Source organism: Haemaphysalis longicornis, unplaced genomic scaffold (genome assembly GCF_048455015.1).
Source record: "Haemaphysalis longicornis isolate Haplotype H1 unplaced genomic scaffold, Haemaphysalis longicornis Haplotype H1 scaffold_6, whole genome shotgun sequence".
In the NCBI taxonomy this organism is placed as follows: Eukaryota; Metazoa; Arthropoda; class Arachnida; order Ixodida; family Ixodidae; genus Haemaphysalis; species Haemaphysalis longicornis.
The window spans coordinates 27850465-27983924 of NW_027526407.1; the positions used below are offsets into that span (position 1 = coordinate 27850465).

A 133460-nucleotide genomic window follows, 5' to 3' on the forward strand; every position below is an offset into this window, starting at 1 on the left:
AACGGTATTTTTTTCTCTTTTCAGAGGTGGCCATTTTGGTGCCACTCGTGTTGGCGGCGACAACTACGCTCACTTTCCGCGTTTGATGAGGCGTCCAAGCATCTCGCCTAAAAAAACAAATAAATATTTGAATGGCGCAGCTCGTTTTGCGCGGCGCATGCTCCGTGCAACATAAAGAAGAAGAAGAAGAAGAAGGTTTATTTTTCAGAAATTTTCATATATACAAGTGCTGCGATGAGCATCTGGATCCATAGCCCCAAGGCTAGTTTTGGATCCATACAAAAAATTTCACATTGTTTTTTTTTTCATCCAAGTCAAGAACAAGAAACATATCAGGGGTTCAATACATGTTGCAAGGAAGATGTGTTGATACATTACAAAAATAAACGCCAAACTTTGAACAAGAATAACGGTACATACACTTGGGAACTATACAAGGTATCAGGGAAAATAGGTATTATGTGCTGCAGAGCAGACATCATGTATGTTTTTATTGACTGATCGTTTTGTGTCATGCATTTTATTGTGGGTGGGAGGCTATTCCATATTTTTGTGCCAATAAAAGGAAGGCTTCGACACCCGTATACATTTGAAATCTTCGGTAGGTTCAGGTTATTATTGTTAGCATGCCTAGTATTTCTACTAGGAAAGCTTAAGATAGATGAGTGGTACGGAGTGTTAGTACTTATGACCCTCTTGATCAGTATTGCTGTTTTGTAATCTCGTGCTTTATTGAAGTGCATGATGTTCAGCTCCTTAAAAATTGGCGAAGATTTTGCAGTTCTCGCTGCTGATGCTGTTATGCGCACGGCCCTCTTTTGCAAGATGTTGATAGGTGTGCAGTACGATGTGTAATTAAGTGTATCCCCATGACTCTACACAGTAGGTTAAATGTGAGTGAAAAATACTGAAGTAAATTTGCCGCAGTGTTCTCTCGGTGAAGTGTTTCCGTGCTTGGATAAGGGTAAAGCATCCAAAAGATAGCTTTTGGCAAACGGTTTTTATGTGCTGTGCCCAGTGCATTGATGTGTCCAGTGTTACGCCTAAGTATTTATATGCATCTACTTGGCAAATTGCTTTTCTATCTACTTTAAGGTTACACAGGTGGGATAACTGTTTTTGACGCGAAGAAAAAATAATAATTTTTGTCTTTGTAATATTTAGTACTAATTTGTTTGTGTTGAACCACTTTAATGTTCTCGCGAGATCTTCATTTGCCAGAGTTTCAGCTTTGGCCACAGAGTTACAGCTGATTAATAGTGCTGTGTCATCAGCATACAGGATTGCTTTCGCGTAAGCAAGAGACGTAACATAGTCGTTAACAAATAAAGAAAATAAAATAGGACCCCTCCAGACTTTACGTTTTTCAGTGTCGACTGTTCACCTAAAACGTCCACAAACTGTTTACGGCTGGTTAAATAACTTTTAAAGAATGAACTTGCTGGACCTCGGAACCCATAGCGCTCTAGCTTACTCAGTAAAATTTTGTGGTCAACACAGTCGAACGCCTTTTTGATGTCAACGAATATGCCTAGGGTAATCTGACCTTTATCGAGTGCTTGGTGAACTATTTCGGTAACAGAATGAACTGCGGTGCTCGTAGAAAAATTTTTGCGAAAGCCATGTTGCTGTGATGCCAATATTTGGTATTTTTCAATAAATTCTATCATTCCAGTGCGAGCTATCAATTTTTCAAATAGAATGGTAATGGCTGGTAGAATTGTAATTGGGCGATAATTTTCCACGTCGTTGGGATCATCGCCTTTATAGATTAGGACAACTCTCCCAACTTTCAATTGATCTGGGAAAGCACCACTCATAAAGGACTGATTAAATATTGTCTGTAGTAGATCGCTCAAAATATCGATATTGGCCTTCAGTATATTGACAGATATCTCATCATGCCCTACGAATTTATTCGAGGTCATTTGTTTGGTAACAAGAATAATCTCTTCTATAGTTATTTCTTTAAAAACAAAGCTGTTTTGTAAAGGACTGGGCAGACAAATATCCTCATTCTGATCAAGATTGGACGTAATACTGTTACTTATGTTAACGAAAAAATCATTAAATTTCTCTGCAAGAGCTGCCTCACTGCAATTAGGAACGCCTATATCAGGCAATAGGCGCCTTTTCTGGGATGATTTCGTAACTGAATTAATGATGTTCTATATTTCTTTTGAATTTCCTTTCGCTTTCAAGATGCGGGTGCTGTAATATTTCTTTTTTTTTTGTTTGCGCATTAAGGCGAGTGATAGGTTGCGTGTAACTTTGTACTGTTCTTTATAGTACGTACTGTCTTTATGCTCCCTCATTTTTTGTCGCCAGTGTTCTTTTAGTTTTATTACTTCCAGTATTTCTGCAGTCATCCAAGGGCAGATCGGCCGTGTAAAATAGGAGGTTCTGTGCGAGTTAAAGTTTACCATAACACAGCTAGATTTAAAGGTTTTAGAAAACTGTTCGTACGCGTGGTTAACACCGCCGACTATGGTTTGAGTGAAGTCTTTTTCCTGTGTGAGTTCTCTAGTTTTTTCGAAGTTTACTCGTGGCATATTATTTGTATGGGGTCTATCGGGCAGTGGCGTAGGGTTAGCAGCGATAGTATAGACTGGAAAGTGGTCCGCGACGTTTTCGGGAATAACTCCGGCTTCTATTGGTTCCGTATCGAAGTTTGACAAAATGTGGTCAGTTGTAGAGGAGGAGGTTTGGGTTACCCGAGTTGGGTCGACAATATGGCTATGAAATCCATATGAAGCTATAAGGTTCAAATATTCTGTTCCAGAGCTGTCAGCTATGTTTATGTTAAAATCACCACATAATATTGCCTTCTTATTCGACATGGACAACAGCGCGACCTTTGCTCGTGCACGGCCGGTCTGGGTATGGTGGCTTCTAGCCCCTTCTAGCCACCATAGTCTGGGCGCGCTAAGTGCGCGCCCGGCCGTGGATCGTGCTTGCAAGTTGCCACGCTTCCCCGCAGGCGGCGACGCCGTCCCATTGCGGCAGGCGCTGTTGTCTTATCGGAGCGCAGCAACAAACGGTGCCCACGGTTTCGGAAGCGGCGTCGCCTCTGTCCGGGCTCGTCTTGCTGTTGTGTGCCAGTTGTAGGCCTGCGTTTTGGTCAGGCAAGTGCACGTCTTTTTGCCTCCACTAGTTGGGGAATGGCCAGAGGAGTGCCGGTTATCATAGAGTTAATACTACTGACTCCGGTTATATATGAAATAGATTCTTGTGAGATCCGCAGTCGTACTGTCGTACTGGAGCAGGCGTACGCTTCGACGTTGCCGCTCTTGACGACAGGCTAGTGATGATTTAAACATGCGCTTCTTTGGCGTTAATCTGGGTGGGGAAACTAATGGCACGCTGGTGCGTACTTCCGCGATTTTCTGTGTGCGTCGGAAGGCGTTTTGTGGACCTGCCCTTCAGGAGAGGAATTAACCAACCTTCTGGGCGGGTGAGGAGCATCGCTAGGCGGATGTGACGTCACGTTTGCTCGCAGTGTTCCCGCGCGGTATGTTTACATTTTTCCGAGTGCTGCCTACACGGCGTACGTGCCGTAGCGATTCAAGTAGTCGCGTTCGATGCGGTCGACGCAAGAATTCATAAACTGGCGATGGTTGTCGCCCTGTCAGTCGTCGTTCAACAGCTCCAGCGTCTTCTGGCACTACAGCTTTGCAGTTATCTGTGGGCGTTCAACTGTCCACCATCGGCCGACCAGGTGAGTGTTTTTTGGCGGGTTTGCAATCAGTTCGCATATCTCCTACTGCAAAGCTTGCTTTCTGCTCGCGGCAGTTATATTAACGACGTTTACGAAGTTCTTAACGGCGTGTTCTCCCCGTCTTGCATTATTGTCGCTGTTTATGCTGCTCGTTCGCGTCTGTCGGCGATCGCGAGCTGTTGACGGTTTGTTGCACGGCGCGGAAACTCGCTCGCATTGCAAACCCGTCTCGCCCATGACGTTTCATTGTCTCTTTAATGTGGCGTCATTAACATCACTTGTTTTCCTCGACGCTTTTTCTAGACAACGTGCCTTGTGCTAACCGATCTTAATATTGTAACGAAAATGAACTTGCAGTACGATCTGTTGGTGAAGTTAGGAGCGTGACAGGTCCCTGTTGGCAAGGTTTTCGTGTGTGCGTGTGGTTCGTGAGGGCGTTGTAACACGCTACTTTAGCCTGTTGCACTCGTTGCTGCATCCAGCACTTTTTCTGTCAGGAGTGCCTGCCAAGGAATGCTTACGTCGTTATGTGTTTTCATCTCATCAATCGGCGTTCAATAACCGATGGAAATTCAGCGGGAACGACCCGGATAACGCAGGGCGGGCAAGAGCACTGCTTGTGCGGTCTTCGCTTTCGTTTGCCCTTTTTTTAGTCATCCTAGATTGTTTATTTACTGCTGCCTCAACGGTGCTTCATTCCTCATGTTCTATTTATTTCTCTTGCAGCATCTCCTGACTGCAGTCACGGTGCCCCTAGCCTGCCTGCAGCACTCATCCTGCCATTCTAGTGGGAACTGATGTTTGCAGGCCACTTGTCACAACCAAATGGGTTCCCGACTTTTCCTGGCTTCTATTTGATGGTATACTTTAGATCCACCAGTGCGTTCTCACTCCGTGTACATTTCAAGCGAGGGTTTACAGTAACACGGTAGTTGATAGCCATGAAGACAGCAGCGTGTGTACTAAAAATCAAGTTTAGTTATTTATGCCAATGTCAAAAAACCAACCTGGTCTATGCATCCATTCCAGCCTGACATTTTCAAATACAAGTCTTTCAGTAGCTAGTGAAAAAATGAAGAGGTAGGGATAGCTCATGCACTGCTTAATTACTACCTTCATTTTTTTACTGTTGAAAATTTATGGATGATGCTATATGTACCACCTAGTGAAGTCCCACCAGAAATTGTTATATGCACTACCGATATAGCACAATCTATGAGGTGGGCTGGCGTGACCTTCGTGCAAACAGCACCGTACGTGGTTTCCGTCACGACAAAGTTTGCACTGTAGTCTTGGGCGTGTAATGGGTTATGGCTGACCGCAGGGCCGTTTACAGTGCTTTCCAGCTTCCAGTGGAGGCAGGAACATAAATTACGTCGTCGGCCAGGGCACAGTACATGGTGTTAGTCAACACCATAGATATACCATGCCTCGGATGGCCGCGTCATATATGTATATATTTTTTAATTTTACTTTTGAGTTTTGTGTAAGCAAGGATGTATCTAGTGCCCCTATGCTGTCTATCCTTGGTTTTTGTAAACACTAAGTAATATCGCACGGTAGCTTTATTCATCGTAATGAGATTTCTCAGGTGCCAGATTGCTCAGATCTCACATGGTTTCCTATGGCTGCAGGGATGTACAATGTCTTGGGTTCGATTCTTGGCTGCCGGGGCTGCATTGAATTTATAAAGCCAAAAAAAAATAACCTTTTGACACAATGTCTTGGTTTACGCTAAAGATCCTTGAGTGAGAGGTCTACCACACTGCCCTGTGCCTCATAGTGCGAAGTGACCTCAGTTTACTCGATTATGATGCAATTACTTAATGCCTTCTCATGTAAACTCTTGAGTGCAAACGGGAGAAGGTGCACCTACCTCGCCTTGAGCTGTTAGACTAAGTTGCCTTTTTCGCACGACATCTAAGCTGTGTGAGAAAGCCATACAGGGCTAAGAATGTTGTAAGAAATGCCTCTTACGTGAGGCAGCTCATACATAATGTTTAAAAAAAGCGTGTCACATTATTTTGCCGTAAGCTCTTTAAACGTTTTACACCCCTCCTACCGCCCTGCTTTTATTGTTAATAAAGGCACTTTGCATATGTAGACACAGGAAAATGAAGCAGAAAGACATAGATATTTTTTTCAGCTGCACAGTGTCGCAGGCTATGCACCTGACGCAATGCTGTTTGTTCATCACGGTTTGCACTGTGCTTTGAAACAGTTTGTTACCAAGGTCCAAAGATTCACTTGGCTATTTCATGTCAGGAATGATACAAAGGGATCATCTGTGGAAGCAATGCCCATCTTATTCTTGTCCTTTTGTAATTTATGAGAGCTGCTGCAGCCAAGCATTCTATGGTATATTTATGAACTAGAAAATACATGGAAAAGGCAGTCTCTAAACTGGAGGGAAACTATCGAGTAGCATATGCATTTAGTTTAAATAGTGGCGTGTTGCCCAACTGCTGGGCAACCGCATTAAGTTTATGCCGTGCTTGTGATTTGCTCAAGTATGTGAACTAGTCTTAGGCATTTACGTGTTCCGTGCTATCTTCATTCATTCACTGCAACTTGTTTGTGCTCATGGGGAGCATTCGGAATATGACCCTTAGCATGATAAAAATCAGAATACGCTTTACTCAGTTGGACTCAAGATATACCTGATCAGGACACGTCTACTCCTGAATGCTTAGATACCTGATCACATAAAAATTGGCCAACTTAACAAGCTGCAGGAAAAGAAGCAGCCCCATTCCTTCACCATAAAATAAAAAGAAGACAAGAAGAAACTATTTTACATTTGCAAAAGGTCCAGGCAAGGCTGTTGTTTCTTACGCTTTCAAGAATACATTAATACTGTTGTTGTTTTACAATATAAAGTGAATTTTCCTTACACTACTTAATCGACTTCAGTTGTTTTCCTTTCTGGGTGACCTATGAGACCAAAGGTGCAATGTAATTAACAGTATGGTCATGTTGGTTGTAAACATGATAGAAAAGGAGCACAAAAATATGCATGGCAAAACTCAGGACTTTTGTTGTGTTGTTTTTCATTTATAGTTAATTTTGTTTTGTCCTATGGCACAATGCAATTCTCGAAACCAGCTTTCCTCAGAAACCTATTGAGCACAATTTTTCATACTAGGCAACATTACATGCAATGGCTGCACAGCACTTTCTGCCTGAATATAAATGTGGCTAAAAAATGTCTTAGTTATTTTGAAGCAGGCAGTTTTCATTGCCAGTCAGACAAAATGGGGCCAGATGCCATCTGCAAAACCGCATGTGACCGCACCATGGGAGGAGGAGGACAAACATTTTATTGAGCCTTTAAAGGCCCCTTAGGGGACGTGGTGACCGGCGTACCGGTGTCCGCAGCAGCCCTCGCCGTCACCACCCGCTGGGTAGACAGGTCGAAGCTGCCCAGTGCCCACCGTCGGCTAAGAGAGGATAGGGGTTGTGGGGACAGTTCCAAAGAAGATGGTCCAGTCTTTCCACTGCTCCACAGGCCGTGCAGTTGGTGGAGGGGTAGACGGAAGGATAAATACGGTGCAGGTGGTAGCGACATGGGAGGGTATGGGTTTGCACCAGTCGCCATAGCCGTTCTTCCCTGTTGGATAAATCCGGGTGTGTGGGGGGGAGCTGGCGGCGTGAGAGGTGGTAATGTGCCGTAATGTCTTGGGAGGTCAAGAGACTGTCCCGAGCTGATAGGGCTCCGTGAAAGGGTTCGAGGCTAGGGCCTGCTTGGACGGTATGCTCTCGAGCGGCCCTATGTGCTGCCTCATTTCCCCCCACGCCCATGTGGGCCGGAGTCCAGATCAGCTTTATTTGTATGGTAGGAGGATTTTTGAGGAGAATTTTGAGCGCCAGGGGCGAGATCATGCCTCTGGCGTAATTTCGAATGGCCGTTTTCGAATCCGAGATGATAGTGATAGGGGGCGGCCTATGTGTAAGGGCTAGCGCGATAGGTGACCGGTAAAAAGTGCAAAGGCTCATGGGTACGTTGTCTGCTCCAGCCACTTTCGGTTCGAGATCTCGCCTGGCCTCCCGTACGCCGGCGGCTTTCACGCGCGTGTGTGCGTGTTGTTTATTTGTCACAGAGTGCTAACCTTTCAGAGAAGCCCCTAGTAGAATTCATTGTTGTTACACATTGAATGTGCGATGCATGAGAGGTTTTTTTTTTCAGTGGAAACAGATAAACAACAAGCACAAGCGCGCGTGAAAGCCGTCGGCATATGGGAGGCCAGGAGAGCTCTCGAACCGGAAGTAACAGAACTCCGCGGGAGCTGACAATGCACCCATGAGCATTTGCACTTTTTACCGATCACCTATTGCCGCCTCTTCCGCCTCAGCGGTCAGTTGGTGCGGTCTGTTAGGGATTTAAGAGGAGGAGTGTTGGGATGGTTGATTACTACTGCGACAGCGTATGCATCCTGCCATCGATAGCAAGCTGCGTCCACGTAAACCGTAGTGGGGTGGACGGGGTATTTCTCTGTAAGTGCTTGTGCTCGTAGTTCCCTAGGCTGCTTGTTGAAAACAGGGTGATATTGCGCGGTAAAGGGTGGATAGTGAGGGAGCCATGAATGTCGGCTGGTACCGGGAGCCTCTCATCACAGAGGATAGGGGCTTTAAGGTTAAGAGTAACAAGGAGAGTGTGACCGGTGGGGGTGGATGAGAGCCTATTTAGCTGACCGATAAGGTGGGCTTCAATGAGTTCCTCCGCAGTATTGTAAATGCAGAGTTTCTCGAGTCTGGCAGTGGTAGTGCTCTGAGGGATTTGTAGCGCCGTTTTTTAGGTCTTTCGAATGAGGCAGTTGACTTTAGAGAGTTCGGTACGCGAGGGCAAGAGATACGGGAGGGAGTAAGTGAGAAGGCAGAGCCCAAATGCCTGTATCAGCCGGATACGCTCCGTTTCTTTGAGCCCCTTGTTGCGGGCAGCAATCCTGCGGATGAGGGCGATCGTCTGATTCACCTGAGAATTCAGCTGTGCTAGGTACTTAATGTTTGCGAAATTGCACTGTATGCAGAGCCCAAGTATTTTCAGGACTTCCACTTGGCGAACATCCCTACCATCAATGCGGACCTCAATGGTGGGTGTCTGGGCCGGGTTGCCGGTTGATTTGGCGGGGTGGATTAAAAGCTCAGATTTTTCAGGTGAGCATCCAAGCCCAACTTGCGCGGCGGTGGTAACTAAGTCAGCTCCCTGTTAGAGAACCTCCTCGATTTGAAAGTCACTGCCTCTGGTGGTCCACTGCGTAATATTATCGGCGTATATGCTGTGGAGTAAGCGAGGGATCGCGGCGAGCTTACTGGGAAGGTGGATTAGGGCAATGTTAAATAGGATTGGGGATAATACTGCACCTTGAGGCGTGCCAATGGTTGGGAAATGGATAGTGTCGGATTGTAGGTCACCGAGCTGAATAACAGCCGTGCGGTTCGAAAGGAAGTTACGGATATAGTTGTATGTGCGGCGACACGGAGTGAAAGTGGCAACGTTACACAAAATAGCCTGGTGTGATACGCGATCAAAGCTTTCTAAAGATCAAGTGCCAAAATGGCTCAATTATCTACCTTTGAAGGGGCAGCGATAATTTCGTGTTTTAATTGCAGGAGTACATCTTCGGTTTCTGCACCATGGGAAGTGTTGTCCAGTTTTTTGAAAATCGCTTGTTAGCCCTACGGGAACCGCAGCACGTGTAGTGACTGCCATAATCTTTGTCTCAGCCTTATAAATTGACGTGAACCTTCTTCCTCCTTACTTAAAACAGATTTCCTTTTTTGTTGTTTGATCCTGTTTACAGCAAGCCCTTTTTGTAGAGAAAAGGAACTGCCACCTGAAGAAAACCACCTCTGCTTCAAAAATGCACTGATCAAGATTAGTATCATACTACAATGAGAACATATAAATGTTAAAATGTAAAAAATTAGCCATATACACAAATAACTAATGAAGTGTGCCGCTGCACAAATTGGTTTTCAATACATGAACAAAGGAGTGCTTCAAAGAGAAAGGACAAGAAAAAGGGCAGGGGTGTTTTCTGGTCTGCTTCACTACAACCTAAAATGATGCTTTGGCTCTCGGTAAGATTAAGTACACTATTTATATGGTACTAGGAAGTGTCCAAGCAGCATTTCTGACTCGCCCCGTCTTTCTACGAGCATTACTGACAGTTTCTCTCTTGTTGATCGAAGAAAGGAGTGAAATGCGCTGAAAGCATCAAATCTGCATTCGCACCGTTCAGTTGCATGGTCTGGCTCATTAACAAGGAACCACACGACAAACAGACGTGCTCACACGTCAGCTCAGAGTTGCGTATCGAGAAATTCTGGGCGAGCTAGAGAAGCTTGCCAGGTCTTGCACTTAAACATCAGTAAAGCATGCATTATGCGACAAACCAACGACGACAGAAATAGCTACCTTCATACTGGGCAAGTGTTCGAACCACTGTGGCGTGTTAACGCCGCGATCAGAAAGTTGCCACGCCAGTTTGACAGCCCTGGCGCGAATCGTGTGTGTCAGTCCGGCCCACAATTGAAGACTTCCGCGTTATTACTGTGATTTGTGGCAGCCAGATTGGTGGGATCGACTCATGGATGATCGGTCAGAAGCAGTGACAAGCAGCCATTTTGACCCTCCGAACGCTTGAAAGTACGTGTAAACATATAAAAAAGTGTTGCTGACTGCAGCTAGATAATGCTATATCGGTAGTGGGTATAGCACTTCATAGGTTGTATTCACTGGTGTGGCCCACAAGTGGGCGACCCTGTGTGTGCGCCGCCATGTATGTGCCGCAGCGTCTGTGATACGTCGGACTCCATGAAATTGCGGTAATGGACCTTTTTCTATTAGCAATCTGCACATGCGCGGGCTGGTAATCCGCCATTCTGGACAGTCGTCTCGGGCAAAACAAACAAAAGGGTGCCCCCTCCACTTGTTGCTGGGGTAGCAGCTATGCTTTCTAGTGATGCACGTTTTTATTTCTTCTTTTTCGACAGCATGTGGTGAGTTGTGCGTGCACACAAAGGATTTCAAAGGAAAGGGGTGAAGACTTGAGGTTGACCACGGTACGAGCACATGGCTACCAGCAAGGGGGTGAGCGGTGCAAGCATGGCACAACTCGGGAGATGGCATCACGTGCACTGGCTTCATTTAATATAAATATAGAATATAACTATAAATTGGGGTGTCACTGTTGGCGTGTCATTGGCGTATCAGCTGAATCACTGTTCCAGAGGAGGCTGGAACAACTGCGCTATTGGCTCCGCTTGTTCCCAGGCTTGGGTTGCGACATCGGTGTCCTGACAGCACCACACCTAGCTTGCTCATCCCAGAGCTTGCAGTCTCCTCCTGATGCATTTTTCTTGCTCTTTGCTCCGCCTCCTTTCCATCTTGAGGTTCGTGCTTAAATACTCTCATCATGTCTTTGCAGCACCTGCTGACTGGGCTCTAGCCTGTGCCTGCTGGTGAAGAGAAGTTTGCTGTGAGACGAGGGTCTTGACGAGCACGTAACTCCTGTTGTTAAAGTGAAGCTTTCAGGACCTCACTGATTGCATTCAATATGGCTACATAATGCACTGCAGGTAAGCTAACTTTACACAGTGATTTTCACAAAGCGATGAGGATGATAAGCAAAAGCACATGCACCTCAAGAAAAAACGCTTTCCATGGTCATAATGGAACCAGTGTCCCTTGCATTATGAAACCATTGTCTGTCAGACTGCGCCCTTCTGATACGGTCGAAGCAGTTTAGATTTTGGACTTCGACTCAAGTCGCAAGAGAGAGAGCGAGAATAAACTTTAATTAAATGCGCAAAATGCTTCAGAGAGGTGTCCTCATTCCAGCATGCCTTGAGCTCAAGCCGCGTTGACAGTCCTTTTGATCAGGCGCAGCTGACCTTCGAGGCCGGAGCTGGCCAGAAAGCTTCGAGTTAGAAAGGAACATCAGTTTTTGATCAAAAACTTTATTTTTACAGTTATGATGATGAGAATCGGGGGATGCATGTGGTTTTTCATTGAAACTGTAGATATGAAATTTGTTTCTGTGTAATACGACTCTATTCACATTTATTTGGATTTTTATGTTTGATTTTACGACAGCCTTTATAAAAAAACTGCTGGAGGGGCGCAGCTGAATAAAGTACCAGTTAACTGTGCACAAGTCAACGAGTGCAATAATACTAGCATTATCATTCTATCTGGTCTGTAGCAGAAGTTACAGCCATGTGAAGTTTGGGCCTAGAAAATGGGAACCAGGAAAACTGGTGTTGCCGTCCAGGCCCAAACTTCAAACAGCTGTCACTTCTGCTACAGACCAGATAGAATGATAATGCTAGTATTATGACAGTCAGTCCTTGATTTGTGCACAGTTCACCGGTACCTTGTTCAGCTGCATCCCTCAAGCAGTTTTTTTACAAAGGCTGTCAAAAAATCAAACATAAAAGCCAAATAAAGTTTAATGTAGTTGTTTTACACAGAAACAAACTTCATATCTACAATTTCAATGAAAAACCACATGCATCACCCAATTTTTATCGTCCTAACTGTAAAAACCATGTTTTTTTTTTGTTTAAGACCAGGTGCCCACTTAGAAAAAAAGAATTTGAGTTTTTTGGTAGACAGCCCGGTAAAAGACCTCCCAAAAGCAAATATTGTGGTGTGTTTCCACCATACTACTCTAGGGTGCTGGTTGCAACTGCCCTGGATGAACTGCTTTTAAACTTTATTTCAGGAAATGAGTGAAGATCAATCCCCTTTTACGGTGGGGTGCTACATGAATGGTTCATTTTTAGCCACTAGATTCAAATGTCATGTCTTCATCCTCTCTCTAAGGGGTTTTGGCACCTCCCCTTAAGGGTGATTGACCTTGACTTGTGACAGCCACGCAGCACTTTTTTCATTTGTAACATCATGTCAATTCGCAGTCCCACTTCCAGTTTGTTTCCTCCTACTGTGTACTGTGGAGTACAGACTACTGGGTGGTAGTAGTGTCGCCAGCAAGCAGTCCTGTAGCTCCCACGTTGCTGTTCATCTATACCATCCAGCCACACGCCTGGTCGATAAGAAAGTACAGTGGCTACTAAGACTCCCAACCCTTAATTTTGTCCATTTGCCGTATTCTTCGTCTCTGTTCAGCTGCGTGGGAAGGTTCAGCCGCAGTTGCTGTGCTCTTCTATTGCTCAGTCTCCTATCCAGAGAGTTCCTCTCCACAGTTATGTGCAAATCTGTGGTTGTCAGTTTCATCATTGCTCTCTGTTACTTGTTCTGTCATGTGTTCATTAGTTGCTGTAATTAATTGCAAGGAAAAAAAACGTGCACGCTTTTGTCTTACGACAATAATGGCTTTTTTTTTAACGTTTCTTGAACTGTTAAAAAAAAACACCCGGGGGCCTCTTGCAAGTGCATCAGACCCCCTTAGAAGTAGCGATTAGTTAAAGTTCACGACGGGTATGGGTGGGAAATAGCAAGGGAAAAATACTGGGTCGGTATATGAAATGCAGGAGTGTGTCCCACACTGCCTCCGCTAAATTAGGTGGGTAGGAGGGACGCAAGAGATCATTTAAGGAATTTGGTTGTAAGTTAGTGGGAAGGGTGTCTAGGAGAAATTGTCTTTCAGTTTAACTCAGTTTTCTCGCGAGGAATTTCTTGCTAGATTGTCATCTGAGCTTGGACGTTGCCTGTTTCAGCTATCACTTGCGTGCTGTTTGGACTTTTGATTGCAGTGGCTTTGAAACTTCGCCGCTTGATTTTGCTCGACGAAAGCTTCGCGTTCAAACTGTCGTCGTCATTAGAATGTGAGGTGCACCATTTTTGTCTAATTTTGCATCTCGATGCACCGCTATCCAGATTCAAACTACTTCGACCATCTTGCAATGGTGTCACGGAATAGATGTTGGTTTCACACCGCGAGGGTCCTGATTTGTTTCTGACTGCGGGAAGCTTTTTTTTTTTCTGCATTTCTTTACGCACGATCATTATCATTGTCAGAGAAAGTTGGCTTTTCTGCAATGCCTTTTTCGGCATGGCATATTCCACTGGTGAGACATAGAAAGTTTTGCTTTAAAATCAGGGTCTTCAAGCACTTTTGGTCCAGTGAGTAGCAATCTGCACGTATTTGTAACCATACAATACTGAGTTAGCACCCTTCGATCCTTCCTGTCTTGTGCCAGCAGTCTCGTCATCCAACACATGAAAGTGCCCTCGACTTTTGCCCGCACTTTTCACTTATGCCTGACCCAGTAACTTTTGTTGATTTCCAGTGTTGCGCATGTCACATTTTCATTCAGGGTCACCTTGGGGCAGATAAGTGCGTGTGTGTATTTTTATCAAGTGGTTTTAGCCACGGAGCATGCTTCGCACTCTTGTGTGAGCAGCATTATGGTGCCTTGTTGCTTGTCCAGCAAGTGATGTGATGCCATGTCAATAAACATTCTTCAGTGTTTGTGACGACTTTGGTGTTTTCTTGGCTTCACTTTCATATAGTGAGTTGCTATCCATCAAGAAGCACACACTTACAAATGCTAGGTATTCTTATTTTTTTCTTAGGAAGACATTTACAAAGTTTCGTTGGCAACACAGCATAACATCAAAACAAATAAAACCAACTAAAATGGCAAATGTGGCATATTTTTAAAATTAATAAACTGGAAAAACAACACGGCACGAGAGAGAGAGCACGAAAAGTGACAGCACTGCCTGTTGGTACCATTCTGTTGTTTTCGTGCTAAATATTTTCAAATAAATATGCAAGGAATGCAGTTGAAGTAGGGTAACTTTTTATTTGAGCTTGTCTCTTGGACATACAAGTACATTTCTTGAATCGATTGCTGGATGCAATTTTCGATATTAGGCAAGCACTGGATTCTCGAATGGACACAACAGACGTTTGTTCAATTCTTATTTGCAATTGCATTGTGCAGTTTAACCCGTACAAAACATTTCGCCAAAGTCCAAAGCATTGGTTTAGGTAGAACAAAAAAATTCCTGTGTGCCAAGATTTCGAAGCATGTCAAAGATTTATAGGTGGCCTGACTTAACCTATAGCCCTACACTGCAGTTACCCTTCATAGCTGGCCCCAGTTATGCTGAGCTTTTCCTCATGAAACCTAAAAAGTTGAATTTTGATGTTTACAACTACGCTGTGCAATGTATAAGCCTAGTATAATTTACTCTTCAGCATTTTTACTCTATCCAGGTTTTATGTTTATTACACCACAATAAAAGTTTGCAGCCAGTGTTGAATTGACGAGCGTCAACCAATTCAGGTTGAAAGCACAAAATGCTCTAACAGAAATCGCAGTCTTCACATGTGATCAAATACGTAGTTCTTTAACACTAAACAAGGCTACTGCAGAATGCTAGGAGCGTAAAATATACTCGATGAGGTGCAGTTGGCCAGTGTGTAATTTAAGCAGCATTGTTTTAAGACAAACGGGAATTGGTGAAACAGCCATGAGCTTCTGACAGCAGCTATCATCGTGACTGGCCAATTCACCTGAGTGGGGATGTTACGGCTATGTGCTGGCCTAATGAATTGCCAAGAAATTTAAAACTCGTTGTATGTCGGGTTGCTTGTACCTGTGGACTTTTTTTCAGTTTAAGGTCATAATGCGCTCCCTGGGTCCACCTTTAGTCAGCTAGACCCACTGAGCTATAGTGGTGTCAAGGATGTGGTGCTGGACTTGCACTAGGGATGTCCTGGGTTTGATTCCCATGTGGTTTGAACTCTTCCCAAAGTTTTGAACTCAATCCACTCTTTGCTCTCTTTGCACTGCCGGCCGGTTTAGGAGCTGTTGTGCTAGTACAGACAGCGGATAGTGGCTTAGTCAATGGGCCACTCATTGCTTTTGCGTTGATAAGGTAGAGTTTTCAAGATTGTGTGTTACGGTCGGTTACACTTGCCACATTTAGGGTGCTTAAATCCGACCATGTGCAAATTGCAGGCCTGTGATAAATGGGTACAGGTGATTATCTAGATGCATAAAACTGCGCCTACTGTCAAGGCATGCCGTGAATTTGTTGGTGGAATGGACATTTACAAACATGTGTTCGCATGATTTCCACTGCAGCATAAAAAATTGAGGTAAAAAAGGTGCATTGTAATAAAAGGTGCATTGTAATTTTGCAGCTCCAAAGTAGTACACTACATAAGACCAGCACTGCTTCCCCTTGTGGTGCTTTGGACGGCTCACAGCAAAGTCCACTAAGCATCAGAATCAGCTAGTGCTTGATGTAGTTGCTACATCTATTCCCTTTGAAACGCAAGCTGCTGGACACCAGATTTCCCTACACTAATAACATTAGAATTGGGTTAGAAAAGTGAAATGAACTGGAAAGCTGTGGGTGAAAAGTATGATCAACATGACAATTCCAACAGGGACAAGACCACCCTGTCTTGGGAGCTTTACCCCAAAAGACCAAGGCACTTGGCAACGAAAGGAGCCCCAGCTGAAAACAGAGCAAGGCCTCATGGCTTGCGGAGGGTGCTTCTCGTGGTAGAATATAACTGCCTGTCATCATGCGATTTCGACTGCCCAGGAGTCTTCACCACCACTGTGGTGACATTGAAGGAAGGTGACAGGAAAGTGTCCGCAAAGTCGCACATCAAGGCTACTATTCCTGTTGACACTGGACAGATAAGAGCCAAAATTACAACTAAACTAGTTTTCTGCACAAGAAAGAGGTCACTTTCTTGTTTTGCCAAAGCTAATAACATGCCCTTAAATAATCCATGCATGACATATGTTCATCACAGATGGGTTTGGGTGCACCAAATTATTTGTTATACGGAACCTTTTTTCCCCGCACTGAGCAGTGCGAACTCGCAGGAAGCAGTTTTATTTCGTGTAAGGCATTTCTAAGAGCAACGCAATCACTTTGTTCTCTGTCTACTTTACTCATACTATCAATTCGTAAATTTATACCAGCAAATAGAAAACAAACAGAAAGAAGAACACAATTTAGTGCACGAGATATCCCCAGCTGTCCATTGCTTTGACACTCGCTGAAAGATTTGTAATGTTCAAGCTGGCATAGATCTGTAGATTGTTTGGTTTTGTTTTCACTGGCATTTCCAGTACACACGCTGCTGTCTTCATGGCTACCCACAGCTGTGTTAGTGTAAACACTCGCTTTAAATGTATGCAGAGAGAGAACGCAGCAGTGTATCTGAAGTATACCATCAATTATAAGCCAGGCAAGGGCGGGAACCCGTTAGGTCGTGACAAGTGGCCTGCGAACATCAGTTCCCACTAGAATGGCAGGATGAGTGCTGCACGCAGGCTAGGGGCACCGTGACTGCAGTCAGGAGATGCTGCAAGAGAAAAATGAAACGTGAAGAATCAAACAACGTTCACGCAACAGTAAATAATCTACGACGACTGAAAAGCAGGGCAAACGACAGAGAAGACCACACAAGCACTGCCCCTGCCCTGCGTTGTTATCGGGGTCGTTCCGCCTGCATTTGCATCAGTTATAGAACGCTGAGTGGTTCACTATTAAATATGAAAACACATAACGAAGTATCCATCCCTTGGCAGGCACTCCTGGCAAGCAAGAGTACTAGATGCAGGAAAGAGGTGCAAGAGGCCAAAGCAGCGTGTTACAACGCCCTCACGAACCACACGCGCACACGAAAACCTTGCCAACAGCGTTCTGTCACGCTCAGTTCGCACAGCAAGTTCATTTTCGTTACAACATTAAGATAGGTTAGCCCAAGGATAACAAGCGATGTTAATGACGCCACATTGAAGAAGAGACAAAGAAGCGCCACGGGCGAGACGGGTTCCCGCGCCGTGCAACAAACCGCCAACAGCTTGCGATCGCCGACAGACGCGAACAGAGCAGCATAAACAGCAACAATAATGCAAGACGGTGAGAACGCGCCGTTAACAATTTCGTAAACGTCGCTAATATAACTGCTGCAAGCAGAAAGTTCGCTTTGCAGTAGGAGATATGCGAACTGATTGCAAACCCGCCAAAAAACACTCACCTGGTCGGCCGATGGTAACTGGTAACCGGCCGATGGTAACAGATAACTGCAAAGCTGTTGTGCCAGAAGACGCTGGAGCTGTTGAACGACGACTGACAGGGCGACAACCATCGCCAGTTTATGAATTCTTGCGTTGACCGCATAAGTCGAACGCGACTACTTGAATCGCTACGGCACGTACGCCGTGTAGGCAGCACTCGGAAAAATGTAAACATACCGCGCGGGAACGCTGCGAGCAAACGTGACGTCACATCCGCCTAGCGATGCTCCTCACCCGCCCAAGAGGTTGGTTAATTCCTCTCCTGAAGGGCAGGTGTTTTGTGGTAGTAAAATGCACTCCGAAAAGGTGGCTTTCTTAGTAGCTGGTTGTCATGGCAGGCGTGAACTAACCGTGAACACGAGAGCTCCCAGCGATGCCCTGCGTACAACTAGACATGTCTCCTTCCCACGTACAAAAATGCCCGATAGCACGCACTGCGCATGCTCCTAAGTTCGGCGCTGCCTACGATAGAACGTCTCCGGTGTACACAGTCGCGCCGTGGACACTCAACGACCAATGCTGTGCGCGGCAAATGCAGTTACGCGAATTGCGGTACCGCGAACAGTGAAAGAAAGGGAATAATCTGGGCGTTTCGCGGATCGCTTTCACGCCGCAATCTAGGAGAAACAAGCGAAGTTCTGAATTTTCCCGCGTGATGAAGGTGCTTTATAACTACAGGGCGGGACACAAGGAAACGGGGACTCGGCGCTTGTATCGAAGAATGCCAATTTCAGCAGCGGCACGTCAGGAATCCAGACACGGCCCACACAGTAGGCTTCGTGGCCATCGGAACAGGGAATTTTATCTGCACGCAGCGGTTATCGGACCAACCCTGCTAAAGTACACGTGGCAGCCGCTTTTATCAAGTTCGGGGTGCAGGTGGAATAAGCATGTCTCGACGTCGTTCCACAAAAAAAGCCGACCGCATCCGCATATACCTCAATTGTCATCGAAGCCGCCGTCGCGGACGAATGATTAAATTCTAAAACTGCGCAACGGGACGAAGACAAGACAGCTAGAGCACAAACGAGCGCAGTTTCACAACTAAATATTTTATTGAAGGAACGTAAATATGTAGGTGTTCACAAGCCGCTTCACGTGGTACCGCACGCAAGTTAATCGAAAGCACTGAACTCCTGATAAAAAAACGAGGGGGGGGGGGGGGAGGGGGGGAGAGGAAGGGGGATCAGAAGACGCTATGATTTCTGGAAATTTTCGGTTATCAGCGGGGTTGTCTTTTGAGCATCATGTGCTGCTTTGATAGGAGTACTCCCTCTGGGTAAGCACGATCGACGGCTGACTCACGCGTGCGTCGCCTAGTCTTTTAATGTGAAGACCTCTGTTAATTCCCTGTTTAACTGCATCCTGTCTCTTGATAAAATAACGGTATCCGCAAACACTCGTTGGCCTACACGGCCTTCCCGGCATTCCTGGCAGTGCCTTGACAGGTGTGACTGCCAGTTGCTACCCAGGGACAGCTCGTGTTCCCGAAGCCTCTTGTTCACACAGCGTCCACTTAGGCCTATACATGCCTCTTCCCACACGTGAGAGGCAGGATACAAACAACTCCCATTCGACATGGTACAGGGGGAGGGGGGGGGATTAAAAGAAATGCGAACAACGGAGCACACAGCCTTCGACGCATGCTGCACCGTCTGGCTGCCAAGTCCGTAAACTTCGCGCATGCGTAGTTCTTTGGGAGCGTTTGAGAGTGTGGCGTACTGTTACTTGAATGCTTGATAAAGAAGCGACGCCGGTCATTCATTTTAAGGCCTTTGTTTTCTGCTCTGTCGCCACTGAGCATCCTGTTATGTATAGTATACATTCAGGAGCCAAGCAAGCAACAGGTTGATTGCAGCTAGCATGATACCCTTCAACGATCATACTGCTCAGTGGCGACACAGCGTGAAAAGGCGCTCAAAATAAACGACCGGCGTCTCTTTTCTATCAAGCATTTCCCGTAAATCTAGGCCACACTCTCAAACGCTCTGGAAGAAGTGCGCATGCGCGCAGTTTACGGGCTTTGCAGCCTGATGGTGCGGCATGCGTCGAAGGCTGTGCGCTCCATTGTTCGCATTTCTTTTAATTGCCCCCTTGTACGGCATATTTTACTGTGCATCTGTAACGGTTTCCCCCTATTCTGAAACGGATCTGGCCACACATCTTATACAACTTTTTTGGTGCCGTGAAAAGCGTCCTGACCCCATATCACGCTCCAGCGTTTTCTAACCCATGGGACAGTTTGTGCACGTATACGGTATCGCCGCTGTTTTGTTTTTTTCTCTATCTTTCCTTCACCAGATCTTCCCTGTCTTTACCAAAGGGGCCAGGTTTGTGCACGCTGCTTCAACTAAATGTCTTATATATATACCTGTCCACTTGCTGTTTAAAGCTGGAATTTAATCATGGTTAAAGCTAGAATTTAAGCAATTAGAGTTTAATCATGAATCCGTTTAAACTCTCCCAGCTTTCTCTTATTCTGTCGCTGGTGAAGTTTCAAGAAGACTGCTGAAACCCCTGATAATTGTACTCAGAATGTCCCGACGGAAATCATGTTTAATTCACGTAAACATTCCACTGTTTTCTCTCTGTGTTGATATCGTAATTTCATTTGTAATGGTAAAGTCCTTTTTCGATAAAATTGTGCACAGTAATGGGGTATGCAACTCTTAAACTTTGATGAGAGGAATAACAGCGTCCCACAAAGTCGTACGGGCAATTAGAGAAGGGAACAAGCGCCAACATTCACAATAAAAAAGACCGTTTATGTGCATACCGATACAAAAGTTGTAAGCGCTGGTCAAACACGGTGCATATGTGTTTCGTTTGTGCGGTTTTATTCCGTGCATTTATTTTTGCTGTGTGGCGATAATTTTTCGATTTCTACCGGTCCTCCGCATTAGGAGGTGCCGGAAATCACTGTTGGCGGTCCTCAGTCTCTACTACGAGTCTTCTGCAGCTTTTGCGTCCTGAAGTATTCGTATACTCACGTGGCCCATTCGGAGTAAAGCCCCACTTTCAGTATATCCGCAGGAAATTGTGAATGCTCAGCTTTAGCAGCAGCTGCACCTGTGGTTGAAATAGTAGAAGTTCGGCGGCACGCACGGACAGGCAAGCACGATTTCACTTTCCCGTCACTGTTACCTCTGCAGTTTAAAATGTGCAGGTGCGTTTAGAAAGTGCTACGCGCGCATATTAGTCTCTCGTAGTGGCCGGGGCTTTAGCAGGAAGTCACCCGCGTCAGCCAAGCGGCCTACGAGCTTCAAGTTTTCGCCTTAACTCTTTCGCTACCGCCGGAAAATTGACCAATTTTTAGGGGTCCAAGAAAACATTTTTTTTTCTGCTAAAAAAATTGGTTAGGCACCAATTACAGGAACACAAAATGCAGAATATTTAACGGCCTTTCCAATACCACCAGTTTTTAAAATGTTTTTATATATCGTAGTTGTGAAAAAAATATCAAATCAAAATTTTTGTCAAGTTGTCGAAAAAAGTGATAAAAAAGGAGTTGTGTATATCAAACCACCGGTAGTAGAAAAGAAATTAGAAAATACATTTTGTAGGGAAACATTTCAAAAACACGGCCTAGAAAAAATGTCTTGCGCGGAACAGTTTGACAGGTATAAAAAAAAAATTTAGCACGCGCGGTGCTCGTGCCTTGCGGTGAAGCCCAACCTCCAATTCAAAATGTGCAATTTCGTGTGGTTCCCTGGAATAAATCTGGCGGTTTGACATCATCAGAGGTACCAATTTGCCCCCACATAACGTAAAAACATGTTGTAAATGACTGACTGCATTTACAGCGAGCACAATATTTGGGACAAGCACGCGATGCGGAAAAAAAAACATGCTTGAATTTGAAAACGGAACGCCGTGGTTAATGCTTGTTGATGTTCACGGTCAGTTATCTCTCAAAACATAAAACTGAGCTTTATTATCATCTTCTTACTCGCAATTGTAGCCTTGCTCGCAAAAATGAGGTATGATGCGCAAGAATCGTGCCCTGCGATCTTTGGCCGATCGCAAAAATGAGGTATGATGCGCTAGAATCGTGCCCTGCGATCTTTGGCCGATCGCAAAAATGAGGTATGATGCGCTAGAATCGTGCCCTGCGATCTTTGGCCGATCGCAAAAATGAGGTATGATGCGCAAGAATCGTGCCCTGCGATCTTTGGCCGATCGCAAAAATGAGGTATGATGCGCTAGAATCGTGCCCTGCGATCTTTGGCCGAGTAGCAGTTGCGCGATAAAAAAGATCAGCACAACGAGCTATTGCAGCGCCACCTAACATTTTTCAAATGAAACATTACACAAAACTTATCGGAGACTCCGTCCGAATAGACAGTTCAGCTAAGCAGCAACATTAGACACCCGGATATACCCTCGCATGGAAACGAAACTGGAAGGCGAACAGCTGGCAGTGTAAGGCCGGCTTGAAGCGCTGTCCTCGGCGGAACAGATATCTGGCGACTGGGTGTGATCTTTTGACTTGCATCTGAAGTTCTTATCGCAGAAATCGGGTAAGGGTGGGGGGAAATCAGGAGCGGCGTGCTTTGTTCGAGGATCAGTCGCGGACGCTCCAGGCGCCATGGCAGGTATAGCATTGAAGTTTGGTAACTGCGTAGTAGCGCTAAATATGAATTTGGCGATGCAGAAACGAAACCGAAGCTGTTGTAAACTGTTCGCGAATGGTCCTTGGGTAAGTAGAACTACCACAGAATTTAGAACAACGGGCGCAAAGGCAATAAAACTGCCTAAAATCATAAAGTAGCTTTGCGACCAGGCACTGCTTGACATTTTCAGCCGATTTCTGGGATTATTACTGTCAGAGCGCGAACCTGACGATTGTAAATCGTTTGCTGGTTAACCATTCACGCCCTGATAGCAAAAAACAAAACAAAAAAAAACCGCTGGTGCAGAGTAATTACGAGTGGCACGCATTTTTCGTTGGTAGCAGTGACGCGCGATGACCACGCCCCTTTTCCACACCAAGGTGATTTAAAAGCGTGTCAAAAATCATGTTTCCGTTGTAAAAATGAAAACAAAACTGATTTTGAAAGGCCATTTTTTGATCTAACTCCGAACAGCTTTACTTGTTCGAGCAACGCATGGAACGCTATGAAAAGGCGCTCCCAAAGTATCGATCAAATTGATCGATTTTGAATAGGCGCGGTAGCGAAAGAGTTTTAAAAAAGCCACTGGGTTCTGTTTGGCGTCTCCACTACACTTCACGGCACGTGCGCGACCGAGTGTGTACAGGGCAACGCGTACACCAGTAGACAACGCTGCACTAGCCTGGTAGTAGTAGTAGTAGAGCCACTTTATTTTACACTGGGTTCAGAATAGAGGGGTGGCGGAGGCCCAAAGGGCCCCCGCGACGTCCAGGGCTCTGTCCGTGACGGCTTCTTGCGTTGCGAGGTCAGAGCTCCCCAGAGCCTGCTCCCAGTGAGAAGGGGAGGGGAAAGGGGGGAAGGGGTCGTTCGGACACTCACAGAGCGAGTGGAAGAGAGGGTCCAGCGCGCCACATGAGGGGCAGTGAGGGGAGGTGAATTGGTGTGGGTGAGTGTGCACAAGGAGAGAGAGAGAGAGAAATAAACTTTATTGCGATACGTAGTTAGGAGGGGGCGGTGACCGGTAGTTGCAGTTTGCCGGTGACCAAGGCAGCCCGTTCCGTCAGACTTGTTTGCATCTGCGGGTCGGAGCTACCCAGCGCCGCCTCCCATTGCTCGATGGTACGGATTAATGGGAAGGGGTCGTTGTTGCATGCCCACATGGTATGGATGATGGTGTCTTTCAAGCCACATGCGGGGCAGTTGGGGGACTGATACAGGGTTGGATGAATTAGGTGCAGTTTGGCGCGACAGGGTAAAGTGTTTGTTTGAATGAGGCGCCATAAGCGTTCTTCAGAGTGAGAGAGGGTAGGATGAGCCGGCGGGAATATGCGGCGGGCGAGGCGGTAATGCTCAGTTATTTCCCGATAGCTAAGCAAGCTGTCTCGGGCTGATCGGGCTCCGTGTAAGGGTACGAGGCTTGGGCCTGCTCGGACAGTGAGTTCTCGAGCTGCTTTGTTGGCTGCCTCGTTGCCCCCCAGCCCTGTATGGGCAGGAGTCCAGATCAGCTCCACGGGGTCGGTAGGGGGATTTTGAACAAGAATTTGGAGCGCCTGAGGAGAGATGGTACCCCTGGCAAAGTTTTGAATGGCCGTTTTCGAATCAGAGATGATAATTGTGGGGGTTGGCCGTTGCGTTAGTGCTAGGGCGATTGCCGCTTCCTCCGCCGTTGCCGGATGACGGGTGCGTATTGTGAGGGAGGTGAGGGGTGGGGAGTTAGGGCTGAATATTGCTGTGACAGCGTACGCGTCGTGATGTCTATAGTCTGCTGCGTCTACGTAGAGGGTGCTCGACTTAATGGGATATTTCTCAGTCAAGGCCCGTGCTCGCTGCTCCCTGCGTGCTTTGTTGTGCACTGGGTGCATATTGCGTGGGAGAGGGCGGATGCAGAGGTGCGCATGAATGCTTGGAGGAATGGGGACTTTGGGATCAGTGATTATCGGAGCTCGCAGATTTAATCTATGCATGATCTGTCGACCAGTGGATGTTGTCGATAGGCGCTTAAGTTGATTGAGTTGATGGGCCTCGACTATTTCTTCTGCACTGTTGTAAACGCCCAGCTGTTCTAATCTGGCAGTGGGAGTGCTGTGGGGTAACTGCAATGCCGTCTTGTATATCCGGCGAATGAGACAATTAATTTTTGCCAACTCTGCTTGAGAGGGATTGAGGTATGGCAGAGAATACGTAATACGGCTTATTACAAACGCCTGTATAAGGCGGATTCTCTCTGCTTCTTTAAGGCCTTTGTTGCGAGCGGAAATTCTGCGTAATATGCCCATGGTTTGAGTTACCTGGGATTTTAATTGAGTTATAAAGCAGGTGTTCGCGCGGTTGCGCTGGAGAGTAAGGCCCAGAATTTTAATGCTAGGCACCTCCAACACTTCCACGTCCCCCACGTGGACTTTTATACTGGGAGGCGTTTTTGAACCCGATTTAGCTGGAAGGAGAAGTAGTTGTGATTTATGTGGGGAGCATTCTAATCCGACCTTGCGAGCTTCGTCAGTGACGATTCGGGCACCCGTTTGTATACGGTGTCTTCGATTTGGCCATCACTGCCCCCTGACGCCCACAGGGTAATATCGTCGGCGTAGATGCTGTGTCGTAAATTGGGAACCTGCGCAAGTTGCCGAGGGATGTTTAGCACAGCAAGATTGAAAAGAAGTGGTGACAGAACTGCGCCTTGTGGGGTGCCTATAGAGGGAAGAGTTATGGTGTCCGAGGTGATGTCACCAATTTGGATTATTGCCGTTCGAGCCGTTAAGAAGTTTTTGATATAATTGTACGTGCGATGTCCCGGAGCTAGTGATTCCAAGTTGCTAAGTATAGCTAAATGGGATACTCTATCAAATGCTTTAGTGAGGTCTAGTGCGAGTATGGCCGCTGCATCGACCTTTGAAGGGGGGATGATTATGTCATGAAGCAATTGGAGATGCACATCTTGCGTGGAGAGTCCTGCCCTAAAGCCAATCATAGTGTTGGGAAGTGCACCTGTTTGATCTATGTGTTTTATTAATCGTGCGTGAATAATGTGTTCCAGCACTTTGCCCATACACGAAGTTAGAGAAATTGGCCGTAGGTGTTCTAGGCTGAGGGGCTTTCCCGGTTTAGGAATAAGGGATATTTTAGCATGTTTCCACGCGGGGGGTAGGCTTCCTGATGACCAGTAATGATTATAGTATCGGGTTAGCGTGGTAATTGAGTTGTCATCGAGGTTTCGTAACATCTTATTGGTCACGCCATCCATACCTGGCGCAGACCCTGGACGGAGACGAGTCAGGGCTGCTCTGACTTCAGCTTCTGTTATATAGAGATCCAACGCGCTATTGTCTGGTCCTCGATAAGGAGGTAAGGGCTCAGGTGAGCCCTGCGCTATGTAGAGGGTTTGGATTTCTTCTATTAGTTCTTGATTGGTGCCTGGGTAGTTTTGAATTATTTGTGTTAGGCGATGGTGATTTGCCGTTTTTGACTGCTTAGGATCGAGCATGTATCGGAGTATGGCCCATGTGCGACGCATGCCAAGATTACCCCGCATTTTGTCACAGAATTCACCCCACTGTGCTTTCGCCAGCTCACAAGGAGAGTGCGGTGTGGGAAAGTGTGCGTTTGTAAGAGCCGCCACATGTGCGCTGCCGGCGGAGTAAGTGAAGGGTGCGGGGGAGGTAGGTTCCTGCGGAGGAGGCGGTAATGTTGAGTTATGTCCCTGTACGTAAGTAGGTACGCGTGGGACATTTCGGGGATGCCGTGTGTAGGCGTAAAAGAAACGGGAGCCCGGGATATCAAAGCTCGGGCGTGTTGGTGTGCCGTCTCATTACAACCTACGCCGGTGTGGGCCGGAGTCCACAGCAGCATCACGGGGTGGGCAGGGGGATTCTGAAGAAGAATTTTTAGGGCAGCTGTGGAAATGACGCCCTTTGTGTAATTTCGTATGGCAGTTTGGGAGTGAGATAAAATGATCTGGGGGGTAGGTAATTGAGTTAGGGCAAGGGCAATGGCTGCCTCTTCCGCAGTTACCGAGGAGGTGGTGGCGACTGTAGCTGAAGCCTGAGGGATTGTTGGAGAAGCGCCTACTACAGCGAGTACGAAGGCAGGATGGGTGGGGTAGGCCGCTGCGTCTACGTAGAGAGTATGCTCAGAGGGAGGGTAGCGGGAGAGGTGTGCTTGGGCTCGGGCTAGACGGCGTCCGCGGTGGTAAGCTGGATGCATATTTCGCGGGATCGGCTTAATGTGGAGACGCCCGCGGAGAAGCTGGGGGATGTGAGCTGGAGGATCTAGTATAAGCGGGGGGTTGGCATGAATTCGATCGAGGATCTGCCGACCAGCCGGGGTCTGGGAAAGGCGCGTAAGCTGGGCCAGGCGATGGGCTTCGATTAGTTCGTCTGTGGTATTATGTATACCAAGCGCGAGGAGTCGTTGGGTGGGTGCGTGGGGGGGGCAGTAGCAGCACGGAGCGATAGCCTCTCCGAAGTAAGGCATCGAGGGAGGTACGTTGAGAGGGGGTGAGCTGTGCGTACGGGAGGTGATAGCAAAAACGGCTCACCAGGAAGCACTGCACAATTCGCAGCCGTTCTAATTTCGTTAGCCCATGTTTCCTAGACGTGATACGTTTAATGAGACCAATTGTCTGGATGGTGTGAGCGCGCAAGAGATGTATGGTGTCTGTGCTGCTCCTGTTGGAGAAGGCGAAGCTGGGAGACCCAGGGGATTGGTTGTCCGTCCAGCATTACCTGAATGGTGGTCAGGGGAGTGGGTCTAATTCTAGGTGGAGGAAGGAGTAGGAGTGCTGATTTAGACGCCGAGCAAGTCAAGCCTGCTTGTGCAGCAAGACGGGAGACTGTGGCAGCACCTGCTGAGAGTGTGGCCTCTATGTGGCCGTCGCTGCCTTGCGTGACCCAAAGTGTAATGTCGTCCGCGTATATTGTCGAGTGGAGGGACGGTATATTTTCTAGAGCATTCGCGAGAGGGAGCATGGAGAGATTGAATAGTAGAGGCGAAAGAACGGCCCCTTGGGGGGTGCCTCTGTTGGGCATGTCGAAAATGTTTGATTTGACGGTGCCCAGTCGGAGAGTGGCGGTGCGGTCACTGAGGAAATTGCGTATGTAGGTGTATGTTCGCTCGCCTAGGTGCAGTGTGTTGATGGAGCTAAGAATGGCGGAGTGCCCTACCTGATCAAATGCCTTATGGAGATCTAAGGCGAGGATTGAAGCATAGTCTCTGCTGGGGGGGTGTTGTAGAATATCATGGTGGATTTGCAGAAGGGCGTCCTGTGTGGACAGTCCGGGGCGGAAGCCTATGAGGTTGGGAGGAAAGAGGGAATGTTCTTCAAGGTGTGCGGATAGCCGATTATGAATGACGTTTTCGAAAAGTTTTCCGAGACAGGAGGTGAGCGAGATTGGTCGTAGATTGGGCAGTGCGAGAGGTTTGGCTGGCTTGGGAATCGAAGTGATATCGAGAGTGTTTCCAACCACGAGGTAGTGTACCAGCGTTCCAGTGTGTATTGAAGAATTGGGTGAGGAGGTCTATAGATATGTCATCCAGATGGCGAAGAATTTTATTCGAGATTTTGTCCGGGCCAGGAGCCGTTTGCCGTCGAAGGGCGCGTAATGCTGCCTCTACCTCCTCTCGCGTAATTTCAGCATCTAGCTCCGAATTAGGGGTGCCGGTGTAGAAAAGGGGGGTGGAGTCAGAAGGAAATGGCTTCGGGATGTATGTAGTGTGGAGCTGTCGAAGGATGGCCTCTTGGGACAGGTTTAAACCATGGAGAAGCTGGGTTATACGCGTGTGTTGATGCGTTCGGGATTTTGTGGGATCGAGGAGATGACGGAGTAATTCCCATGTGCGACGCATGGAAAGCTTGCCCCTCATATCGTCGCATAGTTGGATCCAGCTGGTTCTGGCCAGATAGGTTGCATGTTTCGTGATTTCCTGTCGAAGTAAATTTAACTTTCGGCGGAGTCGATGGCGGTGTTTGTGACGCTTCCACCGTCGCTCGAGACTGGAATATGCTTCCCAAAGGTGAAGCATTTTGGAGTCTACATACTCCGCAGGAATGTCCGGGTCGATTGGGCGATCGTGCTCTTGCTTTGTACGCAGAATGTTAGAGACCCACTCCTCTAAGTCCTCCTCTGTGCTCCCTTGTGGGGGTGGTATGTGTTGGCTTTCTAATCGGAAGGCGTCCCAATCTGTGATCGTAGTGTGGGTGGGATGTTCATGGGGGGATAGCTGTAGCGAGGTGCTTAGCTCGGTAATATAATGATTACTTCCCAGTGTATGTGGAGTAGGTTGCCAAGCGGCCGGACCGAGGCAGTGGGAGAGTGTAAGGTCGGGTGCCGTGTCGCGTTGGACGCTGGTACCAATTCGGGTGGCTAGATCGGGCTCATTGTGTGCTGTATTGTGGAGGGCTTGAATAGTGTCCCAGAGGAGGCGACCCTTCTTGGTGGTGCGGTGATAACCCCAGGCGATGTGAGGGGCGTTAAAATCACCTGGGATGACAAGTGGGTGACGGTTGGCGATTGTGAGAGCAGAGTGGAAGAGGTCGCGGAAGGCATGTTTTGTTTGCTTCGGAGAACTGTATATATTGAGAACGTGGAGCCTGGTCTGTCCGAGTTTCTTCGGCAGTATTACGATGAAAATGTGGGGGATGTCTGAACACAGAGTGTGCTGCTCTACGCTATAGTTGCGTTGAATTAGCGTGGCCACTTGAGGAAAGTTAGGGTTAAGGTAGGGTGTGTAATTAAGTAGTTTTACATTGGGTCCAGTCTCTTGTAAAGCTATAATATCAGGGGTTTTGGGCAATGTGGTGAGGAGCGCCTGCAGAGTGTACCGCTTGTGTCGGCATCCACGGCAGTTCCATTGCCAGAAAACAGTGCATTTAGAGTTCTTGGTCGGCGTCAGCATCAATAGGAAGGGGGGGCGTCGATGGGCGCTAGTAAGGGAGGGGCTGTGATCAGGGGCTGTTGGGTGATGGTGCGCATCCATTCAAGTACCTCTGTGTGAAGGTCATGCATTGATTGTTGGAGCGCAGTTATTTGCTCAGTCGTTTTGTTTTGAAATGATAGAAAAAGCTCTTGATATTCGGCACGTAGTTCCTGCGTGTTGGGGGCAGAGGCCGCAGTTTGGAGAGGTTGATCGGTTTCTGCTTTTCGTTTGAGAGGGGGAGGCTGGGAGTCCGATGCAAGGGTAGCTTGTGCTTCTGGCTGCGTTGGTGCAGCAGGCGAGTTTAAGGGTGGGGGAGTTGAGACGTTGGCGGAGAGCATGGTTTTCCTGCGCGAGGCGCGCATTCTCTTGGCGAAGTTGGAGGATCGTTTCGCGCATTGTTTGGTAGGTAACCCACAGAGACCTACTGAACTTGCAAAAGTGGAGGACCTATGCGCGGGAGGTCACATAGTGGGTCTTGGAGAGCATCTCATCTTTATCCCTTGCGAACGTGAGGGGCTCAGCCCCGAGCGCATGCCTTGCTTCACTACGCGGGTTTCTCGCGGACCTATAGCCCAAGCAACCATGGACGTCGTCCGAAAAACAGCCGAACATCCAATGCAAAGTTTGAGCGTCCTCTGTACGTTCATGTTTGGATGTAGATTTGCGGACGTACAGTGGACATCCAGTGACGAATGCACAAAGGATATACATTTCTGAATGTCCGCAGGACATTCACCTATGGGCGTAGAAAGTTACCACGAAGCATCAAGTGGTGTAAATTGAATATAAAGGCAAAAACAAAAAAGCTACTCTGCTTTTCAATTTAAAAGATTTTGTAGATCAACACCCTGATTTGTATTTTGCAAGTTTCATATGTATACTACTGAATTTAAGCCGATTTTTTTAAGTTTTGTGAAGCACCTCACCGACTCCAATTATGATCCCTTTGGGGAAGGGAATATAAGGATTGAGAACCGCTAGCAAATCGTGTGAAGCAATTTTGCCGTGTTCGTGTATACTTGTCTTCCCCGTACACCGTTGGTGTTGCGGGGTGTAGTGGTGCACCATTCGCTGTAGGAACATATCGTTCTCGTCAATAAAACGTCTGTGATTTTATAATTCTTTTACAAGAGAGAGAGATAATATTTTATTCACAGGTAGAAAGTGAGGAGGAGTTGTAGGGAGCGCTGCGAGATTCAGAGGCCTCGGTCCAGGCTTCTGCTGACGGCTTCTTGAATGAAGTCAATCAGGCCGCGTTGCTCCTCTTCTCGTCTAGGTGAGGAGCAACGCGGCCTGATTGACTTCATTCAAGAAGCCGTCAGCAGAAGCCTGGACCGAGGCCTCTGAATCTCGCAGCGCTCCCTACAACTCCTCCTCACTTTCTACCTGTGAATAAAATATTATCTCTCTCTCTTGTAAAAGAACAAGAGAAGGCAAGCGTGGAAGGCGGCGGCAAATTAGATGGGCATGTACGCGGCGCCTCCGCGGGATGACGCCACCGAGCCAACCGAGCTGCTCCAGGTGCGATGAGCAGGCGAGCGGAAGCCGCACCCGCGCACCGCCGCCGCAGAGAGCAAGAAGAGCGCTCCCCGATGGGCCGCGCGAGCCACCGTGTAAACATAATCAGTTAAATAAAAACGAGTTATTTCAGTTCAACCAAGCCAACGGCTCTCAATAATAGGTAACAGTTCAGAAGCGGGATCAAATCACAACGTCCGAACGTGAGAAGCCGCCCAGCAGTTATGATGGGGCCTGTGACGCGAAGCGCAGCATCTTCAGCGACAACGAACGAAGATGGCGCGAACCAGGCCAGCGGTGACGACGGGGCGCGCAGCGACACGAGATCCGAAAACGAAGTCCCGAGTGACTCCACGACACCACAGCCGGCGATGGACATGGCAGCCGTCATCCAAGCAGCTGTACAGGCAGCCGTGAGGGAGGCGATAAACGGTATGGCGCTCCTTCAAACGCAACAGACGCCTGCCACGCCCGTTACGCCCGCGGCAGAGACTTCGCGTCTGGTGCCATCGTTCGATCCCCTTTCATCAGGCTGCTCGACCGTCGACACGTGGATTCGGCGAGTCGACGACTTGGCTGACATTTACGGTTGGTCGGACAGGCTGACCTCCTGCAACGCACTATGCAGATTGGAAGGCCCGGCCAAGACCTGGTACGATTCCCTGCCATCAGTGGACAAAACGTGGGTGCAGTGGAAAGACGAACTAAAGCGTGCATTTCCGTCGACATCAGGAATGCAACGCCTCCACCGTGAAATGGAAGCCCGTTGTCGCAAGCGAGGTGAGCCCATCGAATCTTATTACTACGACAAGCTCGCCAAGGCTCGCCGGTGTAATATCAGTGACAAAGGCTGTGTCGAGTACATCATCACCGGCCTGAATGATCCAGACACAATTCGAGCAGTGAGCGTTCGCACGTACGATACTCCCGAAGAATTGCTTCACTGTCTCAAGCGTCTAGAAGATCGTCTAGGAAACGTAGTTTCGTCGGCTTCCCGCCAAAACGCCAAGCATTTCACCGACTATCAAAAGGGGCTCTTCGAAGGGGCCGATCACCTTACCAAGGCAACCGGAGCCAGCATGGCCGACGATCGCCGAGACTCCCTCTCACGCAGACAGAGGAAGAAGCCTCTCTCCAACGAGAAAGGGGAACCGCTGTGCTTCAACTGCAACGAATACGGCCATTTGTCTCTCCATTGCCCCTCTCCCCAACGAAAAGCGCGATGCGGCGCTTGCGGACGAGTGGGCCACGAAACGAGAGACTGCAGAGCGAAGAAGGAACGAGAGCCGCGCGTCGCTCAAAACGTTGTGAAATCCGACTTCCGCGCTACCGAAGCAGTGAACGAGAAATATTTCATGCCAGCGAAACTGAACGGACATGAAATACGTGCCTACGTCGACTTGGGGAGCCAGTGCGTAACCCTACGTCAGGAAGATGCAGAACGGCTGGAAATCTCCTACACGAAACTCAAAGAACCACTCTCTATTGGAGGGTATGGATCGGGATGTGTGACGCCTTGCGGCGAAGCAAGTGCTACCATCACGGTCGACCAAGCGACAGCTGACGTTCATCTGTACGTGGTACCAAGCAGCTCGCAGTCCATACCACTACTTGTTGGGCAACCGTTCACGGAACAGCCTCACGTAACGATTGTAAGGCGGCGACAGACAGTCAGGATTTTTGAGGAGCGCGAGAACGTCCACGAAACCGACGACACGCTGCGTTCCATTGAGATCCCCGATCTGCCCCAACGTTCAGTCTGCCTGTGGGCCAAGGAGTCAACCGTTGTTCCGCCGAAGTTTGTGGGATTCGTCAAGCTCTACGCCACGGGTGGCATGCCCAACACAGATGTGTTTGTCGACGCACAATTCAGGTGTCAGGAAGGACGTGAGCATTGCATACCACGCTGCGTCGTAACTGTCGACGAGGCGTACGAGACACGACTACCCATCATGAACATGTCAAACCATGACTTGGACATCAAGGAACACGAGCGGGTAGCACGAGCGGAAATCTGCTATCCAGACGATATGCCGGAGCGAGAAATAAACGTCCACGTCACTCAGCGACAGCCGATGCCACGCGAAGAGATAAAAACTGGACCTGCCGTCACTCCACACCAGCGAAAAATGCTGGAATGCCTTATCGACGAGTATCGTGATTGCTTCGCACGCAACATTTCGGAGATCGGGCAGACCAGTGCAGCGGAAATGAAGATCGAGCTGACGACAGATGAGCCAGTGAGATTCCGTCCCTACCGACTTTCCTTCGCAGAGAGGGCTCACACGAAAGAGATGATCGAAGAACTGAAGCAAGCGGGAATCGTTGTCGACTCGACTTCTGACCACGCCAGCCCTATTCTCCTCGTGCGAAAGAAGACAGGATAACTGAGGATTTGTGTCGACTACCGTGCACTTAACCGTGTGACGAAAAAGGACAGGTACCCGTTGCCACTAATTGATGATCAGCTGGACCGCCTCCGCGGAAAGTGCTTCTTCACGAGTCTCGACTTGGCGTCTGGTTATTACCAGATCCCCATGGAAAAGGAGTCCAGACACAAGACAGCGTTCGTCACCCCTGACGGGCACTACGAGTTCGTCCGGATGCCGTTTGGGTTGGCCAACGCCCCAGCGGTATTCCAGCGGATGATCAACGCGGTTCTGGGACCTCTGCGTTACTCTGTGGCACTCGCCTACATGGATGACATCTTGCTCCCAACGACAACTGTAGACGAGGGACTCGAGCACCTGCGAAAGATTTTGGAGGCTCTACGAAGAGCGGGACTGACGCTACGGTTGAGTAAGTGCTACTTCTTCTGCGACCGAGTCGACTACCTTGGATACGACATTTCTGCTGAAGGGGTGCAACCAGGAACTCTCAAACTTCAGTGTGTAGCTGAATTTCCGAAACCGACAAATGTGCACGAGGTCCGCCGATTCCTGGGACTCGCAAGCTATTTCCGACGATTTGTCAAGGGGTTCGCCACTATTGCTAAGCCTTTGACGAAACTGACTTCTAAGGACGAAACTTGGAAGTGGACTGCAGAACAAGACTTTGCGTTCGCCGAGCTGAAAAAGAGGTTAATCGAAAAGCCTATCTTGGCTCATTTCTCGTTCGACGCAAGAACGGAAGTTCACACAGATGCCAGCAGAGATGGGCTGGGAGCTATTCTCTTACAAGAGCAAGCTAACGGGCAGCTCCATCCCGTCGTGTACGCCAGCCGACGGACAACCGAGTGTGAGGAGAGATACCACTCCTACGAGCTGGAAACATTGGCAGTTGTGTGGGCGCTGGAGAAGTTCCGGTCCTACCTAATAGGATTAAACTTCAAAGTGGTGACTGACTGCAATGCCGTGCGGGCAACGATGAGTAAACGAACACTCCTACCTCGGATTGGCAGGTGGTGGCTTCGACTGCAAGAGTTTACCTTCGATGTTGAGTATCGAAAGGGCACGACCATGGCGCATGTCGACGCACTCAGCCGCTCACCACACGACCCTCCCGAAGAGACCGATGTCGTTGGCGGCATTCAGATCCTCGCTACGTGCGTGGAAGTAGAAGACTGCCTTGCTATCGCGCAAGTTAACGATCCCAAAATAATGGCACTGAAGGAGAGGTTAGAAAAAAAACAATGCCTCACGAAAGAAGATCGGCGCGTGCAAAGCGAATATCAGTTGCACAACGGCAAGGTGTTCAAGAAGTTTCAAGACGGAGGTTCACAGGAAAGGCTTCTCTGGGTCGTCCCAAGTCAGACACGTTGGAGGGTAGTGAAGGCTTGTCACGACGACATCGGGCATTTCGCTGTGGACAAGACGCTGTCAAGGTTAAGAGAGAACTATTGGTTTCCAGGCATGAGGCGCTACGTTAAGCGATACATAGCCGCTTGCGTTGAATGCCTTTTCCACAAGACGCCCGCCGGAAGAAAACCAGGCAAGCTGCATAGCATCGAGAAGGTGAACAAGCCATTTCATACGATCCACATCGATCATCTCGGCCCATTTGTTCGGAGCAAGTCGGGCAACGCGTACATAATTGTGGCTGTTGATGGCTTCACGAAGTTCGTCATGTTGCGAGCTGTTCGTAACACTTCGGCTGGACCAGCGGTGCTGTTTCTTCAGGAAATTGCTAGCATTTTCGGGCCACCGAATATGGTAATCACCGATAGAGGGACTGCATTCACTAGTGTGAAGTTCAGGGCAATGTGTGAAAGCTTTCGAATCACGCACGTCAAGACTGCAACTGCCACCCCACGAGCCAACGGTCAAGTGGAACGGTACAACCGCATGATAACTCCGGCGGTGGCAAGCATGACCAAAAGAGAAGACGGTCGGGACTGGGACTCGACACTGCCTCAGGTGCAGTGGGGTATTAATAACACCGTGCACCAGGCCACGAAGACTACACCGTTTGGACTTCTGTTCAACTTCAGATCACGGAGCATTACGGGTGACTGCGTGGAGGACGCTCTCACAGAACATTTCGACAAAGAGTTGGAGGAGAAGAGGGCCGCAGCAACGGAAAACATTCGTGAGGCCCAACATAAGCAGCAAACACGTTACAACAAGAAGCGGGCTGAACCGTCTGAGTTTCAACCGGGAGACATCGTTCTAGTTGAGCGAGAACCCACAGCGAGCGGAGAATCCCGAAAACTTAAGGTCAAATACAAGGGACCGTACGTCATAGCCGAGAAGCTTCCCAATGACCGCTACCGCATCAGAGACATCCAACACACCCGGAGGACACGAAGGGCATATTCCAGCGTAGCTCCCGTCGACAAGCTGAAGCTTTGGGCGAAGGACATCGACTCGGAAAGCTCAGAATCGGACGAAGACAAAAGTTCCGACCGGGACGGTCGTTAATGCAGGATGGCCGAATGTACGCGGCGCCTCCGCGGGATGACGCCACCGAGCCAACCGAGCTGCTCCAGGTGCGATGAGCAGGCGAGCGGAAGCCGCACCCGCGCACCGCCGCCGCAGAGAGCAAGAAGAGCGCTCCCCGATGGGCCGCGCGAGCCACCGTGTAAACATAATCAGTTAAATAAAAACGAGTTATTTCAGTTCAACCAAGCCAACGGCTCTCAATAATAGGTAACAGGCATATCAGATCAAGAAGTTTGCGGGAATAAATTGGTCACAGCACAGACGGGATAATTGGAGATCTAAGGGCGTAGATAGGCTGATGATGATGATGATTATGATGATGAATTTTTTTACTGAACATCCAAAATACATCCGATTTCTGGCGTCCGAATGGACGTACGGAAGTGTTAAATCCGGTCATCGCACGGACGTCTATGGTATGTCCATCGGCTCTGAAACGGACGTCTCGCGGATGTTCGCTAGAGCCGGGATGGACGTATGTGGACGGCCGACGGACGTCCGGTGGTTCCTTGGGAGAGTTCTTCTATACAGCGGGAGATACATAGAGGACCTCTATCGCAGACCACTCGCATAGCGCGCCAACCATGGTTTACGATTAACCGCCTCAGCTAGAGTTCCGTTTGCCGGCTTTAGCAGCGGACTATGTATGCCTGTCTCGTCTTGTTGCCCGGCCGGTAGCGGCATTTCGTCGCCGTCATTTCCATTCCATCCTGTTTTTTCCCTCTACTCGGCCTTGCACTCGCTGTACAGTCCGTTTTACAGTAAGTTCGCGGCCCCGACCTCTCTTGACTCGGGGCAGGCGCTTCAAGCGCCACGGGAAGTTTGTATGCCTTATGTTTGCACACACGGAGACATTGTGCATAATGAATGAGTAAGACAACGCGTGCAAGCAGTGACGGGGTGTGTTTAGCGGAGAGCCTCTACTTGACGGTCCCCTAGCAACGAGCTGCAGTGAAAACTCGCCTCTCTCCGAACGTGCTGTTCTTTTTCTGTTGTTTTGTTTTGTCGCTCTCGACGCTGAAAATGTACGCCAAAATGCCCGTCTGTTGCTAACAAAATAATAATCTTTAATAAAAAGGTGTGGCAGTTTCCTGTCACCGGGTGCGTAAGACAAGCATCTCCGAAACTGTTTAGAGCCCATTCCAGGCGGTAGTTAAGAAGATTGACTGGCTGGAGTCAGGGGTACGGGTAAATCTGTAAACCACTCGAACTTTGCGAATGAAATCGTCCTGTCCAGGGAATCGGGGGAAGCACTGCAAACATGCCTGGAACTCCGCTCGAAAGCTGGGCTGTGGTGCATTCCGGAGGCGTGTGTCAAGTTGGGTAGTAGGCTGCAGCCTCTGTCACTAAAAAGAAATGCATACAACCGCTGCACTCCCGCGGTGTGACTTGTTGGGCAGAACCTGAAAGGAAAACTCAGCTCGTCCCCAACGCGCCATGGAAGCGGGGTAGAAGTGACGCGTGGGAACAGTAATTACTCGGACGTCTTGGGCCAGGGGAACGAACTCGTGGAACTTGGAAGGCATCGTGGTCGTTGCGGTGAAGTGACAGTCGTTGGACCATCAGGACGGCTGGCTGCCTAGAGTCGGGGCCAGCAGTAGGTGTGGACCAAGAATTCCGTGCAGGGATGAGAAGAAAAAAAAATGTGGTTGATTCCTCTGCCATAGGAATCGGTAAAACACGAAAGTGAAACGTGCAGCGAAATCTGCTGCTAAGCATGATTTGCGAGTCGGCGGCTGTCTTGTGGGTGTGCTTGGCGAGCGACGTCCGGCAAAAGTGTATTGGCGTCATTTCCGTGATGGATATGACATCAGTGAAACCTTGGTGTATCCCGGCATAAAACACTTCCGTGTTAAAATATAAAACCCGAAAACGAACAACTTGAAGTATAACGTACTTTTTAGTACTAAAGGTTGCTTCCCCGCAACAAGACCATGTGTGCAGGGGTGCATCCTTTACAGGCCGCTTGCTTCGTTGTACTGGCGTCACTTCCGTGACAGATATGACGTAACTGAAATCTTCATGACACTTTCGTGTTAAAAAAAATTGGCGGGCCGAACCATTCATATTGTGCCCGATTACCCAGCAATGTTGTTTCGCTTTCATTGCATTGCGCACGTTCACGAATTGTAAAGTACGATTGACCGCGGGGCGTAGTACATTTACGAAGTGCACGGAACTGCCGCGTCTTGCCGGCCGGCGATGTCCGCGTGGTTTCTGGCGGGAGCGGCTCCGCCACGGTGCCCTTCCCAACGTTACTAGTTTATTCTAGTAACGTTGGCCCTTCCCTCCTCTCGTGGCTCCGACCCGCTAGTCTAGAAGGCGCGCGGTCGGCGATGGCACGTCGTGTAGGCCAACTGTGTACACTCCAGCTAGGCCGGCGCATCGTAACCATGTGCTCCCTCCGGCTGGCGCATGCGCAGAAGGTTTTGCGATTAGTGCACAGCCTGCGTTTAAATTCACGAAACAGTCGAGCCACCGCTCTTGCCCTGCCGTGGGCGGCCGTGGGCGAAAAACGGGTGCGCGAGCGCCCAGTCTGGGTGTTCTGGCGAGGTGCATACCGGGATACAGGGCCGGCGTGTCCGCCGCGTTGCGCGCGAAATAGACATGTCCCATCTCGGCCCCCGTGCCGCCGAAGTGCGCCGAGCTCCGCTGAACGCGCCGTCGGTTATACGGCGTTGGAGCTGTTGCGACCGTGTCATCCCAGCGCTGACACCAGTTGCTGCGACCGGGTGGGCCGACCCGATCCGAGCTCCGTCGCCTCCGGCATTCGGGTGGTAGTGTGGTGTAGAGCGAGCGGCTAGCCGCTGTTGCAGCCGTGAAGAAGTCCAGAAGCCGTAGGCTAACGTAACTGTTTACTTCATAGCGAGAGGTGAGCCGAAGCCAAAGAACAATGCCCCGACGGGCGAGGTTACAACACAGTACTCGAGCAGAGTGACAGCATGGATTCGCTGCTCTAACAGGAATGGGTTACAGCGTTTGGGCGGCTCTATTTATACCCAAAAGCGGCAACGGTCAAAACAGCCTTCCCGCTACATTTTGCGCACGCTACGCACTTCACGGACACACACAACGCTCTTTCCAGAGTTCGTAAGCAGTCAGTAGCAGCGGCACATGCTCGTCCGAGAGAAGGGAGAGAGGAGGATTCCGCTGCGATCGACGGGGCCTGTGTCCTTGAAACAGGCCTGGGCTTGTTCTGTCGGCGTGCCATCGAATGTTGATCGCGCCGATAGCGAAGCGTCTGAGCCGGGCTTGTCGCGGCGTGAATGTATGAGTCACCGACACGGTGGCGCCTTGCTCGAAAGGCGCACGTAGTGGCTTCGCCGCACAGCCGAGGTGTGATGCGGCAAAGTACGGTGGCGGGCCGATTCGTAGCAGAGCATAGGAATCCCCCCATTAGCCGACGTAGCGTAACCATATGCCGCGCGCGCCTACGCTAAGTCGGTGTATGAACGTGCATTAATATACCTCCGACACCACACACTCTCCATTCTCTTCCGTGCAATGGCTTTTCCCTTTCTCTGCGGCTCTAATGCAGCGCCGACACCACTCTTTTCCCCCTCTGGGCTGAGGCAGGCAACACCAACTGCAACAATTAAGTTGTTTAGGGCGCGGAAAGGCGAAAAGAAGCGAAAGAGAGCCGAGCCCCTATCAACCACGCAGCGCTCATCCCGTAAACGCCGCGGAGAAGCGGCAGTAGGCGGCGCAGCGAACGAGCAGTTGGAAGTCTGTGGCAGAGGCCTTTGGCCTGATCGAAGTAGACACAAGTACACTGAAAGTGATAGCTCTAGTAGAGCACCACAGATTAAAACCTGGTAGCCAACCTCTCTATATAGATAAGTCTACACCTATAAAGAGAAGTGGGCAACTGACTGACTGGCCCACTGACTGACTCAATAACGCCCAGCCAGAACTGCTAGACCTATAGGTCTAGCAGTTTCCAGTTTCTAGAGACTTGAGGCACTCCCACAATTTCAAGTCTCTACAGTCTTGAAATTTTGGGAGTACATTTGTGTCGTGGTATAGGGGCTCACTTAGGCGGGATTTTTCGAAATTGCGCTCCTAACCGAGGAAAAGGGGGAAATTGTAGGTCTCTTTTTTTTGCCTCCTCAGAGCAGCTCTGAGCAGTTCCAGGCAGCCCAAAACTGCTCCCGCCATAGATGTTCTATGGGCAAATAAAATACGGAGCTGCTTGGAGCTGCTCAAAGCTGCTTTGAGCAGGCAAAAAAAAAAGAGACCATGTGTTTCCGTAATTTCGTAATTATCTTGCTCACCCGCATCGAAGTCCCTTTTGCTGATATGTTTAGGGTTTCGCTTTAACCAATACTATTGGAGGATCCTACATTTCGGAATAAAATGGGTGTTATCGATTCTCCAGTAAATGTTTCACTGAGTGATTTATCCAATTGGTTTTTGCTAATAAATGTTACTCATACAAATGCACAAAACCGATTTTAAGTATTTCGCCCTAAAAGGGCAGGACGGATTTTTTAAAATTTTCACCCGTGACAGGCCCAGAAGGCTTAACATTTTATGTGATGCCAAGCCAAAGTGGTGGTTGTAAAAAGTTCAGATCTGAGAAGCACGAGCATTCCTATTATGGTGTAGGAGCTCAATATTGCTGAATTCTTCAAAAATTACACGACTGAGACAGTGAGAAGCACTAAAAGACTGTTCCACAAATTTTTGTTTGTCACAGGCCTGTTGAGATATCGAACAAGTTTTTGTTGATATATAGGTAACCAATACAAATGTGTAAAAACTGTTTTACAGGATGTTTCCATAACAGCTAGCCATGTAATAGGGAGAATCGGGATTTTTGGCTAATTATGTATTTACGGATTTCTCAATAATGATTCAGTCCGTAATTCGTTTTTAGAAGCTTATACAGCTGGCCGTAAAGTTGTCAAAAACCAATTTGAAGATTTTGCTTCATAAAGCGTATAAACAGGCAAGCGGGATTTTTTCAGTTACACTCATCTCGAAGTGGAATTCAGTTCGATTTTCCCGAGTAGCATTGTGGTCATCATCTGTAGTGAATTTCTGCAACCACATGCCTCCGGTAGGAGCCTTGGTGTTATTTATTATAAAACTGCGACTGATAGATATGGTAGATCATTGAAACAGATAAAGAATTTGGAAAGAAAGAAAGTGGAGAAAAAATGCCCGCCAGGTGGGATCCGAACCCACGACCTGTAGAATACCGGTCTGGTGCGATAACCACTACGCTACCGGCGGGGCTATTTTCCCCTCCACTTTCTGGGGTATTTATGTCAATGTAATTTTTTCCTGTGTTTGGGGGTGGTAGCCAGCGCCACTCCGACTTCTCGAGGTGAAGGGGACCTTCTTTTTAACCCCCGGGCCGTGACTCGAGTGTCTACGACATGTTGAGAGTGGTCGACCAGCGTTGAACCCTCTTAAGCTCCCTATGGCACCAAGACTGCCAGAACAGAGGCCCTCGCTATGCATTTTTTCTCCACTTTCTTTCCAAATTTTTTATCTGTTTCAATGACCTACCACATCCTCCCCTTTGCTTTCCGAGGTTTTCTTGACTGCCAACCCTTATTTCTGTCTTATTTCAACGAGCCCCTCATTTCCTATTCTGATTCGCTACATGCATAGCGAGGGCCTCTGTTTTGACAGTCTTGGTGCCATAAGGAGCTTAAAGCAGCACTGACACGAAAATTTTATGTTACACTTTTATTGCTTTTATCGATGCTTAATGGTGTGGCGAACCTGAAACAGCACTTCAAATACTTCAGCGCGCGATAGTTAATTACATTGAACGGCCTGAAAATCGTTTGTTTCAAACCTCACCGCTTTGTGCGGAAGTCATCGGCGCCCGCTTGCCGCTCGTGGGGCCGCGCTCGTGAAGTGACGTCACGGGTTTTTGACGAGCGCTGTCGCGTCACTTATTTTGGCTTCACGGGTTGATGTCACGCTGATGTCCATTTGCTGAGTGCCGCGCCGCGCGCTGCTCCGTCGGTGCGATAAATGAGATCCAACTGAACTATGTTCTTCGCGTCGCAGGCCGCTCATATTTCAGCCAGGGTATTCTGTTGAGTTAAGGAAGTGAACTGTGCAATAATATTAACGCCGAAAAAATTGGTGTCAGTGCTCCTTTAAGAGGGTTCAACGCTGGTCGACCACTCTCGACATGTCGTAGACACTCGAGTCACGGCCCGGGGGTTAAAAAGAAGGTCCCCATTCACCCCGAGAAGTCGGAGTGGCGCTGGCTACCACCCCCAAGCACAGGAGAAAATTACATTGACATAAATACCCCCGAAAGTGGAGGGGAAAAATAGCCCCGCCGGTAGCAGAGTGGTTATCGCACCAGAACGGTATTCTGGAGGTCGTGGGTTCGGATCCCACCTGGCGGGCATTTTTTCTCCACTTTTTTTGTTTCCAAATTCTTTATCTGTTCAATGACCTACCATATTCTCCCCTTTGCTTTCAGAGGTTTTCTTGACTGCCAACCCTTATTTGTGTTTATATATATATATATATATATATATATATATATATATATATATATATATAATGTACCCGTGTTTACTTGATTGTAAGCACCCCCTTTTTTTCATGCTATGCGCAAGTGAGGGGGGTTCTTAGGTTCAAAAAACAAAATTACCCTAGGTCCCCTCCCCGCCACTTTTTTGCGGCCGTATCTCGACGAGACGGGCGCAAGGAATTTGGCAAACATTCAAAAGAAAAATACGTACAGACAGTGCACCAGCTGCTTGCATGCGATACTCTGGCAACCTCACTACCGTTACAGCAACGTTACTAGATAGTAACGTTGCGTTACAGTCCATTTTGCCGCTTGGGCCACCATCTCAGCATCCCCAGTAGGTCGCCTTCTGTTCCGTTGAAGTGGTTTGTAACTGAAGACTTCATAAATGACTTGGCCACATCGTCAACTCGTGCCCGCTTCCACGCATCTGAAATCCGCCTGGCGCATCGCCTCCTGTATTTTTATACAAGAGGCGATTCCTGGCGGGGAGGTGGCGTCAGCGCGCTTGCGCTGCCGACGGGAAAGCGATATTTCGTTTCATGCACGGCCGCGGTGGCCGGGGTGGCGCTCCGGTCAGCACTTCGATGGAGACGAAATGCAGCAGTCATAGAGTTTCATACAAAGAAACTCTATGGCAGCAGTAATGAAACATAGAACACTTTGGGGATACAATAAGTACGAGGTAGTGCGAGGCATCTGGAAAGGGGTAATGGTGCCGGCGCTCACGTTCTCTAATGCCGTATTATGCTTAAAGTCCGATATCCTGTCGGGACTGGAGGTTAACCAAAAGGCAGTCGGCGGATTGGCACTGGGAGCTCGAGGCGGTACAAGGCGATATGGGTTGGGCTTCATTTGAGGCGAGGGAAGCGCAAAGTAAAATACGTTTTGAGGAGTGAGTGGCTTAGACGTTTAGATGAGCAGAACTGGGCAGCCAGAGTGCACAGGTACGTGTACCTTAAAAGTGTGGACACCTAATGGCGGAAGAGGACGCGAAAGCTGGCGACTAAATATACCTTGACCGCGGCAAATAAACAAGGGGGGCAGTTAAAAAGCAAGTGAAGGAAACAGAGACGCTCATGTGGAAAGAGAGGATGGAAAAGAAGGGATCGCTGGGAATCTACAAAGCAAGCAAAAAAGAGATCCGGAAAGATAACTTTTATGACAACAATAAAGGTAGTGCGTTGCTCTTTGAGGCGCGGGCTGGCTGCTTGAGAACTCGAACTTACATGAGCAAATATTCGTCACAGGATGAGCCATGTGTTGTGTGTAGCAGGAATAAAGAAACAATCGACCACATAGTAATAGGATGCCAAAAGATTCAGCCGGATAGAATTGGGGGGAAATTCCTACTTCCTGAGGTGTAGTATTAACTCTATGTTCGCAATTGATGGAAGCATTAACTGGTCAGCAGTAGGTATTACCAGAGTCCTTCAATGCTTTACTGGTCACGAATCTGCTCCGTAACTCAATGGGAGAGCTTCATATGCTGCGTTTGGCCGCCGCGCGGTGGCGCCACCCTCTCATTGAGGTCACTCCTCGGGCGGCGTTGCGCTGGCTCGAACGGCGGAGCCGCGGCGAGTTGTGTTTGTTTTGTGCGGGAAAATATGTAACGTGCATATCGCGCTCTTGTGATGCGACTTAAGTAGTGCAACGACGATGCCGAACATGAGTTGCGTCCCGGGATGTCGTTCCTTGTACAACGATACCCCAGAAAATGTTTCCTTGTTCTGTTGACCGAGCGACGGGCAGCTGTGTGAGAAATGGAGGGGCGCCATTCCAAGGCAAGCAACGGGAGATTTCAGCTTCGATTATAAGCGTGCGACAGTGTGTGGAAGTGCACTGTGTGTGAGAATGGAAAAATCAATTGTACCCTTTTGAGAGCATCATGGAACTAGAATTGTACAAGGCTTACTTAAAGCCGGATTTGTGTCATATCAGTCAGGTTGTAGCGGTGCTTCATTACCTGTTTGCAAACTTGTATTACCTTGCGCTCAGACTCGCGTGTAGAAAAGCTTTGGGACGTCCGCGTGCTTTTACTTTTCATATTTCCGCGAATTATCCCTTACGGTTCGTTTTGTTTGTCTTGTAACCGCGCGTGGCCGTTTCCGGTTTCTTATCTGGCGTTTCAACCGGAGCGCCCGGTTGCTCTTTTTGTCGTACGTCCCGTCGGGCAATATTGTTTGATATGGAAAGGGTGCCACCTTGTCGCTAACTTGATTTTTTGTTTCTTCGACAATGTTCTCGATCCTATTTCCATGAATCTGAAATTAATAACGCTCCAAGAGTAATGCATAGCAAACGCCGCGCAACTCATTTTATCGACGTTCATCTGTTCACGTCACACTGAGGACTGCTTCTTCGACGTTTGTGTTTCATCCTATAGTCTTTTGTAGTGCAGGAGATCACTAGCTCGCTGCGTTCAGAAAAGCTTTGCGTCGTTCTTGGCTACGTGGCAATATTCTGTTTCCTCCGTGTGCTGCACATCGCAGCGCGAAAAAATAAATTTTTGTACGCTGGACCGCGGTCTTTTGTCTCCCTTCGTAACATTGAAATTTTTTGTTGCGTATGATAAAATCAGTATCATTGTTCTTTTTTCGGTGCCTGTTTTTGCAAGGATTGCAAAGCGTGGAAGCAGAAAGATACATGGTGCAACATATATCTCTTCGTGTTTTGATCCTTAAGCATTTCTGCAGCGTTTTTAAATGTTCTCAAGTATGTACCCACTCATCGAAACGACAATACTATTGGGCTATCTCTTTTAGCGTTCTGTGCATTCCAGAGCAATCAACGGATTCATTAAGCGTAGTCTGAACGAGGCGTACTTGGTTTCTTTCAATTTTTTTATTGTATTATCGATAGGGCCGCAGCAGTTCGTGACTACACAGCTACCGTATGTGTGGTATTTACAACTTTGCTTTAAGAAAAGAAGCAATATAGATTTAAAATCCATAAACACTACGGCGCAGCGCTTGTGCCAGAGCACACAGAAGCCGTTGCCGTTCGCGGCCGAAGTTTACGGTACCTTACTTCGAAAAATAAAACCCCAATGAAGGCAGGTGATAAACACAATAACTGGACTATTCATCGCTAACTACCACGAAAAAAAAACACAGCGTTTGCACGCCAAGAGCTGGCCAATACGCCGCACGCGCGGCGGCTGGATGACCTTCGTGCGGCGGTGGCGCCTGTAGTGGCGCGCGCGGTCCGTATTGGCGGTGAGCGCGAACACAGGCGGCGCTGCGAAGCGCGCCTCCGTGACGTCAGCTTAGGGATTCTCGCATTTGTCGTCTGCTTCACTCAGGAGTCAGGATCGCTCTCCCTACTGTTTCTTTGCTCTCGGTCAACGTCTGATGCTTGTCCGCACAAGAATTGGCGTGTGGGTAACTTTTTATCATAATAATAGGCTTAAAATCGCATCACTAGCTGATGGTGTCAATTAAAGTATAGTTTTGGATACCGCTACGGGAGAAACATTGCCGGCGCCACCCCATTCCTTGCGAAGCCGGTCCTGTGCGGAGCGCGAAGAGTCGGAGCTAGGCGTCAGCTTCTCATGTAAGCATTCGAACAAAAGGAACAGTCAGCTGCTAACAACCGACGACAGCGAAAATGGAAGACCAAAACAAATTCCAGGCCTTCAGGGCTGTCGGCTTTGGCAGAAGGCATCTCGATTCCCGGTAATCATATGTAAGGTAAAACAGTTTTTGCAACCTTGCCGAACGCTCGAACGCGTTTTGTCCCATCACTTTACGTTGTCAAGGCATGAAAGTTTGCCGACATGCACTATAGACTGCAAAAACTGTAGGTTGAGTTCCAAATATCCCAGTGTGTATATACGCGCGGGCTGATTCTGTACCAGGAATCTAACCAGTATGGAGGTTTATTGAGCAAAACGAGTCACGTCTTCGTTAAATTTATAGTAACACATATATGTTTGTTAAGACCTCGAGGATATTTCGGAACATTTTGCACAGCCATATCTTCTCGATATTCGGATATGCGTTATAGGAAAACTGCACTCAAGAGGAGGAGGAGTAAGGGGAGGAGGGGAAAACTTTGTTTAACAATTAAATCGATCTGGTTAGTGGGCCGGGTCCTCAGTCCAGGACAAGAGAGTAAAAGTAATTTTCTTCAAATCATAGAATGCCATCCCGAGTAGAATAGGATTTGTTCTTCGCGCCAGGAAGGGTTGAAAAGCAATAAAGAGCTACTTGGAATTCTTCTTTGGTTTCGAGTCTTGTAATATATGCAGGTATACTATTTATTACATTAGTTAGCGAGTATATCATGCCTTCAACACCGTAATCATGTCATCATTGTTCGAGTTGAGAGTCAGTTCGTTATGATAACGGTATAATTACGATAGAAATTCGGAGCACAAAAGCCGCCTTCGAGTACTGTGGACCACGTTGTTTAGGGCGCGATCGCGGTGGCGTAGCACAAACCTTCTCATTGTATTTGGATGTGAATAAACAAAGCACGCTGCGGATATGCACCTTCTTGCACGCAGCCGTAATGAAAGCCAATTTGTGAAGAAAGGAATGTATGCCATACAAAATGAAGGAAATATCCACACGACCTTTGTGAGGCTCCCAAACATCCCGAAACCTCCTAATGAGAAGTTGGTGACGGCGCAGAAAAATTAATGCGTTGGGCAAAAAAAAAAAGAAGCCAGAAAAATTAATTCGATACAAGACAACAACGAAAGAAACAGAAGAAAGCCGCTTTATTTCCTGCTGTGCGATGAGCGTGTAGAGGCCGCTGCTTGGTACGTAGTATTAGACTGTTGAGTCTTCATAGGAGCATCTCAAAAATACTGCAGGGAAGCCTACGCATGTTGAATACTTATCGAATACTGAATTGAATACTGATCCTCGCGAATAAGCAAGAAAGGACGAGTTACACACGATCTTCTGACCGATACTCTGAAGAAAGTTGTTCTCTCCGTGTGTTGCAAACTTGTGGGGGATACAGCTTCAAATTATTCAGATGCGTCAGAAGCTGGCACAATAACTGAGTCGCTAGAAATACGCTTTTTAACGCACTACAGCAACGAAGCGGGCGATTTCTAGCCCAGGCACTGTTGCCCCTCACAAGCGGAGTGTAGCAGACGACAGCGGCGCGAATCCCTAAGCCGACGTCAGAGCCAGGGGGCGCCACTCAAAGATCTCACCGCCGAATACTAAGCAGCGGCTAGAAGAAAAGCAGGGAAGTCGATAAAATAACATCCCAGCCAGGGGTAGCGGCAGGGCAGAATTAAAAAGAAATCCGAGTTGAGGGACTAAATTTAATTTTTTAACTAAGATAGGCTAGATGGCGCACGCCGTCACCCCAATTTAGGGTGCCTAACTCTATGGGGTGCCTTACCCCAATTCAAAGGAGAGGCCTTTAATCATCATCATCATCTTTGATGCCTTTGAAAGCGAAGCGGCAACGAGCGGGGTTGGCGCATGACCAGGCGAGTACACTTCGTTTGAAATGCGCTTTACATTCCGTCGTTTGTTTATTAGTTCGCACACGTGTTTCTTTGTGCCTTGTAGGCGGAGTTTGTACTTTTTAAAAAACTAATGTTCTGTTAGTACTGAAAGCGGTAATCCAGAGCTCATTGCGTAAAACGGAAAGCGTCGCCGACGCACTCCTCTGCGAAAAAAATTCTCGTTACCGACCTAAAATTACGAGTGTCGCGATCCCTACTATTTATCCCAATGTCTATGAGTATTTATCAGAGAAACCACTCCATAAAGCGTCGTCGCCTCTTTGCACAACGACGCTACCGACGCTGGAGACGAAAGCGCTCGCATATAACTCCCAACCGTGACTGATATCGCGAAATGTGAACCGCAAAGCACCTATTTGGCGAATGTACTTTTTAAAAAACTAATGTTCTGTTAGTACTGAAAGCGGTAATCCAGAGCTCATTGCGTAAAACGGAAAGCGTCGCCGACGCACTCCTCTGCGAAAAAAATTCTCGTTACCGACCTAAAATTACGAGTGTCGCGATCCCTACTATTTATCCCAATGTCTATGAGTATTTATCAGAGAAACCACTCCATAAAGCGTCGTCGCCTCTTTGCACAACGACGCTACCGACGCTGGAGACGAAAGCGCTCGCATATAACTCCCAACCGTGACTGATATCGCGAAATGTGAACCGCAAAGCACCTATTTGGCGAAGCACGAGATTGCTGGGGTGCCGATGTCCATTTACAGTTTGTACCATGGATCACCAGAACCCTGCATTTAAAAAAATGTTGTTGTATTCACTACAATCGAGAGAGATCTGAAACGAATTAACTTTTATTGAGCCCATTTCAGGTGACGCTCTCAGGTATCAGACGGGGTGGAACCCTGTTAACGAGTCCCACACCTTCACTGCAATCGAGTGCAGTGTTGAAGGGAAAGTTAAATCTTTCAAGCCACACTTGTGAGTGCCGTAGACGTCACGAACAGTGCAATGGCGCAAGGGCTGATACCGTGCAAAGGATTTGGCGAAAATGGTGAGTTAATTTGCTGATAGCCCCAAACGCCAAGAAAAGACCTGTGCATGGTGTGAAGACCTGTGGTGAGAAGACCAACTGTGCATGGTGTGAAGACCAATTAAAATTAAAAGCGCTGTATTGGCAGAGTGAGTTAGTTTATTTTCCTACTCAGGAGGAAATGCTGCTTTATGAGAGTATACCCACGTACTTTTTCACTCTTCGTACGCCTCTGTGTAAATGTGAAAAACTGATCAACGTAGTTGAAGATGCAGCAATTTAATTTTTTGTCATCGAGATTGAACACTGCAGAGTTCAGCATTGATATTTGTGCATTTTTTTTTAAATAAGGTGCCTTAATTTACGGTTATTTCTCCAAGTATTGTATTTCTCCTAATCCATTTTTTATTTGCTTTCAGTAAAATGTCAGCAGTCTGAATATGTACAGGAAAGAGATTCTGAACGGAACAATTTGTTCCTTCTACTAGTTGAAGTGAAAGGCTGCAGTCGCAGATGCAGGCCCTCTGAATTTCTGTTTCCGTGTAGTCGGTAGTATACATTCGGCATTAAAAAAGTGGTAGTTTTCGTGCTTTATGTGTTTATGCGAACAGGTATGGTCTGTCCATTGTATTTTGTCTAAAGTAACATCAAGTACAGAATGGTAAGCGTTGGAGTACAACATGGAAGTCGGGAGCACAAGATGCATGACGTTCAGTATTGCATAGGTTATGCGTATCGGAACAAAATGCGTCGAAGTGTTCAGTGAGAGCTGCGAGGTATGTGCCTCTCCAGAACAGAGGCCCTCGCTATGCATGCAGTGAATCAGAATAAGAAATGAGGGGCTCGTTTAAATAAGACAGAAATAAGGGTTGGCAGTCAAGAAAGTTTTTTTTTAGTTTTTTTTTTTTTCAAATTCTTTAGAAAATAGTTTTTTTTAAAGTAGGGGGGGCGCTTCTAAAAAAATTAAGAAAAAAGCTTGCATGCGAATCTAAACACCCCCTTTTTCCATGGCAAGGTGTGACGATGTGGCCAAGTCATTTGTGAATAGAATCAGGGGGGGGGGGGGGAGGGGGAGTGCTTAGAATCACAAAAATATGGTATATACTTATATTTTTCAATCATTCAACTCTTCTTTGAAGGCTACTATGAACACCTGTGAAAAAAAGGTGTGGTATTATGCTAAGCACTCAGTAAGTATTGCATCTGTATTGTGTTAAGTACGCCGCTGCACTTGGCTTGTAGCCACTTCTGCCTTTGGTGTGTTTATGCATTAAAGTATGTTGCGAACACTTTATTGAGGGATGAGCGAAGGAGTTTTGCAAAGACACAGGGTTATTTGTGCCGCCCTTCTCACTCCAGCATGAGCTGTATCAGGGATCACCAAGATTGCACAGTGAATGGACAGGTGATGGCAACACAAGACAAAACCCAGACGTTGCTTGGCGCAGTCGGCACTCTGAACTTGGATGCCGGCAGCGCCTGCTTGTATCACTTTCTGGCTCTTCCCCAATCTCCCTTTCCCCTTGTAAGGAATGAGCACTGGGGCACTTGCAGTTCACAGCAGGCACTGGCTTCATTTTGGCTGTGCTTGGAGGTCAGATTGACAGAACAGGGCGTTTTCTGGGCTTGCACCTGGAGTAAGAGAGCTTTCACTCTAATGTAGGGTCTTCCAGCACACGACCCTGCCATTATTTTTTTGGCTATTTCAGAGCAGGCAGTTGGAAGCTGAAACTTGAACAGCTGGCGGACAGCTGGCGGCAAAGATGAGCGTCAACCACAGGTATCCCCTTAAAGGCTTCCAGGGCCTCCCGGATAAAATTGGGGTGCCATTTAAGAAGCTGCTTAAACCAGAGCTCCTGTGCACGACGTGCAACGCTGTCACGCCTCAAGGCCGGAAAGACGGCAAGGGTCACAACTTCTGCCAGGAATGCATCGGAGTGCACACGGACAACTTGAACGAGTTCACCTGCTCCCTCTGCGAATGGCATGGACATGTAAATGACGTGAGTGATCCAGTTGTCTCTTGATTTCACTGGCTCAGAGTCCCAATTTATTTATCCCTCTGGAATGGGCCCTTGTTTACTCATTGCTGTTTATTCTCTCGTCACAACACCGTGGGGGGATGCAACAGGGCACAAAGGAAGTTTAAAGTGCCGCCATAATGCTCTGCAATCAGAGCAAATGGTGTACCGATTACAGCAAGGATGACAGGTTCACACTAATCTGCGAATTTTAGTGTGGACAAAACACAACACTAATGAAAGTGAAAAACAGCTGCAAGGTGAAAAAAGCCTTGCGCAAAGTGTTTGTGCACTACTCTAGTGTCAATTAAAAGATTATAGTCAATCTAGCAAAGAGCAGCTCTGTAGGTGAATAGTGCCACTGGCTTTGGGGAAGAAAAAAGTTATTGAACGCTAGCTGCTATCGTCCGTCAGTGCATGCGCAGCTCATGAAGTTGATCGACTCACCTAGGTACATAATGTGGCAAGAAAATGTGACTGCCATGTAGGGTGCAGGTGTGAGATAATCGTGAAAAAGTTCTAGATGCAGCCTAGCTTGGCATGATTCTAGTGGTCCCCATTGTAATGCTTCCTTGCACAGCATGTCAGGCTAGAGGTCTGTCCCCCCATGATATTTCCCAGGCCACAATTGGTTGCCACCTTTTGTGCCTTTTTTTAGGAGTGTGGGTTCAGTGCAGTGCACTGCACAGCTTTCTCAGTGACACAATTGAGATGAGAGCACCAGATAACTTCACGGCCTTTCAGTACACACAGCGACACCCGTGTCAGTGCCAGCTATCTCTACGCACAGTCAGTCCCTTCTTGTAGCACAGCGGTTGACAGGTGCGGCTGACAGTTGAGTGTACTCGGTGTTTGCGAGTAAGAATATCCCTTCTCGCTGTCTGCCGTGTGTGCACAGGGTGGGCATGGTTTGCACAGCTGGGCACACTGCGCACCACAAGCTGCTGCTGCTGTAGCAACTGGTGACACGACATGCGGGCAAGCTAGTGACCCTGTAAGGGCACTGGCACACAAAGTGTGCATCACCTGCCCTTGTGCTGGGGTCCCCGCCTTCGTTATTGGCAGGTGTGTGCAGCTGAGAGCCACGTCGATGGAGGGTGCCATCTCGTTACAAACTTCAGACGGGGCACCACCCTCTGGCACATTCTCAGCGCCTGGTATGGTTAAGCGTACATCATGGGATGCCAGTGAGGCTCTTCCTGGGACACAATCCGTGTTCCTCACCAAGAGAAGTGGGGCCTTGATGCAATGCACGGCCTTCCCAGAACGGACCTGCAACCAGCTTCATGGCACAGTTCATTTCCCAGCAGCTGTGGGCAGCGCACCAGCACAGCAGAAGGGGCTGAGAGGCTCCATGGGTGTGGACAGCTGGGCCACCAGTGCACGTGACACACGACTGCTTTCCCGTGAAGGTGTCTGGGTTACTGCATGAGCTCTCTCAACTAAATGGTGTGTCCTGGACTGAACTGAGAAGGAAGGCGAAAAACAGCACAAAGAAACGACACGTGAGACGAGAAAAAGACAAACACAGGCGCTGACTGACAACTGAATGAATTTTATTGTGCGCATGCAATATAAGAAAAACCAGGAAGAAACTAAAACAAGAATAAAGTTAGGATTGTAGACATGCAATTTCCTTTGGCAACAAGTCTCGCACAAACTAAAAAGAATTGTGGAACGCTCGTGGGTGTGAGTCGTGTTTTCTGCTCCCAAGAAGTTGGGCGGCCTTTGCAAGGCGGTGAATTCGGAAGAACCCAGGCGCAACGTCTGCAACAAGGGACACACAAGGCGTTTTATTGAGTGTGCGACCAAAGCTGCGTACGAGATTCCTTTGTCCTGCGGTGGCTCGTATATTGGACAAACGGGATGATGTGTGAATGACCGTCTTCGTGAACACGCTAACAACATCAAATCCGGTACCGGTAGTAACCTTGCCGCAAATGTTGCTTCGTGCGCGAACAAGCACTATGGTGACCAAAGAACACACGAGATCTTTGAAGCTTTTTCTATGCATGAGCGTGCGGGTGCATGCATCCGCAAACCGTCTGTCGGCTTGTTGCCAAAGGAGATTGCATATCTACAACCCGAACTTTATTCTTGTTTTAGTTTCTTCCTGTTTTTTCTTATATTGCATGCGCGCAATAAAATTCATTCAGTTGTCAGTCAGCGCCCGCGTTTGTCTTTTTCTCGTCTCACGTGTCGTTTCTTTGCGCTGTTTTTTGCCTTCAGTATGGACCAACTAGCCCGTCTTCACACTTTTGAACTGAGAATAACTGGGGTTGTGCTGCTAGCTATTCTGTGCTATCCTGAGGGGGAAGAAACAAGGGCGGACTTGTCATTAAGTAAGGAACCTCTTTCAGCCTGACAGTTGTACCTAGCTACATGGGCGTTGGGAGCAGTGTTTGTACGTACTTAGCGTGCTGGGCATGGTGCCTGCCTTTTGGATTGCTTGTAAGAGGGGCGTGCACGGCCTAAGGTGCAAAACCAGCCACCTTGAAGGGAAGCGGGGAGGGGTTACAGTTGATATGAGAATCCTTCTGTGTTCGAGTAGAAGTTGGCACCATCTGAAGTTCAGGCTTGAAAGTCAAAACTACCTTTCCTTGTTTCCACATTTGAAACCTGAATGAAATTCAAATGGAAGATGTTAGTCGTCGATTTGTGCACTGCAGTTCACTGGTGACATATGGTCAGCCGTACTATTCGTTTCGCAGTTTACTTACATAAGCTGTCCCAGGGTTAAATATAAAAATCTGAATGAATTATAAAAAACCTGCTTTACACAATTGAAATTCGTATCTACAATCAGAGTAAAAAAACTACTTACATGCCCCAATTTTCATCATCAGAAATGTAATAACAGTTTTTGACCTAAGACCCTCTTCTTCCCTCGATGTAACCTGCAGCACTAAACTTTGCATTAGGGATGAATATCATCATCATCATGTAGGGTTTAACGCGCCGACGCAACGCAGGCGATGAGGCGCGCCGTAGTGGAGGGCTCCGGATTAATTTTGACCACCTGGGGATCTTTAACGTGCGCCGAAATCTCGTACACACGGGCATTTTTGCTTTTCGCCTCCATCAGAAAAGCGACCGCCGCGGCCGGGAATCGAACCCGCGACCTCGTGCTCAGCAGCGTAGCGTAGGGATGAATAGATGCACCAGTTTGATAAGAATGTCAGAATAATCGGTTTGGATACACAGGTTTAATACGCAAATTTCAGTTGCCTTGTCTTTCTCTTCCATTGTGCAGATGGTAGAAAACACAGAAGAATGGAACTTGCTGGGGGAAATTCCCGCTGCCTGTCTTCACCAAGATAAGGGATGCCCTTTCCAGGGCCCCTTCAAAGATGTCCTGGTAAGCTTCTGGACCGCAGCAGGATTTCACTTTCGTGTTGAACTTGTCGGAGTAATGGAGAAATAGAGAAAAAGTTGTCACGTGCGATGCTGTGATGGCCGGCTTTTATTCCTCGGTGTCGTGGGTGTTTCTGAAGTTCAGCTTGAAATGCACCAGATTTAACTTTTTCTGCTGTGACCCTCCTTTCTCATGACGAGAAGGAACCACAGGCACAGTGGCTGCCAGGAGCTCAAAGGGGCTGCCCACAAATGCATTGAAGTGCACGTCCACTGTTGCCTCATGGAACGCACCTTATTAGTAAATGTGTTTGAGAACTTCTCTTCATTGTCCTTGAAAAAGTTCCTGGCTCAATTGTTGTTTAGTTTTCATAAATACAGTGCTCGGTTTATGCAAGTGTCATAATAAAAGAACTAGGCAGCACAGGGTTTTAAACCCTGCGATAACGCTCATCGTTAGCATGGTGCCCAGCCACCTTTTTATTTTCTTTGTACTTTAATGACAAGTCTATTTATTGGCAGCTCTTGTTGGTTTTAAGGCTAGCAAAGAGCCATAAAATGTTGGCAGCTTAAGACGCAGATCTGGTAGCAGCCATAATACACAATCAGTCGAATGATGTGCTAGGAGAGAGGGGCTACCCCAGCACAGCTGCACGTTAAAGATCCCCCGGTTGTCATAATTAATCCGAACTCTTCCCCGTGGTATGCCTCGTAGGCCAAGTGCAGCTTCAGTACGTTAAACACCACAATCGATCAACCTCGACGCAGGCCCCTCCTCACTCACAATGAGCTTCTTATTTTTCAAAATTGTATAATGAAGAAAAAGTGCATTAATAGTGTGAATGCATGGGAGTGCCTTAAAGTTACCGGTCACGCATTCACTGGTCTTTCCACTGAGGTCAGCAGTACGTACATCCATGGACAAATAAAATGCAAATACAGAAATATAAACTAGAACACGCAAAATTGAAAAATACCGTTCGTTGGGGTTCAGTAATGGTGTGCTATTGGTATGTTTGGAAAGCCGGATTTCCAAACTTTGTCACTCTAAGCCACGCGTCAATCTGACTTGCATGGAAAGAAATCTCGCTATTTGTGCCTTCTGGTTCGCATTTTCGGGATCACATTTAATTTGTTCATGACTGTGCACGTTTTGCAACGCACTGTTTAACTGTTAAACTATGAACGTGCCAGGAATATCTCACAGAAAAAGTGAGAATAAATACAGAACAGTCTAGAAATACAAAAATTTATCGGCGGTAAGTGGCAGTATTCAGTGAAGTGCAAGCCAGATTGTATGAAACATTTTTGGCATGTTGCTGAATACTTCACTGTTTCGTATGTTTTTCTTCCGTCTTTTACAGAGACACTACCACTCATGCAGCTTCAAAGAAAAAGTAGCATGCACACTCTGTGGAGATCTAATAGAACGCAAAAGATTGGCAAGTCACGTGCACACAGACTGCCCCAAAAGGATTCTGATGTGCGATTACTGCAGACGTGACATTGAGGCCTGGGAGAAAGGGGTGAGTGGTGTTTTCCTCAAGCATTAAAGGGGGACTTTTCAATCAGAAAGTGTACCCTTACTCCACGGAGCAAGAATTATTGAGGAGGCGCAACAGGGCTTGCTCCGGCGGCGTGATAATGTCACGGCACCGGGCACGGCACCGACGCGTCCTCTGTCGCGAGGCGCCAAAGGGAAAAGGCTTGCCGGTTCAAGGTCAGTCCAGTCAGTGCGTAGCCGGCTGCCACCATGGGCTGATGACGCCGACAAATCCCTCACGTGACTGGACTTCACTGGAGTCGGGTAGCGGCGGAAGAAATCTTTGCATTTCATGTAACAAACGCATGTAACAAACAGCATTTCAGCAGCAGAAGTATGCCCAAAGACGCCGTTCTGCTGCAACTTTGGTAGTGTTGTTGAGAAACAACCCAGTCGTAGTTAACAGCGCGGTCATGGATGCGGCTATCTCGCAACACTGATGCACGACGAAATGGCCGCCGCTGCTAACTTGCGTGCCTGAGTGGCGCAACTCTGATACCTCTTGTACTGACGCAACGCTCGGCTTCTGTGGCGGCAAATGCTGGGTCCTGCCTAGCCTGATGCATGCGCTCGCCGTCTTGGGCAAGAACTGCTCTACTTAGTGCCACTAGTCCTGCCTAGCCATCAAAGATAACCCGCAAACATAATCTTTACCAGAAACACATTGTGGGGGGGGGTCCCATTGTTCTCAGGTGCCTTATCATCCATGATGATGATGATGATGGTTGGGTTTTATTGGCGCAAGGCCAACTATGGGCAAGGGCGCCAAAACTTATCATCCATCATGCGGTTTCGATGCTTGTTTTGTGTTTTCCCTAAACGAATTCTGAGCTCTGTATGCTGTGTGCCTGATTAGGCTGACGGATGCGCCCGGCGTCTTAGGTGTTGCTTCCATGGGAGGAATCTTTGCTGTAAAATGCAGTTTCTATCCTTCATTCCAGAGCCACGAGTCAAGCTGTCCCGAACGCCCAGCCTCCTGTGAATACTGCAAAAAGCATTTCAATACTTATTTGCAGGTATGCTAGTCCCTTTTTTTTTTTTTGTTGCGTGGTTTTAGAATTGGGAGTCTGAAACTATCCTTAAATATTATTGTGCTTGTTTGTATGTGCTTTTTTTTCAGGTAAATATATTATCTCACTATGAATGAACAAACTAAGAATGAAAACTTGTCACTATCTCATTGAAAAGATTCTAAAATTAGCCATAAACGTTGTCTCGTTGCTTGCGAGATTTAAGATGACCTAAATTGCCTGAGCTACGTTACAAGCTTCTTTTTTTTTCTTTCCTTCCCCAAACAAGTTACACGCATTCTTTGGCTACAAAAGTGTGTTTGAAAGTACTATAGTTCCCCTTGCATTACCTTACCGCTGATCTGCTGGCTGTTGTGACCAACTGGCAGGCCTGAGGAGCCGAGTGTAGAAAATCCTGGCAAGTCTGACCTGCACAACCTGTGTGTGAACAAACGAAAAGCCATTGCGAAATATGCAGTGCATGCAAATCAAAATATTGGAACACCGAGGCAGTGCAAAGGTGCAGTGCAAACCACCGGGACGTCGCTATTCTTCAAGAAGATTACCTCCTCGAGCCTTTTAAACACTCCTCGCGAACAAGCCACAACTAAGTGATTTGGCAACCCAGTAACAACAGCAATGCATACAACCTGTTTTTTTCTTCCATATTTTACTGGAACGAATTGCTGGAAAGTGAAGTCAACTGTGAAACTGTGCATTCATTTATCTACATGATTCAAGATTTAAAATTCGCATCTGGTATTTTCTTCTGGAGAGAAGAATTCCAGCGGTGCTACATTGTTGGCTGTCTTGTGTATTATTTTCCTTTCAACTTACCAATGTTGCAGTTGTTCGATTGTTTTGTTCCTTTTCTATATATTCCTGCCTATATGTGACCCTACTGTGTGTACTTTTTGAGTGTATTCGTTGTACCACTCTTGCCTGGACTGCCACTGTCTGATAAATAAATAAGTGGTAGTCTGTGTGGCAGCTGGAACAGCGCATCGTGTTTTCCCTACAGTTGCCCGTTATGCAGTGTTCACTGGAGGAGGAAGAGGAAATAAGTGGTGCAGTGCGGGCGAGCTTCTTCTACTACATGGCACAGTGCACAATTAAGACTTAGTCTAATGCATTCTAGATTACAAATTACCTATTAAATTTGCTATCACGCAGCTCATTTTATTCAGTTTTATACATTGTACAGCCGTAAATACCATTGTCATAGTGGTGAAACAGCGCGCAAAAAAAACCAGGACGCGCTGGTTTTTTTGCGCGCTGTTTCACCACTATGGATCCGTACCAACTGGCCCAGTTCGCGACACTTTTGAAATACCATTGTCTTCTGTTTTTTTTTTTCAGCTTGAAGAAGAACATTATCCGGTATGCTCTCTGAAGCCAGTCACGTGCTCATTCCAAGAGCTTGGCTGTTCTTTCCAAGTAAGTCAACGATTTCCAATATGGCATTCAACTACATATCAAGAAACAGTTTCAATCAACTATGAGTTAGATTAAATTTATGCCTTTGTAGAAAGACCACTTATTTACAAAATAAATGTGCAGATTTGCTGTATCTAAGGCACAAAGATACGCGATGTAGCAGTGTAACCTTTCAGTGTTGTTCTCCACCTTTTCGTTCACACCAAATTGGCTGGTTTAACCGAAGCTCTGCTTGGTTTCACTTTATGGTGATTTGTCCAATCACTGGGGCTATCTGCACCACAAAACAGGAATGCTTCCAGTCAGGGGCAGTACCGAACTGCACCACTAACTCTAAGGTGAAAACCATTGAAGGTTTTCATGCGTTTGCTCGGTCGCTCAAAAAGGCAGACAAACCCACCCCGTTTTGGCGAGCTGTTTGGCCTGCCCTGCCAGACGGGATGTGGTGAGGGCGGCCAGCTAAGAAGTCGCGCCTGGTTGGAATGCCTGGGGAGCTTTTACAGAGCTTCCAGCTGCCTGGAAGTGGTGTGCGCGCTGGGTGCTTCAGGAAACATGCTATTTGGCAGACTATTTCTGCTTGAAAGTGAGCGTGTGTTCATTATTCAGGAGCCTAGAGGTGATGTTTAGGTCACTGCACCAATGTGAGTTCCCAGTTCACAATGAAAGTGCATGCAGCGGGCAACCCAACAGCAACGGGACCTGCCCGTGTGGCACAGTGGTATGTGGCGTGTGCTTTGCCACTTAGAAGGGGCTCGCTCACAAGGGTAGCCTGGGCAGGTTGTCTGAGGTCATGGTGGCATGGGTGAGAAAACAGCAGACAGCACAGAAGGCGTGACAGCGACAACTGCTTCGACTGCCGGCCGGAGATGGAAAAGCTATTATTTGTTATTAATGAGAAACATGCAAACGATGTACTCGATTGATTGATTGATTGTGGGGTTTAACGCGCCGACGCAACACAGGCGATGAGGCGCGCCGTAGTGGAGGGCTCCGGATTAATTTAGACCACCTGGGGATCTTTAATGTGCGCCGAAGTCTCGTACACACGGGCGTTTTTGCTTTTCGCCTCCATCAGAAAAGCGGCCGTGAGAAAGATGTACTCACCGAGGTGGCTCAGTGGCTGTGGCGTTGCGCTGCTGAGCCCAAGGTCACGGGTTCAGTTCCGGGCCGCAGCGGCTGCTTTGCTTTTCTGGTGGAGGCGAAAAGCAAAAACGCCCGTGTGTACGAGATTTCGGCGCACGTTAAAGATCCCCAGGTGGTCAAAATCAATCCGGAGCCCTCTACTACAGTGTGCCTCATTGCCTGCGTTGCGTCGGCACGTTAAAACCTCATAATCAATCAGAAACATGAAGACGCCTGTGTTTGCTGCATTTCGTTACAGGGCTAGATCTGCAGCAGGCATAAACGCACATTTATCTTTCCACTGAAGGGGGTGTTCGTAGCAACGCTCCAGTTTCGTGGAGTGTTGAGCCCCTGAATCCTTTCGGCCCCTTCTCACCCCGATCGCTCTTTCGAGTCTGTCTGCACACGGTCGCGAAATTCATGTCCCTCCTTGACGGGTTTTCTTGCCGCTCGCCATTTTCGGGCCGAGAGGGGCCATACCGCGTAGCGAAGGAATCTTCTCGCCGCCATTGTCGCACCCTGGTCGGCTGGCCATGTGTTTCGAGGAGAGAAGTGGGCGAGAGTGCCGCGGCCTACAGAAGGCTGCGCCCCGCGAATTCTTGGGAGACGCGCGGCCCGATGGACTGTGTGCGTGGTGCAGTGCGGGGTTTCCGGGGGGGAGAATGGGCTGAAAACTGGTGGTGGCCGGACGTATGGCCGGGACGCGGCGTCGGCCTTGAAGGCTGTGCTGGGGAGGCCGAGCGACGACGGCGGTGAACTTCGGGCCCCCGAAGATTCCTCAAGGAGGCGAAAGTGCGCGGCCGGAGTTCACCCAAATTGCGTCGCTGATGAGCGGCGCCCCGCCACAGACGACCGACAGCCTCCGTCACCCTGGCGAGACCATCAGCCGGACCGCAGCTAAGATGCTCTCCCCTTCTCCACCTTTCCTTGGACTCTTCCTATTCATTTTCTGTGTTGTATATCTCTAAGCCGACTGCACGGGCTTCTTATCCGCCTCCTTCAGTGCACCACACTGTATGTGTTTCTAGCGGACCTATTGTTAGTAGTTGGGGGAAGCCTCGAACCCCGCCTATTGTACACTCTACTGACCCCTTCATTTACTGTTGCCTCCTCCTCGGGCTTGTAACGGCGTGTACTGTTTCTTTTTTTGTGATTAATGTACTTCGTGTCGGTTTCTTGGCAGCTCTGACCCTGACGAGGTGTCAACTGCAGTGTGCTATTAACTCGTCAAACCTTCTGTCTGTCTGTTTTGAATTTCCTGTGAATGTGAAGTAAATGTCCGTTGTTTTGAAACTGTTTTCCCGTGCCCCGTCTCGTGCCTCACGCCAGCGGCCAATCAGGCGTGGACCTATCGCCGGTTAGCAGGTTCGAACCACATCCTCTATTTGTATCCAGGGGGGAGTTGTTTGTCGCTCCTCCTGTCCGAGACATCGGCCACTAAATTACCTCGCGCAATTCTGTGACACACACACAGTGGGCTTTCAGCAGCAGACAAGCTCCAGTTTGTTCAAAGGCCTCAGCCTTTACCATGTTTTAGGGATTGTACAGCCACCAGGCCCGTTTGTAGTGATGTGTCACAGGTTTCCCTGCTTGACTTGAAATGCGCGTATCTATTTCAGGCTCCCCGCCACCAGATGGCCCATCATGAGAAGAGCACCGCACACACCGAGATTCTCGTGGGACACATTTCCCGTTTGACGGCAGAAAATCAGGTAACGTGTTCTGCACGCAAGGTTTCCAATACCTTGAAAAGAGTATGGAGCACAGGGGCAACGTTTTGTGTGTGTTGTACTATAAGCATATCCAGATGCAGCTTACCCCGTACTGGTAGCCCACACTTCAGTAGTCAAACACCTACCATTAACGATGTGTTGCAGCCTTATTCCATTGTTCTGGTTCTGAGAACCTGGTTTACACAGATATATAAAAACAACAGCTGGGTTAGTGCCCGCACTTTCATGAAACGTATTCAAGCACTGTAGCACTGCCTCTAGTGAGTGTTGCAAGATTCTTGTTGGGTTCAAGTTCAGTCTGACATTTTTCGATCCGTACTTTGATTCTTCGCTTCGTTCTTTCATTTTTTGCAAAAGTACTTAGACACTGATTGCAACTCATTTCCACAGCTTCCTTCTTTCACTCCCTCGAAACCATTTTGGTTGCTCTCTTGCAACTTCAAATGAAACTAGAGCACCTGGTTTTGGTCTCATCTCGCCACTTAGCACTCACCGCAGAAAAGGAACCTTGTTGGGCTTGTTGGTTCACGGTAATAATTTACAGCACAGACACACGAAGGACAAAGAAAGAACAGCACAGTATGAGCACTGACTTTTAACAACGTTTAATGGAGGGAAAGACGTCGAGCTTGTATATGAAAAATCGTGAAGAACAACACGTGGTGATTCCTGAATCAGCTATGGGCATAAGCGGAAAGTTTTCATTTTCCCGGTGGGTGGGGGGGAGATAACAATGAGATGCTGTAACGATAGGCTTCGCAACTACCATAACAACGTTCATAATGCAGTCAGTGCACACCTCTGTATTCATTGCTGCAACTGCGATTGAACCCAAGAGTTCGTGTGCACCAAGATCCTCTCTAGACACCACAATAAAGTAGCATGCGAGATAATAGAGGCAGCCGGGATTGCCAGGCTGCAAGATACCTGTGTAAGTGCCCTTTCCTTGGTGCTAATCGAAAAAAAACTGAAGTTTCTACAGAAATCTTGCACGCGTCCATGATTGTCTTTGCAAATGCCCATAGCTGATTCAGGAATCGCCACGTGTTATTTTTCATAATTTTTCGCATACAAGCTTAATATCTTTCCTTTCATTAAAGGAGCAGTGACACGAAAATTTTATGTTACACTTTTATTGCTTTTATCTATGCTTAATGGCCTGGCGAACCTGAAACAGCACTTCAAATACTTCAGCGCGCGATAGTTAATTACATTAAATGGCCTGAAAATCGTTTGTTTCAAATTCCCACACTTTCATCCCAAACGGCGCATATCACAGACTTTCTGCCTGACCTCACCGCTTTGTGCGGATGTCACCGGCGCCCGCTTGGGAGGGTGTTGCACCCGCTCGCCGCTCGTGGGGCTGCGCGCATGAAAAGACGTCACGAGCTTTTGACGAGCGCTGCCGCGTCACTTCTTTTGGCTCTCCCTGGATGATGTCACTGAGTGCCGCTCTGCGCGGTGCTCCGTCGGCGCGATAAATGAGATCCAATTAAACTATGTTCTTCGCGTCGCAGGCTGCTCATATTTCACCCAGGGTATTCTGTTGAGTGAAGGGAGCGAACTGTGCAATAATATTGACGCCGAAAATTGGTGTTGGCACTCGTGGTGTGCTGTTCTTCTTCCATCCTTTGTGTGTCTGTCCTGTAAATTCTTGTCACCATTGAAGTTGAAGGCAGTTGATGGAAGAGTGTTTCCAAGTTACAAATTTCTTCCTTTTTATTTCTTCAAAGCATTTGCTTTTAAACAAGCCGAACGTCTTCATTGCACCTGTCGACACCCTCTTCATGATTGCTGTTGTCTCGTTGCACTAGTCGTTGCTCGTTTGGACTCCTTGCTCACCGCAGAGCAGTTCGCCTGAGCAGTCATTGCACGCCTGATTACAATTCAGACGGTAATCTTTCTTGGACTACTCAGGCGTGTGCTGTCTGGTTGCCGCCGATTTACCTGGACAACCAAAAAGTCTGGTGAAGGAATGCTTGCACATGAAATATTGTCACGAATGACAAGACGACAGATGGATAGAGAAGGGCAAAACAACTGTTTTACTTAGGCGAACTTGTGCCCACAGAACTGAAGAAACGCGAACAGGGAGGCCGCCGTTGAGAAAGAGAGAGCTCTCCTGCACTGCGAACGCGTTGCTCGTCGAGTCCTCTCACGTGCCTCCGCGAGCTGTGCGCTGGACGCCACTCGGCACACTTGCGCGTCCTACCTGGCGCAGAATCTTCTCGAACGTGGTCGCATGACGCGGCGCTGTTCCGGTGGTTGCTCCCCGCCCTCACTAAAAATGGAACGCTTTGTCGGAGCGTGTGGCAATATATGTAGACTATTCCAAACTGCTATAACTGCTGGAATGCCTCATACATGCCAACAATGTTCATTACGAAAAAAAAGAACATAAATATTTGGGGCAAAAGAAAAGTACATATTTGAGAGTACAGTTAGACCTGGATGTAACGATCCTCTGTGTAACGAATTCCTGGATTTGACGAAGTTTTTCAATTCCCCATTGAAGCCCGTGTGTTTTCGACCTCCATGTAACGAAACATCGGGGCAGTTAACCTTGATGCAACAAAGTCGGCCAGCTGATTAGTCATTGTTTTTTGCACTTTTACTCAAAAATTGGCCGGAGAAACGAACTAATTTAGCGAAAATTAGCACTACTGCAAGGAGCCAGCAGCAGTGAAAACGTCTCGACAAGATTCGTCATGATGATGATGATGAACGGTGGGGCTAGCACCATTTCGTGGCTACCGTAGCGGTCACTTCTGATTCTGCTTGCGTAGCATGGCACCACATCAGCTAGCAAGAGTAACTACTCCTCACGTTTTCCCCCGCCCGCACCACGAGTGAGCGTGCGTTTCTGCCTGTGAGTGCGTTTTCGGTTCCAGACTGAAGTTTTGAGGTGCTCGGCTGTCCTGTCGGTGTGTAGCCGCACATCTCCACTTCTGTCTGGGTTTGTTGGTGATGAGTGCTGCTGCTAGAAAACAAAAATGTGGGCCTTTTCAAGAAAAGTGCACAATTTTAGATGCCGTCTATGCTGGCCAGAAAGAAGAACGTTGGCACCTGATAGAGTATCCCAGCTAGCAGCCTCTCAACAAACGTGAGTGTGGCAAAGAGCATCAAATTGGCAAAAAGGCACCCTTTCAGCATGCATCTGGCTCTCCTGATGCGTAAGTGTCAAGTGTCAAAGGTCAAAAGTGATACTTAAGTTGGGTCTGTTAATACAGGGGCAAGTAAGCTTGCTTCTTTGGAGCGCAGTGTAGTAGTGCCCATGCTCATGCAAAAGCAGTGTCCACCACTCGCGCAGTTTTTCATTGTGAAATAAATCGGGAGTTCACCTTCACTGATGTGAAGCATTTTGGCTTCATTTCTGCTGCATTTCCGCAAGCCTTAACTCGAAACCTGCATGTAACGAAAACCTCGATGTAACGAAAAATTGCAAACTTTTGTCAACTTTGTTACATCCAGGTTTAACTGTATCGGCATCCTTTTATTTAAAAATGTAGGGAAACATGGTTTTTAAAACAGAAAATAAAAAGCAATGCGTTAAAATTGGCGTGAGGTGGGGCACGAGAAAAGCACATGCTAGAACAAAAGATGTTGACTCAGCTACGTATAGGGGAAACACAAGGTCCCAACAGATGGTGCGCAAGCAGGGAACGAATTAGGCAAACCTTCATTGCATTCATCACGGCAGCAGCGAGGTTAGGGGAAGGGGGGAGGGTGCTGCGTGTCAGATGGCCATCGTTGCCTTTCGGTGACACTGCGAGAAAAGCAGACAAATACGACAAATACGTGGCCTCCCTTTTTTTTCGTTGGACGACTCTATTCTATGGTGTCCTGACCGCAGCTGGCAAGTAGGGTTTTTCGAAGGAAAGAGCTGCGGAGTTGTTCAATGTACAAGTCCTCTGCACACCTGTCACGGTTCCCAAGTGGTGCTGATCGAAGTATAGGGGCTGGGCAGCTGGACAGTTGGCACAGCCTCCCATCAGTTTCATCGTTTCCTTTGTTGCCATTAACTTTTAGGTCTTGTTTTCGGCGAGTGTGTCCGGGTGAACAAAGTGTAGTCAGAGGTGTTGTGTTGTTGGCTGCACTAACAGCTACAGAGACTCGTCAAGCGCTTTAAACTGATTGATTTCTGTTAGTTTCCATCGCAACAGTTTCTGCACCATCACGAATGATGCAACATTTTGATACACTTGGCTTTAAGAGAGAGGGCTGTACGCATGAGTTTGATTATTGTGCGGTTGTGGAAATGCTGTAGCAGTTTGTGGGTATTTTTTTTTCTGTCAGCAAAAGCTTCGTGCCTTGTGTTTCCCAGTAGGGACGTCGCAGGAGTCTGGGAGCAGATGGTGCACTCCCATGTCCGCCTCTGAAAATTTCATTGCCCATCAAAGGAGTGCAACAGCCTAAGCTACAGCTGCACTGCTTCCTTTTTGTAGAAGAAACACCGATAGACTGCCAAGCAGGTTAAAAATTATCACCGCTGTGCACAAACAAATGTGACCCTTGGCTTGTTAATGAGAAAAATATCCTTGCCGGGCACCTCTGTGCGAACTGTGTGCTCACCGCCGTTTTCTCTTTATCTGCAACAAATGGTAGCGCCGCAGCCTGCTCGAGTCGGCCGTTGATGCTGGCCTTGCAGGTGCACTCAGCCTCAGTGATGTTCCTCGATGTGCGGACAATAAATAATAAGGCATGTAAAATTTGCTTTGCGCACTGCAACGGTTCCACAGCGGATTGAATGTGCTTTTCCAGCTTGTGCGTCATCTGCCAGGCTGCGGTTTGCTCTTACTGAATATGTGCGTAGGCTGCCTTTGGCATTCGCGCATGTTGTACACGACGCAGGCCCAGTAAGGCAGTTCCTTTTCCCAAGAACACTGTCCAATCTGAAAGACCCCTCGCGATTAAGCCGCACTGTGGAACAAGATGCAAAACCTTGCCAGCTGTGATGCTCTGCATTCCACTGACGAGCGTTTTGCCAGAGGTGGCACTGTTCGTCGAAGCGACGGTGGTGCCCCACAACGGCGCCCGGTCCCTGTACTGCGCGTGGGGTTGTTATAGTTCAGGTCCTATGGGTGGCGGCTTTTCGATGAAAGGAAACAAATGCAACGCCACTGCGTGCAAGAATCGTGCTGCTGCACATTAAAATTAAACTGTGGCCCCTGCTGCCTCTTAGCAGAGGCCTTCATTGGGCAGCTTAAGCCACAATGGAGACAACACCATGCACTCATTCGTACATGCACGAAAACACTGATTATTCTGTAGGACTCAATCAAGCAGCTAACGTCTTACTTGCCTGCAACTATACGGGAAACATTTGTGTGCTGTTTACTCAATATTACTGCGCAGCTAGCGGAGAGCAGTAACATCGGTGCTGCGTGCCGCTGTGCACGTGTGATGCTCATATGATGAATGGTTGCAGTTTTTAAAGTAGCACGAATGCTCCCGTTTACTATATAAAAAATTCTCTATTTGAGGATATCTTTCACAACACCGCAGACCTGAAATGGTTCATAATCTCGAAATTCAGCATTGTTTCCTGCTCAATTTCAGGCAGAGTTAAACTTTTCCTTAGAACTAATACGTGGTCCTTCTTTGATGCAGCCTGAAATTTGTTCGTACAGCCAACTTTCTTCATTCCTTACCTGCTGGTGTACAGGTCTGATAAATTTCATCTTTTAATGATAGCTCCATAAATGCGCTTCAACTTTTCCAGAGACTCCTAAAGTGGATCGACGAACGTGAGAAAATTTTCCAAAAGAAGATCAGTGACATGGAGGAGACAATGGTAATGTGTTACTTCTCATCGTTGTAGTGTTCCTTTATCGTGAGACCTTTACTGGCAAAACTTGAACCTCTTCCACACCTTCTCTCAAAAGGCAAGGCTCCAAGAGGAGACGGATATTGCGTTCAATCATCGGATTAGGTTGGATGAGGCCTTGAAGAAACAGGAAGGCGAACTTCAGGTTGGTAACCAGTGATTGACTACACATCACAAGGTGTGCTGAATTCTGCGCAAAAGTTTCGGATTTTAGAGCTTTGTTTCAAACCTCTCGTAATGAGCAAACCAGGGCAGTGCAGTTCCACTAAAGCCACTGCAGATAAAGGATACCTGTTAAAGTGATTGTTTTCTGCAGTAAGATGTGCATGGTAACCTTTCATGGGCACCTAAGGTCCAATTCTCTTAACAGAATGTGCCCGATATGCTGCCCAGAAAATGGGAAAACAGGTATACTGCCCATCCACGTGCACTGAACCGAGAGCTTCTGTCCTTGCCGTTGTGATGTTTACCTCTACAAATAGTAAAGAGGCACCGCAACATGTTGGCCAGAAGAAGAGACGGGCAACCAAGGCATGTTTGCTAGGCTCTCAAACTCATTGCAACTTTGGTGGGCTGCGTGTCACTGAGCACAGAAGTGATTTTATGCGTGCACTCAACTTTGCACCATTTTCTTTGCGGAGGAGAGCCGTCTAACCTTGCATTTCTTGCACCGCTTTCTCCTTAGGCCCAGAAAAATCATCAGCTCCGAGACAGGCGTGACCTCGAAGCACGACTGGACGTAAGTCGGTGGAAGAGCTCAGTGAGCCGTCTTGTGGCTGGTGCACTGTTGCAGCACCACGATCTCCCGGGTTGTTTCCGCTTCCCTTTTTCAGGAAACTGAGCGCTTTGTTACCATCCTTCAGCACGACCTTCGCCTAGGACCGGTACGTAGTTTCCACATTTAAATGCCTTCACTGGCACAAGACAATCAGTGTACTGTGTTATCCTGTACTTGATGAAGTGTCCTTTATGCGGAATTCAGTGCAGGTAGTGTAGTTCCGCCTGCAAAGGTTTCTTCAATTTTTTGCTCCCACTGCTGTCCTGTGCACGTCAGAGCAGTTGTAACAGTCCTCAGTATGTGCACAGTGCCAGTTGACGCAGCTTCAAGTTCGACGCGTGCCCAAGTATGGGGATAGTAAGCACTTTTGACTGTTGCATTCAGTATCCACGCTAGGTAACACTTGTCACCAAGTGTGGAGCTTAATCAGTGTAAAGCAACGCCACATGCCTGTAAGGTGATTTGCCGGCAAGATGATCGTATCCTCGTGCTCTGTGAATGAACACACCGTCCTGCAATGAATAATGGCTTCCTCTAGTCTCGCATCGAGAGATTACCGCGCACGATCGGCCATGGAGACAAACATACGCCCCGCTGCACAAACAACTACCCGAGGGCCACAATGGAATACTTTGCTCCCTGCAAACCAGCAATACTTACCCCCACCTGAGCACAAACCACTACATGTGTATGTAGCCCCCACCCTGGATCCCCGTTTGTGCCGCTTCTGTGAGGATTCATATGTTCGGCGGCTGTACACAAAGCCCACTTGACCCGCCCTATCCCTTCCACACTTATGAGCTTGGGGAAAGCACCTTGGCCAGCTCTTCCCTCGATGTCCAGCGCAAGTTGGCAGAAAGGGAAGAAGACGCGGCCTGTGCCACTGGTCTCCTGGAATGAGGAGGCCACCTTGAAGACTCTCCACTGGGAAACAATAAACATGTTTAGTCCCTCTCTCTCGCTGACTCACAGTTGTGCTCGCTAGCTTTAAATGACCTCAGTGTTTTTTCCCCTTTGGCCGTTTTCTGGGCCCTGTTTCAGCTCCAGGCCGTGTTTGAGCACGTGTGGAAGCTGCAGCCCTACTCTTCGCTCCGGCACGCCTACTCGACCCCTGGCAGCGGCGTCCTGTCATCGGGCGTGCTGTGTGTCAACACCCCCGGCTACCGAATGGAGCTGGTGGCGGACGTGTGCCGTCCCGCTCCCGGCAGTGTTCAGGCGCTCCACCTGGGCCTCAAGATGAGGATCCACCCGGGGGAGCACGACGGCCTCCTGCCGTGGCCTTTCGCTCACAGGGTACGGGGGCCTCCCCGCATCGACTGCACAGTGTCGTAAATTTCTGCGTTGGCTGTGACAACATTATGTTGCTGCTCTGGAAAAAAAGGCACAGATAAAAGTATGCCGACATTGTCGACTGATCAAGGTGTTGGAGAGCACTCTACCTTTTAGAGCACGGTTCTTTATTATCAGGTTCTCATTCAAACTTCACTGAACTCTGGTCTCTTTTGGGAGCTTTTGTTTTTCAAGCACCAAACCCCGTGAAGTATTGTCGTGAGCGCTGTAACAACAGTTTGTTAGCAGTTAGCGAGCTCATATCGTGTGCTATGTATTCTTATAATTGCCAAACTATCTATGTTGCACGTATATATAACTTAATAGTGGACCTTGTGATCTCATCACTGTGCGGGTAGACAGTGTTTGTGAACACCTGTGTTACTCAAAGCACCGATTCATTGATTCTGTTGGCGAAGAAAGGCCATGTTCTAGCAGCACTTGGTGGTCTTATTAAAGGGGAGTGGGTCATTCCGTCAGCTGCCGATAAAAGTTTAAGTTTGCCTTTCTTGCAGATTCGACTTGTTCTGGTGAACCAGTTTGACGACGCAGAGAGTCGCCGCTTTGAGCTGGACACGTCTACGGCTCATCACGCCAGGGACTGCCTGAAGAAGCCCGCAGAGAATGCACCGAACCCGATGTTTGGATACTCCCAGGTCATCCCCATCCCACTGTTGGAAAACGAAAAGAAGGGTTTTCTGGTTCACAACTGCGTAGTGGTGAAGCTCATTGTTTTCACCGCTGATTGAAAGTCTGGTCAGTAGTCTGAGCAGTGGGTCACAGTGTTTTACGCAAGCACCAAACTGTTTGTCTATTGAAAACATTTGTATTGTGAATCAATAAAAAACTGGAGCAGCTACCATAGGAACCTTGCAATGTTGCCATGGTGCACACAGTGTCTTCCCTGGCTGCCACTGGATGGCACTACTCGTCCATGCTGGCAGCGATGCCGCTAAGCAAGCTGGCGTGTGGGGGCCGTGCACAAGTGGTTGGTTCAACGCCAACATTCACGCGGCCTGAGCAGGACACTTCAGGAAAGCGTCAATGCTGATCACAAGTCCCATGAAGGAACATTTTACTTAGTGGTCCGGAGCTTCAAAGGACATGCGAGTTCGGTAAAGCCTGACTGATTTGACTGAACCGCTGCCTTGCCTGCTGCCGCTGTTTGCGTCACGTTTGATCAGTGTCCGACTAGCGATAATGCTAAAATGGCTATGGGAAGGTCAGACTGTAGTCCAAAACCAACTTGCTGGTTGCCTTCAATGTCCCTTTAATGCTGGAACTGCCCACTTGCGCACTGACAAAAATCGGGCCAATATCCTCTTCAATTATTAACTCCAGCCCTAGATACATTTGGTGATTTCAAACCGAATGTAGGTCTCGTTCGACATCATTTGCAGCAAACCGAGCATGCATATGTGGCCAATTCTGTTCCCCTCAGTTGTCCGCAACGTTATCGTGTAACTGTAGAAAACACCAGGCTGGTAACAATTATGCTGCTGACTGAGCTATGCTTTTATGTGGAGGCAATTCTTGGGCAAAACCACTGTGATACGAGAGACGCTAGCGCCAAATGAACATCCCGAGACAATAGAAAGTGACGCTGCTGGTGGCATCTGTGGCAGCCACCAACAGCATCTGTGACAACCGACAGCTCAAATGAAGATTTGCATCGCCTTCCATGCCCCTGCGCAAACTCAAGCCAGCTCAGAAGGGGTTGATAACCACACCGCAGTAGTAAAAAGGCTCTGTAGGCCATGAAGACAAAATGCAACTTCATTCAGTTTGAAAGAAGTTAATCGACCAGATTTAGGGGCAATCCCCAAGGTGGAGTATGTTTCGGCAAAGGAAAATTTGACATCCACCTCAATACAGCCGTGCGGCTGCAATGGAACGCTATACAGCTTCCTCAGAAACTTCGCAGTTGAAGAAAATACCGTCCTGGTTCAGGATTCGAACCCGGGACCATTGCTTCGAACTCGGGACCGTCGCTCTACCAACCGAGCTAACCAGGAGGGTAGCCGTTTGTAGCGTGAGAGTGAACTGACCAACAACTCGAAGTGATGGACAGGTGTTAAGCGACCATATATAGGGGAAATCCCCAAGGTGGAGTAAGTTTCTGCAAAGGAAAGTTTGACATCCACCTCATCCAAGTAGCCCTTGGTAACTTGCTTGGCCACGACGTTTTTTCACCGAAAATGCAAGAATTGTTTGAAAAGTGGTTAAAATTCGTGCAACAGTGATGTAATATGGGCATGAGTGACATACTACGGGCCAGCATTAAAAGCAGCTATCAGTGTGTTAGCTTTCCAGTGATGCAATCAAACAAAACTAGAAACCCCACTGCAATTGCCCAGTCATGCTTTGTGGCGGCAGCAGATTGGGTCGTCGGCTGCCCATCACACAAAGAAGATTCTGTGACGTCGCAGGAAGTGGTGGGGGAGTTGCACTGCTTCCTCTGTTTCCACTAACACCCTCATGTTTGTTTGAGGGTTGTGGCCAAATTGGTGCCATTGCTATCAAAACAAATGAGCCTTTTGAAGTAACGCTTTACTAACCCTATCGAGCCGATCGAGTGCCACGGCCACCGTGGCCGTATAGTGTACTAGAATTGGTACACTATAGTGGCCGTGGCAACGCATCAAGGGCCTCGCCGCGCTGAGCTCTGTTGCCGGCTTTGCGCATGCACTCTCCGCAGCTGGGTGGCCGCCTGACCACCCAGCTGCGGCTTGAATGAATGAATTTATTCATACAGGAGCGGTCGAAGAATGCCTCATGTTGGGGAAGGGGAGAAGAGGGGAAGTTTATTGTAGCGAGAGCTACATGGCCGTATTCTCGCCGTTTCCGCTGTGGCCGGTGGCCACACCGCGAGCTGAGCGGTCGCCTAGCAACCGCCGCGCAGCTGTCGGCGCCGTGCCATCTGGCATGACGTCAGAGAAGAAAGCCGGCGTTGCATCGCGACTCGGCGGGATTCGTCGTCAGATATGGAAAGTGAGTCGGAGAGACTGAAAGAAGCCAGGCTTCGTCGTCGGAACGAAACCAAGAGGAGGCGGCGAGCCGAGGAGACGGAGGAAGAACGAGCCGCACGCCTCGAGAAGCGTCGTAGGTACGAAGCGGCCAGGCGAGTGGATTCAGATGAGGATGGTTCGTCGTCTAGTTCGGCATCGCGTGCCAGGGCCGCGGATCAACGACGGAATGAAACCAGGAGGAGGCAACGAGCTGCGAAGACAGAAGAACGTGCTCGGCGTATCGAACAGAGCCCCACCTCTCGCTACGCACACCCAGGCAGAAGTGAGTTAAGCCACAGCCATTTTCTTTTCTCTCTCTCGCTCTCTCCCGCAGCGCTCGCCTAGTCAGTGCGGCGAGCTTTGCCATGGATGCGAGCGCGGTCCGGCCGTATTCTCTGAACACTGCGCGGGCGCGCGAGGCTTTGAGCCGTCGTCGGCAAGCGGAGTCGGACCACCCCGCGGATATCGCCCGGCGAGCTGCTGCACGGGAGAGGGCGCGGAAAGCCAAGCGAGCGAAGTTAGCGTCGGAGACTGAGGAAGAGCGAGACGTTCGGCTCGCGAAACGCCGGGAGTGGTACCACAACCGTAAACAAAGGCTGTCTTTGGACGAGTTTGCGACAACCCCAATCAAAGGTGAGCCGAGCCAAGCCACCAAACTTGTATTTTGTCCCGTTCAAGCTGGAAAGCATGCCTCGCTCCTTGCGCAGTGCTGTTGGCGTTTCGTGTGTCCATTCAGGGGCTGGGAATCAACTGCAGGTAGCTTTTTTGTGATATGAAAGGAGGCGGTAGTGACAACGCGATGACTTGTTAGTTCCAGCAGACGAATGTGGTCCAACTTTCCAAGAATTATGCGATTTCAAGTGCAACCGTGTCCCACCACTTTGTGTAGCCGCGGTGAACCCTGCCGCGTTGAAGTCATGAAAACGACAGGATTCGCTCGGAAGGCGCTGAACTGACACTGAACTAGTTCGCCGCGATGCGCTTCTGTCGCAGTAATGATGTTATAATAAACAAAGTTACGAACGAAACACAACAACTGCGTAAACGCACACGTACGAACAGTGTTTGTTGACTTCCAGCCAAATTACGCCATCGCGGAGAAAAGTGAATTGAAATGTAACATCTAAAAAGCGCAAGTTCTGCATAAAATACGTTCGTACGTACGTACTTGTGCTACTGCATCGAGTAAATAATAGTGTGTTATCCTCGCGTCAAAGTTATGCATATTGCTCGTTGGTGCATTTCTTTCTGAAATATGAAAACATTGTGCAGACGTTTTTTGCATTGTTTTCAACATGGGTTTCAAGCTTTCTTCGAAGGTTCTGTTATAGTTCTGTGCTTCTGTTTTGCTGCGGTCATTGAGGCGAAATCGGCGAAATACTGCAGCGCCTGCGGTACTGTCCAGACCCGTGCGAAAGCTGTGCCGCTTGTAGGTGTCGTCTGCTTGCGAGCCACTTTCGCCTGCTTGATGGTAGCTTCTAAACCTCCAGGTTCTCTTGGTTGTGTGCACGCTTTACTCGGAGCCTGCCAGGCTCCCGTAGTAATTACGCATGCAAGTGTGGTTTCTCGCGTGTTGTCAAGGTGGTGGATGACCCCGAGCTAGCGAGAACATCGGTTTGGCGGCGGCAGCTGGCGGCGCCGTTCGCCACAGCTGTCGCCTGTGAAGCAAGAGCTTTGGTGCTTCTGGCGTTTGGAACCCCGAATCGGTAACAAGTGAAGTCAGAAGGACAGTGAAGTCATGGGGCGGCAGCGTGAGGCCGACACCGCGGCGAGACTCTAAAGGCCCCTTCGAAGGTGCGAAATTCAAACGGGGCTTCCAAGCTCGATCGTCAAGTTTGTTCCAGCCTCAGTGTGGAAGGGCTTGTATTCTGTAGCGAAGGCTACATGTACTACGTCGGTCGGTCTTCGCAGCCCGGGGTGACCAGTTTCGCCCTTGAGAGCCAGAGGTGAAAAGCACGGCTCCTTCTGCAAGCGCCCGCCCCGGAGCAGCAGCGGCCCGATGGCGGGGAAAGATGGGCGAGGAGGAAACGGAGGATCGCGGGGAGGCCGCCGGCGCAGCGATAAGCGCGCGCCACGAAGGAAGGCCGACTGCGGCGCAGAGCCTGGTGCCATGGAGGAAGACGAACATCCAGCTGTAGTCGCTCGCGCAGCGGCGAGGCTTAAACGACGCCGTGAAGCGAAGAAGAGGAAACTCGCTGCTGAAACTCCAGACGAGCGCGAGGAAAGATTGCAGAAACGCCGGAAGCGAGCTGCTGAAGCACGGCAACGTCAACGCGCTGGTGAGTCGTCTTCGTCGTCCATACATGTTCCAAGCGAGACGGAGCGTGTGATTCGCCTTGTGTGTATGTCGTTGCGAAACCTCGACAATGGCCTAGTCGGGGCGATGAAGCTTTCGCTATCAACTAGGGTTAATAAAAGCCAGACCACAGCATTTTTTCTTAACAGCAGGACTGTTTAGGGCGAGCGTTATCCGTCCGTCGCGCCAAAAAACCTCGGCGAGATGACGTCACCTCGCGTTGCCTAGCAACTCCTGGCGCAGCTGTGCATAGCTTCGCGCTCCGAGCCTCACCGGCGCCCGTCAAGCCGTGACGCCACTGCGCAGCACGTGGCGCAAAGGCCCGTGCCTGCCGGACGAAGCGATGGGGAGGCCGAAGAAGATCCGCACACCCGAGGAGGAAGCCGCTTACCGGGAATCGCGTTGCGCCGCTAAGCGCGAGTACGATCGTCGCCGCCGCGCGGACCCGGCGCAGCGAGCCAAAGAGGCCGCAGCAAAGCGCCGGCGCCGAGCCGAGGACCCCGAGTACGTCCGGCGAGAGAAAGCGAGGGACCGGCAGAGGAAGAGGACCGTCCGCGAAGCCGACCCCGACTTCAGGGCCGCCGAGAACGAGCAACGCCGAGCCCGTGAGTCCGCAGGAGGCGAATTTCTCTAAATTTTCGAGGCCAATCCTCTAAGCCTGCTAGACCTAAAAGAATTCAAAGAATAAGCTTTTACCTTTACATGTGTCAGAAATATTGTTTGACAGCTAGGTAGAAAGAAAGGTGTTTTTTCTGGCTTTCCTGCATACAACGTTTCAGCCTCGCGCGGTACAGAAGCTTGTGCATTGAATTTTTTGCGGCCTGCGCATTTGGGGCTGGCCTAGAAAATTTGGACAAAGACTACATAGCTTTACAGGTGCCCCAACAAGTAAGCTGAGCATGGCATTGAGATTTTGAGAGGATTTCTCCGCCTTGCGCCTAGCCAGCAACCTCTATTGACTTCACAAGAAAGTCATTCTAAAATAAAATCTGGCCGCACATGTTCTATTTATGCTAGTAGCCGCATAAAATAGAAATTATTCTCATTTCACGAAGGCGTGCTCCGTTCACTGTTCGAGGCACCTGTACATAAAAAGCTCCCACCTCCCCTCGCGGGAACCCCTGTGTATACATGCGACACATAGGGGGTTCACGGCACGTTTCCATTGAAGGCAGTGTAGGACAGCGGAGGAACGGCGCTGGAACGATGGAGTGGAGCGGCGCAGGCGCCGCGTTTTATAGCGCGCATAACGGTGAGGGGACGCGCCGGCGCCAGTGCGTCTGCCGTGGCTATGACGCAACACAATCTACTTTATTCCAAGCCAAGCCAATGCAATCCAATGCCCCTCGCGAGAGAGTGTTCACTATCGGAGAGGAGAGGGGTGAGCGGCGGAGAGCGAAGCTGGCGCGGCGAGGAGAGTGGGGGAGGGGTGGACGCCGACGACGCCGGATGCAGGGACAAGGCTGGTGAATGAGATGCCTTCGCATCTAAAAAGAATAAATGTGGTTGAACCCCGACACGACACCGTGGTTACTCGTCCAAGCTCAGCTGAAGCCCTTGCATGGCAAGGCCCCACTACTTTGTGTTGCAAGGCCTGCTTGGCTCAAAAAAAGCTGGAAAAACCGAGCATAACTTGGCAAAACTTCGAAAGGCCAGGACCAGCTAGGGGCCGATCATCTCCACTGTGTCTATACACCACTAGTGCAAGCTGCGTCCAGTTTTAAGTGCGAATGCACTTTATAAGCGACCCTGAATAACTCGTCCGCCGTCCGCGCTCCCCCTCTCCCCTAGCAACGGCGCGGAGGAGGAGAGCGTGCGTAGCAACGGTCTCGGCGTAGCTGCGGGCGGCGCGCCGCTCCCTGAATCACTCGTCTGCCGTCCGCGCTCCCCCTCTCCCCTAGCAACGGCACGGAGGAGGAGAGAGAGCGTGCGTAGCAACGGTCTCGGCGTAGCAACGGTCTCCTGCTCACCTGACATTCAGGAACGGTGGACGAGCACTACTGCGCATGCGCCAACTAGACATCAAAAAACAAAGAAAGCGACTTTTTTTTTTTGCCGGATGTGACGTCATGTTTTAAGAAAAATGGCAGCTGTTGCGCGGTCATCTGGCTGCGCTCTTCTCGTCGTGATTTTGCCTGCCGTTGCAGCGGTGCATAGGTGTTTGGCTTACGATTGTGTTGAAGGCGCTCTCGAAGAACTTCTGGAGAGCACTTACGGTGGTGTGCAGCGTGTGATCGGGACGCTGAGTGTGTGCGACTGCCTAATTTTCGCGTAGAACGTTGCGACGGTGACCACGGGCGCTCTGCATCAGTTCTACCGCCTCGATTTACGACAGTGATGAGTGCGTTCCCGTCGAACTTCTGCACTGTGTTTTATTAAAGCGCCGTGTTGAGGCCGCTGGGCGTTTCACCGCCTACGTGCCGTGGCGAGAGGCAGCAACGCCGGTCAGACGAGGGCACTGGGATGGCGCATGACCACTCCCATCGTAACCAAGCTAGCCACTGCAAACGTAGACCACTTCTACGTAGACCACAGGGCTGTGTTTTTGTTCCAGTACAACGGAGTTAACCTGTGCGAAGGTATAATTGTGTGTTCGGAGTCGTGAGGCAGGCAGGTAATGTTCGCCATTGCGAAGGTGTAGTAACTACCATAATCTGTCTGCTAATCATTTAGCAGACAGATACAGTACCTCCCACCGGGCTACATGCAACCCGGTGGGAGGTAGGGCTGCGCACAGGACAAAGGTTTTTTTTGTTGTTGTTGTTACCAGCTCTAGGAACCAAGCCTTAATAATACACATCCAGGCTTCAAGTAGTGAATGAGAAAATATTAACTAGTTGCACTTAGCCCTGGTGCCAAGCATTTTTTTTTTTTTGTGGGCCCTCTCAAGTTACCGTTTTTAAAATTATCCCTTCTAAGGCACGTTCAAGCTGGTATAATGCCATGCATTCAACAGATGCTGGACAGTTCACTCAATATGTCCTTGATGTGTGCTGTCACATGCCGAAGAACAATATTGTACTTCAGTTGGTACTTTTAGGAACAGATCTTATGATGTGCAATGCTTTCAAGTTCATTTCTTCTGTGTTTAGCGTGACTGAGGACTTGTCTGCAGCAATCTTACCGCAAATAAGTTATTGCTTGTCGAACAGCACAAAAGTAGCACTACAACTTAAAACTGAAATTAGTCAGGGATGAGGTTTTGCTTGTCAGTTTTTTCTCTCCGGAAGTGTGGCAATGGCAGCTGAGCAGTGGCATTGCTCGGTAAACTTGCACCCGGGGCACAGAAAATTTGTCTCCCACTCACATATACAAAACAATTATTAATAATAAAACTAGTGTTATTGTTGTTATTGATAATATTAATGTCTTCTATTGTTAGCATATGAAGGCTGGTTCACACTTGGGACTGGAGTTACCAAAAGCGATTTCTGTCACTCTTGTCACTTGGCATTGCCCTCATTGTGCGACAAGAGCGATTGGTCTCGACAAATTTTGTGTCTTTCATTTGGATACCAATGTAAACAAAACTTTCTACAGCTACTGAATGCATGGGCTTCGAAACGTCAATGCAAGCATGCATAATATGCGACATGCGATGCGAAATGAAGCCACAGGATACTTGATGTGTAGTTATTTATAATGAACTGGCAATATACTAGAAAAGTAAGCAGCAAGATAAGAAGCCGTGTGTTATTTAGGCAATAATAGCTACACGAGCTTGGTTTAGAGAACCCCAGACGACGACTCTGGTGCAGATCTTGATACACAACACCGACCTTTTCAGTGAATTAGGCATCGATAAAAATCCTAACAGTAAGGAGCATCATGGTGTGTCACTCGTGAGCATGAAAACACCATTAGCAGCCGAGAAAGGAGTGGCCAAGAGCTACTTGCGGCAGCACACGGTGTAATGCGCCAAACCAAAGTAGGGTAGGGGAAAAGTGAAGGCTGATATGCGGCAGTGTGAGAGTACCATATCTACAGTCGATACCAAGCGAATGGATGCCTGCAAGAGCAATGGAGGTGTGAGAGAGTCTCGGGCCTTGTCAGAAGACGACACTATAAGGTGGTCGCCACAGGCGTTCGGAAAGCTTTGCAGCCCGCTGTGCCGACTAAATCATGCAGACGTCCCGCGGGCCTGGAGGAGGGTGGCCAGCAATGATAGGGCTGTTTAAAGGCAACACATGCAAGACAAATAGTCGCTTCATTCGCATCAGTTTTCCTGTGTCTAGGAACACACCTTGAACAAATCATGCTTGAAGGACCACAGGCGGAGCCTGGTGAAAGAAGGCTGGGGGAGAAATAGAAGTTGTCCCAGCAAATAAACAACAGCTGGACTTAAAAAAAAGCTATTTCCAAGTATTGTGCAGGAAAAGTTGTATAAAATGTGAAAGAAACGGCCGCCCCATAAATTCGGAAAAACCGCCTGCGCCTGCCCGTTTGTCACTAAAGGCAGCCTCTGTGGCAGCATGCAACTGCTGGAAATTTCTCTAAGTGAGAATTTCAGTACGTTTGAAATAGATACATTGTCGGGTCTCTTTATTTCTATGGTTATGTGATTACTGAGAATGGAAGCAGATAGAAACGGAACATTTAGCGTTGAAAGAGACGACTGGCCGTACACGAGTCGTCTAAGCGGCCAGTGCACGGCTAGTCGTGTGGATGTTTGTCTGCGATGCGGAATGTTGTCGTTTCCTTTCGTACGTTGTAAAAAGATTCCAACACACATTTGCAAACAAGTTAATTGACATTGGCGTCTTGGGAAAACGAACACAGTATAAAGTATAAAATGTGAGGTTCGGGCTTACCAGTGAAGCAGCCACCAGCCAATGGAGGAAATCTGAATCGAAGGAGGTTACGAAGCGATAAAGAAAGAACTCTTGAGTAAAATATCAGATTCGTACGGGCCCGAGTGTATCAGCGCCACACGCTGGCTCACAACCGTTCGGTCGCGCCTATCCCGATGTGTTGGTGACAACGATTTCATTGACGTCGTCGTACAGTCAACTAGTCCAAGACAGATCCTAGATGAAACAACCTTTTCCCAGTAGCTGAGGAAATAATATCGACCTCTCCAACCAAAAGTAATAACCAAGAACAAGACGTTTGGGACCCATCTCGATTCCCTCTTCCTTCAGGGGTGACTGGGGTCGCATTGTAGCGCCGGTCACTCACAAAGCGCCTCGCTGTGGAGCGCGGTGCCCGCATGTACACAAGTGGGAGGGTTCGGAGGGACGGGATTACGTTCTTTGCATCTCTTCCTCCAGTTGGTCACGCTTCTGGAGCGTTTCACCGAAGTCTCTTTTGTGGTCTGATGTTTTGCAGCCGGACGTCGTCGTTGTGCTGCCCGAGTCGTTCCAGTAGATTTTTCCTCTCCCCAATGCATGGCGAGGGGCACTCAGCTCAAAAATCTTGCATACGGCACCGGGCGTCCTGTCCTTTGCCGCGCAGTCTTCAACATTTTTTTTCTAGTAATGTACACAAAGCACTCAGCAGAATGCTTTCACTAACACAGAAACTGCCCCTCACTCCCACCTCAATTATCGTGGGGTCTCCCGACCATATTCCGGGATGGGAGCACTCAGCGGAACGAATTCCTAATGATAGAAAGTGGGTGACGTGCCTGGTGTTTATCTTTTTGTTATGCACTTAATTTCGTTGTCCTGTCCTTTTTTTTCTCACCCTCCACCTTGAAAGATGAACCTACCAGAGCAAAATATTTAGTTCATCCGCTTCAAATATTTCTTCACTTAAAACTCCTTGGGACGGCCACACGAAAGCCATGATAAAATGGAAAGAAGATGAACACACGGCTGTCCGCTTTATTTATGTTCGCAACGCAGATGCTCATTTATATTGCTCTTAAATTACAGGGGAATGAAATAAAAAAACGTAGATTGACCTGATTAAAAGTTAGGTAAATAAAATAAATGCCTACATAACTGTTCTATTTCTTACATAATTTGTTCGACAAGCTACTCGTCCGTTGTTCTTTTAGTTTAATATTAGGGGCCGCATGGGATATGCCCCTTCCATATAATGCCATCTTCGTACAATTGCCATGTGCTGGCTGCGTCGCTTGGCACGATGGAGGAAAGTCAACGACATAAAAAATATGAGCTATCAACACCCGATATGAGATCCTTTGCAAATTGCTTAAATCGCGAATTGGTTGGTTAGTGCAAGCACTGAAGGAATCGGGTGCAAACAAGGGGAAATCGCGACAACCCATTTGTCTCACCTAATGTTGGACACCTGAGCTCCCACCCCTCTTCTTCCACTTGCGCCTCTCCTCCCAACGCAGGCTTAATTTGTACAGTTAGCTCCCCCGCACCAACCTTCATTGCATGTTTCACACTTACTTTCATTTCGTTTTAATTATCAGTCCCCGCTCCTCAAGATTCAGTCTTCCCCATATTTGTTTTTTCAGGTCATTTTCACCTTGGTTTCCTTCTGAAAATATGACAACCGGACCAGGGTACACGGTCTCCGACGCGTCACTGCGAAGACTACAGAAAATGCTAAACATTCACCATGACCCATACACAACATCTCATGTGCGTAAAAAAAGCCACATAAATAACTGCCGAGGACACATGACCAAAGTCTCGTAGGCTTGGATGCCTCCCCCTTCACTCCTCTTCCCTACTGATCTCGTCTGCCACCCCAACAGTGGTTCTGGACGTGATGAAGGGGCTTTGTTAGGCCCCTGTCGTCCCATTGAAAAGCAAGCTCGCTCGCTACACCAATCCGAGCGTCGCAGTCGTATACCGACGCACCCCCTCTACAGGAATCGTTCCTTGTTCGCCTCCGCTTACCCTGCAGCCAATTAACTCCTCAAGCCACACCCATCCTCGACTACCACGACATTCCTGGATGCCAAAATTCTCCTCGCTTTCTTCCATTGTACCAGGTAACAAATTTGAATAGACTGGTGGGGACGTAAATTGAACAGGCCAAAGCTGTGGTTTCGTTACAGTTGTCTTCCAGTTTTCGACGTCAGCATTACACATTGTAGGGGCACAAGTGGCACCCCCCCCCTTTTACCGAGGGGCTGGTACCCGGGGCCCAGGGACCCCCGGCCCCTCTTAGCGACGCCACTGCAGCTGAGTTTTTTTTGTCACTACAAGCGACAACTTACCTTTTGTATATATATTTAGAGGTGTGTGATTATCATCTTTCCATCTGTGAATTGAATACAAGTTAAACTTGGCTGTGAATTCAATAAAATATTTTTGAATACGAATAGTAAAAGCTGGCTGCGAATTGAATATTTTCAAACCACACATCTTTGTTTTGGTGTTTCTAGAGTGTATAAAACATAACTACACCAAAAAAGACAGCTTAGGCAGTCAGAACTAGACACATCTCTGTTCAGGCACTTGCGCTTGACATACAAAAAATTTAATGCAACAGAGAAAATAAAACAAACATGCAAACTAGTGCAACAAGAATTTTGCATACATTGCGATAAAGAAATATGGGTTCCTCAAAATAATGTGAACATAGTAAGCATATTAGGTATATTTAATATGATAGGCAGCAGTCCGCCCACTCTCCTCAATGATTGAAAGGAGGCTGGGCATGCTAGTTGCCGCTGGGACCTCACGAACAAGCCAGCAATAACATTTTATTTCTCACTTATGCCATTATATTTATAGGAAACCTATTTTAGATTATAAATTTTGCTTTCGTAGTGTTGCACTTGACCTAACATACACCACAGTTACCGAACACTTGCTTGATGCAAGGCTTCTGCATTAGGCTTTTGGCACGGCTTCGGTGTCATGCAGAAAAACCAACCCGCAAAATCTTACCATGTAGTGAAGCTTCAAAGTTTGCACGCGTCCCATCTACTGTGTTTCTTTGTCCTCGTCCTTTGCGCTCTTTTTAAAAATCTCTTAGCTTTGCCTGGTTGCTGCCATGCCAGCCCCTCAAACCAAAAGAAACAACCCCTTTCTCATTGGCTTCCAGTCTTTGTGATGAAAGGGAAAGCCAGTGAGAACAGGCACTTGGGAAGGCAGTGATCGAGTAACATTGAATATAGGACACTTGAACTGGGCACTTTATGATGTGCACTTTAGCATAAAAAAAAATGGATGGGAAACGGAAACAGAAATGCTGGCTTTAATTGTTTATTCCTCTGCAAACGAGGCATTGTTGGTCATTGAGCAGAACCAGAGCAAACCACAAAATGTATACTCAGCAAAACAAATGCCATTTCAGTGAAACCAAATTCAAATACCCCTCCATCTCGTGAAGACAGTGGTTGAAACATGCAGTTTTCTTCATGCGATTCAAATGCCGAAGTCGAAGCAAGAATGAATGTAGTGGTGTGATCGCTGAGGGTAGTGCTTAATCATGAAGTTGAATGAAGACGCGTATGAAAGAGATTCTTTGTTGAGTTGGGAGGTTTCCATCGTTTACACGTTCCCAGTTGCATCGGCGACTTTGCACTCACTCAGTGTGGCATTGTGACGTTTGGTTAGAGGTTCGACCACCGTGACGCAACCCAGCTTGTTTGCTGAAAGGGACGCCTTCAGTTGGACCAAGAAAGATGTCGACAGTGTTGGAATGGTGCAGTCTGATAGACGTCTTGCTTCATAGTGCGAGGGAGCCAGGTGCGATTACTGCCACGGGAAGCGTTTTTTTCTTCTTGAGGCACTTGTGTAAAGTTGGCTTTCCTGTGGCACGTTTTGCCATGTGCTGGACTCCGTCAGTGAGGCATAGAAAGCTCTGCTTGAAAAAGTTGATTCCTCAGCCTTTAGTGTCCCTCTAACTCAGTCCCAAGACGAAAAAGGCCAACGTGCAGTGACGGATATGCATTTGCAGCAGTGATGGCATCTTGATTAGACCAAAGTTTTCTTCCTTCGAGCCACATTTTGAAGTTTGTGAGCAGAGATAAATTGGGCAGGGCCAAGTAGGAAAGGGGGGGGGGGGACCTTTTGTGAGCCAAATTCACGCACGTTTGTCATAGAAAGGCCCATTTGTGGGATGGTGTGTTGTCTTAGTAGGAGAGCTTGTTTCTGTGGGCCAGCCTGGTTTTTCCTCAGCTTCTTTTCAAAACAGCCCAGGGACATCGCGTGACAGTCGCCTGTTATTGCTTTGCCATGGTGCAAGTGGTCGGTGAGGACGATTCTCCCAGACAGTGGCCCGCCCTGCTTGCTGGAAAAATAGCCTGCTTTCTTTGGGACACCTTCATTGTCCAATGCTTTGGTTTTTGCTGCTTCAACTGGGCACAATGTGAACCCGCATTTCCTGCATGGTCACAGATAGTTCTGTTGATTCTGACTGATCATTGCAAGGCACTGCGTGGAAACGTCTCCTGTAGTTTGTGCCAAGGGCTTTTAGTCAGATTTGGTGGCACCCATCACACAGCGATGCACAGCTCTCTCATCTGCAACTGTTTGTTGCGGAACTTTGGGCATTTTGCAGAGATTCCCACGGCATCACATATCTGGTCCATTGTTATCTACCTGTCGCGGTGGCTCAGTGGCTAAGGCGTTGTGCTGCTTGGCACAAGGACGTGGGTTTGATTTCCGGCCCTGACGGCCGCTTTTCCAATGGAGGCAAAAAGCAAAGACGCCCGTGTGTACGAGATTTTGGCGCACGCTAAAGATCTCCAGGTGGTCAAAATTAATACGGAGCCCTCCACTACGGTGCGCCTCATCGCCTGCATTGTGTCGGCGCGTGAAACCCAGCCATCAATCAATCCATTGTTATCTGGTGGTTCCACATAGCAATGCATGAAATTTTGCCGCACTGTCCTCGAGTAGTGACCTCAGCTGTGGGCGTCTGGCCTGTGCTTCATCCTGAGTTGATGTCCAGCCTGGTTTAACCTCATTCATCGAACAATAGCATTCAGTGTACAGCCTTTGTGAACTCGATAGAACTCGACTGCCCACCTCTCAAAACATGTGCTGCTTGCGCCGCCCGGAAGTTGTCTTTCTTCATTTGTTTGACAAGTATGGATATGCATGCTTTGGAACGTGTATGCCTAATGAACAGAGTGTCCTGCTCGTCGGTCAGCACAACAACCGTGGAACTCTGCCCAACTCGCCAGTGATGCCTGTGGCCGCTTCTGCCAGCTAATGACGTGCATCCCCCAACAACGCAGGCGTTGTCGGCACCAAAGAGCAAGAGGACCCTGCGGTTGCCGCGCCTGCAGAGGTGGACTGTGGTGGGCGAGTGTGCTGGAGCCAAGCAGCGCAGGCCGTCATTGCCACCGCCGCCAGAGGTACTGCTGCCCGCTTCGGGGTGGCTTGTGGGCCCGTGCGTGACCCCGGCTGTGTTTCCTTCCCAGGCAGCCAGTGCAACCAGAGGCTGGTGACCAGGGCCATTGCGTGCCAGACGGACTTTCCAGGTGAGCGCTTCTTCTGTGCATTGTTCCAGGTGACGACGACCTGTGGGTGCAGGGCTGCTTGCCTCGTGTCTTCTTCCTGCACCTGTCCACTGGGGCACAGGGGTGCTGCTGTTAAGGCGAAGGCTCAAGGGGACCCATTCTGCCAAGAAGTGCCGTTGTTGTAGCAGTAGGAGTTGCTATTGTCATTCAGTTAAGAAATGGGTGTGAACTTGAAAAATTAACAGTGGTCACATTTCAAGGAGGTCCCTCCCCAGTCTGTGACTATGGGACCGCCTAGAGTTAGTTATTTGTGCTAACATTTCAACAGCAACAATAAACTGAAACTGAAAAAAAAAAATGTTTCACGAAGCTGTGCATGTTCTCTGGCTTTAGGGATGTGTCAAAATTGTTTCTATCAGTCCTCTATTCAAGATGTGGGGAAGATGGACGGTGTGCTGGAGCTGTGAAATTCCTTGTGCTGATTCCTATGTAGGTGCCTCGGGGCAAGGCAGGGCCCCTTTTGTGAAGTTCGGAGCAAAAGATTCTAGCACTGGACCAAATTTGGCATTGATTGGACTCATTAAATTTCACTTTTTATAACAAATTCATACAATATGCCAGAAAAAAGGGCTCATCTTTGTGTCACCGAATTAGGAAAAAAAAAACGAATGCAGATCAGATATTCATTTCCCCACGTCCGAATGGTAGCTAGAGGGTGTGGTACTACTTTTCTGTCTTGGCCTTGGACGGATAGGGCAGGCGGCCTCTAGTGTGGCTTTCACACTCACACACACTGGGGCCTAGCCAAAAGAAAATGCTAATATATACACAAAAAAGCACACTACACACACCAACTGATACAGGAACGAGTGTGGTTCTTGTTGCACTAACACATTGACCGTCCTTGGACCACTCACTCAACGCTTTGGGCGGTTGTCAAGAGAGATGTGCCACCACATTCACGTGGAGGGCAGTGTTGACGGGATCTCACTGGAGGGTCCGGTGGCCCAGTGTGAGCCTCAAACATGCACCAGCTCGCTGTGTGCCCGCGAAGCACCCAGCATTGCACCTGCTCGGTTCTGCTGCATGCAGCCGCCGTAGCGACAGCAGCCGGCCACCTTGGGCAGTGGGGCCCACGGGGCGGGGTGCAGTGACTTGCTCCCTGCACCCCAGCCGGTGCTGCGCAAGAGCTACTTTTCACTGGCTCCAGCAGTGTAGCCTGGGCAGCAGCTTGCAGCTGTGCTTGGCCCAGGGTTCGCCCTGCACCTTGCCGGCTCGGTGGTGGCCGCACACGTCCACACCCCCGGTCTTGCTGAGGCTCAGGCAGGCTGGCACGAGCCCACCCGGCACGGCCTCGTCAATTGCTTCCCAGGGCCTGGATCAGTGGGGGCCACAGTGGAGCCTCCTCCACAGCCGTCCACCACTCCTTCCCCCGACTAGTGTGGATTTCTTGTGCCGGAGGTGCTCTCGGGGTGAATGTGTACTCCGCTGTTGGAAAGTTTGCCTCGGGGAAATTGTCTGTAGTTCACCCTGGCTGCGCATACCCATCGAAGCAGGGAAATATTGCTGTAGCGGGCTTTGGTGGGAAGGGGGGTTAAATGTTTACGCCTGAGTAGTTGGAAGCACCTTGTTTGGGAGCCTCAATACGGATGCAAATGGAAGCCACCAGACTGAAGCGGAAGGTCTGCAGCCTAAATTTCTGCTACGGAAGAACGGTTCCCACTTCTTCTTTTTTTTTTTTCTTTTTTTCGTAGTGTGAGCTGTGACAAGGTCACTTTTGTGCAGTTCCAAAGGTGAACTGCTTTTCTTCTGCTTCAAAGGCTGCATTGGCTGGATCTGTCCAGTCAGGATGTGAGGACCCAACCCGTGTAGCAAGATGCATCCATGGCTCTCTGGAAGGCAGTTGTGGGGGGTCCAGAGGGACTTCTTTATTATCTGCCACTATTAGTTGGGACACTTTTTCCTCGGGGTGGGTGGTCGCCAGGTCGAGCCTCGTCAACCACACCCCACCACTGACAAACAGGGATCCCATAGGGGAAATGGGATTGTTTGTGCCTGCCTGCCACAGAGTAACGCATGCCATTTCACTACTTCATCCCTCATAAGAATTTAGCATCCCTTTTTTCTGTTTTCCAACTGCATTTCAGGACCGAGCACTCAGCATTTGACACTATACTGCTGCAGTGTGTATTGCTACTGTCGGGGTGCCTGAAAACGGTTCTTTCTTTCTCGCTAGTTGTGAATCAGCTTGGCAGTGTTTTTGGTCGTCCTGCTGTCTTCTACCCAGGTGGCAAGAAGCTGCGCTTTTGTTCTGCTTCTTTTTTGGTTTGTCATGGGGACAGATTTTCTTTTTGCGAAAGGTAATCAAAAGTATTGTGCTTTTTTCTTTTTTGGGGGGGACAGATTTTCTTTTTGCTAAAGGTAATCAAACGTATTGTGCTTTTTTCTTTTTTTTGGGGGGGGGGGGGGGGGGGGTGGCAGTTGATTAGACAGGTTGTCAAATGGGGGTCTGTACACCCAAGGGGCCCTGCGAGGGAATTTTAAGGGTACACTGTGCCCTCCTCAAAACTCCCCCCCCCCCCCAATCCACTATTCTGTTCTCCCTTTTGCCAAACCTAGCTGGGTATGCGAAAAGGTGGCTTGACCTAAATCCGGGCAGCACATGTTTCAAGGCTGTCTTTTTGCACAACACACCAGCTATGCAGGGAAGCCAGGCACCCAAAAGGCTGCTTGTACATGTACGGCTGTGGGTGAGTCTGAACTGCGTGGGCAAACTGGGTGACAATATGGCAGGCACCAGCATACAGTTCAGACACCAAGGGCGGGCTGGAAGTGCACTTCAGCTGGAAGTGCAAAGCGTTGGACACTGTTTAACACAAGCCAAAATTGCTTATCACGAGTTCAAGCCCCGTCACTCAGTTTGCCAGTGTGGAAAGGGGTCCTGGGTCGTACTCGTGGTTGAGAACCACCAGGATTCGACACTGGCAAGGTTCGTGCCTGCTTGTGGATTGGCAAAGCCTCTTGAGCATCGTGCATACAACTGCCATTTCAAGCACGTGCCCAGCTGTGTCCATTGATGGGGCTCTGAGCCACACCGGCTGCCTCCAGTTGGCGCCACCCTCTGACAAGCGGGTGCTCTCTTCCAGATGGTGTGGACGGGCCAGCGGGGGCTGGAGTGGCGTCTCGTCAGGGAGCTTGGAGCTCGTCCTGCTGTTCACGCTTGGACGGCAGAGGGTGAGTCACTGGGAGGGTTTATGGGCAGCACAGAGGAAATAACTGGCGCTAGAATGTCTGCCCTCATCTGACACACTCTGTGGTGGCGAATTTCATCAAAAAAGTGTGCCGGCAGTCCTTGAAAAAAAAAAAAAAACAGCAGCTGATGGGGCCTTGACTCCCTCGTGACTGCGGAAAAATGGCCGATTTTGAGAGCTTCCAGAAAACTTTTTTTGTTCTCTGGAGCTACTGGACACATTTGGCATTGCTATGCATGAAATTGTAGCTTATAGATTTCTCTTTCAAACACACAACAGCAGTTTTGTGTAAGGTGTAAATATTGACTATTTATTTGTCAACGAAACACAGAAAATGCAGAAAAAAGGTATACACCAAACACAAATAGGCAATTTACTGAGCCGAAAAATTATTTTAGGAATTCTAAGGTATATGAAATGTTTCTACGTTCCTAAGCAACGCTGTACACCAAGTTCTGGATTTTTGCGGGCCCACCAGCCTAACCGCCGGGACAGCTGCGCCACTCTGCGAAGCCACTTGAGAGTGATTCTCTCTAAAATATGCATCCAAGCATTTTTTTTTTGTGTTCTCACACCAAATCCTTATCACTGCAGCGGTAAAAACCAATAAAAATAAATTTAGCGCTCTTGAAAAGCAGTGCGCGTCACTCTGCAGCGCTAATTTTACTCCAGCGCCAGGCCATCTTGAAGGTAATAACACAATAAGGCGCGGTGCATTTGGCAAAATATTTCTGGCACATGTTGTCCAGAACCTACAAATGAAAGTAATACAGCCTAACCCCGCGGTAACGAAATCTCACGAGTACGAAATTCCTGCGGCAACGAAATATTTTCGTATCCCCGGCGAATGTCCATAGACCCCCATGTATTTCATATCTCGCGGCAACGAAATGTTTTCATAAAGCAATCCCGCGTTAAGGAAATTGGCTGCAAGTCCGGTTGGCATTTTACTTACCCATTTGAGGCTAACAGTGTCCAAAAAGTGCTCAAATTTATCTTTTTCGTACTCAAAAGTGCATAAACTTTTGCCAAAGCACGCTTGCATGGCCGCCGCCATGTTTGTTTACAAGAAGACCGTGCAGCAGGCGGCCTTGGAGGCAGCCTCACAGCGACACCACCGGGGGGCGACACATGGTGACTTGCTGCGCGGCTTTGGCTTGGGCTACACTAGCTCGCTGCTGAACTGCATGCATGCGTTAGTTGTGTGCGCGGCGATTGGCGTGTTTGCACGCAGTAAGATGCCTCCTCCAGCCCAAGAGCGGAATTTTTTATCGCTACAACATAAAGCCCAACTCAGTGGCCCAAGTGGCGAAAGGGAGAATAGCGCTGATGAGTTTAGAACCGCCGGAAGCTCGCTCTATCGTTGTGAAAAGCAAGGCTGCCACTCTTTGATGGCGCACCTGCGCAAAACAAAGCGTTGCTCGCCTAGTTTTGTGAACAGCATTGTAACGAGGTGCACTCTCCGGAAGTCAACAGAAGAAGTTGGACTTTGCTTGCATGGTTGGACATACACAGTGCTGAGGGCCAAGGAGAAAAGCGTGCAGAGAAGGCGAACCTGCGGGATGTTTAGGCTGCGTTTGACACGATCCTGTCGTTCTTGGGCTCGCACAACGACTAGCAATAATGAACCACTTCTTGTAGTGTGAGAATTGAGTGGTGAAGTTGCTGCAAGGTAAGGCCGGCAAAGTAATACATATAATTGACTTCCGGAAATAAATTTTCGGCTTGTGGCCAATTTTCCTATCGTTTGTTTCATTCTCGCGGCAATGAAGTTCTCGCAAAAGTGAACTTTTTTGGCTTTCCCCGGTGGCTTCGTTATTGCGGGGTTCTACTGTACTGCAGTCGTCAGATTAGGCCCATTTTGTTTATAAATACAGTGCAAAGTCAGAAACGAAGCATCCCTGGCAGCACCTGCCAAAGTCTGAGGCTGTTGAATGGGAGAATCTTCATCAGAACTAAAATCCGAAAAACCCACGTCGTTGCTGCAGTAATCACTGCTGTTGGGGTAAAAAAAAATCAGCAGCAGCAGTGGCCGAAGTCTCGCGCTGTCTGCCTTTGCAGAGCGTGTAGTGAAACCAGAGGCCATTTTCACCCAACTCGCTGGTACCTTGGGTTCAAATTTCACTCGTGACACAGTCTACCCACACGAAATGTAAACAAAATGGCTACAAAACTGAAAAAGGGGTTTTCAGTGAACACGCCGTATGACGTCCGTTGTGCAAATAGGGCTATTTTTAATTTTTCCGCGAGGTTTGAAAATCATCGTTCACCCGTGAACGATGGCCCGTGGCGTGGTCGCGAAAGAGTTAAACTGAGGGTATTTTGGCAGTGCCACAAAGCAGTGCTCGACTTGGCCTGAAGAGGACTGCATGCAGGTTGGTGTGGGTAGAAAGAATGCACGAGGCTGTGCCACTGTCGGCGTCATCAGGCTGTTGGCGTCCACCGCTGGCTTCCAACTGTGCTCACCCTGCACTGTCAAAGCCTGTTCTTTGCCAGCTCACTTGGACGTGTTATCCCAGCTCTTCTCACTGTGCCCGCTGGTTCTGTTGCCGGAGTGGTCCGCATCTCGTGGCCTGCCCCATGCTCCTCCAGTTCTTCCCAGTTGGAGCCACAACGCCTCTCTTCCTACATGGACGCACGCCGCAATTCGTGCCGTGTGTGTTCCCCAGGATCCTTGGGCCAACCCCAGATCTCTCAGATCTCTATCTGGTGCAGCAGGCAGGGCCACTGGTGGGGGTCGCCAGCTGCCAGCACTTGTGTGCCAGGCAGGGCCTTTGCGAGGCACCGTGCCTGCTATGTGCACTGTGTTTTTCAGAACACGAGTTCTCGCCTTCACATGGAGACGGACACAGCCGTGCAGGAGAAACTCTAGCCACAGTGTGCATAACAGCGGATAGCGCGCAGTTCCCCAAGTCGGAGGTTTCTGTTTGTGCTTGCAAAGAGGTTCATATTGGGTCGTGCGTGGTGCCACTACTGCAAGTATGGCAGGAGAAACAGTGCAGGGGTCAGCTCTTTCCCTTTGGTGCAGTGTACAAGGACGCAGCAGTGCGCAGGCCAGAGCCAACGGGGGAGAGGAGTCCATTTTGCAACGAGGTTGCCAGGGGCACGGCTCGCCACAGAAGTTCTTCCTTATTGCACATGGTGATGGCTGTGGTGTATTCCTTTGTGTATTCCTTTGTGTTTCACCAAGGATGTGCCTGTGGTGAACAACTGGCATGGCAGTGTCTTTCCACTGCTTCAGCATAGCACCAATAGCTGCTGTTGTGTGCTCAGATAGCTCCATCTGCTCGTGTGTAATAGTGCGCACAAGTCCGGTCATTTTCCTACTACGTGTGTGTGCAGCATGCTGCCCTGTGTGTGGGGAACCTCACAGCAGGAATCTTGTACTGCCGCAGTGTGCAGAATGATACAAAATGTGTGCATGTGTAGAGAGCACGCACAATGTATGTACACACATGCCACAGTGCATGTTTTCATTTGGGAACATGTGAACAGCTCAATGGAGAGGCACTTTGTGCAACATGCACGAACATCTTCAGGCGATGCGGCAGGGGGGTTCTTTTCTGTTTTGCTGCAGAAACATACCTGCCTCACGAGGGCCCATCCTGTGTCTTTCATGGCAGCAGTGACAGTGCGGATATGCTCGTACCTGGCTCAGAAATGGCCATTCAGTAGTCCTTAGGGGCTTGTGTACCACAGTGTGCCTTTTGTTTATTGCCACGAGTAGTCTTTCTTGCTGGTCAGTGTCATGGCGGTGGTTTTGATGGAACACCTTTATCAGGTACCTACAGTGGCCTTTTGATCGATCCGCATGGAAAGGAGTGTCCTCTGCCGCTGATGCAGGCTGGCTGGAATGCTTCCTGTGGAAACACGTGACAGCAGCTGAGCATCTTTCGAGGTGCGCATCTCCTTAGTGGAATGCACTCAGGGTAGAGCCTGCACTGTTGTGTTCTTATTTTTACCGGTGCTGTCTTTGAGAAACGCCGACACGGTCACCACCCGTGCACAGAGGAGCCCTCAGGGTGGAAGAGAATGGGCGAACTGCAGCCGGCGTCCAAAGCGGTGGGTGTAGGGCACGGGGCAAAAGGTTGGAGGCAGTTACGGGAGGTGCACGGGGGTTTGGCGTCTCCTCGGCGAGGAGGGCTTGTGGCAGCGCTTCAGTCATTCTTCAGTGGAGACGCGGACATTTGTCCCGTTGATTTGCTGGGTGGAGGTCCTGTCGTCGTGACAAATGACGTGGTACGGTCCACAGCGCAGTGGCTGGAGAGGCACACGCGCAGTGTTGTTGCGGAGAAAGGCGTGTTGCGAGTCCTCGAACATGACCGGAGTCTGCTTGGTGTGATGCGCTGCTGGTGGGGACGGACGCGGCGGGAGACTGGAGGGTGGCCAGGATGTGTGGTGCGCCTCTCAAGGATGCCCGCCAGGTCGGGAAATTCTGCAAGGAGGGCACCTTGGTGCTGGGCCCTTGGCTGGTCGGATGCTGGCCTGCTGGGGGTTGCAGGGACACAGCGGGGGGCATCGGGTTTAGCTCACAGGTGATGTCGTCGGTATGGCTCGGGCTGTGGGGCACTCGGGTGGTGGCCCTAGCGGTAGACTGAGGTGAACCTGGAGGATGTCGTGGCCTTGGGATGGTGGGCACTGAAGCCACACCGTTCAAGAAGGGGTCCTTGACCCCCGTGTTGCCTCATGCATACGGCGCAGGAACGGAACTGGCTTGCAGTCACCAAGCTCTGTGTGCAGGAGTAGTTGACCTGGTCTTCTGACAGGGAAAGCCATCGGATCAGTTTCGTCTTCAGGTGCAGGCATTAGCCAGAGAAGTGGCAAGTATGTCGCAGAGCTCAGTATCCTGGGTTACCTGAGCTTCGGCCTTTGTGCACCACACCACGGGTGGGCGTGCGAAAGTGGCGGAATCCTGGCGGAGACGCAACAGACGCCCAGTTTAGCGACGGCTGCAACAGTGGCAGTGCCCGAGTGGGGCTGTTCAGAATGGTCGGGCGGGTGCAGCTCCTTCTGGATGCCCTGCTGCTGCTGCTGCTGCTGCTGCTGTTGGAGTTGTTCCGAGCACTTGTGGGTGAGGAGTGGCGAGGGCTTCCAGATCGGCCCTGGTGTGTGATTTCTGCGCCACCAGGTGTGGGGAAGCATGTCTTGGGTGCTTCCAGCAGCTGGCAGTCTTTCGGGGTGCACGCGCGGTCGTTCCTGTTGTGGAGGCGCATTTAGCACTCGTGCATGCGGCACCACTGCTCGGGAGACTTGGTTACCAAAAGTGCCGCCTGTATGTCTTTTGAGCGCTCCTCTCAAAAAGCACCCTCACAGCACGTAACCGCTTCGCCCCAACAGTGACTGGCAGCTCATGGGCTGCCAGTGTTGCAGAGGTGCTCTAATGCTGCCCACAATGTTGTCTCAAGTCTGTGGTCACCTGGGGTTTCCATTGTTCTACTTGAAACACACACCTTGTCTTCCAGTATTCGAGAGCCCTGAAGCAAGGGTTGGGAAATCGTTAGTCATGCTGCTCACATTCACCGCTTCAATTCATGTGTCGCACATGGTCGGAAGCTTTAAAGTGGCACATAGAAGTTATCCGTATGCAGGCATCTTCTGGCCCATTCTGAGAGGCAGCTGTGAAAGACACTTGCAGATGCAAGATGGCCTGGTACCCTATTTAGAATCCTGGCATTGTCTTTACATTGTGGCCGGTTGCACTTGAAATTTCCCGAAGTTATGGTGATATGTGGCTGATAGCCCTGAAACGTTCTTTACACTGTGTACTTCCAATTAAATAAAAAGCACAAGAACAGTGTTGTTGTTAGTGCAGAACATGGCTCCCTTAATTTCTTCCATAATCTTCACTTTCATTGTCAAGTTGAGCGTATGACACGGGTTGCTGTGGTAGTTGAAACTTGTGCCTAAAATCGAAGCCTGAAGTGTCCCCCACAAAAACTGCTCTTGCGGCACTGTGCGCAAACAAGGTTGAGAAGCTCAGAACAGAGGGGTGTGTACGCTGGCACGAGTCTCAACTGGCCTGCCGCTTCATCGACTGTGCGCTGCCTCGGTTGTGATGGTGCTTGAAAATTTTGAATTTTGTCGTGAAACGACTGCCACCTGGGTGCGGTTTATTTGAAACAAGTTCCATTTAACCAATGTAATGGGTTCTAGCTCGGAATTGTTGAGCAGTTTCTTCCATTGGATTGCACATAAAATTGCCAGAAGTAGTGCATCGCTTGTATTCAGCTGAAAATTTCAGTTCAACGACTTGCAATTATTGAGGGTTGGCTGTGCTATGGACACGTCCCCGTTTTTTTTTCTCCTCTCAGCTCTGACGTGGGTGCCCATGAGGCGGGAGGTGGTGACGGCGTGACGGTGCACAGGTGTGTGACGTGCCGGAAGCGCTTCAGCTACAAGGACAGCCTGCTCAGGCACATGCTGTCGCCGTCCTGCTGCAAGCCGTTTGTGTGCGGCCGCTGCCACAGGGGCTTTTCCCGCCAAAGTGACCTGGCCGAGCACGAGCGCGTGCGCACTGCCTGTCGGCTGTACAAGTGCCGCGTGTGCGGCCAGGACTTTGCCCACTGCTGCAACCTGGTGCGGCACGAGGTGCGCTTCCACTGGGACGCCAGGTGCCACGTGTGCCGGCTGTGCGGCCAGAGCTTCGGGCGGAGGGAGCAGCTGGAAGAGCACGAGAGGTCGCACACCAGCCACAAGCCCTACGCCTGCAGGGTGTGCGGCAAGAGCTACACCGTCCGGTCGTCCCTGGTCAGGCACGAGCGCAAGCACAGGGCCCAGGAGCTCGGGGCTGCTGCACGCAGTGCCGGTGCTCGGGTGTCTCCCTCGCCGAGTGAAGAGCTCGTCGCGCAGGGGCAGGTCGCCACGGGACACGAGGACCTGCCCAGCATCTCTCCCCCCTGTGTGATGCTGGTCACACTGGGCTTGGGTCCCATTTCTCCCTGAACGTTTGCCGCAACAAAAACATTCACACTCAGTTTATGCGGTTGTTGCCTGTTGAGAAAATCATTCCGGCAAAATCAAAAATTGCCAGGGGCAGTGCATACCAGCGTTTCTTTGTCAGGGCACGATGTTATTGTGCAAATAGTTTTGATAACGCTTACCTGATCTGAAGGTTGAGATGTCTTTTCTAGTCATTGCTGAATTACGTCTGTCGGCACCCCCCGTTCCAAACTGAAATGGCTCTGGGTCTGACCCAGCATCCAGGACGACCTGTCCAAAGTGCCTCGAGACACCGCCTGCTTTCCTCACTGTTGCTGTTTTGGGTGCATCGGGTGTGATAAAGGGGCCACAAACACAAAATGCAAGTTTGGTTCATTGCGAGGCTTTGTCCCAACAGCAGTGGCACATGCTTTTTTTTTCCCACAGACCTTTAACAAATAACCAAGTATTGAGAAAAACTGATGAGGTAGTGGCCAGTGCTCAGCCACTTTCCACCAATGTCTCTCTGACACTGCCAGATCTTGTATGTACAGTTGGTGGCCATGGACCAAAGCAACAACCAGGAAACACAACTGTGCAATTGTGGCGAAGTCTGTAGTTCTGTTTGTATTGAGCATGAGGACGTGGGTTCAATTCCCGGCCGCGGCGGCCGCTTTTCTGATGGAGGCAAAAACCAAAAACCCCCGTGTGTACAAGATTTTGGCGTACATTAAAGATCCCTGGGTGGTCAAAATTAAATCTGGAGCCCTCCACTACGGTGCACCTCACCCCCTGCGTTGCATCGGCATCTCAAACCCTACATTCAGTCAATCAAACAGTTCTGTTTGTACCACTCACTGCTAACACGAGCACTATTTATGAAAAGTTATTCAGGCACGGGCTGGTTCACCTAGTGTCGCTAAGTAAGTTTATTTAGTGCCACTAGGTTCACCATTTTGTGTACCGCAAGACGAGCAATTGTCCCTCTGCTTTTGTGCTATGACCTAGTTGTTTTTGTATTGACTATACCCTGTCATGTGGGATGTTTTGAAATCCTTGCTGGTGCCCTGCTTAGGTCACCTGCGCAAGAGCTTGCAACTGCAATAGCAGCCATTTTTACGCACCAGCGACTTAGCTCCCAAGGCCGAGGTTCATTGCAGGCGCTGCAATCACATGACCGGGCAATCATATTGTGGCATTTTTAGCCTGTCCCCTCTCTCATGATGGAGATGATGGTGACAGTGACCACTCGGGTTGTACCATGTGCTCGTTCTAGGCGAGGATGAAGACTGGCGCCGTGGGGCACGTGTTAGCTGAAAGGCAGCATCCCTCGATAGCCCCCGTGCACAGCTTTCGCTCTAATGAATGCCGACAAGTGCCCACCAGGCTGCCGCAAATTGAATGCGGCTGCAAGACCCAGGCTGAGGCATGTTATTATACTTCCCCCCGTGGCAGCCCATGGAGAACTGCTTGGCAGCACGTGTTGTCCGCACTGGCCGGGTTATTCCACTGCTGCTGCTGTTTGAGGTCACTTCGTGATAAAAGTTGCTGTGGTCACCCAGTGAGTTTAAGTGGCCTGATGCCAAGTCGTGGGGGAGGATGAGCGACCACTCGTGGCTCCTCCACCCTAAAGGCAAGCAGGGCAGTACGGGGGCTGTCTGCGCTCCTTTGCCAGCTGGTAGAGAGGCCAGCAAAGCAGCTGCTTGTTTCTGCCCTGCCCAAGTGTTCCCCGTAGCACCTCGACATGCTGCCACACCTTTAGAGCACTGGACACCCTTCCCTGTTACGCCACAGCCATGTGGTTTGTACTCTAGCATGCAGCAGGCACTGCGGTGCTTGGCTGCAGTGGCCTCCAAAAACCCGGAAACCAAACAGCGGCTGGGGATTCATTTTGCTTGCGCGAGACATCAAGCCTTGAGGCACTCCTCCCTTTACAGGACCGTCTGAATCCAACCGCTCAGAGGGACTACGGTGAGCCGAAACTGGAGTTCACAAAACGTACCGCCTCAGTGTCGACCACCAAGACGTGCATCCATGTTGATACGTCACTTGGTGCTCCGCTTGCACTGGGCTCCCTTGACCAGTCTCCAGAGAGGCCATGCGTGCGCAGATGGTTTACCAACCGGGAATTCTCGAGCAATTTGAGGAGGCTTTTGGAAAACTACTAGTGGACTAAGTGCTTCCATCAGGGAAAACTATAACTTTACAGTACAAGTTGCAATGGTGCTGGTTCGAGTGACGGTGAGCAGTAGCATAGCGGCCATAAGTTCTGAAGTAGTGTAGAACCACGCGTAGAGCAGGGAGTCGCCACACTTTGCCAGCGTGACATCTTAAAGGGACACTGAAGTGATATGTAAACATTGCGGGATTACTAGCGCAAATTGTAGTCCGGAGTCCCCAGGCCATGTTTCGACCACTCTAGGCGCGTTTACGCGATTTTATTTAGTAGAAAAACTAATTCGAAAATGCTGTCCTCCTCTCTTTACGCTCGCCCATTTTCTGTGGCGGTTTCGTGTGACGTCAGGAGGGGATGAGCTGGCAATTGGCTGCGGTACTGCACGGCTCCCCGGCCTTCAGACACAGTCAGTCGGGCCAGCGTTTCGTCCGCCGGCCGCCGGCGGGTCGTCGCAATCAAGGAGGTTAAAAAAAATTGCTTGGTCGCGATTCGTTCGCTTAGTTGAAACGAAGCCAGGACACGTTTGTGAATGGAAGAATGTGCCTTTCTTTACTTGGTTTGTTTGTACACTGTATCTAGCTCCAAGTCAAGGTCGCTTCACGCAAGCGCTGCACAAGCGCACATGCGACGCTTCGCTGACTGGTACGTCAGTAGGAAAATATAAGGCCTCTTGAAGGCGGGAGAAGTGTCAGCGAAGTCAATATAGGTACTAAGGAAATAAAATCAACTGATATTTTTACCGTACAGCGTAAAACTAGGGCGCGGGAAGCACTTTTTTGCGCTGGGCGAACAAGCACAGCGGTCAGCAGCACGACTACGCATCTGCGAACGCTTTTCCGTCTACGAAATGCAATTGCTAGACGTGAGCTACTGTGGAAACTCGGGCGACGCTTACTGCACGAGCGGATTACAACAAGTAGTCACCTAAGCTGCTTGAAATGGCAAAACTAAATAAAAGTGTAAACCGGTTGTACAATATATACCCTAGATTACCAAGGCTTTCGCATCCCGCTCCGTGGCTGAGTGGTCTGGGGCGCTGGGTGTGCCACAAGTGTTTTGCAAGTCACGAGTTCGAATCCCCGCGGGTACGTGCTTTTTTTTTTTTTTTTTTTTTGTAGGTTAACTTTTTTGTTTTCCGCCGATGTTTTCTATATTGAGTTCACCTTTTTTTGGGCCGCAACGTTCATGGCTACACGAACTAGTTCACAAAACGCGCGCAGGCTGGCACTGGCGCGCTAGCGAGTTCTCGTTGGCATGCTGTTGCCATAAGCACCGACTGCTTTCATGCAGTGGGCACAGGCCAGAATGAACAGACCCTTGGCCTGGTGCGAACACGCTTTTTACGATACAGGCATGAGGGAGGCAAGCTCCAAATATGGGGAAAAAGCGCATGACATTTGGGCGTCTGCGGGTACGCGGAGGGCGTTCATGCACTGCGTAGGTCTCGGCTAGTGAATGCTACGACTACAAGCCGTCCTGGGAGGCTTATCTTGTGATTTTACAGCCAACAACATGGCAGAAGCGCGGTACGATGATTACTGAGATATTGAGAATGCCCATCCAACAACGCCATTGGTTATGTTTTACAGAAACGAAACCGAAACCGAAACTTGTTTGATTGCTAACCTTGGGCATCGTCCAATCACGGCGCCCCTCCTCTCAACGTCACAGCCTTAGTTGGTGCGGCCGCCGCAAACCGCGCATGGTAGTTTTTCTTCTTCCGCGCTTTGTAAAATAATTACCGATTTGTCAACCGGATAAACGATGAAAAGTGTGCTAATTTGAGCCAGTCTACGCAGTGCAAGCAAAAACGGGAGCTTGACAAATTCACTTCAGTGTCCCTTTAAAACCAAGAATGCCACTGCCGGTGCTTGCACTAACACATTTGAGTTTTTGCCAACAAGTGTACCCAAGGAAGCTGAATCTCTTGCAGTCCTGCTGATTGCCTCCACACTTCCAAAGGCAATTACAACGGTGTACATTAAGCTCCTAGGAAACCACTTGTGTGGCCAACTTTTCAAAGGTTACTGTAACAGTCACTAGCTTTCAAAGTAAATATTGCCGCAAACCTTGCTGTTGGCGGTGACACGAGTTAGGCTTGACGAGGTCTTGGAGTGCATGTACTCCACACCCTCACCAGATGTCTTGTAGCGGAAGACAATGCAGCTGTCTTGAAAGAAAAGCAAGTTTATTGGAGTGAACTTGTGCTCCCCTAACAATTCAGAGAATACAGAGGCGGAGAAGCAGCAGTCAACAAAGTGACGTGCGCAGGCAAGTGTCTGCTCACCCAGCTTTTATCTTTCGACGTGATCGTTTCTCGAACCGTCAAATTACATCAAGAACACTGGAGATTACAAAAGATTATTCTAGTCCAGTAACGACGGCAAAGGACAGACTTTCCCTATCGAAATTAGATATACCGTGCGGCATAGAAAGAAAGAATGGAACACGTGCTTTCCTTGGCAGATGACACGGTCGGGTGGTAAAGCACAACATGTACATAAACAAACCAACGCAAGGTTTGCAGCATGGCTTGCGACACAGACCGCTGGGTCGTATTTTGCCACGTGACAATGTTTTCTGTTTCTAAACACTTTAATGATGTTGGCTGTATTTGTGCTTATCAAGTTCAGATTTGTCGGGAGAACGATGGCGGCAGCACTGATGGTTGACGTTCAGCTTCCCAGTCCTGCATGATTGGCGGCCATTTTATGCTTGCTGATGCAGGAGGGCACACGGTGCCTCCCAATTGGGAGCTGCCTCTGCTGCTGTACGACAGGGACCACCGCGGGCATGAGGGCATTAGGAGTGGTGACAGTTGATTTACAGCCAAATGAGCTAGAATGTGTAAACTATAATTTGCCAAAAAAATGTATCGCATCCTGAATCGCTTCACAATAATCATTCCATAAATTGGAGTTTAATTGAATAAGTGGAATTAGTGGAACTGGTAGTGGAAGTGGAGTTATGCCGGAAATATTCTTTTTGAACAGTATTTAGAAGAAGATGCTAGCTTCTTGGTTTTCGATAGAATAAAATGGGTCGAACTTTGTTTCATTATGTGAATCAGCCAGAGTTCACTGAGCCAGTAAATGGGAAAGTTCAGTAATTGTACCCAGGGTAATTTGAGGACAAAACCCACAATTTCACTACCAGTTGATCATGTGGTTTAAAGGCGAAAAAAAAAAATGCAGACACTAGAAGGGAAAAAACAACCAAGACAAACGAAGCGCCACTTCCAACTAAAATTTATTAAAGAAACAACGGCATTTATATGTTATCCAAACTTGACGTCACCACTGTGTTCGCTTAGTATTAGGAAATTCAATCTCTGTTGCTGAAAGGGCAACAGATGGCTTGCTGATGCACTCCTTACCCGCTTTTTCGATTTGAGAACGCTTCCATTATTTTTCTTTCAAGCCTATCGCTAGCCCTGCGCAGAAATCTTGTCTGCTCCAACCTTGGTACACACTTGCATTGTAAGCAGTGGTCAGACATGTGCCCTCCAGCTTTGTTTTGTACAGCCCAATTGTGCTCACGCACTCGTTCATTGAAACAGCGACCGGTCTGCCCGATGTAAACTTTCGAGCAACTCATTGGGACTTTGTACACAACATTCTTTGTGCACTCGGTGTACTGCATCTCGTGCTTCTTTGTGCAGAGTGGGGCCTTCTTCTTTTTTGACATCATAGGGCAAATTTTTGACAGCTTGCCAGGCGCACTAAATGCAACATTAACACCGTATCTCTGCGCCACCTTCTTTATGCCGTGTGAAACGCGATGCCAGTACGGAATGACGTGCACCTTCTTTTTGTCGATTTTTTGCTGCTCGCCTTCCTTTTTTCCTTGGTGCTTCACCTCCTGCAAAAGTGACGCGCAAACACCAGACAATACAAAGGACGGAAATCATGCTTGTTTTAGCCGTTCAATCTGGCATTCAAAGCTTGATTGTACTCTGTGGTAACAGGATCTTTTCAACACGGCTCTTAGGCAAGTCATGGCTACAGCTCTTTTTATTAATTTTGAGTGTGCGCAGTCAAAGGCAATGAGTTGCTTGTTGGCACGCGGGTGATACTGCCAGCACACGTGGGAGTCCTCGAACGCAAGTTGCAAATCGAGAAAACGAATTTTGTTTTCGACAGGTATCTCCCACGTAAACGTCAGCACATCAGACGCTCTCCTAAACAAGTCAACGACTTTCCTCACTGTGCTTTCTGCGTCTTCTACCGCAACACCATTCACAATAACAAGAAAATCATCCACATATCTCGTAATTGTGTAGTCACTTTCATTTCCTAGCCTGTTGCTTACACGCTGATCGAAGGCACTCAAATAAATGTCTGATAAAATGGGTGCTAGCTCAGACCCGATACAAATGCCACTGCGCTGCACAAAAAAAACGTTCATCAAACTGAATCGCTGTTGATTGCAGATCAAGCAGTTCCAAAAAACTAGCACTGTTCACTGCAGTCTCCCCGTTGAACTTGAGCTCACTGTAGGCATCAATTCTTTCCCGCAATAGTCCTTCATGGGGAATGTTGTAGTACAGGTCTTCTACATCCAGGGAAAATCCAAAAACTCCATCCAACCTCCCACTTTTCAATGCACACACAACATCGTCTGAGCTCCTTACTAGGAAAGGGTCGTTCAGCGGCAACCGGCTAAGATGCCGCTGCAGGTAGCGTCCAACTTGAACTTGCCAAGTGCCCTTACAGGACACAATAACCCTAAACGGGCAATCCGGCTTGTGCGTCTTCCCGGGGCAAAAAACCTCCAGAACTCCAACCGCTGCCTTGTTGGCTGCTTTCTTCATGGAGTCTAAATTAAGGTCTCCCAGCAACCTCGGTGCCCTTGCCTTTGTTTTCTTGGAATTAAAAGCCACTTGGGGAAAATTTTTGCTTATAGCACTCTCAGCCCTCTGCTGGAACGCGCCAGGAGAAAGTACGACAAAACCGCCTTCGTTGTCTGCCTGAACTACCGACAGATCGTTGCGGCGTAGGGCAGCAACAATGTTTCCAAAAGGGGGTCTTGTGACAGGTCTTTTACTCACAGTGCGGACAAGGGTAGCAACTCCGTGTCCTACGGCTCTGTCCCGTTCCTCGTCGCCGACACGTCGAACCATTGCTAGCATCTGGTGCCTTTTAGTCAGGGGCTCCACACTGTGCTTGGGTTCCTTCTGTAGAAGATTCATCACGTTCGCTGGGAGCACGGCGTCCTCCAGGACAGTAACTTTGCAGGGGGCAGGAGCACGGCGTTCTGGTCTTGGTAGAGCTGGCCTGACCTTCTGCCGCAGGAATTCGCCAGCTTGTTCAGCCAGCTTCCTGCACTCTACGTAGTCTTGATGACATCTTGTCTTCTTCCCTTCGTGGGCCAGGACCCACAACCAATCGTTGTACCTCCGAATTTAGCTATGTTTTTCGGAATTCAAAATCTTGCATATCCGTCTTGCATGTCCCCTGGATGGCTCCAGACAACCGACCAGGGCTTGAACTTCAGTGCATCAGCAAGCCATCTGTTGCCCGTACAGCAACAGAGATTGAATTCTTAATAAGCGAACACAGTGGTGACGTCATGTTTGGATAACATATAAATGCCGGTTGTTTCTTTAATAAATTTTAGTTGGAAGTGGTGCTTCGTTTGTTTTGGTTGTTTTTTCTCTTCTAGTGTCCACGTTTTTTCTTGCGCCTTTAAACCCTGTGATCATGTCGAACCAAGTGGCCCACATTAAGCTATTGCTAGTCCACTACCAGCCTGTGCAAAGGTGATTTGCTCGTTGCAGCCTGCACTATGAGCAAATGCTGCGATCCCATAGGAACTGGTACTGAGCTTTTTCTACAAGCACAGGACATTGGAGCAGCGCTCCTCAAATGGGGTCCACCAAGCCCTTCCGGAAACATTGTCGCCATTCTTTTTTCCTTTTTGGCAAACCTTCGCCAAAAGGTGACTTCGCTGCATGAATTGTACATTTAATTTCTCCACGTTGTGCATGCTTTATTAAAGGGGTGCTGACACCAATTTTTAGTGTTTATTCTATTACACAGTTCACTTTCTTTACTGTGGCTGATATATGAGCGGCCTGCGACGGGGGGGCTATATTTCAATTTGATCTCGTGTATCGCGCCGAAGGAACAGCACTCCGAGAGGCTCACAGCAACTGTACACTGGCGTGACATCTCTCCTGGTAGGGAAAAGAAGTGACGTTGCCGCCTGCCTCTAACGCTCGTCAGAAACTTGTGACGTCACTTTACACATGCGGCCTGACGAGCGATAACTGGGCACTGGTGTATTCACAAAGTGGTGCACATAGATATCTCCTGCCTACTTCCCTGCAACTGCCTTTTGTAACCATGCATTTCTGAAGTGCAAGAAGAGTGCCACTCGCAGGTTGCAGAACAAAAAAAATTCCCCCGCACCTCCCCGAAGGGAATCGTGCAGAAATGCGAACGCATTGGGTGCACCGATGAGTGTGTTGCGAGTAATGGCGTAATTAATGACGAGAGTGTGAACGTAATCATTTATTCATCAGCACCTGTTTGTGTTGTCGTTGTACCTGACGGCCACAATCACTGCCTTGTGATCGCTAAAGTGCACGGTCAAAGGGTCTTTGAGAAGCATACGCGCGTCACAGTTTCATGTAAAGACCATATCAATGCAACTCCCATGAATGGTAGTGGGGCACATGTCGAAGCCGGCAGACAGACAATGCATAGAGTGCCTGGTCTGCATGTACTCGACCAGCCACTCGCCACTCTTCTTGCGCACGTCAACGTTGAAGTCGCCAACCAAGACTATGGGGTCAGAGGGTTTGGACCGCACGCGCACACTTTCCATAGCCGCGTCCAGCTGCGCGGCAACGGCTTCTCGAGCGAGGTTGGGCGCGAGGTACACGGACACCACAAAGACTCCGTCTCCGGTGTAGGCAAGGGTGTACAAGTCCTTGTACGGAGACGTGTCTCGAACGGGAGACGTGGCAACGGCGTGCGATATCAAGTTCCCATACACGTTAGACACGAGACTAACACCGCAGTACTCGCCGTCCTTGCTGCTTCGAGCAAACTAGTACAGCTCGCTTCAAGCGCATGCGTTCGGCATTGAGCGCAGAGAGATAACACCTGCGGGCGCACGCCGACGGAGCACGACAACCCCCGACTAAGAAATGCATTCGCATTTACGACGACGACGAAGCGCGCTCACGTGCGCTCGCGCTGGAGGAATGCAGGCGCACGCCGCTCGATGGACGCAAGACAACCCCCGACTAATAAATGCATTCGCATTTAAAACTTTTGAGCCAATTTCTGTGAGCGAACAAGGAGCCATGCTGCCCCACACAGGTGGATGGCCAGCAAAGCTGATAACCAAAGCAAGTGGACGATAAAATCAGTTCGTGCACACAAATGCAACTTCCAAGGGCTTTATTATTTGGCCGGAGCCATATCGATTGCCTTATGGTCACTGTGGTGCACTACGATCGGCCTGACCACAGATTGCATCAGATTGCTCGCAAACACCGAACGTAAACAGGTTCTCTTAGCTGGAGGGGTGGATTGATTCAGGGTGTTCTCTGACAAACAGAACTGACACACCCACATTGAAGCAACCAACAATGACGACGGGCATCTTCAAGGTCTCGCCAAGTCCAGCCGCTCTTCCTCTAGTTCATTTTTATTATGTTACTATTTGTTCACTGTTTTATTTATTCACAGCTGCTTCAAAGTAAACCCATATCCCCAAAGGTGAAGGCCATGTGTTTGCAATGCACTGCAGTAGGAAGCGTAAAACACTTCACACAAAAGGAACAATTGGAATAAAACAATTTTATCATAACGAGGGTTTAGTATTTTTTCTTTGATTATTGCATTTAGTATTCCATACACTTGGCCATTTTCACTTGTGTGGCAGGGACGCACGTCTTCTCCGCGCATTTTATCAAGTCAGTGTTCCCCCCCCCACATGCTGCGCTCCACAAGGCTTTCCTTTTCTCCTCTTTTGGTGTACAGACACGAAAAAATCTCCAACATTGAGACGCTACCAGCTTCACCATAAAAAGCCATTGTCACAAACAGCAGAGATCTTCAAATTCTCCCTGGCTAACAATGTTTCCTCCACATGCTGGTTCGGCACCTGCCCAAGGTCCTTTCGGTGGACAGGGAAAGTGGGGGGAATATTTGTGGGTTGTCTCAGTGACAAGCAAGAGCAACTATCTTGGGAAAACATGTCTTGTATACAGAACGGTGTCAGGCTTGCGGCCAGCGTGACATAAATTGGTCTAGTTTCCACACAAGGCCACAGCTAAACATTGGGTGTAAAGAAGACGCTGACATTGGCAATTCACCTCACTGTAATACAGTTTTGTTTAATTAAACTCTGCATAAAATGCAATGGGTCACCGGTTTACTTGCCAACTGTGAGCAGCCATCCCAAGCAGTCCCTTGCCCTCATCTGGTTTGCAGCTGGAGTTGGCTCCTTTGAACTCATGCTGCAGCAGCACCGGCTCCAATGCCTACGTGGCTGTTGCAGGAGTGCGCCTCGGGTGTGACTAGAATTCTGTGTCAGTATGCGAACAGTGTCGCCTCATTACACTGAAGATCGCGTTGCATTCAACTTGGTCATGTCGATGTTCACCTCCAACTGGTGCGTGACGCTTTTAATGTGGCGGAGAAGGCAGTCGGTCGAGGTAAAGCTGAGGCCACAGGGAGTGCAGACGAAACGTGCTCCCGCACTGTGCAACCGCCTGTGGCTGTCCAGGCGCTTCTTCGAGCTGAAGCCTTCCCGACAGACGTTGCAGACATACGGCCTCTCCCCCGTGTGCGACCGCTTGTGGATGACCAGGTCTCGCTTGGCAGCAAAGCTTTTGCGGCAGGTGCTGCACAGGAAGGGCTTCTCCCCGCTGTGCGATCGCTCAGGCACGAAGAACTTGTCCTTGCGAGTGAACGACTCTGAGCAGTGGGGGCAGCTGTAGCACTTGTCCCCTGTGTGGAGCCGTTCGTGAACCGCGAGGCAGGCTTCCTGTGCGAATTCCTGCTGGCACACACCACAGACAATCGTGGGCTTGGTGACAGCGTGCGACTGTTCGTGAACCATGAGCTGCACCCTGGTGGGAAAGCCTGCCTGGCAGGTGCCACACACAAAGCGCTTCGCATCGGCGTGAGACCGTTCGTGGGCAGTGAGGTTCTCTCGACGGCAGAAGGATTTGGGGCACAGAGGGCAGCGGAAGGGCTTCTCGCCAGAGTGGGCCATCATGTGGCTGTAGAGGCGCCCCCGGTCACCGAACACTTCCTTGCAAATGCTGCAGGTGAATGCCTTGTCGTGCACAGTCTTGGGAAAAGTCACGGTGGTTTTATGGTAGGCGTGCTGCTCGCAGGATTGGCGGGCATGACGATTTCCGTCAACCTGTGCCTTCTGGTGGTTGCGGGCACATTTACTGCAAGAATAAGGTGAGGCAAAATCAACGAGAAGCGATTATAATATAGAAGGCATACAGCAACCAAAGAGAGCAGTTCCTAGGACTGCTTAAATGTGTGAACACAAATTCAATCACAACGCCAGAGGCTGGATTCACAAGGTAGTCTCGCAACGTCCAAACGAAAGGGATCACATTGAGCAGCAGCAGGGTGGCACAAAAGTAGAGGGAAAGTTTCCTTTTTTAGCGCTACTTTACGATGTACAAACACCAACTAGCCCAACTGCCGATTCTCTCGGCAGCAATGTGTCGGGAGCCTGCACGGAGGAATTACTCGCTCGAAGAGCTTGTGAATTTCATCCCGAGTCTCATATGTTGCTCGCCAATTCAGAACACGAAGAAATTTTTCCACGACCCATAAATTTTGTTGTACCAGGGTTTGACGGCATTTTTTCTGCTTCGAGACCCATTCGGAAAAAAGCTTCACTGCTCATGTCAATGAGGTTGTGGGCTTGCGTGTGTACACGGTAATGCTGTTAAGAAACACGGACAAGTGGTGACGAGCACACGACTATCGAGATTTGCAAGATGGGGGTTTCTGCGATGCCTTCATCCGTGGCATCGCATGCCCAACTTGCAGGCAACTCATTCACCAAAGCAGTAAGAGGACCTACTGAAGTTCTCTGCAAGATTGTCATTGTTTCCCAGGGATGGGTTACTCACTCATCGTCAACTAACAGAGGCTCTGTATATGCTTTGAAGAAGCACTTTTCCACTTACCCTGCGTCGCTTGAGCTGCAGCTGCGCTTCCTCCCATGCTGTTCTGCGGCCGCCCCTGCGCCTGAAAAAAGTAAAGCGACAAGGCTGGAATAACGCTGCCAGTAGGGCACCCATCGTAATGCCATACTGTAGCACACGTACGTGCCCATTTTCAGAGGCCTATTACCGACACGATGAAACCAGCAGCAGCACTGGAGCTGACGGACTTGAGGTGTCTATGTTCACGCATAACCACAGCCTGGCCCTCTACCATCCTCATCATCTTTGACCCATTTTGTGTTCTTGCTCACTGATTTTAGCGTTAATGTCTTCATCTTTCATATGTAACAATTGTTTTGGCGCTCTTTGCCCCAGTTGGCCTTGGCCCATAAAAATTTAACCATCATCATCATCACCATCATTGAGGTGCCTATGTTCCACGTGACACCCACTTCAAACCCCTTGCCTGAATGCAGCAGCAATCTGCCGGCACTGCCACATTCCTCTCGCGCTTCCTGAGCCAGCCGGTTGCCCTTGCAGTACAAACACTGCATCGCCACCCCCTGCTCTTCCGAGCGGTGATCTTGACCATTGGCGGGGGGGGGGGCAGCCAGGCTGTCATCGCCCTTACAGTAGTCACATTAAATGATCGCCGTCATTTGGGATACATGGACTACTATCGTGGGAGTCGAGCGTTTTCATTAAAAAGGAAAAAAATGCTGTTTGGTTGTACCTGAGGAAGCCCACATCAGTTAACACTTCACCCAGTTACGGACAGCCGAGACACGGAACCATTTTCTAAAAACAGGAAAACATTAGGCAATTTGATGTTTCCCAATATTGCAAAGCTAGGTATGGGCTATGAGATATCGCACATAGGCTAAGGAAAATCTAGACCAAGTCTTTTCTCCTGTAATGCGAGCATGGGCCATTTTGTTCTAATGGCAGCACTGTGTCCAACATGCCAATTCGTGCAACGCTGGTCCAATGGACTAGCTATTCCACTGCTCCGCCACATTTCCTGCCAAATCCATGGACTGCTGGCGTATTGCCATCCTCAATCAACAAAGCCAGGCATTCACGACTGCTCCTTCCAGCTGACTAAGAGTACTGGTGGCCAGACTTCATTGTTTCTGACATTTCGAAGAACTTCCACAGAGCAGCCTGTACGTCAGTGACTGCCCGATTTACTTAAAGGGACACTCAAGAGAATTGTGGAGCAAAGATTATCCGACGACCTTACCCACTAAAGCCTAGAGTGCGTAGGCCATGTTCAGATATTTTGGGCTGACTCCAACACATTTTTAACGTCACGGTGTGTCCAAGAGAGCCCTTTCCCTTGAGCCTTGCTCCCCACCGAGTTGCAGACATTGGCTACGATGCACTTGCAAATGCACAGGCGTAAATTTAGCATACTGCCAACGTGGTTAGCCTGTACAACCTGTGCTTGAACAAAAAAGCAGGCATTAATCAAGAGATGGGTAACAATCCAAGTTTGGTGGCCTGTATGGTGTGAAGACACGTCGCAAACTAGTGTGACATAATTATGAAACTTTGCACTACATCAATGTGCATTACTGGAAAGGAAGGACTCCCAATAAACACTCAATGTATTGTTTGGGCCAAACTGCATAATGCAGTGACAAGTAGGACTTGGACTAATTCACTACACTGTGGTGTAGTTTGCATGTGATGAAGGACCCTTTAAAGTTGTTCTACATGTTGGTAGCAACATACAAGGGTGAGAACGTCTTTGCGTGCAAAAAAGAGAGGTTGCGGTCACTCCAACCTGGGAACGCAGCTTCCGTCTGGCACCCCACACTCGAGAGGAACCCCAGAGTGCACTGCATGCCTGCGAGGGAGACGCAGCCATCAACGAGAGGCACAGCGCAGCGGAGAAGATGGGGGCGGGCAGTACCCGTGTGGGCCGAGGCGATGCTGGCCTGCGTTTCTCTGCTGCACGACTGGACTGCAGCGCTGCAGCCGCTGCGCACTGGCTCAGCCATGACGGGTGGGGTGTCACGCCTGCAATCAGGTATGCGTGCAAGATGCCCGCGAAGGCAAAAGGCACGCTTCCCGGACAAGCGAGGGTCACAAATCCGGAACCATAGCAGGAAACACTAGGGGGATTGAATAGGTGCAGCCTGTAACGGTGAACTCCTCCAGACAGAGTGAAATACTTGCTGAACAGCAAGAGTCACTTGTTTTGGCTGCTAAGTTCACTGTTCTGCCGAGATGCATGGAAACAATTGTACCAGCATGACCAGACACAGTGAGCTGTCAGGCAAACCGTTACAGACAGTTCACCCGATTTATCCCACCTACAGCATCTGGCTGCGCGCTCCACCATAACGTCCCTCATTTCCCGACGAACTGGGCCAGCAAATCTTCACTGCAGCGCTGTGGCCACAATGTGTGCAGCACGTAACCTTTGTGTTCAACCATCTGCACCACCACCGAACAACGGAGTCAGAAGGAGGTAGCTAAATTGCGTAATGAAGTTACCTTGCTTCTAGAGAGCACAAAATCAAAGCAAGTTCACACTTTGTTGGCTTCTTCCGCTTTCAATTATTCAAGCGAGGTTATTGAATAGTTTTTGAGCCAACCCAAGCATCACTCAGCACTGCTAAAAATGCAGCTTGTTACTACGAGTTATCCTGGTTCCGCGCTGTTCGATCTCTTGAGTCATAACGACACAAAGGTTACAACGTTCACTCGCGCCTGCAGCAATGCGCTTTATTAGGAGTTACTGCGACTAGACTACTCTAGATGCATTCGATTCATTCATTTCTCTGCCTACCGGAACCGCGTTCACACTGCAGTGCTACCCTTGGGATGCCTTTCCTCGCATTTTTGCAGGTAATTCGCGATGGGATGGAGCACACGACCGACCTTCGTGACGATGTCGAACTTCGTCCGCAACGCGAACAGCCTACGCGCTGGTATAAGCCCCGCGGCAGAGAGCAAAGCAGACGACAGCTCGAAGAGAGTTTTATGCGCGGCTTTCATGCACGCTCGCTATCATACGCAGTTAACCGACTTGTGTACGACATAGCGCTCACATTCGGAAACTAAACGAGCGCGCGGTACAGACACCGAAATTTGCGAAGCAATCACATACGAACCGACTACATTTGATGTAGTCGGTTCGTATGTGACTGCCTCGACGACGAACACCCCGCTGGATTGTCCCGACGGGCCTGCGCGGCTCCGTGCAAGCATACAAGTCTCTTCGCGTGCCGTGATCGACGGCGCGCGGCGTCGCCTCACCTCGTACATTCGTGCTTTCACAGCCAGGTCCTTCTTGCGTGCTCTGCCACGGGTTCGCCTGCGCTCGAGTAGTTCCTCGGCACTGTACTGCTTGCTACGAGCCATCCCAACTATTCCAAATCGTACTACTGCGCTCCATCTCGTACGGTCGGTAGGGACGATAGTGTTTGTCAACACCAAGACCGGTCGTGGTCAACACATGGTCAACATGTCAACAATGTTATTCTCACAAGGAGTGCGAGCAATTCGAAACGTTATTCTCACTCGGAGTGAGACTGGTGAGACTTACTAGGAGTGCGAATAGGGACAGCCGTTTTCACCTCTCCGACGGTGCTCCGTCGTCACGCATAGTCACGCCGTCACTGTCACTGCTGTCACGCCTTTGAACGGTAGAATTGGTCATGAGCCATCGTTTGAACGCCTTCTGTTTCCCTGAGCCTGGCTGCTTCTTGTGAAAAGGTAACTGTGAAGTTAGCACGCCAAGCAACACGGTCGGCTTCGCTTGTCTCGCCAACGGCATCTTTCACGTGTGCAGCGCGGTTTGTTTGTTTTCGTGGAGTACGCCTGTTCCTGGCAATTTTGAGCGGCCTGATTGGCGTGATGAATTCGAGGCATTTGCCCCCCTAGGAAGACATCCTTTTAGACCACCAAAACTTCTCTTCGGGCTTTTGAAGCTGTGACATTTCGCTCTCGCCGATGTCGGCGCGCGTATGACGGTCGGTCCATGTTTGAGATGCCTCCGGAAAAAGCATGTTAATCAAGGACGCCTGAAGTTTTTCAAGCGCTGCTAAGCGATATGGCGTCCTTATGCTTCGGTTTATTGGGAGAAACGTTGAAACTCGGAAGATGTCATAAAGATCTTGTTTCAGCATTTTCTGGAATGCATGTGCAGGAAAATGGTAGGCCTCAAGGTAGAATTTTAAGCTGCTCATTGTTTATACTGAAGATGAACTTATTTGGAAAGGCATTGCCACCATCAATATGGGGTTTGACGATGTAGAATTGTGTTTTGAATCATGTAATCTGTCCATTTGAATTCCAAGACCACCTGGTGTTAGCAAAATACCAACCTTGGTAGATGGAAGTTTCATACTTAATAAGAAAAAAGTGCTTGTGTAGAGTCTTCAAGGGGGGCGGTGTCCACCCAGATCCTGACATCAAACTCAATGGACTTGCGCATAAATGTTAAAAATAATGAGCATTCTCGAGATCCTTTCACACACATCTGCTTTGTCTTTTTGCCATTTTGGTATGGTTATGATAAGACTACAGGAGTATCGTGCACAGGTCGTATTTGTGTATTTGTGGTGAACAAATATGCATGCACACTGTGTGACACATGTTATCTACAAAATCCCGTTGACGTGTGGCAAGGTCAGTGGGCTATAAAACTCCACTATGCATGGCAGAGTGTTCATTAGGCAAACCAAAAGGTTCGTAAATGAATGCCATAGAGAACACCATATGCATGCCGGCAGGTATACAAGTATTGAGCAATGTGTCACTCTCCTGAAAAACGTCCAAGTGTCATGGGAGTTCCACAACACACGTATTGGCATGCGCTAAAGATCTCTTGGAAGATCATTGGAACCTACCACATCACCACGGATATGGATGGGTGTGCCAGTGCATCGCCAATCCTGCTGTCTGACTTCACCCCAAGGAGGCTGTCGCTGTGAGGATGCAAAAATCACAGTCACCCCCAACCTAAGTCTCTTCTGCTCAATATCCTGTGTTCTCTTTGCCATGCATTCTCCCTGTCTGCTAGTGTGCGCCTCACCCCGCCAACTTATTTGTGACCCCTTTGTCGCAGCCACTCTAGGCACAGTGCTAACTAGCTTCTCCATTTGTTGTCACTGTAGCCTGTTAGACCACTTAGAGAGGGAAAACGGACGCTGTGTCCTTTACGCATTCTCCATCTCATCAGCACACGATGCAGCTGTTTGCCTCTTTCCCGCAGTTTTATGCGGTCATCTTGCCACGTCATGTCCACTGCAGGGTGAAGCCCTCTCCCCTGTGCCCCAAGCCTGCTCTGCCTGCACCCATTCTTTGCCACCAAGTCTCGTCCGCCGAGTGGCCAGTCTTGCCCTGCTTCCAGCCACCCCTCTGTTGTGACCCTGGTGGTCCGCCGGTGGTCGGTTCTCCACCTCTTTCTCCCAGCGTGAACTGCTGGGATACCACCAGTCCGACTTTGCTCCTCCCAAATCCCAGGGGATGACTTCCTATCCCGGAGCACTGCTCCTATCGTTCTTCCTTCGCGGCTCATTGGGACGACATGCAGTTGTTCCTTTGAGGCTCTTCGTGAGCACCCAAGTTTTCGAGTCGTCACTCAGAGTGCATGCTGGTTGCACGCCTTCCCTTGCTCGAGTCTTCTCTGTGAGCCGGCCTCCTTGTCTTCCTTTGTAAATCAGCGTGCTTGCTTTCAGGTCAGGCTCATGGGCTCTCCTGCAGCATGACCCGTGCTGCGGCAGCATAGGTGGCCGTCGACCATGCCTGGAGGGGTGTCTGTCCGGCGTGCACTGCTTCGCACCCGAGCAGTGCAAGCCGGGATTGCCACTTCTAACAAGGGTACTGCCTCCAGGCTCTTTTCTCTTCTCACCGCCTTGTCGGGGTATTTGTGCGATGCCTGCGTCATCTCCTCCTTTGCAGGCTTGCAGTGTGCTTTGCGCTTCTGCAGCAGTGCGGCATGCCAGACATTTCCAGGTGAGCACTCCTTCGAGTTGGGAGGGCGCTAAACTGACTTTTTTTTTTCTCTAGGCTTGGGCTGTTCGGCGTAGAGAGGGGTCTTTCAAGATTAGTGTAGAATCGGGCCTACTCCGGTCGTGAAAATCCCCTAATGGTAGATCTTCACCTTTGCTTGACCTCCGCGGTCTGAAGGGAACCCCTATGCTGTCTTCATGGACGCATCGTCTTTTTAACTGGGCTACTCCTCCCTTCCCCTCCTTCCCCTACCCCTATTTTGGCCGCATGGCCTTCCCTCGCCTAATAAAGGACTACAACAACAACAACTAGGCTTATTTAACCTGGACGCTTTATTCTGCTCCTCCGTGGAGCCTATTTTCACCAGTTTATGCCTTAGCTGCCTTGTGTGCTATTGGGTGGGCTCTTTACGATACGCCTCTCACCATGGCTACCTGCGCCTGTGAAATCTTGCAACACAAGGAATGCGTGCAAGGGTTTCAAGTTCCTGTTGGCTGATTTCGAGGGTCAGGTAATGGCAGAGGTCGGCGAACTCACTCATGAGTCCACTCACTCAGACTCATTTGGACTCAAACTCACGCGTGAGTTTGAGTTCGAGTGAGCGCGAGGCTAGTGTGGCATGGTAAGTTTGAGCCGAGTGATCACGACTGAGTTTGAGTCCGATTGAGTTTGAGTCCATTTTGAGTTCTGAGTACATTTTGAGTTCTGAATACACTTTGAGTTCTGAGTACATTTTGAGTTTGAGTCTATTTTGAGTTCTGAGTACATTTTGAGTTCCGAGTACATTTTGAGTTTGAGTCCATTTTGAGTTCTGAATACACTTTGAGTTTGAGTCCATTTTGAGTTCTGAGTACAATTTGTGTTTGAGCCCATTTTGAGTTCTGAGTACATTTTGAGTTTGAGTCCATTTTGAGTTCTGAGTACATTTTGAGTTTGAGTCCATTTTGAGTTCTGAGTACATTTTGAGTTTGAGTACATTTTGAGTTTGATTACGTATTGAGTTTTGAGTTCTGAGTACATAGGAGTTTTAAGTCCATTTGGAGTTTGAGTACATATGAGTAGCCTAGCAGGCAGCTATGGTTGGCTGTTAAGTTTCATGCGTCACTGTGGGCTCGGAATTCAATTTACCTGCGGGTATGGCACCAATCGCGATCTGCATGATCGGTTGGGAGGGAGGTGGTGTCTGATTTTTTTTAGTTTCTTGTTGAATTTTCATGGCCATAAGCACTTGCTGTATACCTAATTTTCGCGGCTGGGCGCGTGAGTGATAATTGACTGGTGAGGTCATAAAAAAGGGTTGTCTTAACTTTTCCTCCTGACGGATCCACTAAGAGCGTGGGAAAGGGTGGTGGGAAAGCACACGGCGGCGCTGGCGTGCTGGTTGTTCGCCTGCTACTGTTAATGGCTTGATATAGTAAGGGTCACAAAGAAGAGGTGAGAGCCGGGGGGAAATGGGGGCGGGGGCTGTCCTTTCTACTGTTTCAAATGAATTATCTGAATTGACTGGGCAGCGCCCCTTAATACAGAATAATGACCACATTAGATTGGGTGAAAAGTGAAACTGATGAGGCTAAGGCGTGTAAGGTATCAAATGAAAGGTCCGGATTAACGGAATCACGCGGGGTAAATAAAAAATATGCTTCCTGATTGTAGTCATCAGGCAGTCATAATGAGTCATAGATTGGGTTAAAATTCAAAATGACGCTGCGAGGGCATGTGGGGAATCAAATTCAAGGTCTCGATGTGGGGAATCATTCGGGACGAACATGAGATATGGATATATCATGACGTAGTCATGGTAAGTCAAAGATTCGGTTAAAATTCAGCTTCATGACGCTAGGGCGTATCAAATTAAAGGTCTCGATGAGGGTAATCACGTGCTTCCTGATTATTATCATGACATAGTCAAAATGGGTCATAAATTAGGTTAAAATTCACAATGATGCCACTGGGTGTCCGGGGCATCAAATTGAAGGTTCCGATAAGGAAAATCACGTGGGACAAAAATGTGGTAGGGCTATATCATGAGATAGTCATGGTTAGTCATTGATTGGTTTAACGTTCAAATTGATTCCGCTAGGATGTGATGGGTATCAAATCAATGGTCTTGATGAGCCGAATCACGTGGGAGAAATACAAAAATGCTTCCGGGTTATAACCATTAGATTGTCATGGCGAGTCTTATATTGGGGTAAAATTCGAAGTGACCCCGCTAGGGCGTGTAGGGCATCAAATTTACGGTCTTGACGAGGGGAATCACGTGGTACAAATAAAAAAAGGCTTCGTAGTTCGAATCATGAGATGGTCATTATGAGTCATAGATGGGGTTAAATTCAAGGTGAGGCCGCTGAAGCATGTGGGGCGTCAAATTGAAGGTTCCAGTTAGGGAATCATGTCGGACACCTAAATAATGCGTCCTGGTTACAGTCATGAGAGGCATCGTTAGTTTGACTGGTATGAATTTTGTATGACCCTCCTAAGGTGTGTGGGGTATCAAATTAAAGGTTTCGTCGAGGGGGATCACGTGGGACAAATATAAAAATGCTTTCTGGTTATAATTATGAGGATATAGCAAAAGGTACACAGACTCACACACACTCTTACTCACTCACACTCACTCACACTCTCATTCTCACTCTCACTCTCATTCACACTCGCACTCACTCTCACTCACGCTCTCACTCACACTCTCACTCAGTCACACTCACACTCTCACACTATTACTGTCACTCACACTCTCGTCTCTCACACTCACACTCTCAAACTCTCACTCTCTGACTGTCTCAATCTCTGTGAGGCCATGTGAGTTCTGAATTCATTTTGAGTTCTCAGCCCATTTTGAGTTCTGAGTTCATTTTGAGTACATTTTGAGTTTTGAGTTCATTTTGAGTTTGAGTACATTTTGAGTTTTGAGTACATTTTGAGTTTGAATACACTTTGAGTTTGAGTACATTTTGAGTTTTGAGTACATTTTGAGTTTTGAGTCCGAGTGAGTTCTGAGTTTTGAGCTCAATGTGAGTTTGAGTTTGAGTGAGCGCAGATGTGCTGCTCAGCATTGAGTCTGAGTTTGAGTGAGTGGTGATTCGAAAAAAAAAATTGTGAGTGAGTTTGAGTGAGCCGCGCCAACTTTGCCGAAGTATGGGTAATGGCCGTGCTGTGACGGCTGCTTGAGATAAGGAACACTTGGTGAACGTGAAGCCGCCAGGGTAGCTTTGTTTTGTTGTACAAATGAAGTTGCTTTATGCTTTTTTTCTCTTTTTTTCACTGAAAGACATTGTAGCTGCTAAGCTTTTACTTCGTACAGGAGGAGCAGAATGCACTTGGAGAAAACTTCTCATACTTTCTTTTTCATATAAAGTCAGCAATCGATGTAAATTTGCTACTAAAAACATGCACCATTCAAGAACTTATTTGATACGATCTTTGGCGCATTCAGGCACTGTTAGACTGCTGCAATCTCACGCGAGATGTGGAAAAGGCTTATGTACCTTGTACTGTGGTTGAGCCATGCTGCAAGCATCGTAGTTCAAGAACAGCAAGCAGCACCTTTGCATAAGAAAACATTGCACCATCATTTTGAGCAATAGCTCTACCACTCCAGGTACACAAACCCAGAAAAAAGCGCCTGGTTCAGTGAACTTGACCTTCAAGCTCAGCCAAGGTCAAACTTGGGTGCAGCCAGGGCCTGTGCCGGTTGTGGAGGGAAAACAAACAGTGGCTCAAGGTCGGTCTTTCGTGGCGCCACTGCCAGTGGTCCAGGGTGCATCCAAGTTCCGTGTGCATCTGCACTGAGAAGCGTCTGTGTGTTGCCCGTGGGGCTGCTGTGGATGCGGTGGTTGCTGCTGCAAAAGTGGCTGTGGAAACCGCTTTGCCCGAACCAGGCATGGCGGAAGAAGGTGCAGCGGGCTGGTCCAGCCGTGAAGCCCACAATGAGAGTCGCCGGAGACGTCGTCAACTTCGAGCCGAATCCGATCACCCAGCTGACAGAGCACGGCGAGCGCTGGAACTGGCCAAGCAGAGAGAGCGGAACCGTCTGAGGAAGGCTGCCGAGACACCTCAGCAACGGGAGGCGAGACTGGCGACCAACCGGAAAGGTTACCACGCTCGCCAGCGCGCCAAGCTTGCCGTTGTTCAACGGGGAGGTGACGCCGCTGCTGACTGAAGGGAGTCTCCTCCTTGTAATAAAGTTCACTCTGCAAACCAGAGCTCTCATCCTTTCCCGAAGCAGCAAAATCTACAAAGTTAATTTGACTACACTCAACCGCCACAGCTTTTATTTAAATGAGACCTCACTGTGAAAAATGAACATTGCACATAATCCCAGACACTTTGTTGTCCCAGTAAATGCGAAAGATAAATGGGTGCAGCACACATTCCAAAATCTAGAGGCATTTGACAAAAGGGGAAGGAGGGCGACGATTTTGTGCACTAATGGAGCTGACATCCTAGACTGCTTTCGAGATTCCTCTGACCTTCATGGGTATATGGGGAACCATGCATGGGCACCTTGCAGCTTCACAGGAGTTGCCATCTCATCAATACCACAGTAGCAAACTTCTACATTGGTTTTTGAAACTGTTGCCTTTTTATGGGTGCGACTACGTGGTAAGCACGGTGTGTTTCTAATAGCTTTGTACAAAAAGCAGCGTCATTCACAGTACGCTTTGGGAAACAAGATCTGCTGGAACGGCACAAGCGCAATCAGTCTGTTTCATCAATGACCATGAGAAAATCCCAACTTGAATTCCGATGTGTAAGGTAGGGTCTACTCAGTTTCTTAGTACAGGAGTTTTATGTCATTTTTTTCACCGTTCACATAAGCATTGCTGAGACTGATCAAGGAGCTTGGAAAAGCAGCATTTGAGGTCACCTTATTGCAATGAGTAGTGCAGAGCACCCTCGCACTACATGTACTGCACGCTGGAAACGTAACGCAGTGATGGAACTGCTGCGCCATTGAGCGCCAAACGTATTTACCTGCGCCGAACCGACTCTGTTGCGCCCAACCCGCCTGAATTTAGGGGGACGCGGGTCTTAGAATGGTCGAAAATCGCGAAAATATGCATTTTGGGAAAAACACATTTTTGAAGTCTCCATACCTTCAAGCACCTGCTCTAAAAGTTTCACCGCTGAATTTGGTCGGGAAAATTTTTAAAATTGACTTTGTAAACGCAGTGGGAGCCGCAAAATGCCGAGAATCGGGTTAAAAAAGCTTGAACTTCGCGCGCGCGCCACACTCGAAGTAGACAACCGGCGGCGGCCATCTTTGGGCTAGCCTGGTATAGCTGCTTTCTTTGTGGGTAGTTTGTGCTGTCTTAAATGGCGTCGCATGAGAAGACCTATATATATATATATATATATATATATATATATATATATATATATATATATATATATATATATATATATATATATATATATATATATATATATATAGACAGAAAATAAGGGTTGGCAGTCAAGAAAACCTCGGAAAGCAAAGGGGAGGTTGTGGTCCGTCATAGAAAGAGATTAAAAATTTTTTTAGTCGAAAAGAAAGTGGTGAAAAAATGCCCGCCGGGTGGGATCAAAAGGAGCAAAAGATGGGCACAAGCAAAAAAAAGCCCTTTAGCTTTATGTCATGATGGCTGTAGCCGAAACGCTTCTCCCAAAAACAAAAGGCTGCAAGGAGCCTTTGGGATATGAGATAGTTCTACCAGGCCGACTGTTGTGCCTTATGTGCATAAAATGGCACACAACTTGAACGAGGGGGCAGATAGGTAAGGTGTGCCTGTCGCATTCTCCACCTCAAACAGGTTGGCTCAGCTGTGCTCCCGCATTCATGACGGTAGCAAACTGGAGGAGGAGTGTGACAAAAAGCACAAAACCCCTTGTGAGCTGTGTGAGGGGGCAAGTGGGGCAACTGTTATGTGGCAGACGGGACGTTGCATCAGCAACTGTCTGAGGGAGCAGAACATAAAGAGCGGTTTTGCGTGTGCACTGTGGTTCTTGCACATGCAAACTGCAATTCACGAGGGCAAAAATTCTGGAGTGAAGCAAGGGCCATACAGCGTAGGAGCCGTTAGAAGCATTGTTATTCAACAGAAGGGTGTCTTTTCGTGTTTGGGAGGTGCTCTTTGCCTGTGCCACACGTTGTGCTCCACTGAAAGAAAGTGTGCTGCCTGCAGCAGGACCGCCACTGATGACCGAAGCCGTCCTGGCCATGCCTGCTGGTGCATCCCACACCTTGGAAATGGACCACAGCCAGGGAACAGAGGCCGCCATCCACATGGGTACCGTGTGCACACCCATGTATGCAGGGTGCATGGAGATGTTTCAGATGCCGCTTTTTTTTCTCTTCAGGTTCCCAGTGCACCCTGAGGTCTGACGAGTGCCAGATGCCAAACAGAGTCGAAGTACGCAGGTCCGTGTGTTGGCAACCTTAGCCCACTTTAACTATTTGGTTGATCTTGTCTTAATTTCTGGTGGGTGCATGCACAGCAGCCCTCTCTCTATTTGCAGATACGGAGGGCAGTATGATTGTCCACCTCGAGGCCTCTGCCAAAAGACGCAACGAATGCAGCCGTTCACAAGGTGGTATCGATAACGCAGCCGGGCATCGGGACAATCCCAGCAGCTCCTGCGTGTCATCCTCTAGTGACACTGGGTGAGTTAGGCTGTAAGGCTTGCAATGATCTTCCCATTATAGGTGGTCAAAATTAATCCTGAGCCCTCCTCTACAGCGCTTCTCATAGCTAGTGTGCAGCTTTGGCGGGTTAAACGTCACAATCAATCAGTCATCATCAATGATCCTCCATGCATTACATACACAATGCAGGCCTCCGTTGAGTAGCATTTTGTGCCATCTGCAGGGATGGTGCATCAAACCTCGAGCTCCGCTGGCCTACCTAGAGTGCATCAGTATTGCTGCCTGCTTTGGCACTGATGCAGGCCTCTTGGCAAAACCAGCCAGTAGTCAGTATTTTGAGATTTGTTTTATTTTCTTCTTGTCACTGACCTCTTGCGCAAGGTTCCAAGCTTTTCAAAGCACAAGGACTCTGCTTAACACTGGCACAACCCCCATTCTTCATGGGGGAGCCTGGAAAATGGTCACCGTCATGGGACAACAGTGCCAGGCATTCGGTCATTGATGTCAAATTTAACATTTTGCGAGTCCAGAGCCGCATTCCCAAAGCGTTTGATCAGAAATTTTATAGCACTAGTTGTGATAGTCTCATGTAAGATCTCACAACCAAATACTTTTAAGTGCGAATGCACTTAAGCGAGCCTGAATCGTCCGCCGCCGTCGTCCGCATAGCAACAGCTGCGGGTGCGCGCGCTCCTCGTCTTCCCTAGCAACGGGGGGAGATGGGCGCGCGCTACTCTCCTCCTCCTCTCTCCGCTCAGTGACTGTGGGTGTTGGGCGCCTCCTCTCCACTTCGGGCGGGAGAGCTCTCGCTCGCGTAGCGGGCGCTTCGCATTCCGACGCGTGAGGGCGCTCGTGTAGCGGCCGCGTGGCGCGGGAGGGTATTAGTCGAGCGCGCGCCGTCGTCGAGAGCGGTCGCTGGTCCTGCATCTCGATAACGATGATGGCGGACCGGGCAACGGTACCAGCAATAACGAGTGAAATATCTTTCTTTGTAGTTTGTGTGCGTGTGTGTGATCTCTCGACTACTCATTAAGATCACGATATCCACCGTAATCGCGCAATCAACAACCGTGCATTCGCACTTACACACTCTCCCCCTCGGGGAAGTGCGAGGGAATTTTTTTAGTACAGCTGGCAGCCTCTTGGTGTGCAAGTGTTTATTCTAGCTGATTGAAAAGCCCAAAAGCTGTTTCAGCGTGCGCTTTGTTTTAAATCTGCTTCCCCTCTTTGTGCCAATCTAGGAAGCCTTCTGCAAACAGCCATACGCTTGCCAAAGAAGTATGTCATCGGAATGGCCACCCAAAAGCTGAATTGCCCATTGGCAAATGAGAGGCGGCCGAGATGGTGCCGCCCTATGAGTGTAATGTTTGCCAGAGATGCTTCAGCCTGGAGTAGAGCCTGCTCAACCACGCGAGGACCCACACAAGGGAGAGGCCTTATGCATGCCGCTTCTGCCCCAAGTTCTACGTCTCCAGCAAGAACCTCCATGCACACGGGAGAAAGACCCTTTGCCTGCACCATCTGCCAGAAACGTTTCACCACGAAATCGTACCTGGTCAACCACAGCAGGTCACTCGCCGGCCAAAGGCCTTTTGCCTGCACTTTCTGTCAGAAGTGCTTCAATGAGAAAAGGTGCCTGCTTAGCCACGAAAGTCTCCACACTGGCGACAGGCCTTATGAGTGCCCTGCCTGTCACAAACGCTTCGCCCGTAACGACTACTTCGCTGAACACGAGCTACTCCACGCAAGCACAAGGCATGTCTGCCCGGTCTGTCAGAAGTCCTTCTTTTGGAAGGAATGCCTCAAGAAACATGAGAGGTTGTACCAGAAGCGGCATGCCTGTGACGTGTGCCCGGAACGCTTTGTGCTAAAAAAAGACTTGACCAATCATAAGAGAGTGCATGGCGGCGGAAAGCCTCACGCGCGCAGTTTGTGCGAGGAACGATTTGCTCGAAAGGAGTCATTGATGGCAAAAATCTATACCCGTGCAGCGTTTGTACGAGGGGTTTCACGAACAAGTCGAATCTCGCGGTCCACGAACGACGACACTCGGGCCTAAAGCCTTACGTGTGCCATGTCTGTAAGAAAGGCTTTTGCGAAAAGGATGGGTTTGTTTGCCACATGGGTGTGCATTCCAGTGAAAAGCAATATGCGTGCCCGTTTTGCCCAGTACGGTTTTCTCAGGAAAAAAGTCTGCAGCGCCACGTGTGCCTTTCACACCGGCCCTCTCAGCGATCTGTTTGAAAAGACTGGCAAAAATCTATATCCGTGCAGGGTTGTACGAGGGGTTTCACGAACAAGTGAAATCTGCCTGTCCACTAACGACGACACTCGGGCCTAAAGCCTTACGTGTGTCTTTTGGTGGGGCGATGAGAGTGACAGCTTGATGCGATTGTGGTCACTCTCCAGGCTGAAGAGGCCGCATTCGTCGATGTGGACCTGTCTGATGTGTGCGGCCAGTAGGACGATATCAGTGCGTAGTCAATGCAACTACGACTGTTGCGAGCACAACACGTAAAGTCACCTTCACAGTCTCCTCGCAGGTTGGCTATCTCGAGAGAGAGCTTCTCAGTCAGGCCAACCATAAGGTTACCATTATAGCCCTGGAACCCATCGATGACCTGAATGTGCCCATTGAAGTCTCCCATCAGGAGCACTTGTTTGTTGATTCCCCACCGTGCCACATACTGCATTGCAGTATGTTGCAGTTGCCGTCGTGTGGCCCTTTGGTGACAGAATGCGCCATCTGTTGGGATAGACGATAGGTAGAATCTGGCTTCACGTTGTGGAGGTGGGAAGTTCGATTCTCCCCGGACGCGACGTTTTTCTTTTTTCTTTTTAAGCTGCCGTTGGCGTATTTGGAGACTGAAATCAAATATTTTGGCAGAACAAACGCCCCTGACTCAGGCAGAATCGTCAATATGTCTCTGCGTCTCTAGATGGTGCAAGGCTGGATGTTTTTTTTTTGGCTATAGTTCATACTGCAGAGCTGTGCTTACACTTGCCAAAGAGTATCAAAAATTTAACGGGATTCAGAAAGAATGTTTTAGCGTTCTAAAAAATGTAAAGCAAAGCTAAAGATTTTGGAGATGGACAAAGCTAACCGCTGTAAAAACTAGGGACATTAACTGTAGGTCATACAATGTGACTATAAGATTACCCAGCTAAGTGCGCCAAAACGTTAAGACTGGCATGACAGCACGCGTACATGTTCCTTGCATTGTATTAACCCTTTCAGGGTCACGGACGTACCTGTACGTCATCTCCAAACGCCTTCAAAATGGTCAATAACGTATATGTACGTCATCGCTTGTATGTTTAAAAAGCCATGTTTATGTTTTTCGCCAACTTCTCTTGCTTGGCATGTGCTATCACACTGCGGAAATACGTCAAATTATTTTCTTGCGCCGATGGTTCTTTTTTTATTTTTTAATGATTTACTTCAGCGGCGTGCCGGCCATCGCTTGCGCATCTCGTATCGAGGGGGCGGGCTGTGTATCACCCACCGGGTGCATGGGCGCCTCTCGCTTCTTGCGCCTGCCACAGACCAAGGGCGCCTGCGAAACTGATGAGCCTCTTTTCTCATTTTTTTCCCGTATTTTATAGGAGTGGTGCGCTGCCTATCGGCCGCGCATCCGGCCCCGCGCCCGCGCGCAGCGGCTGGTTTCGTTATCGTCCTCCGGGCGCTTCCCGCTTTTCGCACCCAAAAAATTGATGTCTATCTGATTTCGATTCACTCAAAGGGTGCGGGCTTGTTACTCTCTCGTTTTTATTTAGAATTCTTCTTGTGGTACTCGTGAATAAACCAAGTGTATGCAACAACACAAACGATTTTCTTGTCACTTTATGGTCACCCTAAAAAAATTACGATAATTTTTTTCTCGAAAAAATAGATTCATCCGAAGAGTTTAAATCAGCAATAACAAAAATCGACCCTGGGGGGTCGCATTTGGCAAAAAAATTCCCTCGCACTTCCCCGAGGGGGAGAGTGTGTAAGTGCGAATGCACGGTTGTTGATTGCGCGATTACGGTGGATATCGTGATCTTAATGAGTAGTCGAGAGATCACACACCGCACACAACTACAAAGAAAGATATTTCACTCGTTATTGCTGGTAAAGTTGCCCGGTCCGCCATCATCGTTATCGATATGCAGGACCAGCGACCGCTCTCGACGACGGCGCGCGCTCGACTAATACCCTCCCGCGCCACGCGGCCGCTACACGAGCGCCCTCACGCGTCGGAATGCGGAGCGCCCGCTACGCGAGCGAGAGCTCTCCCGCCCGAAGTGGAGAGGAGGCGCCCAACACCCGCAGTCACTGAGCGGAGAGAGGAGGAGAGTAGCGCCCGCCGTTACGGTGAGGGCTACACGAGCGCCCTCACGCGTCGGAATGCGGAGCGCCCGCTACGCGAGCGAGAGCTCTCCCGCCCGAAGTGGAGAGGAGGCGCCCAACACCCGCAGTCACTGAGCGGAGAGAGGAGGAGGAGAGTAGCGCGCGCCCATCTCCCCCCGTTGCTAGGGAAGACGAGGAGCGCGCGCACCCGCAGCTGTTGCTATGCGGACGACGGCGGCGGACGATTCAGGCTCGCTTAAGAAGTGCATTCGCACTTAAAACTCCCTCGCTGGGTCTGTTTACTGAACGCTTCCGTTAATTCTGGGCATGGAGGCTCAGTTAACCACACTGATGATGATGATGATGCTTAGTGGCTTCGGGGTGGCGTTGCACAGCGGCCTTATTCGCAAATCGCAACGCCACTGTACAATCACCTCGCCAAAAAAATACAAACAAAATAAATAAGAAAAATTATGTCAAAATAAAAAGAAGATACTTTTACGAAGTTTTTGTGCTAGACTGACTTCTTCGCATGTCTTCCCAGGTTGTTCTCTGCTCTTTTCCCACCAACATTGTAACCTTCTTTTACTAACCTCTACTGCTGTCCAATTCACTTTTCCGCTAACCTTAAAGCCAAGGGCTTCCGGAAGCTGGATGGCTCCATCACTGAGGACTGGACGGATACTTTTGCACTCCGTTACAATTTGTCGCATGGTTTCTGGCTCATTTCCGCAGCCTGCGCATAGTTCTTCCTGTACCGGCTCGCGGATAAGCGTTTTTGTCCGCAAGCAAGCCGCCCGGGCTTCAAAAAGCAATGCACTCCCTTTGGTATTATCGAATAATTTTTCCCTTGTGATCTCCTGCTTCCCGATCCTGTAGATATCTAAGGACTTCTTCGCATCCATCCTCTTTTTCCAGTTCGTTGTCTCTGTTTCTTTTACTTCATTTTTTATTGCCTTGGACGTTTCCCCTGCACTTCCAGGTTTCATATACTTTGTCCTGAGCCTTCTGGTTCTTTTCCTTCATTGTGTGTCCACGCTTTTCATGTAAAGATACCGCAACACTTTGGCCGTCCATCTCTGATCATCCATATTTCTAAGTCGTTCTTCAAAACAAATTTTGCTCTGTGCTTCTCTCACTTCGAAGGATGCCCATCCCATGTCTCCCTGCACTGCCTCATTTGTTGTTTTACTGTGTGCTCCTAATGCCGATCGACCTACGGCCCTCTGATTTACTTCTAGCCCTGATTGAATCTCTGATTTGACACACACTACTGCGTTTGAAAAGGTGAGTGCTGGTACCATTACTCCCTTCCAGATTCCGCTCACTATTTTATATCTGTTATATCCCACAGTTCTGTGTGCTTCATGATAGAGGCATTTCTGCTGCCTTTCATTCTTAAATGCTCGTCATGAGTTTTTAGATACGCCTGACCTTCGTTTAACCATATGCCCAGATATTTGTTGTATTCCGTTACCCACGGTATTGCTGCTTTTTGAACGAATACCGATTCGTTACGGTGTTGCCATTAAAAACTAGAACTCCCGACTTTGCTGTGCTAAACTCTAACCCCAGTTCAGTGGATTCTTCCCCGCAGATATCTGTGAGCTGTTGCAGACACTGTTTGCTATCTGCTAGTAGTACTATGCCATCTGCATATATCAGTCCCGGGATATGTCGTTCCACTTCCTGTTCTTTGCGGCTATAACATAGATTGAAACCTATTTTACTGCCTTCAAGCTTTCTTTCTAGTGTAGCCATGTACAGCATGAACAGCAATGGCGACAGAGGACAACCCTGTTTTAAACCTCTATTTGTGACTACCGGTTCCGTGCACTTTTGGTTCTCCCAGGTAATTTGCACCTCGCTCTCATTGTAAATCCCCTGCAATAGCTGTATAAAGTCCTGGCCTAACCCCTCCCGCCCAAGTATGCTCCATAGAAGTTCTCGATCTACGTTGTCGTAGGCTCCCTGTATATCGAGAAATGCTATCCATAGCGGTCTCTCCTGAGCCATTGACACCTCTATGCATTGGGTTAGGACAAATAAATTGTCCTCTAAGCGTCTGTCCCGTCTGAAACCATTTTGTAGTTCTCCCAGTATGCTGTTCCCCTCTATCCACGCCTGTAGTTCCGCTTTTATGGCTTCATTGCCAGCCTGTATGCCACTGAGGTAACTTAATAGGCATGTACGAATTGGCATCAGCCCTGTCTCCTTTACCTTTATATATCATATTCATCCTGCTCTTACGCCAATTGTCCGGTACTTCCTTAGTTTTTATCACTTTTTCGATTGCTCGAATCAGTTGTGCCTTGCTTTTTGGACCCAGTAGGTTGACCAGCCGTATAGGAATTTCATCCGTCCCTGTTGCCGTATTAGCTAGAACATTTTCTTCGGCTTTTTTCCAGTTTAGATTCTCCAACTTTAGCTCTCTATCTGTACGCACTTCGCTTGCCCCACTCCCTGAATGCTGTAGCCCTCTCTCCGTTATTCTGAACTTCTCTTGTATCATTGAGCGTATGTGAAATACCGCTTCTTCCCCTTAGTACCTGGCCTTCGCCGTTTATGACATGACGTTGTACTTCTTAGGTCTTCTTTCTTAGTTCCTTTACATGATTCCAAAACTTTATCGGCGCGCCTTTATCCTTTGCCCGTATATTCGAGACCCACCGCTCACTTTCTCGTTTAAGTTTTTCCTGTACAAGTTTTTGTACTTCCAGCTTCTTAAGGCGGTACCAATTCCACTTCAAAGTTATTTCCTCTGTTTGCATTCCCACTCGCTTGGCCTCCCTGTGCTCTCTCGATGCTTGCTGCCTTTGCGTTCCTTGATTTCCTTGAGTTCCCTGCCTTCCTTGATTTCCTTGTTCCACCAGCTTCTAGGTTTTCTTTTTCCTTTCCAGTAGTTGGGTTCTTTCGCGTTCCTTATCTGTCCTTGAATGAAACCAATCAGTTCGCTGTATTCCCAATCTTTTGTAGGTTGTTTCTCGATTTCCGTCTCCAGGCTTTTGGCAATATTAGCCATTTGCTGATCGTTTAATTTCAAGTCGTGTTACCACCGTTTTCTGGTTTTGACCTTCCATTTTTCCAAAAGTCAATGTTATCCGTTTATGGTCACTTCCTAAGCTGTGGGCACCTATTTCATCTATATCCATTAGAGTCAACCTTTCATACACTCCTTCTGAAAGGAGGCTGTAGTCCATACTGGACTGCTTTTCCCCCTCGTTCCCAAGTAATTTGTCCCTCACATTTATTCTCTCTGTTTACTACAATGAGATTATGCTCTTCACACATATCTAGTACGAGTTTGCCGTTGCAGTCTGTGTATCCGTCCAGGTCATCAATGTGGGCATTCATGTCTCCCACTAGAATCACTTCTCCCGATTGTCTTAACTGATCGAGGTCCCGCTTAATGCATCCTACCAGTTTTTCATTTTTTTCTCTAACCTCCCTGTCATCACCTGACCACAGATAGGCGACTCCCAACAGCGTTTCTCTTCCCGCTATCGTGCCCTTAACCCACATGTTCTTCGCAAGCATGCCGACCTCTCCCCTCCTTCTAGTACCTACCGTTCTGTTGCAGCCTTGCCATATATGCATTGCTGGGGGCTCTTCTAAATCTCGAAGAAAAGTTTCTGTTTTCCCCTTCAGTTTTTTTCTTTTTCTAGTTGACCGCGAACCTCTAACCATTTTTCCCATGATCTGCCACCATGCATGTTTATGTAGCTAATCTTAGTCACCCCACGCTTTTTCTTTCGGTTAATTATTTTCCGATGTTTGGGATAAGAGTCGGTGACTGGGGGAAAGTTGCTTGCATTGCTACCTCATGCCCCTTTCTAAGCTTTTGTGCGCCCTGTGTGCTAACTTTGGTACTTTCCTTTGCGCTGTACATTCGACTTCGATCGCAATCGCTTGTCCCTGCCGCATTTTCACTGTGCCTGTTATTTAGTCCAGCTTCCGGGATGCTCTTGGCGCCCTTAAAAAAGCTACCGCCCGCGCAGCTAGTCGCCTCCCCACCGGCTCCACTACGCCCTCAGTGAAATGTACTCCGTCCCGAACAAACGCCCGGCCCCGGCCCGCACGGTGCACTTCCCGGTTGAGGTCAACCACTTCAGAATTCATTGCTTTAGCGAGCGTCCAAATTTCCCTGTTGGTTTCTACCACTGCCCTTGCTACGTGGCCTCCTCTGCCCTCAACTTCCGGCACCGTGCAGACCGCGATCTGGACGTCGTCCGAAATCGCCCGGAGTTCATTGACCCCCTTCGCCACCTGCTTCGCTATGCCTCGTCCTCTTCCCTGAAGCACGTCGTTTAAGCCCCCCATTATCACCACCAGGTGCTTCTCTGTCATTGTGTCCCACACCTGCTCTTTCGCCTTCTCCATCACCACGCTAGCCACCTCTCCAGGGAGCGTGCTAGCCTTAACTCTGTTGTCCTCACCTACCCTCTTTGTAATCATTTGCTCTGCCCTGCGCATGTTCGAGTCGCCCACAATGGTGACTCGCCGATCCCTTGGTTCTTTCGGCTGCGCAGGTGTTTTTGCCGCGAGGCTTTCGCGCTGATTGCCTCTGAGTAGCTCTTGCCCGGCGGCGACCCCTTCCATTCTTCCACGACAGCGCTCTCCGTGACCAGCGCTGTCATGTCCGCCCGCTGCCTCACGCTCGGCGGCCCTGGCCTCCCCTTGTCTTCCCGCCTCGGAGCCAGGCAACCTCTGTGCGCTTGCCCCGTGGCGTACGCCATTGCTTTCCGGAATGGCATCCCTCGGCACACACACGCTTTCTACCTGGGCTAGCTTCCCTTCCAGCACCTCCCGCTGTTGCCTTTCGGCTTTCAGCTCCTCCACTAACCCGTCAACCTGTACCTTCAGTTGCTCCTTCTCCTGCTCTAGCCGGTCGAGGCGCGACTCCATTACACACATTCTGCACATGAAGTCCTGCCCTTCCGCATCCTCAGCTGCCTCGAACCTTGTATCCTCGAGTGGATACTCCCGCTTGCACCTCATGCACGCAACGCCCTGCTTCTTCTTCGTCGGCATGTTTAGGAGCTACCTAACTGCAGTCCACAAAGTTATTACTGCCGCTTTCTCCCGCACGTGCAACGCTCGAAAAAAAAGGACAAACACCGTGCGAAGTTTGCCTACAGCATTTTCCTTAAATTCGTTGGTGCACTGTCAAAAAGGTGCTTAAACACACTACTAACACTAAACGTTACTTGTATTTGCTCTGCAGCATTACCTCCCTAAGTGAAAAACAAAACAAAGACTTATCGCATTCGCCGTCTGAGCCGTCGTCGTGCGCTGGGAACACGCGCCTTTAGCTGAGAGGCATGGTGAGAGGCCCCCAGCGACGGCGGGTGGCGTGTCTTTAAAAATTTCAGAATAATGTTTAGAAATACATATACAATTTCATCATCATCATCACCACCACCAGCCTATCTACGCCCACTGCAGGGCAAAGGCCTCTCCCATGATTCTCCAATTATCTCGGTCCTGTGCCAACTATATACAATTTAACCTTGTACAAATACTTGTGTTAAAAGGTTTTCGATACGTAAATAATCGTTTCAGCAGTTACAGTAGCTGCTAGCTTTGCAGGTCGCGTGACAGGGACAAATATTGTAGTGTCAAGTTTCGACACTACGAACCACCACCCTTCCGATTTCAGGAAGTTTGCTGCCAAATTAAAATTATTTTCGCCAATTTGTTTAGAAATTGCTTGTGGTTACCGGGCTATATAAAACGCTGGCTTTCGCTGGAGCCGTGGCTGCAGGCGCTGTACGGGCGCCGGAGGCCGCTCAAGAAGGACGACGTGCGGGGTGGCCTGCTCCGGGTCGCCGACGACGACTACGCTGCGGGCGGCGGGGCAGCGTACGACTACGGCGTCGACTACGGCCGCGCAGCTCCGAGCAGCCTGCTGCGTAGCTTCTTACCGAGGGCGCACCAGGAGGATGACGATGAGGACGAGCGTACCACGCTGTTCTGCATCGTGGTCAAGCCCACGCCCCGCACCACGCCCTCCACCACATCCGAGGCACCCGAGGTGATCTGCTTCCCGCCCTCTCGCAGGCCCAAGATGACCCGGTCCACCACCGCGGTCGGCAACTGCGAGGAGGAGCCGCCTCGGGCCTCCACGACCACGACGGCCGCGCCACACAGCCTGCAGGCGGCCAAGCAGCGAACGACGGGCCGAAGGCATCGCTCGAGCTCGAAGACGAGCAGCCGACGCAGCACGCCGAGGACCCGCAGCGCCAGGACGAGAGCGCGCAAAACGCACGCCGCCACCTCGAGGGCCCGCCGCAGGACGCCCCGCACCACCCGAAGCGCCCACCGCGCCCATCACGTTCCCACGGTGGCCGAGTGTGCCGTCGACGTGTTCCTCACCGCTGCGACGCCAAGCAGAGCCACCCGGAAGACGATGGCGAGGCCAACGACGCGCACGACCAGGATTAAGACGTCCAAGTCCAAAACGACACACAAGCCCAAGACGCGCAGGCGCACCACTGCCCGAGCGACGAGTCGCAAGACCCGCGCCAGTACTTCGCGCAGGACCACGGCAAAGAAGCAGGAAGCAAAGTGGTGTGCGGTCGAACCCGCGGCCACGACCACTGCTCGGACGCGACCCCCCGTGGACGAGTTCCTGGCCGCGTGGGGCTACTTCCGCCACCACAACTCCCTGGATCCTCGCAACGGGAGCCACTGGCGCGAGTTCCACGACGACGCCGGCGGTAGTGGCGGCGGCGGCCGCACGACGCGGCGCCGGCACCTGAGCAAGCCTGCAGGCCTGCTGGCGCTCGTTCCGCCCATCTGGGTGCGCAGGCAGCCCCGCCCGGGGGTCCGGCCGTACCCGCGGCTGTCCAAGCGCGACGGTGGCAGCGCGGCTCCCCCGTACCGGCTGTTGTGGTTGAGTCGGTGGCCTCCGGCCGGCAGCGAGGTGTCCCGGCTGCCCGCGCGCGACAAGGACAACTTCGTCAAGCTCGCCTCGTGGTGGCAGGACGTGATGAGGACGTACGACGGCCACCAGCGCAAGAAGCGCGCCGACCAGCCGCCCCCGTAGCTGGGCCGGAGGCCGCAGATCAGAAATTCTTACGAATATGTGCCTCATCGGGTGCTGCTGGCTAGCTGTGGGGCCACCGCGCGGGCTGGCCCCATGAAACAGCACCGTTTTAACTTGCACTGCTTGTTCAGCTTTCCTAGTGCGTTTGCCGTCAGCCCCCCGTCATCATTAAAATCCCTCTATTTCGGAAAGTAGAGACTTTCTTGTATCTTTGCCGCCGTTTCCCTTACCCGTCACTCTCCTCCCCGCACACCCTCTCAGGACGGGAAGCGACAAAGCTTCCGCGGCCCGTCATTGGCTGCGAGGCGCGGAGAGACGCCGCCGTGGCCAACGTTTATAGCCGTGGCATCTTCGCCGCTCGTCAAGGGGTGTTTCCTTTTGAGTGCGATGCACTTTATAAGCGACCCCAAACCATCCACCGCCGGCGGCGGCGGCGTCCGCAGCCTAGCAACGGCGCAGAGCGGAGAGGAGCGTCGTTAGCAACGGCGCAGTGACGTCACTCACCACGTGACGACACGCCCCTCACCGCTCCCTCGCGGCGCGGCGGTGTGCGCCGCGCAATCCCTTCCCCGCGCCGTGACGTCACACACTCCACCCCTCTCCCCGGCAGCTGCCGTGAGCCGCTGCGTGTCACTTTCCCTCCCCGCGCCGTGACGTCACGCACCCGCACCTCCTCTCCCCTCGCTCGACTGCAGCTGCCGTGCGCCGCTGCGCGCGTCCCTCTTTAAAAAAGAAACAGCATCCGGCGCCAGGTTTCGATCCGAGGACTTTGCGGCCGCAGCGCGACGCTCTACCGACCAAGCCACGGACGCGACGCTGATATCAGTGTTAGTGACGCGTCTTATATCTTTAACGCATTCAAACTACGTCGTCAGCGGCGTGCGTTGGCGACTCAGCGGCGTTATAGCGGCTTGATAACTGCGTGGTGTACACGTGATACTACAAACCCGATGGAAGAGAAGGCGGCGAGGCGGTGGGCTGCGGGGGCCGAGCGCAAGCGCCGCAAGCGGGCCGACAACCGTGCATTCGCACTTTCACATTCTCCCCCTCGGGGAAATGCGGGGGAATTTTTTTTTTCTTTCTTCCCGCCAGTCGCCATTTTCCGCTCAGCAGCCGCGGCGACTTTCAGAGGGTCCGAGCTTCTTCGCGCTTGTTCAAAATCGCAATGCCGTTGTGCTGCGCCTAATGTCATAGAAGAAGTGAACAAGGATTCTCGCTCTTTGCCATTCCGACGGGCAAAAGAAAAATTCTGTACAATATCGGAAGGAGAGACTTTGCGCCTACCAGAGGGACTGTTTTGTGCGAGGCTGGCTATTGAAGAGCGACAACGGGGCTCCTAGATTGCACAGAAAGGCAAAACAAATGGGATATCAGGATGAAGACGTGCAAGTACGGTGGAGCCCGTACCGAAAAAAGAAATTAGAGGTGCAAAAACTAGTACAAGCGAAGAGATTAAAAGTGCGAGTGAGAAATGGGTATCAGGTATACGTAAGGAGGATAAGAGCGCCCCCCCCCCCCCAAAAAAAAAAAAAAAAGTCTGGAATAATTTAAAAGCATTGGGAACGACGACTAAAGAGGTGCAGACTCAGATACAGGACGGGGACGGTAACGTTCTCCTGGGGGACAGCGCACTAAGGTACCTACATGGAGCCTTTCCTTTCTTCCACCAAATCACTTATCTCTCTCTCTTGGAGTCATTGCAAATACTTTTGGCCATACAAGTGAGATATCGGCTACCCGGACTCAGGCGGCCAATAGGAACGCGACGATGAAAAATTTAATATGGAATTTTTGTACTGGAAAAAGGCAGAACACAATGTTCCCAAAAATACGACGACAGGAGCGGATGGAATCCCAATAGAGATTATCAACCATTTGGGACCAGCGGGAAAGGCACACTTGTAGACAGCCATCGAGCGCGCTATAAAATCTGAGAGGATTCCCACGCAATGGCGCGAAAGCAGAATGAGTTTGGTCTTTAAAGGCAAGGGAGAGAAGGACAAGGCGAGCTCATACAGGCCGTTTGCGGTCACGTCAGTGCTCTATAGATTAGCTATACAAGCCATCAAACCCGAGTTGAAGTGGGTGGAAGGTAATGGTATTTTAGGGGAACTGCAAAATGGATTTCAGCCGGGTCGCCGTTTAGAAGGCAATATTTTCGTAGTAATCCAGACCATCGAAATTTCGGCAGCACGTCCATTTTTCTACACAACTGCCCACAATGGGACACCCCTCTCACAACCTACCACCTTGTGTATTCATGTCCCCCCCCCCCCCCCCCATTCGCTCCCCCTCCCTTGAGCAGTGGGAGTCTGCGCTGACCAGCTCGGTGCCGGAGCATCAAATCGCCCTCGTGCAACGAGCCCTGGATTCGGTGCAGCTCGCGGCCTCATGGACGTAGGAGGCTGACCACGTCCCTTTTCAGCTCCCTTGGCTGCTCAATAAAAAAAAATGTTTTTACCACAGGGCAGACAAACATGGCTACTGTTTCTGGACATAAAGGAAGCCTATGACAACG

At 49.2% G+C, this 133460-nt stretch overlaps 5 protein-coding genes and 2 long non-coding RNA genes across 15 annotated transcripts; 5 read left to right on the plus strand and 2 right to left on the minus strand.

Annotated features, from left to right (window-relative positions):
* The first annotated feature begins 2940 nt into the window (after positions 1 to 2940).
* LOC144142349 (TNF receptor-associated factor 2-like) lies at positions 2941 to 69678 on the plus strand. Of its 3 annotated transcripts, none has more exons than XM_077673781.1 (13): positions 2941 to 3129; positions 50375 to 50659; positions 53931 to 54035; positions 55396 to 55557; positions 56516 to 56590; positions 57944 to 58021; positions 60763 to 60855; positions 66599 to 66670; positions 66762 to 66848; positions 67389 to 67442; positions 67537 to 67587; positions 68523 to 68774; positions 69326 to 69678. In XM_077673781.1, exons 2-13 carry the CDS (start codon positions 50420 to 50422, stop codon positions 69557 to 69559), a joined length of 1503 nt encoding a protein of 500 aa, XP_077529907.1. In that variant the 5' UTR covers positions 2941 to 3129; positions 50375 to 50419; the 3' UTR covers positions 69560 to 69678. The 3 variants fall into 3 exon arrangements, with proteins under 3 accessions (XP_077529907.1, XP_077529905.1, XP_077529906.1); XM_077673779.1 differs by having other exon boundaries at positions 2942 to 3125; positions 50366 to 50659; XM_077673780.1 differs by lacking the exon at positions 2941 to 3129 and adding an exon at positions 47564 to 47638 and having other exon boundaries at positions 50366 to 50659.
* LOC144142371 (uncharacterized) lies at positions 3530 to 14146 on the plus strand. 2 transcript variants are annotated; one of them, XR_013316969.1, is made up of 3 exons: positions 3530 to 3718; positions 4445 to 4578; positions 10715 to 14146. It is a non-coding gene; the product is annotated as an uncharacterized LOC144142371 (long non-coding RNA). The 2 variants fall into 2 exon arrangements; XR_013316970.1 differs by having other exon boundaries at positions 11149 to 14146.
* Positions 14475 to 18021, minus strand: LOC144142372 (uncharacterized). The gene is made up of 2 exons (XR_013316971.1): positions 17707 to 18021; positions 14475 to 17028 (listed from the first exon to the last, which is right to left on the minus strand). It is a non-coding gene; the product is annotated as an uncharacterized LOC144142372 (long non-coding RNA).
* LOC144142348 (uncharacterized) lies at positions 30749 to 33181 on the plus strand. Its single transcript, XM_077673778.1, has one exon. The coding sequence runs from the start codon at positions 31014 to 31016 to the stop codon at positions 33174 to 33176; it is 2163 nt and encodes a 720-aa protein (XP_077529904.1). The 5' UTR covers positions 30749 to 31013; the 3' UTR covers positions 33177 to 33181.
* A 2069-nt stretch (positions 69679 to 71747) lies between the features above and the next one.
* Positions 71748 to 95387, plus strand: LOC144142356 (uncharacterized). 4 transcript variants are annotated; one of them, XM_077673804.1, is made up of 6 exons: positions 72313 to 72451; positions 73730 to 74097; positions 84235 to 84354; positions 84421 to 84480; positions 87606 to 87693; positions 94022 to 95387. In XM_077673804.1, the coding sequence occupies exons 2-6, from the start codon at positions 73818 to 73820 to the stop codon at positions 94650 to 94652; spliced, it is 1179 nt and encodes a 392-aa protein (XP_077529930.1). In that variant the 5' UTR covers positions 72313 to 72451; positions 73730 to 73817; the 3' UTR covers positions 94653 to 95387. The 4 variants fall into 4 exon arrangements, with proteins under 4 accessions (XP_077529929.1, XP_077529931.1, XP_077529930.1 ...); XM_077673803.1 differs by lacking the exons at positions 72313 to 72451; positions 73730 to 74097 and adding an exon at positions 71748 to 72101; XM_077673805.1 differs by lacking the exon at positions 73730 to 74097 and having other exon boundaries at positions 72120 to 72451.
* A 9744-nt stretch (positions 95388 to 105131) lies between these two features.
* LOC144142353 (uncharacterized) lies at positions 105132 to 110463 on the minus strand. 2 transcript variants are annotated; one of them, XM_077673792.1, is made up of 5 exons: positions 110234 to 110463; positions 108882 to 109035; positions 108753 to 108815; positions 106985 to 107045; positions 105132 to 106225 (listed from the first exon to the last, which is right to left on the minus strand). In XM_077673792.1, exons 1-5 carry the CDS (start codon positions 110336 to 110338, stop codon positions 105379 to 105381), a joined length of 1230 nt encoding a protein of 409 aa, XP_077529918.1. In that variant the 5' UTR covers positions 110339 to 110463; the 3' UTR covers positions 105132 to 105378. The 2 variants fall into 2 exon arrangements, with proteins under 2 accessions (XP_077529918.1, XP_077529919.1); XM_077673793.1 differs by having other exon boundaries at positions 108882 to 108988; positions 110234 to 110382.
* A 74-nt stretch (positions 110464 to 110537) lies between these two features.
* Positions 110538 to 117136, plus strand: LOC144142367 (uncharacterized). 2 transcript variants are annotated; one of them, XM_077673832.1, is made up of 5 exons: positions 110547 to 110692; positions 111802 to 111908; positions 112660 to 112801; positions 112883 to 112936; positions 116815 to 117136. In XM_077673832.1, exons 2-5 carry the CDS (start codon positions 111844 to 111846, stop codon positions 116968 to 116970), a joined length of 417 nt encoding a protein of 138 aa, XP_077529958.1. In that variant the 5' UTR covers positions 110547 to 110692; positions 111802 to 111843; the 3' UTR covers positions 116971 to 117136. The 2 variants fall into 2 exon arrangements, with proteins under 2 accessions (XP_077529959.1, XP_077529958.1); XM_077673833.1 differs by lacking the exon at positions 111802 to 111908 and having other exon boundaries at positions 110538 to 110692.
* The last annotated feature ends 16324 nt before the right edge of the window (positions 117137 to 133460 follow it).

Bases quoted from the DNA above. Each gene is read 5' to 3' on its own strand.
- LOC144142356 (XM_077673803.1), top strand. From the start codon at position 71,795: ATGGAAAGTGAGTCGGAGAGACTGAAAGAAGCCAGGCTTCGTCGTCGG. The intron at 72,102-84,234 runs GTGAGTTAAGCC...CCAACAACGCAG, and splicing joins CTACGCACACCCAGGCAGAA to GCGTTGTCGGCACCAAAGAG. The intron at 84,481-87,605 runs GTGAGCGCTTCT...GCTCTCTTCCAG, and splicing joins GTGCCAGACGGACTTTCCAG to ATGGTGTGGACGGGCCAGCG.
- LOC144142367 (XM_077673832.1), top strand. From the start codon at position 111,844: ATGGATGGGTGTGCCAGTGCATCGCCAATCCTGCTGTCTGACTTCACC. The intron at 112,802-112,882 runs GTACTGCCTCCA...CCTCCTTTGCAG, and splicing joins GATTGCCACTTCTAACAAGG to GCTTGCAGTGTGCTTTGCGC. The intron at 112,937-116,814 runs GTGAGCACTCCT...TGCCCGAACCAG, and splicing joins GGCATGCCAGACATTTCCAG to GCATGGCGGAAGAAGGTGCA.
- LOC144142353 (XM_077673792.1), bottom strand. From the start codon at position 110,338: ATGGCTCGTAGCAAGCAGTACAGTGCCGAGGAACTACTCGAGCGCAGG. The intron at 108,816-108,881 runs GTACTGCCCGCC...TCTCCCTCGCAG, and splicing joins CATCGCCTCGGCCCACACGG to GCATGCAGTGCACTCTGGGG. The intron at 106,226-106,984 runs GTAAGTGGAAAA...TTATTCTTGCAG, and splicing joins TGCAGCTCAAGCGACGCAGG to TAAATGTGCCCGCAACCACC.
- LOC144142348 (XM_077673778.1), top strand. From the start codon at position 31,014: ATGATGGGGCCTGTGACGCGAAGCGCAGCATCTTCAGCGACAACGAAC.
- LOC144142349 (XM_077673781.1), top strand. From the start codon at position 50,420: ATGAGCGTCAACCACAGGTATCCCCTTAAAGGCTTCCAGGGCCTCCCG. The intron at 56,591-57,943 runs GTATGCTAGTCC...TTTTTTTTTCAG, and splicing joins ATTTCAATACTTATTTGCAG to CTTGAAGAAGAACATTATCC. The intron at 67,443-67,536 runs GTAAGTCGGTGG...TCCCTTTTTCAG, and splicing joins ACCTCGAAGCACGACTGGAC to GAAACTGAGCGCTTTGTTAC.